The sequence below is a fragment of the Canis aureus genome, chromosome 7 (genome assembly GCF_053574225.1).
Source record: "Canis aureus isolate CA01 chromosome 7, VMU_Caureus_v.1.0, whole genome shotgun sequence".
In the NCBI taxonomy this organism is placed as follows: domain Eukaryota; kingdom Metazoa; phylum Chordata; class Mammalia; order Carnivora; family Canidae; genus Canis; species Canis aureus.
The window spans coordinates 26,586,926-26,731,104 of record NC_135617.1 but is presented as its reverse complement, the minus strand read 5'-3'; the positions used below and the strand labels follow the sequence as shown (position 1 = coordinate 26,731,104).

The window sequence follows — 144,179 nt, the reverse complement described above, 5'->3', positions numbered from 1 at the left end:
AAATATTATTGGTTATCCACTTATATTTATAAATAAAGGATTAAACATATAATTAAAGGTTGCTGGTGTGGATTTTCCCAAGTAATTCTTTTTTTTTTTTTTTTTTTTCTGAGGCCTCTCCCTTGAATTAAAAGACTGATTTGTCAGCTCTGGGTAAGTGGGCAGAATGTGTCAATAAGTGAAGTTTCCTTTTATGGTATATGAGAGTAGAATAGTTCATCTTTCAGGGACTCCCACCATTACCAAACAAACAAACTTTGTTTTACTTTATGCTTTACTCCAATGCTTTACTCCATTGCTAAGTGCTTTTATACATTTCACTCTTTGTTGGAGATACTTTTATTTTTCTTTTTTTGTACTGACATGTAGACTTGCTGCCAGGGAAAAAAGCCCAAACTCTACCCTTTGGTCATCCTCCTGTTTTTTTGGAAAGCAGTTTTCACTGCTTTTGATGCTAGTCTTAGAGGCAAATACCACAGCCAGCCCAGTTATGCAGCAGGCAATGCTTAATAATGATTCCCTATCATCCTCCCCTGTGGCCATTGATGCCATGCTTTGTCAGAATGGCTCTCATCTCTGTGGTGGTGCCCTTAAGCATTTGTTGTTGTTGAAGTTTTATCTGCTGTTTTTTTTTTTATTCTTTTAAATATTTTATTTATTTATTTGAGAGAGAGAGAGAGAGAGAGAGCTCAAGCAGGGGAAGCGGCAGAAGGAGAAAGAGAAGCAGGCTCCCCACAGGGCAGGGAGCCACTGTGAGACCCAATCCCAGGAACTGGGACCACAACCTGGGCCATAGCCAAATGCCTAACTGACTGAGCCACCCAGGTGCCCTCCTGCTCTGATTTTAGTACAGTCTTATCTGCTCTATTTCATGAATTCTTTAACATTTTTGATTAGCTAAGGCAACTTCCTCTGTCTTCCAGGGCTTTTATGTTTTCTACATTTCCAGGGAATTTGGAGAGGCAGGAAGACAAACGTGTGTGTTTGTCTGCCCACCATGTTGAACTTGTCCTTGCTTCTTTGTGCATAGTAATGAAAGATGGAACTGAAATAGTTTTCAGACATCCCTGTGAACTTCTTTGAGTCAGAGCTACTAGTCCTGAACAAATGGATTGATTTAAGTATAATTTCTTCCTTTTACTCTTGTAGTTGTAAATGCAGAGTGAAAAATCAAAAGGAAGAAATTAAAAAAAAAACAAAAGGAAGAAATTTGTCCAGTTATCATAAAGGTAATGGCACTATGACACAGACTGTTAGTTATCTAACTGTATTCATTTACTCCTTCATTGACGTTGCAATACCCACGTTTTAGCTGGGCACACACACAGCCCCAGTTGACAATGTAGATAGACTGCGGGCACAAAGATGTGAACAGGCAGTTTTTGGGGCATGTCCCTTGAAAAGAATTCAGCTGCACTTCACTGGACTCTTTCTCTTTTCCTGATGGCTAACAGAAACCCCAGCTGGAGCAGCCTCTTTGAATGCAGAATTGAAAGCAGCATTTTGAGGATTGCAGGTCTCCTCAAGGATTTAGGAACACCCACTCATGAATTACGTGAGAGAAATAAATTTACATCTTTTTTAAACTACTGTGGTTTTGGAGTTTAACTTGTATAATCATTAATATATAGATTTTAATATGTAGGTTAATTTCATAGACCAGGTGGTATAATGGGGAAAGCAAAAGGTTTGAAATTAGAGGATCTGGACTAAAGTCATGATTCCTACACTCAGTCACTATATATAAACTTGGGCAAATTACCTAACTTTTTGAATCCAGTTGTCTTTCTGGCAAGATGAATATTGTAATTCCACTAGTTATTGTTTTCTGCATGTACTTATTATACATCTATTGTGCTATACACTACAGATATAAAGATAGGAATCAGGCTTTACTCTCAAAGGCTCATAAACTAAGTGATTTATCATGTCTGGCATACATGAAGTGCTCAATAAAAATTTAGTATCTCATAAAAGGTAATTTTACTTAAATAACCATATGGTATAGCTTTGGTATTTTATGATCTTGATGTCTTCCCAACTCTTTGACATGTTTCAGTGTCAAAAGTAGTGATAGAGCAGCTATGCTCTGGAAAAGAAAAATTAGGATTAATTTCTTGGACTTTGGACTTCTGGTAACTCTATTTCTTTGGTATATGGACTTGATCCTAGAAATAAGCCAAACATATCTTTAGGTGGTAAACTATTATTTAGTCAAAAAATTTATTTATTTATTGTGAAACCTTAGTAGGTTTTTGTGTAGTTGCCTCATAATTCTGTACACAGTAATAAAACAATTGGAAACAGAAAGGACAGACATATAGCAGTAGATACTACCATGGCTGATGGTAAGTCCAAAGAAATATAAAAGCCACTCAACCAAAGGAAGATGGTTCTACATTCTCTGGTAGTTTCTAGAGGCACCTCCATATCACAAACTGTACAGAACAATAACTTATATTCACAATATGAGTGTCCAAGTCATCAAGAAAGCATAAAACAAAGAGCAAAATTTTCTGTTTAGTAAGGGGGGGCATTGGTGAAGGAATTTTTGAAAGGCTTTCTAACAAATGATTCCAATAACATCTTGTCTAAAGGAGCAGGCTTCAGTTGGTTAGACACTCTGCTTTGGTGCAGTGCCACTTTCCCCATAGGTTTTGGATCAATGAAGCATCACTGTTAAATATATTGAAATGGAATGAGGTAATGAAATTATCTTGAGAAAAAGTGCCACTTTCTGACTTCTCTTTCCTCAAAAAAATGTTATGATATTTGAGTTTCTGTCCTTTTATTATTTAGAAATGGTAATCAGCATCAAGGCCTTGAGAAAACATTCAGAAGCTGATGAACCTTGGGCCCCTTTGCTATAGTTTTGAGAACTCTTTCCTGGCAATATTTAGGTTTACCAAGAAGAAGCTTTCAGACATTTTTCCCTTTTAATATGGGGATGTTAACCCAACTTCATACTGACATTATGCCATTTCTTTTGTTTTCTTTTGGGGGCTTTCATTAATTTTTGATACCACCAGGAGCCAAAACATGCCCCCCAGGTCCCATATTTTACACTTGGAAAAACTCGATAATTATTTCCAGGGTTGTAGCACTTCACATTCATGAGCAAAAGCAGATAGCCTGGGGGAAATTATATAGGTTGAAAATGAATAGAAGATTTCAAATTTAATTATAGGTTATAAAGATATTCAAGAGGAGATGTACTTTAGAGGCAGACAGACACATTTGTTCAGAGAAGAGACAACACTAAAATTTAGCCTCAAATCAAGCACAAAATAGACAATCACATTCAAAGGACAGGCTTCTTCTTCATGAGAGTTCAAGTGCAAAAAGGGAAATGAGAAAAAAAGATTTAAAACTCCCAGTGGCAATTTCTTCCTAACAGCTTTAAGCCTTAAAAAAGAACAGAGTCCAGCCATTCTGATTTATGATTTTATAATTTTACAAATGGAAAGCCCTTTCATTTGAAATTTAGACTGATAGGACTTAATTATATAATGACGTAATATTTCTTAAGTTGGTTAATAGGAATGTCTAATATTTACCTACATGTACAGTTACTCATACTTCTCTGTGGGTTGTTTATCCATAAATATTGCTTCGTTTCCTGTAACTGTGATTACTCCTATGTTTCTTTCACCAGTATTATTTTATCTACCTGTCTCTTAAATGGAAGAATTCTACAAAGTTTGACTCTAAATTATCTGCTCTTTCTCTCCCTCGTTACGCAGTGAAGTCCTCGTTCACTAAAGTCTGCTTTCATCTATATGGACAAACATACATGTCCGCCCCCCCCCCCCCATGCCCCTCGCTCTGACCTCTTGGTCAAGCTCTCTGAGTTCCCAATCCCCTATTGAACATGGCCTCCTATAGATGGTAGGTGAAGGGCTGAAGTGTTGTTAGGAGTCACCTATTTGAACTTTTGTCCCCAAACCAGGTTTTCTAGCTTCTGCCTGAATTCCTCCAGTGACAGAACTTTTGTGTCTAAGAGATACAAATTTGAATTTTTGTTCCTTACTTACAAACTGTATCACTTAGAATAAGTTACATACCCTGTTTCTCATTTTCTGGCCTTAGTCTCCTCATTCCTCACTGGGAGTGAGGATAGTAACTGTATCTACCATACAGGTTTGTGGCAAGCAGCAACTGGCATGCCAGAAGTCCGCAATACATATTGGGTGTTCCTATCTTGCCTTTCTTTTGGCAGTTCTTATTGTTTACAACTCGTATCTTCATTTAATTTTTTGTGCTTTACTCTTATCTCTCCTCTACATACTAAATTTCTTACAGGCAGAAATGTATTATTCATCTTTTTACTTCACAAACTAGGATTTACCAAGGACAATTCCACAGACAAGTACTGAACTGTGACAAAATTTATTCTAGTCTTCAGCCAAATGAGAAAAATATAAAAATCAGTTTTCCTTAAATCTGGTGATACAGAATCTAAAAAACTGTAATTTATTTTGAGACAAATTTTTCTATTTTTTAATAAAAATATTTTAAATATGAAATGATGTTGAGATTACATAGTTATTGCTTCCAAATTTTTGTCTTCACTTAGGTAAATAAAGAGGTGGTAATCTCTTGTAATTCTCCATCATTTAAAGAAAAGATCACTAGGTTTATAAAATTCAAAATGGTCTAGGATGATGCCTCACATGTAGTTGGCTCTCAATTGATGTCAGTCACTATCTAGGTTTCTTGACGCTTACTTGGTGGTTATTTTGCTTCTCCTGTTGCCTTCACTAGAGGTCAGGGATGAGAAATACGGATATGAAGCAAAAAGACTAAAATGTTCAATACTTTCATTTACAGACTTGGTTACAAAATTGGAAGATGAGGGCAGCCCTTGTGGCTCAGCAGTTTAGCACCACCTTCAGCCCAGGGCGTGATCCTGGAGACCCAGGATCAAGTCCCATTTTGGGCTCCCTGCATGGAGCCTGCTTCTCCCTCTGCTTGTGTCTCTGCCTCTCTCTCTCTCTCTGTTTCTCATAAATAAATAAATAAATAAATAAATAAATAAATAAATAAATAAAATCTTAAAAAAAAAAAAGAAAATTGGAAGATGAGAGAAGAAAAAAACCCTCATACCAGTGGTTAAAAAACACATTTTTGAATTACTTGTGTATTTCAATTTCATAATAATTATTATTCCTTGTTAGCAAAGTTACTTGATTTGTAGCTAGCAACACATTCAAAAAAACAGTGGATAAAAAATCTTTCAGTGACCACCTCTCCATGGTGAGATAATAAAATGTTTTTTAATGAAAATGCCAATATATTAAAAAATTTATTTTAACAACTTGATTAGTCTAAAAACATTCATAATTATTGTGCAAGATTTGAAATAAACAGTTTATAGAAGTTAGATATTAGAGGAGTTTAGTCCCTTTGAGAAATGTGAAGTTTCTGAGGTCTGTGATTATTATTTTCAAATTAAAAAAAAAAACAACTTGATCTAGCCATGAGACACTAAAACTAATTATGGCATTGTCTTTTTTTTGACTCTGTGTTAGGACAAAATATGGCTTATTATGAGGTTTATTTTCACTGATGATAAATACAATAAGAAAAAATTTAAGTGTCTTTTTCACATTCTTTTTTATCTGTCAAATACTTTTCGATAAAGATAAGAAGAATTTTTATTTGTAAATTTATTAAAAGTCGAAAATGTGCATTTTTTTCTTAAGGATTTATTTTACCATAAGTTACCGAATGGCCACAGCTAACTTATAGAAGGTTAATATCACAGGGTAAGGGCCAATCATTTCCCCAGGCACTACTCATTTCCATAGATCAGAAGTCAAAAAGTGATTATATGAAAACTAACTTGGATACAGTGTTGACTTTTCAATGACTGACAGTCTCTTCTAATCAAGACATATTCTTGCATAGAGTGCCTTGTGTAGAGTAAACATTGTTAAACTACTTAGGCTTCAGTGGTGGTCAATATTAGTAAACCAAAACACAAAAACCTCAAGCAGAAATTTTGAGTTGCATATGAATTGTGATTTGTTTAGGCAGACATTTTTTACCTTGGAATGATGACTATACTTGCTGTGGTAGTAACTACAATATTTGAAAAATCTGACCCAAAGTCAAGTTTTCCATCAAAAAAATAAAGCACATATGTGTTCTTTCTCACCCTCCTCTTTTTTCATCCCTTCATTTTTCTCTTCTTCCCTTCTTCCCTTCTTTTTATTTTTGCTATCAGAATGTACAAAGCTTCTTTTTCCAGAATTATACTCTTATTTTTATTTGTTGTTTGCAAAGGGACTGAATATAAACCTTGAAGATCTGTTTCATTTCAATAGAAATACTACAGTTATAGTTTTCCTTAAATCAACCCCAATGATACATACTTTTGATACATGAATGAAAGTAAAAACCTATCCTTAACTAAGTGAAAAAAATCCCAGGCCTACATTTTTGTGGTATACAGGTTGGACTGAAGACAGGAGTAGCTAGTGCTCACTACCATGTATACAAGTTGCAGATTTCAGAGCAGTTACTATTTTCTTCAATACAGCTTGAAAAAAAGTAGAAAGAAAAGGAAAAGATTCAGGAAAGACATGATTTTGAATTATTGTCTCAGGCTAAAACTAATCAGATATTCTTCAAAGTAAATAAAGACATAATGGATTCAGTAAGATATGGATTTTGATAAATAACTTAAATAATTAAAACTATATCTGATATTTCATTCTCACATTTTGTAGAAAACTGAATTTTTCCTGCCTTGTAGGTAATGGGTTATCATTAAGTACTGGTTATTTGTGTCACAAAGCATGTAAGTTCACTCTTTCTTGACATATTTATTTTGTGTAACTTTCTTTTCTCCTTGAGAACCATCACTGATTCATCAGGCTAGGGTTTTATTGTTTGTGGTGTAAAAGCTATGTCAAGCTCTGACTCAAGATCTAATTTTTTTCTTGAGTTAATACTGTCTTTTTTTTTTCTGTCCTGACATGGACACAGATTTTTAAAATTTATAATCAAAAGTAAACTATGACCTTGTGTTCAATCAACATGTTAACTTTGATTTATAACATTTTATGTATGTTAATGATATTTGATATTATTCACTGCTAAAAATATTTTCTCTTTGAGATAATATAAAATAATTAAAATTAGGATCTGCAAAAAATGAGAAAATCTGCCCATTTAGCATCATTTTGGTATGGCTCTTAAACCTGTTGTTCACTGAAAGTCAGAGTGATAGCCACAGCCATAGGCAAAACCAGATACTGTACTAGTAGATATGAAGACTTTCAGATAATTTTCTTAAAACTGATAAAATGTACTTTACATTTTGCATAATAATTTTGGAAATTATAAAAAGTCTAAACAAATATGTTTCTCAGTAAGATTTGCTTTCTGATAAAAGAAAAAATTTTATTCATATGTGAAAAAATAAGAGAAAAATCAATTACATTGCTTGTTCTACCAATTTGGTTTTTCTCTTCTATTCAAATACAATTTCAAAAGTGATAAATCAATTCTTACTCTTATTCTTATGTTTTCTTCTTAAGTGATAAAGCACAGACTTCTTAAAATTCAAAATAGTTAGTATAATCTCATTCCAAGAGAACTGGGGAATAAAGTAGGGGTAGTTTTGAATGTTATTTGCTGGTTGTTACTCAGCTTACGGTCCTCTTTCAGAAAGTGCTGGAAAAGTGAATCAGTGGTAAACCTCCAAAGGCCACTAGCCTTTTATTAGCCCTTAAAACTACCCCTTTTGTCAGTACCTCTGAATGGAAAGTGGAATTCATTGACAGAGTTGTCTGTACACAACAGTCTTCGTGTCTTATTAAAATCCTTTCTTGGGCTTTTGTCATGCATTGATAATTTTAAAAACGACCACAAAATTAGATTTACACTTTTAGAACTAGAAAACTCCTTTGTCTATTTTTAGAGTAAGGAAACAGAGGAAGATTATGATGTGATTAATTTTCAAAAACTTACATTGGCTCCACTGAAATTATCTGTAATCAAAACAACCATCAGATATTCTGGCTGCCTTTCATTCCTCTGAGGTGAAACATTGACAGCTCCTGGTACTGCCAGACTCAGACTTGCTTCTTTGATAAGTCAGTTGTAGAGATGACATGTCAACGTTAGAGGAGAAGCTATAGTTTCTGAGTTCCAGACTTAGTGCATTTAATGAAAGAACAAGGGCCAACCCCACTTGATTTTTCAAAATCATATATTGAGTAATTGTAGTTGAATGATTTTGAAATTTTCTGTTTTCTTTTCTTCTTACTTCACTGCTAATTCTACTTACAATCAAAATAAACAGAACTGTTTTCTCATTCAGTGAAAGTCTTGCCAATAGATAGTGGTTCTGAAAACGTGGGATTTGCATCACTTATTTCAATTCCAAATATCAACAAAATGATTCCCATCAACCCATGCATTTGCCTCAGTGTTGGTAATTTAGAGTAATTGGTCTTGAATTATCCAATAGTGCACTTACCACAAATGTGGAGTCAATAATGCTTATGCCAGTGCCCTTCACACATGACAACATCATAGGTTGTGATCACTTTTTTTGCTGTGAAAAGTAATAGAGAATTTCCACAGAAAATCTGGAAAATATTGAAGGGGATGAGAAGAAATTAAAAGCTACTAAAAATACAGAGTAATGTCTGTTAACCTTTAAAAATATGTTTTCAGTTATTTTTTCCCGTGTCTATGTGTATCTGAAGAGTTTGAAAAAGAGTTATTATTATTACAATTTTTTTAAATTTATTTTTTATTACAAGTTTTTATTCTCTTCTTTTACTTACTATTATATCTTGAGAATTTCTGTCTTAAATATTCAAAAGTATGATTTTAATGACTATTATATTCCATTTAATAGAGGCCTATAATTTGTTTAGCTATTCTCATATTTTCAGATGTTTAGTTTATTTCTGATTTTTTGCCTTTTTATGACTATGTTCCGGATTTAAAAAGTCTTTCTTTGATTATTTATTTATTTATTTATTTATTTATTATTTATTTATTTATAATAATAAATTTATTTTTTATTGGTGTTCAATTTGCCAACATACAGAATAACACCCAGTGCTCATCCCCTCAAGTGCTCCCCTCAGTGCCCGTCACCCATTCACCGCCACCCCTCTCCCTCCTCCCCTTCCACCATCCCTAGTTCATTTCCCAGAGTTAGGAGTCTTTATGTTCTGTCTCCCTTTCTGATATTTCCCACATATTTCTTCTCCCTTCCCTTATATTCCCTTTCACTATTATTTATATTCCCCAAATGAATGAGAACATATAATGTTTGTCCTTTCTTTGATTATTTGCTTAAGGTTTCAAGAAGTAGGAAAATTGGTGCAAAGAGTATGGGATTTTTTTTTAAGACTTTGGTGCAGCCCGGGTGGCGCAGCGGTATAGCGCCGCCTGCAGCCCAGGGTGTGATCCTGGAGACCCGGGGCCGACTCCCACGTCTGGCTCCCTGCGTGGAGCCTGCTTCTCTCTCTGCTTATGTCTCTGCCTCTCTTTCTCTCTCTGTGTCTCTCATGAATAAGATCTTAAAAAAAAAAAGACTTTAATTTATGAGTACAATCTATCCTTTAAAAAGTTGTGCCAATTTATACTCATGCTAACAGACTTAGACATTACTTCTGAGAGAAGTATTGCCACAGTTTTTTACCCAGTTTTATACATGTCATGTTTTTACTTGAAAAATATTATTTATCTATTTTATGTATTAAAATTTTTCTAGTTCATTTTTGCAGGTTTTTTTTTTATTTATTTATGATAGTCATACAGAGAGAGAGAGAGAGAGAGAGAGAGAGAGACAGAGGCAGAGGGAGAAGCAGGCTCCATGCACAGGGAGCCCGATGTGGGATTCGATCCTGGGTCTCCAGGATCGCGCCCTGGGCCAAAGGCAGGCACCAAACCGCTGCGCCACCCAGGGATCCCATTTTTGCAGGTTTTTTATGTATTAATGATGTTAATCTTTTTGTGTTGTTTGTTCCTCACATGCCACTTGATTTTTAATTCAATTTGTGATATTTTCCTTTGCTTCTATGTTGAGAAAATAATATTCCATCTAGACATTAGTTAAATATCCAACTGTATTTCCTTCTTTCTTTGATTTAATTTCTTTTGCATTTTACCCTTAACTTGAACCAGGAATTGTTTTGTTGTAAAGTGTAAAATCCTAATGATTCTTCTCACTCTCACCCAAAATAACCAATATTCTTAACAGCATTTATTATTTAATTTTTTTCTATTGAGTGAGTTTGGGAATAAAAATATATATTTTCTTCCAATAAATATAGTTTTTTCCAGAGCAACTTACTCTGCTTCATTATCTATTGCTTCTTGTATTGGATCAACATGTTATAATGACTTTTAAAGTACATTATAACATACGGCAAAGCAGGCTTTTTCTTGCCCCATTACTTTCCTCCCTAATTCTTAATTACACTTATTTGTCTTTCAGATGGACTTGAGAATTATTTTGCATGTTTAAAAAGTGCCAATGAGACAGTGATTGAGATTGTTTTAAACTTTACAGAATATCAATTTAATAAGGCTTGATATCTTCCTATTCTAGAACATGATCTATATTTCTACTTATTTTTTTATTTATAAATTTATTTTTTATTGTTCAATTTGTTCAATTTGCCAACATATAGAATAACACCCAGTGCTCATCCCATCAAATGCCCCCCTAAGTGCCCCTCACCCAGTCACCCCCACCCCCCACCCGCCTCCCCTTCCACCACCCCTAGTTCGTTTCCCAGAGTTAGGAGTCTTTCATGTTCTGTCTCCCTTTCTGATATTTCCCACTCATTTTTTTCTCCTTTCCCCTTTATTCCCTTTCACTATTTTTTATATTCCCCAAATGAATGAGACCATATAATGTTTGTCCTTCTCCGATTGACTTATTTCACTCAGCATAATACCTCCAGTTCCATCCATGTCGAAGCAAATGGTGGGTACTTGTCATTTCTAATGGCTGAGTAATATTCCATTGTATACATAGACCACATCTTCTTTATCCATTCATTTTTCGATGGACACAGAGGTTCCTTCCACAGTTTGGCTATTGTGGACATTGCTTCTAGAAACATCGGGGTGCAGGTGTCCCAAGCGTTTCACTGCATCTGTATCTTTGGGGTAAATCCCCAACAGTGCAATTGCTGGGTCGTAGGGCAGATCTATTTTTAACTCTTTGGGGAACCTCCACACAGTTTTCCAGAGTGGCTGCACCAGTTCACATTCCCACCAACAGCGCAGGAAATTTCTACTTATTTAAATTGTCTTTCATGGCTCTCAATTTGTATGTCTGCATCTTTTAAAATTGATATTGTGAATTAATTTTTTTCAGTACAACTTGTTTATACCCTATATGGAAAAGCTTTTGCCTCTTCTACATTTGTGGGAGAACAAGACCTCAGTGGGTAAAAGAAACAATGAGAAAGGGGATATGCATAACTGGCAACAGGTTTATGCATGTGGCAAAAGTCAGTTATTCCTGCCATTGGTCTGTGCTGGAAACAGTACGTGCTGAAAACAGCACGTGCTGAAAACAGCAATGATGGTGGATGAGATAGTCAGGCCAGCTGAGGTCAGTTCTCCCATCCCCCGCAGGCCGCTAGTTTATGCTTCTCTGAGATCCGTGCAAATAATCACGTAGGCAGTTCCCTGCTGCCCCTCTCATGATTGGTTTCTTGAGTTGTTTTTCCTTCTTTGTTTCCGCATACTTTACATTCTACTATAATAAAACCTTGAGCCAGCCCAGACTTGGGGCTTCACTTTCGCACCTGCACTTCTTGTTGGTGGCTGATGGTGTAGCTCCTTCGGGCCTCTCTTTGTTCCAAGATACTGGACCCTGAGTAATCATTTTGTCTCTTATCCAAATGTGCCACACTGCGTAAATTGATCTAATCTGTAGGGATTTTACTTCAACTCAATATTTGAAATTGGATTTTAGTCAGTTTTCTCAAACCACTGCATAGAAAAAGATGTGGCTATGCAACATGTGTTTTTAAAATAAGTATTGACACTGCCTTTAAATTTTAGTATAAATGTCATTATACCTCTTATTTCTTTCTCACTTATGTCATTGAACAGAACTTCTAGGAAAATGTTGATGAATTATGACATTCCTGAATCTAATGGTGATACCTACTTGATTTTACCATCAACTACGATGTCAGCATGTTGGTTTAAGTTAGAATTTTTTGTTACTTCAAGAAAATATTTAATTCAAGTTTTTTGGAGACTTTGATTTTATTAGGAATTGACAATGGAAATTTTACATAACATCTTTTTGGAAAAATGAAGTTGGATTATAATTAGTAAACCTAACATAAGAACCATCTGTCAAAGGAGAAATGTCTATAGGTTCCCACTGAAGTATCACAAAGCAGGAGAAAGAAGAGTGGAATTATGGCTAATAGGCAGAAAGTTGTAACTTTAAATCCATCCACTTCTTTCTTTAGCACCATGTGCGTATCTCTACACATATTTGAACTTCAGCACAACACACTCTGCATTTCCATGTTACAAGATGCAGCCTTCCATCATAAAAGAGATGTTTTTCCTATTCTCAGACTGAAGAGTCACATTATCTGAACAGTTACTGTTATAGCTAATCAATGGCTATGCCAATTACTCCATAATTTCAGTCCCAGTCTCACCAAATATTTTGTTACCTAAAGATTAAAATATAACATTTTTCCTCAATAAACTTGTATAAATAATAAGGGGAAGAGGGAAATAGAAGAAAATACTTATTACATATAAATAAGTATATAGGAGATCCCTGGGTGGCTTAGTGGTTTAGGGCCTGCCTTTGGCCCAGGGCATGGTCCTAGGGTCCCAGAATCGAGTCCCACGTCCGGCTCCAGGCATGGAGCCTGCTTCTCCCTCCTCCTGTGTCTCTGCCTCTCTCTCTCTCTCTCTCTGTATGTCTATCATGAATAAATAAATAAATAAATAAATAAATATAACAGAAAATATGGAAAACTATTATATATGTTAAAGTATTTAGGAGTGAAATAAATTGATGTTTGTGACTATTTTTTAAAATGATTCAGCTAAGAATATATAGTTGAAGCAAATTGGAAAAAGTCTTATCAGTTGCTGAATCTGGGTAGTGGCTATATGATTTTTAACGTTTATTTCTCTGTTTTTACATATGTTTGAGACTTTCATCAAAAACTTAAAATTTTATATTTATAGTAAACATTAATTATTATTATTATTTTTTTAGAGAGAGAACATGCATATGGAGATTAGGCTGGAAGGAGCAGAGGGAGAGGGGGAGAGAGAATCCCAAGTGGGTTTAATGCCCATTGTGGAGCCTGACACGGGGCTCAATTTCATGAACCTGAGATCATGACCTGAGCACAAATCAGGAATCAGATGCTTAACTGACTGAGCCACCCAGGTGCCCTTAAATTGTTTTTATTAAATGATATATTTTGTATTTTTTCTGATATCTTGATGCATGCTTTCTATTTCTCATGTTTTTTTTTTTGTTTCCTTATATGCTGTCTTATCTTTCATCTTATCTAGTAGCTCATAGATTTATATCTAATGTCATCTTTTTAATATTTTAAAACACTTTATTTAGTATAAAATCATCAATTAACAAAGTTAAGAATGTAGAGGTGTCCACTTAGCTGAATCACTGCTTAGAATAGACATGTGACTGGGCTGTGCCAGGAGGAGTGGAGGTGAGGGTAAGAGCCTGACTTCTCTAAGTACCAAAGTTCCTACTTACCTCTCCCTTCATTGCATGCTCATTGCATTTAAATATATATTAGTACACTTACCATTGGTTAGAAATAACAATTCAAATAAGACCCACTTATTTCCTTTATGGAATTCATGTCACCCTCCTAACCCTAAGTCCACTTTTTTCTTAAGGCTCCCTGAATATTTCACATCTAGTGCTAGAGACTATTGTAGATTTCCTGTGGCAGTGACCATTATTACTGCTCCCAGTTCATGAAAATATTAACCTATACCACATCTACGAATTTTAAAGTATTCTTAAAGATGAGGAAGTATTTATTTCCGATATACATTATTTATTAAGCTTCTCTAATGTACTTGGGTATTTCAGTTTTTATATTTCTTTTCCTTGAAGAAATTGAGGCGAATTCTCAACTTGTGGACATATGAAATACTAAATGGGGAGCTAATAATATTTGTCCTAACCGTCTATGAACCCAAGAAAAGGCCCAGGTACATTCACTTTCTCCTAACTCATGGAGAAATTACACTCCTCTTTAAGAGGTTGTGAAACACCAATTCTTGTCTCTTTTTTTGTGTTTTAGCTTTAGTTACCTAGGCTTGACTCCTAAAGCCTTCTTCTTCTTCTTTTTTTTTTTTTTAAGAGAGGGAGAGGGAGAGGGGAGGGGGGAGAGAGAGAGAGACAGAGAAAAATTAGAGAAGGAGAGAAAGAGAGAGAAAGAGAAGAGGGGTTGAGAGAAGGAGAGATAATCTTATGCAGGATCCATGCCCAGTGCATAGCTTGATGCAGGGTTTGATCTTATAACCCTGAGATCATGACCTTAGCCAAAATCAAGAGTCAGATGTTTAACCAACTGGGCCACTCAGACACCTCCCAAAGACTTCTTTACTCTTCTCTCATGAGATCTGATGTTTTCTAGTGTAAATAGTAGGCCTAGATGCCATGACGTTTTGGCACTTTCAAATTGTCACTCAGGTTAGATTACCCTCACTCAGATTGCATTAAGTTGGTCACTGCCTAACCTTACTCCCTCTTACATTTGCCAAATGATCTCTTATTTCATGTAGATGACATTACTAAAAGGTAAGACAGCTCACAGAAAATATTCTTACCACTTTTACCAAGGAGTTGGATAGTTAATAAAAATACCCTTTGCATATTTATCTCAAACTTCTATTAGGGTAGAAGATTCACTCTGGTAACTTTTCTCTCCTTTTAAGAATCCTTTTCTGTTGAAGATTTCTCTACAGAGCAAAATAACATATATTAGAATTTTCTGACTACTGAAGAATTAATTATTTATCCAGTGGATACATAAAAAAACCCCACATCATTCCTATTAGTTGATATGTATACAAAGAACCCAAACTAAGAACAATAACTAAATAAGTAGTAATAGAAACTCATCATTCTACTGAAAATTATGTGTTCTATATTCAAATAGAAGTTATTTTTATATTATCCCTTGCACCCATTCATTAGATTATTCAGCTTAGTCAATAGTGGGTATCATAATGAACAAGAAATTTCTGAAAATTCTCTTTGCAAGAATAATTTTGGAGGTTGAGAAAAAGAAAAACCTAAAGCCAACTCATATAGGAATAATTCACAGAATGTTGATATCATCATGTCCCCTAAGGAGAGAAGTAAAGTTTGTGTTTAGGGTTAAATATTAAGCATGGTATAGTCACTTAAACTGGTCTATAAGAATACATTGATTCTTAAGTGTTATATTCTGAATCCCTACATAAGATAAATAAGTCAATTATAATCCTTACTTCCCAGATTAGGTTTTAGGCAGAAATAAGTCAAGGAAAGATTAAAACTTTGTTTCTGATGAAACAGTTTGAATCTGTGGGGCAGATCTACCCTCAATGAATAGGAGAGGAAATGAAGTGTTATTATAAAAGGGTAGAGTGCTAGCTGTAGGATAGGTTTTTGCTGGGAATATTTTGCTTGTTTATTTGATACCTTAAGACTGAATTCTCATAGAAAACTGAGTGAAGGGGTGCCTGGATGGCTCAGTGGTTGAGCATCTGCGTTTGGCTTAGGTTATGATCCCGGAGTTCTGGGATCGAGTCCTGCATCAGGCTCACCACAGGGAGCCTGCCTCTCCCTCTGCCTATGTCTCTGCCTCTCTCTCTCTCTCTCTCTCTCTGTCTCTCATGAATAAATAAATAAAATCTGAAAAAAATAAAAAAGAAAACTGAGTGAAAAAACAAGATTGCAGAGCAGCTTCAGTATAGCCACATTATGGTCCAAAGAAGTTGGGTCATTAATACTACATTTGTCATCTGCTCCAATTATCCTGGCAGAGAATACCTAGAAAAAACAAAAGCATCCTGCCTGTCATGGAACAAGGGGAAGGAAAATAAGGAGATGGATGACCATTGCCATTTATTTTTTTTTATAATCCACAGCATGCAGTTCCTAGTTACACTAAGTTGATGGTCTAGGAAAGATTTACATAAAATATTTCCTGATTCCTCAAGCTTGTCCAAGAGCCATTCTGCAAGCTATGGTTTCCCTGGGCTTTTTATGTCCAGCCCTCCTGTAATACTATAGAACCTGACTGTACAGGTCTTGCTGAACTTCTCTAAATCTTCATATGATATATCTGCTACATAAGCCCAATAAAAGGACAATCAGATTTCCATGGTTTTATTTTCAAGTTAGGTGAAATTCAAGTTTGTAAGAAACTTAAAGTCTATAGAAATAATCTAATAAAATAAATGTAAAGCAAAGCTATTTATACTGATAAGCCTTCATATAACAAATGCAATAAAGAGTGATCAATATGTGGTTTTGAGATCCAGAACAATTAAATCAGTACATAGTTATCACCACTTAAAAAGATAGAGATATAAATAACGTAAAAGAAGTACAAAAGCAAAACAAACCAACAAAAGCACCAAAGTGACAATGACAACAATAACAACAACAAACCAATGACAAATCAACAGGCCACAAAACACCCACTAAACAAATCGATATAATACAGTTTGTGGTTACTACTGATTTTTCTCCTTCTTAACATTGTGATAGTGGTAAATAGTTCTTAAAGTTCTGTTTGTGATAGTCCATCTTTAGGGCTGGGATGAAAAAGTTAAGACAAGATTCAGCTAACATTTGGGAACTTTCCACTGCAAAGGATTTGGCAGAAGCAAAAGCAAAAAGCAGGCTATAGTAATGTTAGGAGTTTAAAGTCTAAGTATGCTCAAATATTAAACTTTGTATTATTCAAAAAGACCCCAAAATATGTTCCTAAAGATGTTTGCATTGTTAGTTGCGCAACCATACTTAGAACTCCTTTTTCTCTGAATTAATTTTAGGACACAAATCAATAAGAATGATTCTCCTTTTATTATCACTCTCTATCATTTTATTTAGGTTCTTTTAGGTTTGAGGTTATGTGAAAATCATCTCAGTTTTGATCAACAAAAGTTAGGAGTTTTACTCTACAAGTTAGACAGACTGAGACTGCTGCCCTGGCTGTTGTATCCAACCTGATGGAATATATGCTGAAATTCAGCCCTGCTATTTTAATTCTCTCCAGGATGAGAAAAATGAGGAATTTTCCAGTTTAATCATGGTTCAGGAGAAAACTTTAATATCATGCTCCAAGTGGAAATATGCCCAGACCTGTGACAATCTTCCACAAAGGTGGGAGGAGTAGGATTGATGTGGAATGCTGTCTTTTTTTTTTTTTTTTTTTTTTTTTTTTTGCTTGGCACCCAATGAATATGTCTTTTTTATTTTTCAAATACATGACATTAAAAAGTTTAATGGGGTCAGTTGAATCATGTGAAAGGCTTGGGAATTGGAATAAGGTTATCAATTATTGACATTAATTTGCAAAATAGAAATCATTTTGCAAGAGTAAGTGTATTACTGTGTATGTACTCTTTGCAAGGAGATCAAGTGATAAAGTAGAAAATTAACCAGATTTAGAGTCATGAAAAACAGAGTTCTGGTTAGTTATCATGGATTAGCTATGTGATAGTGGTCAAAACACCTAGGCTTTTCGATGATTTAACCAACAGTGTGTCAGTCAAACATGATCAGGGTCCTGTATTGTTAAGTCTCTAAATTTCTTTTGGTAGATATGGAGTCTAGTAATTTCAGATATGCCTCCTAGTCCATATGTAATCTTGATGAACTACAATTTTAGGGTAAAACACATCTCAGTCTCTAGGGTTAATCTAACTTCCACAGACAAAACTGAGATCTGGGCCATTCCCTACTGCCCTCCCTCCTGTAGGAGGGGCACACAAGCTTACACTGCTATCGTGATGCTGGCTCATTGAATTTTTGCCTAGGCAGCAGTGATCTTTGTGAGAGAGTGATCTCACCCCTAAATACTGATTCAGATAAAGGAGCAACACACACAGGATCCCACCACTGCCACTTCTTAGTGCTCAGGTGTTTCATTTCAAATATAAGTGGCCTAGGAGCACTGGACTAAAGATAATTCTATCATTTTCCACTTTATAAACTCAATATTAACAAGGCTAAGAGTAGCAGTTTGTACTGTGCCGTGGGAAAAAATACTTTTTTTTTTCAGAAATCTTTCCACAAGGCCTTTGAAATTTACTATTTCTTACCATGATAAGAGTCTCAGACAATGTTTGAAAACTTAGATAAAAAGGACAAATTCCTAAAAAAGAATATAAATTACTAAATGTGACTCAAGGAGAAACAGAACATCTCAGTGGACCTATGACTATAATCAGTAGCTGAAAATCCTCCTAAAAAGAAAACACTAGGCCTGGATCATTTTATGGGTAAAACTATCAAAACCAAAGAAATAGACAATTCTAACCTTACACAATCTCTTTCAGAGAATACTGAAAAAGAGGAATACTTCCTATGTTAGTTAGTATATAAGTTTATCTGTGTGTGATGGGAACCAAAGCAATAGTGGCTTAAAAAATCTAGAATGGCATTCCTTTCTCACATCCTCCTGGAGGTAGATGGCCAGGATAGGTCTGGCAGATCTAATCTTTTTTGTCATACATGGCTCACATAGTGCTTCTAGGCTCCTTTTACCTGTTGCTTGACCATCCCTAGGGCAGTACCTTTAATCACACTGTCCTAGAATATTCACAACCACATTCTTATTCTAGCCAGCAAGAGAGATGGATTGAAAAAGGGAGTGGGGCTCTTTCTTAAAAGCTACATCCCATAAATGACCTTATATCCCATCAATGAGAGCTTAGTCATGTGGTCATACAAAGTTGCAAGAGAGGCTACAAAATATAGTCTCTATTTTGGGCATCTGGGAGTCCACCTAGAGTAGAAGGTTCTATTACCATAGAGGAAGGGGAAGACACAAATTAGCTGTCTCTGCCATATGCTCCAACTCCCCTTATACAGCAGATATTAACTTGATACCAGAATCTATAAGGACACTGGGAATAAATATATATACCAAAAATCCTTTACAAATGTACCAAATTGAGGGACACCTAGGTGGTTCAGTGGCTGAATGTTTGCCTTTGGCTCAGAGAGTGTGATCCCTGAGTCCCGAGATTGAGTCCCTCATTGGGCTCCCTTTGGGGAGCCTGCTTCTCCCTCTGCCTATGTATCTGCCTCTATCTCTGTGTCTCTCATGAATAAATAAAATCTTTTAAAAAAGTACCAAATTGAATCAAGCAATGGATAAATAAGTATCTATTATATATTTTGTCCAATTATTTATTCCAGGAATGTAAGGTTGGCTCACTATGAGAAAATCTATTGATATAAATCATCACCTAATCAAATTCAAGAAAAAAATTGATTATTTCAGTTGATACAAAATAATTTGATGAATTCAACCAAATTCATGTTAATTATTTTTTAGTAAATAAGGAGGAGAAATTTCTTAATCTGATAAAAGATCTATAAAAATGTACATCAAACATCACACTCAACATTTTAATATTAAAACTATATTAGGATATTACAATTGAAGTTTTAACTCAGACACTGTAACACAATGAATGCTGCATACCAACTTATGGTAATAGACAAAAAGCAAGAATTTTCAAAGAAATTGGGTAAAAACCACTTCTAAGCCTGTTGTATTGCCTCAGCAATAGATGAGAAAGGATCAAGAGTGTGGAGAGGATAGGGGGTTTATGGATAGCTTTTACTTAGATAAAGTTAAGCTGTGCATCTCCCTCTATCCCAGGAGTGAGATGTAGGGGTGGCCCTCATCTCAAGCTTAATGAAGTGGATTTCCATGAGGATTACTCAGAGAACTTTGTATGTGGTCTTTGCTGTTTGGGGAATAGTTCTGTTATAGTTGACACCCAAAGAACCTATAGAGGAGAGAGACAGTCCTGCTACTTACACTGGGTGGCAGACCCAGGAGAGCTGCTGTTATGTTGGGATAGATCTGTGCTTACAGGATTAGTGAGTACTTCCAAGGACACAAATGTGAGTCGCAGTGAGAGAGCTGCTGGCTTCAAGACAATCTGGCTCCTGTCTAAGAGAACCACCTACATAAGAGAGAGAATCCACCAGTGAGAATATGTCAGTACAGAAAACAAGGCTGTGGCTGGCCTGAGAAGGGGCATTTCCCCACACCAGGAACAATGCTGGGAGGAGATGTCTAGGGGTTTCCACAGAGTTCATGAAAGAACCCACAGGAAAAAGAGTCAGCTTTATATACCTTCGAGGCACAGATAGCATGGAAGCCAGCATACATGGCACTAGTTACTTGCATGAGATTCAGTTCTATAGTTGATATAAAAGGCAAAAATGGCATGTCAGTAATGCCTTGTATTGCTTTTTATATCCTTATCTCATTTTCCTTTTTCTCATTCTTGCTTCCCTGAAATTAAAGTCTTTCCAAAAAGTATTAACTCTCAATACTTGCTTCTGGTTCTGTTTTCTAGGAAAACTGAAATAAATATCTGCTTATAAAAACTGTCCCCATGATGTCCACAAACATGGTGGCACTTGGTAAATGCTAGTTCCTTTTACTCCTTAAATATTCTTTTCTTTTTTTTAAGATTTTATTTATTTAGTCGAGAGAGAGAGAAAGAGAGAGAGAGAGAGAGGCAGAGAAATAGGCAGAAGGAGAAGCAGGCTTCCTATAGGGCGCTTGATGCAGGACTCAATCCCAGGACCCCAGTCTCACGACCTAAGGCAAAGGCAGACGTTCAACCACTGAGCCACCCAGGTGCCCCTACCTTCTTTTACCTCTCCAACTAAAATAAAACAAACCACTTTTTAATGTTTTCTACATTATACTCATATTAAAAACTACAGCATGATTTATACAATAGCTATAATCCTTTAAACATTTTTTAATATAAGGAAATAAGAGTAAATAAACATCTTTACAAATAGATAATGCACAGAAATTTCTGTACTTTGCTAATTGCATGACCACAGTTAAATCTCTGAAGTACATCAGGAAGTTGATTTGGGTTAGAAATGCTGGCAGAGAAGGTAATACATTCTATTTCATGTGACCACTCTTTGTAAAAGCATTGAGTTTTGTAATACATCTGTCAGCCCAAGGTTGCCTGAAAACAGTTCCCTTCACAATAGACTATGGCACTCATTACCATGAGTATTTTAGTTATTTTTCAGGAGATAATTTCTTTATGTTTTTTTTTTTTTTTTTACAGTTTTAGAATTACAATCTAAAGGAAAATGCTTTTACAGTTTTCCTCCGCTAAAATACAATAAGATTCCCAGCCATTTGGGATTATTACATCTTCTTGCTCTTTGATTTAATAATTTCTCTCCAAACTCCTATGAATTAAATTATTTTTAAAAATAATTCTTATAAGCTCCCTTGAATAAGTCAATTTCATTATAAAAAGTTTTCACATGAAAATTAGAAACCATATCCTTAATAGTTAACCTAATCCCTAGATTTAAAAAAATTTCTCCTCCCCCATTGTTTTTTAAAATGGAAGAATCATTTTATATTTTATGACTAAGTTGCAATTTTGCTCTTCTTTCCTTATTCGGATATTATATATCTCTTAACATTTGTTTTAAAGTCCAGTTTTTATTTTAATCAAGGTAAACAGACTTAATATTTGAAGAGTCAAGTATTCCACGGTGTTTATGAAAAAGAGCAGACCTCTGAATGCTTCACCTTCCTGATGCAAAGCTCTTCTTCCAGAGGCAACTACTTTGGACATTTTTTTTTCTTTATTTTGGTACTTTCCATAGCTCCAAAACACATACCTACATTACACATACTTACATCTTGAGTTTTCCACTTCAGGCATTATTCACTGACTATCTTCATGGAAGATGAGAGTTTAGTTCTTTTCCCTCCCTGATTCTTCAAACACTCAAGAGAGTTCTGTCACTTGTCTTTCTGTATTAGGACTTACACCTTCCTTTTGATGACTTCTTTTGTAGCTTTGAAGTGTGTGGATAGTTAGTTTTTCGGCATCTTGCAGGTCTGAAATGTTCTGTTCTACTCCCACAGTTATTTTACAATTTTTGTGGGTATATAATTTCATGCTGAAGAGAATCATTCCTCAAAATTTTCTTGTCTTTTTTTTGTTAGTCTATTGACTTGTCTTCAAATTCACTGATTCTTTCCATTGTAATATTCAATTCGCTGTTATTATAACTTAAAACATTTTAGGTATTTTTAATTGTAGAAATTCAATTCAATTCTTTTTAAAAACCTCCACATTTCTTTTGAAATTATTCACTCATATGCATTCTTTTCTATCAATTAAAAGATATTTATAAGGTTATTTAAAAATCCTTGGCTGAGAATTCCATTCTCTAGGTCATCTAATTGTCTTATAATATTGACTCTGTTACATTATCCTTCTTGGCATATCTATTAACTTATTTTGCATATTGAATATTGTGAATGATAGTATAGAAATTTGATTATTTCCTTCTGAAGAAAGTTGGCTGATTACCCTCAGGAGGCTTGGTTCTAAACTCCTGCCTTCCTCAAAAATCTACTAGGTTCAAAAGCTATCCAGGGGTTCTGTGGGTGGCTCAGCAGTTTGGCACCTGACTTCGGCCTAGGGCGTGATCCTGGGGACCCGGGATTGAGTCCCATGTCGGGCTCCCTGTGTGGAGCCTGCTTCTCCCTCTGCCTGTGTCCCACCCCCCCCACCTCTGTGTCTCTCATGAATAAATAAATAAAATCTTAAAAAAAAATTCTCCTTGGGGCACCTGGGTGGCTCAGTCAGTTAAGCATCTGCCTTTGGCTCAGCTTATGATCCCAGGGTCCTGGGATCCAGCCCCATATCAGGCTACTTGCTTGGCAGGGAGTCTGCTTCACCCAATTCCACTGCCCCTCCCCCTGTTCATGCTTTTTTTTCCCCCCTCTCTCTCTCATATAAGGAAGTAAAATCCTTTAAAAAAAAACCCTCCTATTTTACAGTTAGCTATTGAACTTGAACCAGAACACAGAACTTGGCCCCTTTACTGGTTTCCAGATGAACTATGAAAAGCTTTTGTGATTTTTTGGTAAATACTCTATTAAATTTTTATGGGGGTTATGGAGAACTGTCATATTCTTCTATGCACAGGATTTCCATTTAAATATCCTCATGTGAAGTTTTCATCTCTAAAGTGCCTCCTCCACACTTCCTCTGAACACTCCCTGTCTTCAGGGCACTGGCCCCTCCTCTCACATTTTTCTTTTTCTCTTCTACTTTTATTTTTCAGAGCAGATCAGCAAATTCTCTTTGGTTGAGGATTCCTCTGGCTTCTTACTCTCAGCTCTCAGTGGTTTACCAAGGAATTTCTTCTGAATACACAGGTGCTTATCCTAAGAGATATGGTGAGCTCATATTTCTCTGTCCTGTCAGTAGTGTTCTGTTCTCTTTCTTTCAATCTTTGCTTTTCCAGATTATGCTGAGCCTTGTTTGTACTATATTGCAGTATTGTGTAGTGTATTTTAATTATTTTTATATGTAAAACTGGCCCATAACTTTTTCTAAACAAAAAGGCCATTTCTATTCTTTACAAGAGATTTGCAAATATATTTTTGGTGCTTTGGTGTTTGTAAATCAGTGAGTTGATTTTAGTGAATTATCCACAGCATCATTGATAACTCTAAGGTCCTTTTAGCTCCGGATTATATTATTCTGTGACTCACTGATGTGAATAAGAAGTAAGTAGGCCTTATTTCTAAGGCTATTTCTGGGCTATGTAGTTGTTAAATTCTAGGTCACAAAATCTTGTGCTCTCTAATGACTTATTGTTCATATCAGGGAATAATTATACTGTCTTTTTTTTTTTTGTCATTCCAGTCTCTTGTTACCTCAGTGGTTGGTTATTATTCCATCTTTATGTGTAACAATAAGGTGGACTACATGCAGAATGGGAGCACAGAGCTCATGCATTGGTGGGAAATCTTTGCCTTGACTACCAATGACTAGGAATAGAGAGAGAACAACAGTCAGGTTGCCATGAGACCAAGGGTTGCTCATCCTGAAACTTAGGTTAATTGTCACTGTAGTTTTCTTAGAGTTGATTAAGGCATTTCTCAATCACCATAGACTTAGAATGTTTTGTCTACTTTGTTAGAAAACAAACACACAATGTTGTTTAGCTTTCTTCTTTTTTTTTTTTTTTTTTTTTTAGCTTTCTTCTTTTGTTTTAGGAAAGAAGCGGTTCATTCAAGGAGCTAAAATGTCCATATAGCAACTAGATGCAATAAAGAGCAGTGTAAGCATGCAGAACCTATTTTGCTATTTCTAAATCTGCTTGGTCATCAGGAACAGGATGAAAGAATCTCTTTAAATTATTGTGAATAATGAAGATGAAGGGCACTTAACATGTCAATCAACTAAGACAAAATTTTTGGTTTGTTGGTCATCCAAGAACTAAGTAACAATTGTGTACGTACCATATGCCCGTGTATAATGTGTTTTAACTTCTCAATTCATTTTCATAATAACCAATGAACTGAGTAGCTTTATTATCTTTAATTTACAGATGAGAGATAGCTGAGGAATTACATAAAGTATTCAATGCCGGTAGGATCGACATTCAAGTCCAGGTGGCCCAATGGTGGGACCAACATAGTAGAGTAGAATGGATACATCAGTTTAGTTAGTCACATATTAAAAAATGGATGTGGTCAGTTGATTTCTAGGTGCCTGCTTCTAATCAAAGGTCGTATCATCTAGGACCCTGGGTGCCTATTTCTCAGGGTTGCTTTTTCCAAGTCCAAAAGTCTTCACTGTTTCAGATTGCTCAAAGTTTATCCAGACTGGTCTCTACTTCTATGCTTTTTGGAGTGGTCATCCCATATTCAGGGGTATTTTTATTAACTGTTATGGTTCCTTTGTCTCCTCTGTATAAAACATTTGAGTTATCAGGAAAAGGAAGAATGAATTAGGCAGTAGAAGGAGGTTTTAATGCAGAAGGGGCTGCACTTTTTTAAACCCCAGGAAGAATCCTGGAGAAAAATGTAAGGTAGGCAGATAGCAGCCACTGCAACTAGGACCCAATATTTAGAATGACCTGTGATTTCCCAGTGGCTAGAAATATTTCATTTGGGAAGCTGATTCAATGCAAATGGTCTGCATCACTTATCTGTGCCTGCAGTTTTGATAGACGCTTGGGTTGTCAGCTTTGCTGTTGTCTTCTTTTGTTCTTAACCGTATTTTGATTTAGCTTGGTTATAAAAGCCAAGGAAATGTGCTATTATGCAGTTTTTTATTCAGATTTAATACGTCCACATTATTTGGTCTATTATGTTTTTGTTTGTAGACTTCAGGTTAGGCTTCTTAGACGATTAACTTTTCTACTAGAAATCTAAAACATTTTTCATTTAGGAAACATACTAATGAATACAAGAAATAATTGGAAATGTCCATCTTTGTTGTCAGAATAGAAATCAACAATAATTGTTGCTTTTACCATGAGGTTAATGCAATATTAATTATAATTCCATAAGAAATACAGGTGTTCAACAAAAGCAAATGACTATTTTCATTCTATCTAGTTTGCTCTTTCTCTTAAATGGGAGCAGAAGGAGTGGTAGTAGCTGTGCAGATCAAGTAGAGTAAGCAGAGAGGTTAGGTAACTCAGTCCTAGCCAGACTGCCTTGGTTTGAAATCCAGCTCTGATATGCATTAACTGTGCAATCTTTACTTTGTGCTCTCAGTTTCTTTATTCATAAAATGAGAGTAATAAAAGTAATACCTCATAGAGTTGTTGCAATACTTAACAATTCGATTATAAACAAGCATAGCTCTTAAGAGTGCTCAGCAAATTGTATGCACATAATAGCTTTTAGGCATATAAAAGGTGAATAGAAGAACTGGATTCTTGTGTTACCAAACCAGTATAACTCTAGGTGGATGGGTACATTAATAAATAGACATGATAAATTCAAAATTTTAAAAAAGATTTTATTTATTTATTCATGAGAGACACACAGAGAGAAGCAGAGGCACAGGCAGAGGGAGAAGCAGGCTCCCTATGGGGAGCCCAATGCGGACTCGATTCCTCATCCCAGGATCATGCCTTGGGCCAAAGGCAGATGCTCAACCACTGAGCCACCCAGGCATCCCGAGATGATACATTTAATATGTGTCCCTTATTGTGATAATATGAGCTTTTTTTTTTTTTTTTTTAATTTTTTTTTTTTTTTTTTTTTTATTTATGATAGTCACAGAGAGAGAGAGAGAGGCAGAGACACAGGCAGAGGGAGAAGCAGGCTCCATGCACCGGGAGCCCGATGTGGGATTCGATCCCGGGTCTCCAGGATCGTGCCCTGGGCCAAAGGCAGGCGCCAAACCGCTGCGCCACCCAGGGATCCCAATATGAGCTTTTATAGATAAATGTCTAGCTAACTTTTTGTTATCTGCAGAAAGTTCAGCTACTTGGATTAGCCTCAGAAAATACTCAATCAGGGCAGCCCTGGTGGTTCAGTGGTTTAGCACCGACTTCGGCCGGGGGTGTGATCCTGGAGACCCGGAGGATGGAGTCCCATGTCGGGTTCCCTGCATGGAGCCTGCTTCTCCCTCTGCCTGTGTCTCTGCCTCTCTCTCTCTTTCTCTGTGTCTCTCATGAATAAATAAATAAATAAGTCTTAAAAAAAAAAAAGACTCAATCAGCAAATAACTTTTAATTCCTCTTAATTTTTTCTTTAAGCCATTGCTAAAGCCAATCACATACATTTAGTAAAAAATCTCCTCCTAAAAGGAACCATAATTTCATTGATTCATAATCCTGGCTACAGATTTGAGATACCTGGGTAGCTTTTAAACTTAGTCTCAGACCAGAACATGAAGACTCCTAACTCTGGGAAACGAACTAGGGGTGGTGGAAGGGGAGGAAGGCGGGGGGTGGGGGTGAATGGGTGACGGGCACTGAGGGGGGCACTTGACGGGATGAGCACTGAGTGTTATTCTGTATGTTGGCAAATTGAACACCAATAAAAAATAAATTTATTATTAAAAAAAAAACAAACCTTAGTCTCAAAGAATCTGATTTAATTGACCTAGGAATGATTTTCAATTATGTCCAGAGTTGGGAATCAGTGATAGGATTCATCACAAAAACAAACTTATATAACTCTTCAGTATCTGTCCATAGGTAAAAACACCTAAGGGCTTTATCTTAAGGGCTTTTCTTAAGCTACGTTTTTGGGCAGTTTTTCCTGAAGTTGGTATAAGTATCATATTAGTACATGGAAAAGATTTTTTAGTTTACATAATTTTATTTTGTTGTGTATGGAACAAATATCAGCTTTTCAGACATGATTTAATGGATATTATTGCTTAGGAGTTTACTTAAAGTGAGTTGATTTAAAAAAATATTAAGTGACTAATAACATAGATGGCTGTACTGTGCTGGATAGTATCACCCCCCCCCCCGCCAAATTCATGTCCTCTGAATCTCAGATTATGACCTCATTTGGTAATAGGGTTGTTGCATACGTAATTAGGATGGGGTCTTACTGGAGTAGGATGAGCATTTAATCCAATAAGGACTTAATCTAATATGTTCTTATAAGTAGAGAAGAAGAGACTGACAGATACAGAGGAAGGATGCTATGCAATAATGGAGGCAGAGATTGGAATGATGCATCTACAAGACAAGGAATGCCAGGGATTGTTGGCAGCCATCAAAAACTAGGAAGAGTCAAGGCAGGATCCTCCACAAGACCTTCAGAGGAACCATGGCTCTGCTAACATCTTTCTGACTTCTAGTATCCACAACTACAAGAGAATAAATTTCTGTTATTTTAAGCCACCGAATTGTGGTACCTCTGTTAAGTCAGCCCTAGGAAACTAATACAAGGACAAGGCAAAATAATGAACTGGGAATGTGAATGACTGGAAATGGGGACACACTGCCTTAGGATAAAGCTCAAAGTTTTCCATGTGGCTTAAAAGTATCACTGGGTGTTATATGCAATGATAAATAGTTGAATACTGCATCTGAGACTAATGATCTGCTCTATATTGGCTAATTGAATTTAAATTAAAAAAAATCTCACTGCCATCTGATTCTGATGATTTCCAATAACCTCTCTTGCCATTTTCCCTTTTACAAATTATGCTTTTGCTATACCGAGCTGTTCTCAGCTTCTGATTTTCTTTTACTTAAGGGAGATGATAGATGGCATTCCCTCTTCCTTTATTACTGGCAGGTCTTTTCATCTGTATAACATCTCCTTACCCTGCAGATCTCAACTATATATAATTTTCTCCCCAGAAAGTCTCCTGAAACCTAGATTAGGTAAATTCTTCTGTTTTGGTCTGTACCTCTCTCTAGTTTTCCTTTCATTATATTCATTGCCCTTTATTGTTGACAATTGTTGAATTGCCTATTTTCTTTGCTAGACATATCTCATATCTTTGTTGGTCAACATCGTTTCTCCAATACCTGATACAGTTTCTGACATACAGGAGGCACTCAATAAATATGTCAAATAAATACTTAATATTCCATGTAAATCCTGGAAAAGGATGTATTTCCAGTTGCCTTCACAGTGTATCATTTATCTATACATATTTTATTTGTGGCCAAATCTGACATTGATGGGTTATTACCACAACTTTTACTACTTGTTATCTCTTGATATAGACCTGGGGAGATGAAAAGAGGACAAGACTGAGTCAAACAATATGTCTCTTCTTGGTTCTGCCACTAATTAGCTGTGTGATATTAAACAAACTATTATGATCCATGGTTCTCAGTTTGTTAACTGAAGGATATGGACTGGTGGTCATTTAAAACTCCTTCCAGACCAAAGAGCATGTTTTAAGATGGAACCTTATACCATCTGCTTAGAATTCTAATAACTGTTTTAGCCAGAATAGCATCATTGTGAATATGGAAAATTGGTGCTTAGGAGCCATTCCATCTTCCTTCTGATGGGCCTCCTGACCGACAGAAACTGGAAGGCCAGAAGTGACATTACAGAGATTCTCTTGCACTTACTGTAAGGAATATGATGTGGGTTCGGCTGGTTAGATGGGATTTGGAAGGTAGAAGTGAAGTGGAAGCTCCATTTCTTTTAGTATTTCTACTGTCAAGCCCAGTTGTGAAAGTTTTTAAAAATTTTTCTAAGATAATCTTAGCAGAGGTCTCAGTGTCCAGCCACCAGCTGTGTGGGTGTGTTCACAACAGAGGAGATGGCATTTTTTGTGCATCTGTGGATGACAGTAGGCACAGTTAATTCAGAAACTGGCAGCAGTTTCAGTGAATCTTTTTATGACATGATTTTGTGATCATGGCAAGTGGGATATGGTTTGGAGGCAGAGGCTTCCTGTCTATAGAAGAGAGAGCAGCTCTTTGGTGGACCTGTTCTATGTTGTGGCTTTGAGGGGTGAATATTTAATCTCAGGTCTGTTTCTTCACCCTTCCCAGAGTTATAGAAGCTGTTTATTCTTCAGTTCTGTATCCCTTTCTACTTAAACTGGCTTAAGTGGATTTTGTTTTATGCAACTGAATCCTGATATAAAGGTGGACATTTATGGAACTCAATCAAGAACAGAATAATTTTAATAAGGCTTTATAATTTAATAAGATTATTTTCCATTTCACTTCAATTCTACCATTAAGTTCAGGATAAAGACTTTGCCGGTAAAAATTCACAGTAGAGTCATTATGAAATAATTCCTAATATCTAGCTCCCTGAGAGTGTTTTGCCTTATTACCATGGCACGTATTACTCTCAAAGTGATTTCATTCTCTTTGTTCTGTTTATATTATAGCTCACTTGACAGATTCAAACACGAATAAATCAAGGTCTGTTACCTGTGCTAAGAGAGACCTTGGGGAATTCTATCCTTACAAATTATAAGTAAGCAAAAAGTCATTTTTTAATCTTCCTGAGCTGAGGAAGTCAAGGCTCTCAACCCCACTCTAAAGCGTCCTGATCTATAGCACCCACTGTCACCATGTATTTACTGGCCTGAAAACATTGACTAGCTCAGCTTGAGGGTTTGACACATAGGTAAAAGGTCCAAATCTTGCATTTGGGTCAACCCTGGGTGATTTCCCAGGTAAATCAGGAAATTATTTGTTAAGAAGTTCAGAGTGTCAGGAAAAAAGCCCTTTGAAAATGCAGAGAACAACTTGACAGTATGCTCCTGGTTAGAAATTAGGTTTTACAGATGTCCTTCCTCCTGACCCAGCTGGTGTCTCCCATGGCTGTGTGTTATTTTGTTTTGTTTTGATTTTTGATTTTTGTTTTTTGTTTTTTCAGGCCATGTGTCTGGCTATGGAGAATAGAAATCCCAGCAAACCAACTATTGGTTCTTTAATATGAGTACGAGATGGAATCACTGGACTTTGAAAATACTGTGTTTATTAGCCCCGGGTGTTTCCTGACAAAGACAGGTGCTAAGGATGGGAAACAACTTTGTTTAAAGTATTTGGCTACTCTCATACAGTAAGTATGGGTATACCCACTATGGAAAACAGTATGGAGGTTCCTTGGAAAACTAAAAGTAGAACTACATATAATTCAGCAATTCTGTTTCTGGGTATTTATTTGAAGAAAATGATAATATGAATTTGAAAAGATGTATGTACCCCCACCCCATGTTCATTGCAGTATTATTTATAATAGCCAAGATATGGAAACAACCTAAGTGTTTATTGATGGATAAATAGATAAATTGTTATATATATCTGTATCTATATATATCACAATTTCTATATATATAGAATTTATAATATATATATCAAAATGGACTATTATAAGAAAGAAATCTTGCCACTTGTGTGCAAGATTTGTATATATATACAAACTAAGCCCATAGATTGGCAGTTACCAGAGGTGGAGTGTGGCGATGGGAGGGGAGAAATGAGTGCACTCTTTTTATTTTTAGTTTAAAAGAATTGGAAAAAAAAAAGAGGAAATATTTGTGGTGTCTAGATGGAGACACAAACTATAACATCTTTCTTCGTTTTGTGCCAGTTGATAAATAATTGGATTATCCAAGTTTCAGATATTATATTATGTACTACTATGATACTGCGTTTTGGCTAATGACCTGGATAATATGATTTTTTTTCCTACTTTACTGATGGGGAAGATGAAGTAAACAAATGTTAACAGAAGTTGCTAAGGTCACATGACTGACAAGAAGATCTGACTCTGACCTCGGGCTCTTTCTGCTACTGCCTGTGATTTTCACACCACATTCCAGAGATGCTTCAGGCTATCTTGAGAGGTTGTAGTTTGTATGCCAATGGGGAAATTAAGAGAGGATTTGAAGTTAAGGGTTGAGCTGATGAATTCCCACAACCTTCAAATCAGAACACAATTGCCTTTATTCATTTTAGGTACTAGGATTTCACAAAGATTTCATTTAAAAAGATTTCAAATATAAAAAAAGTTTGGACTAAAAATGTTTTCTTGATATTTCTGTTCTATCCTATTTCACTTTTTCTCTCTTCTTGCCTTAAACTTTTCTAATTTATCTGCTTTTTATGGAAAAAAAAGGAGGTGACGCCCTGTGCTATGTGAATGGCCACAGGCATATCAGTTCAGTTCAGTTCAATAAACATACTTTGTTTACCTATTCTTCAATATTTTTCATTCAGTAAATAATGGGGAGTCTTTGCTAGGGACACAAACACAAAGAACACAAGGTGCCTGTCCTCACCATTGGATGCATGACTTTGGTGTGGGAGTGAGGAAGGGAACTTCAAGTCCAAGGGACTAGATAGATATGAGAACTTTTGTTGGCTGCACTCACCTCATGGTGATATGAATAAAGGTAGTTTGGCTTTTGCTGACTGTGCATTCCTGTGTCCCCTCTTACATAGGTGAGACTGGAGGGCATCTCCTTAGGGCAGATCTGAAGAGAAAATAAGAAAAGCAAAGAGGATTGTGGTGTCTTCCTGTTCTGACTGTTGCTAAGCTTCAACAGAGTTGAAGCTACAGGTTGGATGCAAGATTCCAATCTTAAGTGTTTTCTAGGCTGATGATGCCTCTTTTACAAGCTGAATCGGATTCACACATTTTTTTTTTTAGGCAGAAAAATTTGTATGTAAGCACTTAGAAACTATCAACAGCCAATTTGGATTCAATTCAAATGATAAATAAACCATTGTATTCTGACAGTCTAGGAGATGCCACATAACCACTGGGGGGGAAAAACCCACATGGAATTCATGATAGGTCGGTACACTGAATGCATATCTTTTTCTCACGATGCTATTGTTTTAGCATTACTAGACAGTTTCCTGCATTTTAGAGACAAACTTGATAACAATATATGGTTATTTTCTAAAGTTGGTTAAATTTATCTTGCATCGTTATTCTTACAGACATTAATTCACATTCCTCATGTTATAGGGGCAGTTTTAGCTGGGCTTCTAATGACATAGAAAAGACCTTCCTTGACATTACTTATTTTGACCATTCTCTAATTACTGCTGGAACTCATGTTAGCAATGAACAGGGAACTTTTCATTAGCATATTAGACCTTACTTAAAATCAAGTCTTTAACTTGAGGATTTGACCTGGCTATAGGATTTAGGCTTTCTAATGTTTAAGCCATAAAGCTCCAGCCACTTGCAGGCTCACCCCATATTGTATGTATTAGCTTGCTAGGGGCTGCCATAACAATATACTGTAGAATGGATGGTTTAAACAACAGAAATTTATTGTCTCATAGTTCCAGAAGCTAGGAGTCCAGGATCAAGTTGTTAGCCAGGTTGGTTTCTTTTGAGAGCTGTGAGGGAAGAATTTGTTCAAGTTTCTCTCCTTGGCTTCTGTATGGCCTTGTTCTCCCTATGTCTTCACATGGCCTTCCCTCCACATGTGCCTATATCCTATTCGCTTTGTGTAAGGACACCAAGTCATATTGGATTAGGCCCATTCCTATGACCACATTTTACCTTAATTACCTCTTAAAGACCCTATTTCCAGTTGTAGTCACATTCTGAGATAACTAGGAGTTAGGACTTAAAAATGAATTTTGAGAGGATACAATTCAGCCCATAATAGCATGTATTCAAGCTAATGCATCTGAGTGAAAACATTTCTATAGATATGAATTGGTATACTTCTTTTTTAAACTTTGGCTTTATTAGTAACATGGGAAAAATATGAACTAAGATTTTACTTTGGTTTATTATTTTAAGGCTTTAAATAAAGGTAACAGATTTATATAATGTAAATATCTTAGCTATAAGATATTATAAATGGAAAAGAGAAGGCAAATTATTTTTCATAGAACTTTGTTGGTGGACACAACACACATATAATACTGGATACTTAAGAGTATTTCATTATGTAGTAAGAATGAAGAAGTAAGGACATAGCCAGCAATGTAAGGCATCTTCTTATAAAGTGTAAATTTATTTATTTTTAAAGATTATTTATTTATTTACTTACTTATTTACTTATTTACTTATTTCCTTACTTATTTGAGAGAAAGAAAGCTAGTGAGAACATGTGTCCAAGATCTGGGGAGGGGCAGAGGAAGAAGGAGATGGCAAGGGAGAGAGTCCCAAGCAGACTCCAGGCTAAGCTTGGAACCGAGGTGGGGCTTGATCTCTTGACCTTGAGATAATGACTTTAGCTGAACCAAGAGTTGGGTGTTTAACCAAGCAACCCAGGTGCCCTTAAATTTATTTATTTTTACAAATATTTTATAGCACTTGCCATGTGCTATTTTAATCACTTGAATCTATTAACTAATTTAACCTTTACAGTAACTCTGTGTGGAAGGCACTATTATAATTATCAACACTATTTCATAAATGAGCAATCAGAGGCCATGAGAGGATAAGTTACTTGTCCATAGTTACAGAGTTAGTAAATGGTAGTACTGAGATTCTGGCTCTAGGGTCTGGGCTTTTGATGAGTATGCTGTGCTACTAAGAAAGTAGGGGAGGGATCCCTGGGTGGCGCAGCGGTTTGGCGCCTGCCTTTGGCCCAGGGCGCGGTCCTGGAGACCCGGGATCGAATCCCACGTCGGGCTCCCGGTGCATGGAGCCTGCTTCTCCCTCTGCCTGTGTCTCTGCCTCTCTCTCTCTCTCTCACTGTGTGCCTATCATAAATAAATAAAAGTTTAAAAAAATTAAAAAAAAAAAAAAAAAAAAAAAAAGAAAGTAGGGGAAATGAGGAGAGTTGTGGCACCACATAGATAAGGAGAGTGCTGTGTTAAGGATGGTCTACCCAATAGACAGAACAAAAGGGACTCTGAGGATAAACTACAATGTTAAGACTGTGCCATTTGGTCCTGGTTCAGAAGCCATTTGTTCTCTCCCTTCCAGACCATGACCTCTTACAGCTACTGGCCCATTTCTCTGTTCCCCTTTACAACAAACCCACAAGAACAGCTTGTCTGTATTCACAGTTTCCGTATTTCTTTTTTTAAAGATTTTATTTATCTATTTACAAGACACACACACACACACACAGAGAGAGAGAGAGAGAGAGGCAGAGACACAGGCAGAGGGAGAAGCAGGCTCCATGCAGGGAGCCCGACATGGGACTCGATCCTGGGACTTTAGGATCATGCCCTGGGCCAAAGGCAGGCTCTAAATGCTGAGCCACCCAGGGATCCCCTAGTTTCCATATTCTTACCTCCTGTTCTCTCTTCTGCCTGCCCTGCCCTGATTTCTTTCCCTCTGCCTATCAAAAGGAATCTTACCAACATCACCTCATCTTGCCACAGTGTCCATTTTTTTTTTTTTTTTTTTTTTTTTATCTTGGAGCACCTTTCAGAAGTATGACACATAGCGCTGCTTTCTTTTCCCAAAACATTTTGTTCTCTTGGTTTCTGTCTCATGATACTCTCCTTTTCCCACCTATTTCATCAGCTGTGGCTTTCTATTTCTGGCTTCCTTTTATGATGTTGGAATACCCAATGAGGGCTCATTCTGGGCCCTTATCTCTTTTCTATTCATATTCTTTTCTTAGGTGATTGCTAACGACTGAATTGTGTCCCCTCCTAAAATTCATATGTCGAAGTGGTTACCAAAGTAGCTGTATCTGTCTTTGGTAGGTAATACTCTGTTTAGTTTCCCCCTTTCTGCACCTACAGGCCAGAAATAGCTCCTAAACAGGGAGTGCGGTTGTGGGGGTCATCTCATTTGTTATCTTCTTTCAGATATCACAGTCCTTTGCTTCCTGCCTCTGCATTTTGAAAACATTTATTTCAGATAAACAACTTTATGTACAATTGGATGGTTTTTATTAAATTTACAAAGTTGTATGACCATCTCCCTAATTCAGTTTTGGAACATTTTCCTCATTCCAGTAAGGACTTTATGTTCATTTATAGTTATTTTCCATTCCCACTACTGACCCCAGGCAACTGTTAATATACTCTGTTTCTACAGATTTGCCTTTGTGGACATTTCATATAAGTAAAATCATGTATGCAGTCTTTGTATCTGGCTTCTTTTACTGAAGATAATACATTTGAGATTCATCCATTTTGCTGCATTATGGGTACTTGATTCATTTTTATTGCTGAGGAGTATTCCTTTGTGTGGATATTCCACATTTAGTTTTTCTATTCACTGGTTGGTGAACATTTGAGTTGTTTCCACTTTTTGACTTGTGAGTAAAGCTGCTATGAACAGCAACAACAATAACAACAACACAAAGATTAAATGAGGTCACAAGGGTAGGGCCCTAATCTGATAGGACTGTGGCCTCAAGAAGAGGAAGACATTTCTCTCTCATTCTTGCTGTTATTCTGCCTTTTGAGGACACAGTGAGAAAGCAGCTGGCTACAAGCCAGGAAGGAAGGCCTCACCAGAATCTGGCTGTTCTAGCACTGATCTAGGAATGCCAGCCATCAAAACTGAGAAAATAAATTTCTGTTGTTTAAGCCACTTAGTCTACATCATTTTTGTTATGGCCACCTAAGCTGACTAATACAATGGTCCGATCAACATTTTGGGTTTTTTTTTTTTTTTGTTGTTGTTGTTTTTTAAAGATTTTATTCATTTATTCATGAGGGACACAGAGAGAGACAGAGACACAGGCAGAGGGAGAAGCAGGCTTCTCATAGGGAGCCTGATGTGAGACTTGATCCCAAGATCCTGGGATCATGACCTGAGCCATAGGCAGAAGCTCAACTAATATGCCACCCAGGCGCCCTCAACACTTTGATTTTAAATGGCATCTATATGCTAATGACATCAAAATTTATGTCATAACCCTCTCCACTAAAATCTAAATTCACATATGAAACTGCTTATCTGATGTTTCCATTTGGCATGCAATAGAGATGCCAAAGTTAATATCAAGATTGATTTTTATCTGTAAATCTGTTTCTATCTTCCTTTTCTTTAGTAAATGATACCATAGTCTATTTATCTAGCTACTCTAATAAAAAATTTAGGAATTAGCCTTGAGTCTTCTTTCCCTCATTTTCTATGTCTCTTCCACCAGCAATCCCTGTCAGTTTTGCTTTTTGAACATATCTCAAATCCATCTATTTATCTCCATCTTTTCTATACAGCCTTAGTCCAAATTACTATAGTCATTACTGCATTTCTTCTTAGGTAGACACCCTTCTTCAAGTCCCTGCAGAAAGGGAAAATCATCTTCTTGGAAAATAATTTGGACCATGTCACTCACTTGCTTAAAATCTTTCACTGACCTTCATTTGTCTTAGAATAAAATCCAAATTCCCTACCAAAGTCTTGAAGACTCTACTTGTTTGTTGGTGTGTCTCCCAGAATTTAGAACAGTGACTAGCACATAGGAAGTACTCAAGAAATTATTTTCAAATAGATAATCTATTCTTCATTTACATCTTTAACCTCATTTCATAATGTTCTCCCTCAACTCATGAACCTCCACCCACACTTGCCTTTTTTTCTTAGAGAAATATTAAAATATTTGGAGAATATGAAATATTTTTTGCCACAGGGCCTTTGCACTTACTGTTATTGCTAAGGAGAACCCTCTTTCCAAGATATTTTCATGGCTGACTCTTGTTATTCAATTTTCATATTAAATGCTGCCTTCTCAATGGGGCCTACCCTGACCACCTCTATTCTTTTCACTTTATCAAATTACTTCCACATTTATTTAGGTATACCAAAATTAGTATACCCCTTTTTCTCTTGGAGTAGACTATAGCTAAGAAAGACATTGCATGGTCTTCAGAGACAGAAACCCATGAAACGGTTTTAATCACCATTTGCTTACAAGAGTAGATTCTTTGATATTCTAGACAAACAGTCTGGACTAGGATATTCCTAGGGTGGTTTACATAGTGACAAATGTGGATACCAGGACACAATTCATATTCAAACCTCTGTGGTGAAACTCAGCAACAGTTCAAGGAAAGAAGATGGATATTCTGAGCTTGTAGGGGATGCTGGGGTATGCCACTCAGATCTACCCTTCAGTATTGAGGCTCATTTCCTCAATTGCTGGAAGATTTGTTTCTAATAGTCACAATTAGTTCCTTCCCTAGGATCTGCTCTCACCAAAAGGAGCCACCTTGCCCAAGTATACTCACCCTCACCAGGATGGACCCCATTCAGAGACTGGTTGTTGAAGATTTTGTCCCATGATTTAAATTTGGAACATCTCTGAAGGGCCATCAGCTCTAATGTTCCTTATGGATAGGCAACTGCATTACACTTCAACTTTTCTGCCCACTCCTACTTCCTTCTCTTCCATTTACATCACTGCTCATTATCCCCAAGGGCATGACCAATAATTCACCTATTCACAGACCCTCATCTCAGCTTCTTCTGTCCCAGGAGCATCCTACCTATGACAAACCCTTTCATTTGTTATCTGAGGACAGAAGTTATGGGTATGTGGGGACATCCAATTTCCATTTTGCTTTATTGAGGTTACAAAGATAAAAATTTCATTGTAATTAGTTATATATATAAAAAGAACAAAAAAGCAAGACTTCTAAACAAAATAACTATAGGCTGGGGCTTCCTTTGGGGGCAGATATGCAGCCTATTTTAGCCTTTTTTGCTTAAGAACAACAGAAAATAGTTTTAGTCTGTTAATGCCATCAATTTCCTAGGATTTATAAACAGATTAGCACATGCATGACGGTGTTAGGGATTTTAGGCACATGTAGATGATTTTCCTTTGGTTCAGTTTTTGGGTTTGTTTATTTACTATCTTTCTCCTCTTACTAAAATGTAAACTCCCTGAAACCAGGAAGCATCTCATTCTTGCCCCAACTCTCGGCATCTTGCCCAGCAGACAGAAGGACTTGGTAAATAACTGTTAAATGAATGTTGCTCTATGCACTTCTTTCTTGTCTTCTGGCATGTAGGTGGATGGTCAAAGGCCTTTAGTCTGGTGTAGACAGCCAGTGAGGACTCGAGTCCAGCAGATGCTGATTGAGGTGGAGACAGAAGCTCGTGCTTATTTTCCTAGAAGGTTTTTACAAATTGCCAGGAAGAGAGCTAGAACAGGCAATATTTGGAGCTCATCTTAGTGGGATATTGCCAGATGAAGAAGTCAGGAAAAGATGTGGATCATAAAGCCAAGGGGTTGAATCCAGAAGTTAGAGAGCAGGTCATTATAGAATGTAGTGTTTGAATTAGGCTTCTGAGCTGGGACTGAATTCCAACTCTGCCCTGGACTGTGTGACCTTGGTCAAATCATTCAAATACTTAAGTAGTCCAAATAAGGCTACCTTATTTACCATATAAGGTTAATAGTAGCACTCATGAAGTCTTATTATGAAGACTTAGGAAATTAAAATCACATGTGGAACATGATAAATGTTAGTTCTTGTTAGTAAGCCAGCCAGTTGGTCAGTAGAGAAACAAGGCAGGACTATTTGGAGAAGAAAGTTTTGTGATTTGTGCACCCGAAGAAGGAATAACCAAAAGCTAGATCTCTGCCCATTGATAGTTCAGGACTTGCCATTTTATCCTTTGCACAGAGCCTGAAACAGAGGTAGGGTGAGGCAGAGAGTCTTGCAGTTGTGGCAGGATCCTCTGAGCTTTACCTATGAGCTCAGGGAGGTCAGGAAGTCCAATACAAGTGGAATATATCTCCCATGCTCACAAAGGAAAATAATTGAGAAGTTTGGAGCACAAAAGCAGAACCTCAAGAAATAGCACTGCGCTGAGATCCCTTTTTTATTTTTTAAGATTTTTTTAATTTATTTGAGAGAGAGTGAGAGAGAGAGTAAAAAAGAGAGAGAGCAGTGTGAGGGGCAGAGGGAATCTCCAGTAGACTCCCCACTGAGCATGGAGCACAGCACAGGGCTCAATCTCACCAATCTGAGATCAAGACCCTGAGACCATGACCTGAGCTGAAGTCAAGACTTGGAGGCTTAACCAACTGAGCCACCCAGATGCCCCTGAGATCCCTTTAATTAGAGGAAAGGAAAGCCCTTCAGGGTACAGAGCACTGTCCAGTGGAGAGTGTGTGATTTTCCTTTCCTTGAGGTGGTCACTTTGCTTTAGGAATCTCAAGGGCTTGGAGAAGCATTTGTCTAGCACTATGCTTCCAATATGGTAGCCACCAGTTCTGGCTACAGACCTACAGATGTAGCTGGTCCAAACTGAGACATGATTTAAGTTTAAAATATACACTAGATTTTAAAAATTTGGTGCAAAAAAGGATTTAATATTGCTCAATAATTTTTATGTTGATCATATACTAAAATGTTAACATTTTGGATATATTAGGTTAAATAAAATACACATCATTAGAATTAATTTCATTGTTTCTTTTTTTTTTTTGATGGAGCTGCTAGGAAATTTAATATTATACATGTGACTTGAGTCTGTGACTTGGCATTCTCTTCCCATTGGATAGCATTGGACTACATCTCTGCCTACAGAAGTCAGTTCAACAGTCAGTATATCTGAAAGATTAAAAAAAATCTCCTTTTCATCACATAGTCTTCAGCACCAACTCTCTGGTTATAAGGCCCCTCTTAACAGATGAGGTTGGCTCTATACTGATAAGTTACAGGTTGGGATTTGTGAACCTACAGCAAGCACAGGTTGTTAAGTCCAATCTCTGATAATTTTATCTAAGAGTCTATTTAAGTAAATGTTAGCTTTTCTTCTCTCTATAGCAAGCAAAAATTGATCCTGTTAAATTTAATGGCAATGCATTAAATTTACTGAGTCATCATTCCAGTAAATGTAAGCTAACTGTAATATGTCACTAGACATTTCTAGTAGCAGGCATTGAGAACAGCAGAACTGATCTCTAATGACTAAAATATCTGTAGAGTCTGTTCCTGTGGATTAAGGTGGTGGAATGTATTCAGCACCTTTTGAAGGGTTCTTGAGATTTAGATGGAATAAAATATTTTTATTGGTGTTCCTTTCATTTAGGTGAAGTTATAAGTTTCTCCAAAATTTTGGAATTATCCCTATAGGTTACATAATTAAATTAGGGATAACAAAATTTGCCTTGAAAGAGCCAGACACACACACACACACACACACACACACACACACAGCCAGACAATCCCATAGAATAAAAGGGTGGTAACTGGTATGGAGTATGGAATCACCTTGAGAGTCCAATTGATGAAAACAAAAGAGGTTTTTAGATTTGGAGCCAGATTATAAAACTTGGCTTTTAGTTGCTATTTTACTGATGAATGACCACCTAACTGTGGATAAATCATTCCTTCCTCCAGAGTCTTATTCTTCTGGAAAATTGGAGAGGGTTATTACTAGAATAGATGATTGCCAGTTTTGGATTTGAGATAGAAATTTGCAAGTTGGCAGTATGACAATATTTAAGCCTATCGTAACTGATGTGCTCACCTGGGGAAAGTTTAGAGAAAAAAAGTTGAAAGTTACAAAGGAGCTCCAGGCATATTTTAAACAATGGGCCCGTTGAGGAAGTATGTGATATCTTAAGTTGACTGTTACTATAGGATGTCAGCCATTTGGATGTTTGTTATTTTTGCTGAAAGAACCCACAACTTCTTTTCTCTATTATTAAACCAGTTTTAATACAAATTGAGTTCTCAATAGTACTCTCATTCAAGTGGAATTAGATGTGTTTGTGTAAAATAAAGGCTGATGTGTTCATTGTTGGATGCCTACAAGGATCATTCTCCCCTCCCTCATTACAGAATCCAATTTTTGTAGTAGTTGTTGTTCAAGTACTTATCCCTCTGCTTCAGGTAAAGAGAGGCAACCTCTAGCTTTTAGCTCTTGGCTTGATTAGTCTGAAGAGTCACAATCTTAAAGATAAGAGTCCTTTATCTGTGATTGTTCAGGGATTGTCATGTGACCAGTTGAATGGAATGAACAGACTGTTTTTTGGAATGTCTCTCTCTTCTGGGAAAGTTTTGGAAAGTAGCCACTTTTTCTTCGAAGTTGTTGTACATAAATATGTGGCCTAGATGTGTGAGGATAAAGCTGATCAGAAAATAGTGGGGGAAAAAGAGAAGATGACCCTGGATAAAGCAAATCCTGAAGCTCACCTTGTGTCTAGACTTTTAGAGCTTGTGGCCAGTAAATTCTTTTTTAGTGTAAGCAACTTTGAATTGGGTTTTGGTGACTTGTGGCTGAAAGTAGCCATCATAATCTTGCTGCATTATATTCTATCCATAGCTAGAAACTTGGAGTGCACAAAATGTTTGGCTCAACATGTCTTATCTGCACACATTTTATTCATTTTAAAAACATAGGTTGGAGGATTCTCTCTCTCCCTCTCCCTCTGTCCCTCCCCTTGCTTGTGTGTGCTCTCTTTCACTTGCTCTCTCTTCCAAAAATAAATAAATAAATAAATAAATAAATAAATAAATAAATAAATAAATAAAAAAAAAAAAAAAAAAAAAACCAACCCAAAGGTTGGAGCTATTGCAGAAATGAAGAGAAGATCCTATCTTTTCAAGGATCTTCTATTAAAAGTTCTCACTTCCACATTTAGCTTGTCACAGGCAGACCTCTTTGATGGCTGAGAGGTTCAGGTTCCAGAATCAGGTCTTCAGTCTCCTTTGATCTTACAGGACATGCTAACTCTGCCTGTCACATCAGAAGCACTGAGCTGGAGGAGTGCTAGGAGGGAGTGGGTGAAGGTGAGAATGAGGAACAAGGATGAAGAGCACAGGTACTCATAAAGGTCAACAACTTGTGAAACGAATCCTGTGAAATTTGTGCTGTGAAAGAAATGAGAACAGGTTCATAGTTTTAATCTTCCTTATCAATAATGGTTGCAAAAAAAAAAAGGGAAAAGGAAATAAACATTTATTAAGTGGCTACCATTTTAAGGCATCTTGCTAGGAACTAGCAGCTTTCATGAATGTGGGGTGGTAAAAGTGTAATGAAGGAATAGCAATAGAGATAGGATACCATCAGTAAGGTATGTGTCTATCTCTTGCATGTTGGGAGGCATATGTATCTTATTTAATTTAATTATCAGATAAATTATTTGCAGCATTATCATTCCTATTTTTATAGAATGAATAGAGGCACAGAGAAGATGAGTAAGTGACTTGAATTCACATAGAACTGAATTAAATTAGACCTCTTTCAGTTCTAAGCCAATCTTCTCTACATTATTCAAACTTTCTTCCACCATTCTCATCCTCATTCATCTTCATTCCCACCCTTAACAAAGTGTCCAAAATCAACTTGTCTCAAAATGAGGATAAGCAGTAGTTCTTGGTTATACCTTGTGGGCCACAGGGATAGGCACTGATTCTGGAAGCAGTAATTTATAAACAATTCTCTTTTCTAGATTCCTTTTCCCAGCCTCAATGGTGCTCTTGCTTGTCAATTCATTTCTTGGCAGATGTCTGTGATGTTTGCTTGTAGTCTTACTTTTAGGTTATGTGTTTCCATTGTTTTCTTTTACAGAAATGGATTTTCAATAGAATCATTCTCAAATCCAGATAGATTTTTATCAGTTCAGGTACAGACATTTAGCCATTCTCCTACAGTTAGTTTTCTGTTGCTGTTGAAATACCGATTTTGGGAAGGAGAGCCTCAGTTAAGTCCATGGTCATGGGCCACAGGATGGCTGTGATTTGAATTGAAAAGTCTTTGGGTCCCTTTGGGGTAAGATAATGAAACCAAGATTTAAATGCAAATATTTAGGTTGGAGACATAGTTGAATTATTGGATCCTTGCTAGGAGACTGGTCCCTGAGTCAAGGGGCACAGGGCCAAAAGTTGGGGATCAAGAAGCAATGATCAGGGACTGTAAAGAAAAGAGATGCGAGTCCAGGTAAACGAGAGTGAAGGTTGCAAAGAGGGGCTCCTGGTTGAGGGTAAGCTCTTTAGTAGATCTCTACTAGGATATTACCTCGCCATCATGAATTATGCAGAGTGGTGAAATTGGATGAAGGTCTTTCCAGTATCATTTCCCTAGACAAGAGGCAGGCTCACAGATAGGAGATCTTATCTGACACTAGCTAGCCTTAGGCAGACAGTAGAGTAGTATGATGGTTGATTTTATGTACCAACTTGACTGGGCCATGAGGTGCATGTACATTTGGTCAAACATTGTTCTGGATTTGTCTGTGAGGATGTTTCTGGATGAGATTAGAATTTTGTTATTATTATTATTAGTAGTAGTACTATTATTATTACTATTATTATTATTATATATAGAGAGAATCTTAAACAGGCTCCATGCCCAACACAGAGCTTGACTTGGGGCTTGATCTCACAACCCTGATGCTTAACCCACTGAGCCATCCATACACCCCTCATTTTTTTTTTTGAGTATAGTTGACAAAGTTACATTAGTTTCAGATGTACAATATAGTGATTCAACAACTCTATAGGTTATGCTGTGCTCACTACAAGTGTAGCTACTATTTGCCACCCTGCAATGCTATTACAGTACCATTGACTATATTCCCTATGCTGTTCGTTGTATTATCATGACTTACTCATTACATAACTGGAAGCCTGTATCTCCCACTCCCCTTTACCTATTTTGCCCAACCATCCACTCCACTTCCCTCTGGCAACCATCAGTTTATTCTGTGTATTTATATGTCTGATTCTGTTTTTTGTTTGTTTATGCACTTAAAAAAATTCCACATCTAAATGAAATCGTATGGTATTTAGTTGTCTTTCTCTGTTTGACTTATTTCACTTAGCATAATACCCTCTAGGTCCATCCATATTGTCATTAATGGTACAATCTCATACATTTTTATTGCTGAGTAATATTCCATTGTATATCTATGTCACATCTTCTTTATCCAATCATCTACAATTGGACACTTGGGCTAGAGATCTAGATTTTATATAAGGAAGAAACTTAAAAAAACTTTAAATAAATAAATAAAATAGGTTTATAAATGTGGATAAAAAAGCTCTGAAGTCAACTTTAGTCTACTTTTTAAGAACTTCTCTCTATGTATATGTGTGTGTGTGCATGTGTATATATGTATGTATGTATGTATGTATGGGGTGTTAAGGGGAAAACCAATGTGAGAAACTCATGTGCACAGTGGTTTGTGTGTGTGTGTGTGTGGTGAACATACCATACATGAAATATATCATTTTAACTATTTTATTTTATTATTATTTTTTAAAGATTTATTTATTCATGAGAGACAGTGAGAGAGAGAGAGAGAGAGAGAGAGAGAGAAAGAGAGAGAGGCAGAGACACAGGCAGAAGGAGAAGCAGGCTCCATGCAAGGAGCTTGATGTGGGACTCGATCCTGGGACTCCAGAATCTCGCCCTGGGCTGAAGGCAGGTGCTTAACTGCTGAGCCACCCAGGGATCCCCATTTTAACTATTTTAAAGTGTACAACTCAGTGGCATTAAGTACATTTACAATGTTGTGCAGCCATCACCACTCTGTAGTTCCAGACCTTTTTCATTACCCCAGATAGAAACCCTGTATCTTTTAACCAACAGGAGGAAAAAGAATGAATCAACAAACTCTCAGCATCTTCAGCCTTGACTATGCAGAGAAAAATATCTTTCCTGTTCCTAATTCCTAACTTTGAACCAGTGTCCATTATGCTGAAGGATGTAGCATTGCTGTGAGGCTACCCAGAGAGGTGATAACATTTTGCTGTTCACAAAAAGCTGCTGGAATAGATTACTTTGTTTTTTAAAAAAATTAGCTCATTTTTAACAGTAATTTTTATTTATTTATTTCTTCTTTTTTAAATTTAAATTTTAGTTAACATACAGTGCAATATTGGGTTTGGGAGTAGAATTCAGTGACTTATCATTTACATGCAACACGCAGTGCTAATTGCAATGAGTGCCCTCTTTATTACCCATCACCCCTGTAGTCCCTTCTCCACCCTCCTCCCTCCATCAATCCTCAGTTTGTTCTCCATGGTTTGGAGTTGGTTACTTTGAAATTAATTTTCCACAGCTGGGACTGGAAAGCTCCAGAAGAGAAATCCTTTAAAACTATTTGAAAGTACAGTGGTAAACTTTTTGAACTTTTCACTATGAAATAATAGAAATAAATTATTTACCTAATATGTTAATTTCAATGTACTTAGGATTTACTTAAAACAAACAGGCAACATTAATATAAAAAGAAATGGCTTACATTAACATTTTCAATAGAAAAAGAGAACATGCAATGACTTGGTATGGGTTCTACACTCATTTCCAATGTTATGTGTTGAGTGGTTTTCCCCACACCACCAGGCAATTCTTGGACACCAGTTGGGTGTCCCGCAAGTCAACTCAGTTCTGACACTCTCTCCCTGGAGATAGCAGCATATTCCACAGGCTGAGGTCTCAGTACCACAAGACTCCCTCTATTTCAGATGCCAATAGCAAGCCTAGGTTGTTATCTCTGCTCCTAACAAATGGCTATAAACCTGAGCTTCCCAGAACCCCTTCCTTGGGTTCAATTCGTTTGCTGGATTGGCTCACAGAACTCAGAAAACCAATTTACTGAGTAGATTACTACATTTGACATTCTCTCTGAGCACACCTCTCTCCCCAAATCTCCATGTGTTCACCAACCTGGAAAATCTTTGAACCCCATCCTTTTGAGTTTATGGAGGCTTCATTACTTTCGCATGCCTGAGTAAATCACTGGGCATCAATGATCAAAGTCCATCTTCAGTCCCTCTCCCCTCTCCAGAGGATAGAACTGAAAGTTCCAACCCTCTAGTCACAGGGTTGGTTCCTCTGGTGACTAACTCCCATCCTAAAATGCTTTCTCCATTTCATTTATATAAAAAAGACACTTTTATTGGTATCCATACTTAGGAAATACCAGGGATTTAGCTACTCTGGTATTTAGTCTTCAATCCAGAAGACTAAAATGGGATTGAAGACTAAAAATAGATTTCTTCTTTTTTTTTTTAAAGATTTTATTTATTTATTCATGAGAGACACACAGAGAGAGGCAGAGACATAAGCAGAGGGAGAAGCAGGCTCCCCACAGGGAGCCTCATGTGGGACTCAATCCCAGCATTCTGGGATCACGACCTAAGCCAAAGGCAGGTAGATGCTCAACTGCTGGGCCACCCAGGCGTTCCTAAAAACATATTTCTTAATGTAAATCACAATGGGCATTTTTCATATGCCTATGCAGTTTTTAAGTAAAGTTTGATTTTTTCTATACATTTAATAATACTCTAGTTTCCATCATTTTCAGGAAATTTCCAGAAACTAAAATACTCTTTTTTTTTTTTAAAAGTACATAAACTTGCTTCCTAACCACTTGGTTGGATTGCTTTTTCCCCTGCCTGTCGAAACACAGACTGTTAATGGATATTAGACATTCTCGGTGACTCAGTCACACTTGATGAAAAGCTGCTCTTTAGTGAAGCCCTTAACAGCTAATGGAATGTAGAGGGCTGTCCACCGTTACATGAAACGGCTCACTGATAGCCTGCTTTTAGAGTTCTGGCAGCTTGTGCATGCCCCTCTCCTCTTCTTTGTCTCCCTTGTTTTTGTACTGAACATTTTCATGTTTTCTGCCTTCAGGAAAACTGTCTTCAGCAAACCCCATTTCCAACTTCTTTTGCTGTTGCTATTAGAAGCATGTGTGTAAAGCCAAGATGCTGAATGCCTGTAGTCTTTGAGGACCAAAGGCTTTTGCCTTTGGAATAAAATATATGAACTTTAGTGTATTTAGATTTCTTTTCCATTTTGTTTTCAGATTCATACTTGCGTGCTATGTGATTAAAACAAAGAGATATAGTAATTTCTGGAGCTTGACTCTCAAGGCTCCAATCCCATCTGGGTCACTGCACTGTGTGACCTTGGACAATTTACTCAATCTCCTGTGCTCAGTTTCCCTATCTGTGAAAGGGGGATCAGTACTAATATTATGTTATTTTATAATGTTATGGTGTGATTTCAATATATTAATACCTATAAAGCTCATAGAAGAGTGCCTGCAAATAGCAAGTTTTAAATGAAAGTTTTAATTTCATTTTTAAAATGAAATCTGTTAATATACCTTATATACAGACATGAGAAGTGAAATGTTTTTATTTTATTTTATTTTTTTAATTAATTATTTATTTATTTATGATAGTCACACACAGAGAGAGAGAGAGAGAGAGAGAGAGAGAGGCAGAGACACAGGCAGAGGGAGAAGCAGGCTCCATGCACCGGGAGCCCGATGTGGGATTCGATCCCGGGTCTCCAGGATCGCGCCCTGGGCCAAAGGCAGGCGCCAAACCGCTGCGCCACCCAGGGATCCCTGTGAAATGTTTTTAAAATACAGTTCTCCCTGTTTTTAAAATTTGATCCACACCTTTTTTTTGAACATCAACTCTATAATATATTGTGCTAGATGCTATAAAGCATACATGCCCAGAACTGTCTGAAGAGTTTCCTAAATAATGGAGGGCTTACCAATCTTAGGTATAAAGGATGTGAAAGCAAGTATGAGCATGTTTAGAAATGGGAAAAAACAGTGAGAAATGTAGTCAACATGGGGGTTTAATTGTTCATGTTTTTAAGATTTTATGTTCCAAAGCAAGATGATACAGCCAAGCCTATGATAAGTATATAACTACTGCTCTGAGTAGGTCTTTGGGAAGAAATAAGTCAATGCAAGCTAAGCTCTTGCTTTAGTTAGCCCATTCTTGGAAGGTTGCAACAGTGGGGGTCCTGCTGTAAGAACAGGATGCAAGGAGAGGGATGTGTGGAGAGAGGGAGAGAGTGGGTGTCTGAGACCCATAACTTACTTGGCCAGATGATACTATAAGACCCATATTGACTCTTCTGACTTCTTTTTGAATAAGCCATTTAAGAAGAGGACGTTAACAGTTCTTGTGTAAAAGGGGTATTGGTAAAATCATACCCATTGCTAGCTACATCCATACCAAGGGAAAACATTGGGCCCATTAAGCAGCCTACCTCAGGACCAGGGATGTTGAAAATAGGTTGGGAGAGAAGTTTGTGCCACTTCCTGCTTTGTTTTCCTTGTGTACTATGCCCAGGAAACACCTTTTGTCAGCTTTTAGCGTGTAGGGTGGAAAATGCTCAACATGATCATTTCACATAGATGAGTGAAAGTGAAATAAACAGTTATTTCCATACTAATTACTCTAGCTAGCAAACAGAAGCCACCTGCAAAAAAAAGGATGCACATCTTATTGATTATGTTGAGTCATATATTGTTTACTCTGTTTCTTGTTTGCATATAGATTATATTTATTCAATGTATTAGTCTGCTCAGGCTGCTGTAACAGAATACCATGGACTGAGTAGCTCAAACAACAGAAATTTATTTTCACATAATTCTGGGGGCTGGAAATTCCAGATCAAGGTTCCCTAGGCATAGCTTCTCCTAAGGCCTCTCTTCTTGTCCTCACTTAGCCTTTTTTGGTGATTGTCTTTTCACTCTGTCCTCACATGGCCTTTTTTTGATGCGTGTATACCCCAGGTGTTTCTTCTTATAAAGACACCAGTCCTATTGGGTTAGGGCCATACTCCAAAAGCCTCATTTAACCTTAATTACCTCCTCAAAGGCCCTATCTCCAAATATAGTTATATTAGGGATAAGGGCTTCAATATATGAATTTTGAAGAGAGGGGTGCATAATTCATTCCATATACTCAGGAAGATAGATTATAAACTGCACTAAAGAAGAGACCTTTCCTTTGCAGCCACACCAGGAAAGCTGATAGGATCTATAATAAAAAGTACTATCACTGAACACAAACAACTTACTGGGGGTAGTGGGTTCTGGGGTTGGAAAATAAGCATTGAGTATTGTTTCCTCAAGAGAAATAATTCTTGCCCCATATGTTAAAATTCTTTGAGAGAATGAGTATCTAGATAAGGGATATGCATAAATAATAGAGCTGTAAAGTGCCTTGGAGACCATCCAGTTCCACCCTTTTGTTTTACCAGTGAGCACATTGAGTGCTGGAAGGTCATGGGCTTTGCATGAAGTCACACAGGTAGTTAGTGGCAGAGCTGAGAGGAGACTGCAACATTTTATTTTTCCATAACATGCTGCCTCCAAATATATCTATGCGGAAGGAGGACCAGTGTATATAGTCTATTCAAAGTTTCAAAAAGTTGGACAAATTTTAATCCTAAAGGTGGTGAAACATAAGAGTTTTAGGGAATTGGTCTTATTTTGGTATGGAACTGATAAACACAGGAAATAAAAGATTTGAAGAGATGAGCATTCATCTTGCGAGATATTCACATTACTCAGCAAACATTTATGAATATCCAGCAGGCAGTGCTGAAGCTTGGGTTTTAAAATAGAAGCATTTTTATAAATGGTCTAGGAAGGACCATGGTTCACTAAGTCAGCATTTTCTAAGAAGGATATTGGTAAGGGTTTAAAAGAAAAGGGTTGGAGGCATAAATATGTTTGAAAATAGTTAAGTAAAATGTGATTTCTTTGGTATAGCACTTCTCTGGGCTACTGCTTCAATAATTAAACATGATGGGTTAGTATTTTCCTAAACTTTTTTGACCAGAGAAACTCCCTTTCATAGAATACCTTGTAAGAAATAATGTGAAATCTACAAGGCAAAATACCAAGTCAGTGAGAATAGGAAGGAACTGAGTGTCCAGGAACACTTATTATTTGCACAGTATATTTTAGCATACTACATAGTCTTATCTTCTTTTGCCCATAAATAATCTCACTTATAGTTTTCATACATATTACTTCCTGAGAAGGATGCCTATTTTTGAATTCTTTTGTATTATTACAGTTCTTTGTTATGGTGCTCTACGTATAAGTGCTTAGTAGATACTTGTTAATTGTCAATGTGATTATAGTCAATGAGTTGCAGTGGTGATGACTGAGAGGTAATGCAATTAGGGAAGAAAAATAAAGCTATATGTTGTAGATACAAACTTTACGAATGATAACTGTCACATTTGTAACTTTTCTTCATCTTAACATTATTTTGACTCCACTCACATTTTTAAAAAAGATTTTTTTAATTTATTCATGAGAGACACAGAGACATAGGCAGAGGGAGAAGCAGGCTCCCTGTGGAGAGCCTGATGTAGGACTCAATCCCAGGACCCTGAGATCACACCCTGAGCTGAAGGCAGACACTCAATCACTGAGCCACCCAGGTGCCCCTCCACTCATGTTTTAGTTATTAATGTGACTTCCTTCTCCTTTGAGTGTTATAAGAATCCCAAGACTTACAAATATATGGAGATTAGTGGAGGGCCTTGAATCTCCAGTTCATCAAGACAACCCTTGATGCATTCATATGCAAGCCTGGCTTATCTATATGTGTCCAGTGTAATCACAAGGGTTCTTATAAAATGGAGGCAGGAACATCACAGAAAATAAGATGTGACAAAGGAAGCAGAAGTCAGAGAGAAGATCAAAGATGCTATGCTGCTGGCTTTGAAGATGGAGGAAGGGGCCATGAGCCAAGGAAAGAAGGTGGTCTTTACAAGGTGAAAAAGGCAAGGTAATGGATTTTCTCTTAGAATCTCCAAAAAGAATACAGCCTTTCTCTGCTGACACTTTGATTTTACCCAAGTGAAATCCATTTGGAACTTTGGACCAACAGAGCTATTAAGATAGTGAATTTGTGTTTCAGCCACTAAGTTTGTGGTGATTTTTTGTAGCAGCAATAGAAAACTAATACAGATTTGCAATATCTTGAAGCATTGGGTTCTTCTATTTTCTTTCTTAAAGGGCCTGGGGTGGGACTGTGGGTGTGGGTTGGGGTTGTACCATGGCACCATTCCCCTCTGCCACATTGCTGAGGTATTGTTTGGAGCAGGGGCTATTCAATGGACCTTTAATGATGCTTTTCTATTTTTTCCCTCACCAACTCTATCTCCTCCTTTTTATTCCCATTCCGGGAGAACATCTATTCACTGAGCTCAAAGTTAGGAAAAGAGAATCCTTCTTGAATGGAAGAGGGAAAAATCTATGCAAACAAATCACACATATATAGCTCAATAATTCACCTTACCAAATGTACTTGTAGAATAACATTCTAAGCGGTAGGTTCTGATACAAGAAAGTCTTAGATACCCCAGCCATTAAGTCCATCTCTTTTCCTTGGTTTACTTGCCTTTCTTTTGGTCTCAGTGAAACTAACACTTTTCCTTCTCTACTACCCTTTGTATGTGTGCATATTTGTGTGTGTGTATACATAGATATAAAATTACCATATATATCACAGTATAAAAAATTTATATATAACATTGCTATGCATAATCTTAGTTCATAGAAGGAATAAAGAGTTAAAATTTTCTAATTCAGAAGTATCTAGAAAAGACTGGTTAGAAATTTTCTTGGTTGCTTTGTGAGAAGAGAGATGAAGCAAATGTTTAATAACATAGGTGCCTGAGTATTATTCTGTGAGTTTTTTGGGAAAAGGTAGGTTTATGTACTCTAAGCGATGTGACAGACAATGGAAATTTTATGCTTAATTTGCATGCTAATGAGACTCTTGGTTCCTTTCAAAGCCATTAATGGTATCCTCCTATGTTTCCTCTGACAGTAGTTAATACATATATTTTGTTCTTTTGGGCCATAACTGATAAAATGAACAGTTGAAAATAGTATCTTGAATCGAATATTAAACTGAAATGAACCATACTAATTTACTAAATCTTGAACTAAATCCAAATACTGGTTTTGTATTAAATGATAAATGGATCAGTTTTGTTTTGTTGTTTTTTTTCCCCCAGAATTGAACTGGTTGAGCCAGACCTGAGCCTGCATATTTCCCCCCCAAATCACTGAATTGGAAGAAAGCAGAAATGTCAGAATGTCTGCTGTACAAAATTTGAGCCAAACTATTTCATTTGGTTTGAAATCCCTGATGATAAGGGAATTGTGTCTTAATATGTTTGTTTTCATCTCTTTTATTTTTAGGTGCAACAAGCATGAAGATCTCTTATTTTCTAGACGCTTTGGCAACCATAACTAGTCATACCAAAAATGTTGTTCAGAGTTCCAAGTAATATTATCAAAAGGATTCACTTTTAAATGTGCACACACAGAGGCTGACAAGTGGGTAACTGGAAGCCTGCCTGTGTCTGGGAAACTAGGTAGAGTATTCATAATACAAAATGGTCCTTCACAATTCTTTTTTTTTCTTTAAAGAAAAACCCATTCATCTTGACTTTCTGCTGATGTGCTGTTGCATTGAGGCCCTTTTTCACAGGTCTTGAAGATAATTTATCTGAAATTAATTAAACTATTTGTCTGAAATTAAAATAGGCAGCCTGCCTCCTGGAGGCACAGTTTGGGAAAGGTGTCCACCATAGAGTACTACCTTTAGCAGGGCCAATGTTTCTGTGAAGGCTTAGGTCTATATCCAGACCAATATCAGGGACTTGCATTCTTCTAGGTTGGAACCTAGAAATTCAGAAAATTCTATGAGTTTTTGAATTAGTCATAAGAATTGTGATTTAGATGGGGGTCGCCTTAACTGGCTAATGACTAGGAAACTTGTCAATATTAGTTTTCTTCTGAATCAATTCTTCTGATCTGGCTGTAGATGGAACCCATCTTTCTACATTATAAATTATGCCTTATTGTAAAATCTACAACAGAAGGTACAGACATTTAAAGCCATGTAATCTGTTCCTCTGACAGTAAAGGCCAGTTCTGTAATGCTGTCTTTGGTATTGCAACCTTTGAAAATAAGAAACCCAATTCACTAACATGTAGAGTAATTCTCAAGAGGGTTTATTTTCTGAACCCGTAGATTTACTAATCAAATAAATTGCTACTCTTAGTTAAGTTTCCTGATCCTACCCATTGCTGTATTTGACCATTTTGGTAGGTTATCATCTTTCTTTGCATTTGTAGTCAAATATATTTTTCCTCAGTCTTGTTATTTGCTTAACCAAGACCTCATTCTTAAATGACATTTCTCAATATCAATTTATTAGTTTTTAATTAGCCTTATAGCCTTTAAAAAATAATAGGTGACTAAATTTTGCATTTTGTAAATACCTTTTTAAAAGTTTGCTTTGTATTTCTAATCTCTGATAATCATGTTGCTCTTGTAATTACCTAAGTAGAGAAAGCATTGGAAATTTAGTTTAGGCACATTTTTTAGTAAATAATAATTATGGAAACAGTAACAATCTAGCAAATTATCTATGTTCATATGTGCTCTCTAAGGAGCATAGAGGCCACAATAAGGTTTAATGGGTATTTAAAGACTAAAATAGAAGATTTATTACTGATCATTTGAATATGATAACTCTCTCTTGCATATTGATTTTCAACTTGTAAATCACTTGTATACATAATTTCATTTTGCCCTGACCACAATCCCAGAGATGAGGAAGGGAGGGAACTATTATTTATAGATTTGGACAAGATATTCCAAGGACAAGAGCTCAGAGCACACCTGGTTCTTAATTCCTTCAACAATTAGTCTCTGCTACTCATCACCCCTTGATGACCCTGAAGTTTTTGCAAACATTTCTTTACTTCATTTTTGTTAGTTTTACAAAAGCTATAGTTTTTCTTTGCTTTCACCTGAATGATCCTCTAGGCTTCAACAGTTTCAAAAAATCTGAGAAACGGTATTCAGACCATATTGAGATTATCTCTTTGGAGTAAAAAATATCTCCTTTATGACCACACACACCAACCTAATTCTTACTGAAATTCTGACCAAAGAATTTTATTTGTCTTTTAATTGAATGTCATTTTATTTCTTGTATTTACTAAAAGCTATATGTAAAAAAAGGTTTAAAAATACAATTTTTATTCATTAGCTTACATCAAGTTTATAACTTTAGGAAGAAATAAGGCAGAGAGGCATGTTAAAGACAGCATTAAAAAAAATAAAGACAGCATTGATCTGAAGAAATGAGGTAGGGAGGCATATTAAAGACAGTGCTGACCTGAGTAGAAGGAGATCAATGCTCTAGGTCTATACTGACTCCTTATGTACATCTGAGCCTCAGCTTCTAAATCTGTAACATGAGATAGTTGGACTGTTGGTCTCTGCAGTTCAACTGCTAACTCTAAGATTTCAAGGTCCTGAACTTAAAATTGTTGATTTCTGTTTATGCCATATCTTCCAGGCTGTCTTCTAGGAAAATGAGATCTATATTCTAATTATATGATGGGAGCAATATTAGAGTTGTCTGAGGCAGGGACTATTATATGTGTGCCAGAACTCATGTCCTCTAGCTTTTGGTACATAGTAAATGATTGAATTCTGGCATCTGGAATTTGGGTAGAATGGGAGCACTTTCAAATCTGATTGCAAAGCATCCCAGCACAACCAACTCTTTCTCTGTTCCTCATCTCTGGCCAGAAGCTTGAGACTTTCTAGTCACAGGTGATAGTGGAGATACAAGCTAGAAGGAGTCTGATTCCTTGAATCTCTGCATGGAAGGTTGCCTGTTCAACACATGATTAATACTACATGAGACATAAATAAACTTATGTGAGTCCACTGAGATTATCTTTCACTGCAGATAATACTAAAGTAGGATGCTGATTAACACAAAAAAATGAAATGTGCATCATTGGTTTGAAGGTCAGGTGGTAAAAAGGCAAAGAAGTATGGTTACCTAGAAGATTGAAGAGCTCTGTTGTATCATGGCAAAATGTTTGGTAAAAATATCATCCGTGATGTTTTGGAAGGCATATATTTGGCTAGGACCTTGTAGTTCTATCACAAATGAGGGAGTCTGTGATTATGTTGACTGTTACTGTTTTGAAAAAAATTATAATAAGAAATAAAGCAAGTTTTGGCTAGTTCTCAAGCAGAGAATCAAGGAAATGGAGAAATTCTAGATATTAGGGCCTTATAGGCGGGAAACACCAACTACTTTTCATAAGATTTAAGATTAAAAGGCCATTAGTGAAAAAGACCAGCAGATTTTTCAGTTAAAAATAATAATTCATTTTGTGGTCTTACCTTCCCATCAAACTATTTTTTTTTTTCGGATAGCTTCAATGTAATCATCTTAAATTGTGTGTGTGTGTGTGTGTGTATGTGTGTGTGTGTGTGAGAGAGAGAGAGAGAGAGAGATTGAGAACAGAAAGAGAGAGAAGACAGAGGGAGGGAAAGAGAAAGAAGGACATGGGGTGAAGAAGGTAAGAAATAAGACAGGCTGGAGAATTATGTCTGAGAAAGAATTTTGGATGTGATTATTTGGCATTTAAAATTGATTTGGGGATGCTTGCATGGTTCAGTTGATTAAGTGTCTGTCAGGGTCCTGGAATTGAGTCCCCACATTGGGGTTCCTTGCTCAGCAGGGAGCTTGCTTCTCCCTCTGTCTGCCAGTCTCCCTGCTTGTGCTCTCTCTCTGACAAATAAATAAATAAAATCTTTTTTAAAAAATTGACTTGGAAGTGGCTTTTGGCCTACAAGATTTTTTGAGGGAATCTGCTGCCAAAGAAAGCATGAATCTGTTCTAAGTTTAGGATTGGTTAGAGACCTTAAAACAACCTTAGGCAGGGAGTGGGCTGCAAAAGATGCACAGTCTACAGATATTTCAGTTATGGCCTTGGAGATTAATGGACAAAGAAGAATTCCCGATGTAGTGTCTGTAACCATGGAACTGAATGAACAAAGAAGTACCTTCCAGAGAGCAGAATTAGTCTGTAAATAAGGAACTTTCCCAAATCCCAGATTGAGAGCTTTCACTATGGCTGCCCAGCAGGATTTTTTTCCATTCACCAGGAACTGCTATGTGCCTTACATTATTTTTTTTTAAGACTTAAAAAAAATTATTTACTCATGAAAGACACACGGAGAGAGAGAGAGAGAGACAGACAGAGACATAGAGGGAGGAGCAGGCCTCTTGCAGGGAGCCCGATGAGGTACTCAATCCCAGGATCCTGGGATCACACCCTGAGCTGAAGGCAGACGCTCAACCACTGAGCCACCCAGGCATCCCTGTGCCTTACATTCTTATTTTGAATGGGGGATTTTATTATAATTATCATGGCCCTACTTCACCATTGTATTTTTTTAATTTTAATTTTTTTAGCCAACATATGGTATATCATTAGTCTCAGATGTAGTGTTCAACAATTTATCAGTTGTGTATAACACCCACTGCTCATCACATCACACTATTGTATACTGAATGTTGTATAAGAGTGGACAGAAAACTTGATATTTAGTTCTTAAGTCACTATTTTTTTATTGTCCTACCTGCCAAGCCACAAGGAGCCACCTGATTGAGTTGACAGAAAGACTGTGCTTCTAAAGGAGAATCTGCTTTTTGAACTGGTTGTAGTGACTGCATGTGGCTTTGGAGGTACTTTTTACAGGGAGAAGGGTGGTTTGGGAGTATGATATATGTGTACTATAGATGGGAGGAACTGTAAAGTTGACATTTGGCCATAAGAACACATTGGCAGAATTACCATGTGTTAACAAGTCATTTCTTCTATCTCTTGGTAAATAGTGAGACTACTTTTCCCAGTCTTGCTTTATGTGGTCCTATGAGGTTTGGCCAATGCAATGGAAACTGAGGTTATGTCTGCTTCTTTCAGGCCTGGTCCACCAAAGCCTCTAGCACAATCATCTATGTTCTCTCTTTCCTTGTCATGTGGCTAAAAGCAAAATAATCTAAAGTTCTAGGGCAGAGGTCGGCAAACTACAGCCTGAGGGTCAAATCCAATCCATCACCTATTTTTGTAAATGAAGTTTTACTGAAACACAGTCATATGCATTTGTTTAGATATTGTCTATGGCTTTTTTTACACTATAACACAGACTTGAGTGCAATAAAGACTGTTTAGGCCCACAAAGGCTAAAATATTTACTAGTTCTTCTTTACAGAAAGAATTTGCTGGCTCTTGTCTTAGAGAATGGTGGATAGAAAGTTTCTGGATTGCTATATTACTTTATGGGAGACCACTCACTGCATACACTTTTAGATTTTACTAGAATAAATTCTTTTGTATTAGGAATTGAGATTTTTGGGATTACCTATGCAGCATCTAGAATTACTTTAGCTAATATTCTGTGACTGAGATTTAAATGTGGAAGTATCTCTTCTGCCTTATGTCCAATGTCTCAGTATGAGATTTATGTCTATAAACAGTAAAAATTGACTTAAATTTTTCAAAAAGAGGCTTTGAAATGAAGTTTGGCTCTAATAAGGAAGAGAGATTAGTGCATTCTTCTGATAAAATTGTGCTTACATCTATATTTTTAAGGATGAACTTTTTAAGGGTGCAGAATGGCTTATATTAAGTTTCTTTGTTGTTACAAGAAATTAATGCATTAAAGGCATACTCTAGTTATGTTTTAAATGTTTGTTCTTACAGAATGCTTAGTTCTACTCTCAGGCTAAGGGTATTTTGCCATTAATTGGTCCCAAAAGAGCATCTGTATGTGTAATAGCTTTTAATTGAGCTACCCTTGCTTTCTCCTGAAAATAGACATTTATTTATAGAAAATGTTAAAAAATATAACCATGGAAATTCCTGGGTGACTCAGTCGGTTGAATGTTGGACTCTTGGTTTCAGCTCAGGTCTTGATCCCAGAATCATGAAATTGAGCCCTCTGTTGAGCTCTGTGCTCAGCACGGAGTCTCCTTGAGATCCTCTCTCTCTCTCTGCCCCTCCCCTTACTCTCACTCATGCATGCTCTCTCTCTAAAATAGATAAATCTTAAAAACATATATAACCATGATCCCTAAGAAATCAACTCTACATTAATTGTAAGCTTTGGAAAAAATCCCAATAAAGTTGAGTACCTAAAACATATCTTTAAAAAGTTTTATATCAGGCCCCCCACTCACATGGCACTTGATGGCTCCAGTGGCCCCAGGATCCCAATTAGCCTTTGCAAACCTATGCTTCAGGCAGGCACTCATGAACCTAGGTTCCCAGATACAAAATTTCTCAACAAAATGCTAGCAAGCCAAATTCAAGAGCACATTAAAAGAATAATAAACTATGATCAAGTGGGTTTCATCCCTGGTATGCATGGATGTTTCAACATACAAATGAATAAATGTGATATACCACATTAATAGAATTAAAGATAAACATCTTATAATCATCTCAATAGATGCAGAAAAAGCATTTGACAAAATTCAACATCTTTTCATAATTAAAACAAGATTCAACATTCTTTCATAATTAAAACTCTCAACAAATGAGGTATAGAAGGAACATACCTCAACAATAAAGGCCATATATGACAAACCCACAGTTAACATCAGTCTCAATTATGAACGGTTGAAAAGTTTTCACTAAGATCAACAACAAGACAGAGTGCTTCCTCTTACCACTCTTATTCAGCATAGTATTGAAAGTCCTAGCCAGAACGATTAGGTAATAAAAAGAAACAAAAGTTATCTGATTCAGAAAGAAGGAATTAAAATAGTCTCTATTCAAGGATAATATGATCTTACATAGAAAATCCTAAAGATTCTATCCCCCAAAATGTTAGAACTAATAAATAAATTCAGTAAAGTTGCAGTATACAACAAAGTCAATATACAAAAATCAATTGTGGGGGCACCTTGGTGGCTCAGTGGTTAAGCATATGCCTTTGATTCAGGTCATGATCCCGGGGTCCTAGGATTGAGTCCTGCATCAGGTTCTCACCTCAGGCTCCCCACAGAAAGCCTCCTTCTCCCTCTGCCTATGTCTCTGCCTCTCTCTGTGTCTCTCATGAATAAATGAATAAAATCTTAAAAAAAAAAAACCCAAATCAGTTGTGTTTCTATACACTAATAATGAACCATCTGAAAAAGAAATAAAGAAAACAATCATATTTGTGTTAGAATCAAAAGTAATAAAATACAAATAAATTTAACCAAGGAGATGAACAACTTCATCTCCTTCAGTTCATTTTGACTTGGTGTCAAAATTATGACATTGATGAAAAGCCTTGATGATGAAACAAATAAATGGAATATCTTGTGTTCATGGATTGGAAGCACTAATATCATTAAAATGTCTACACTACCCATTGTGTCTATAGACACAATGCAATCCCTATCAAAATTCCAATGGCATTTTTCACAGAGATAGAAAAAAAAATCCTAAAATTTGTATGGAACCACAAAAGACCCCAAATAGTCCAAGCAATCCTGAGAAAGAAGAATGAAGCTGGAGGCATCACACTTCTTCATTTCAAACTTAGTTACAAAACCACTGTACTTGAAACAGTATGGTACTGGCATAAAAACAGGCATAGACCAATGGAACAAAATAGAGAACCCACAAGTAAATCCACCCATGGTCAACTAATATTTGACAAGGGAGCCAAGACTACTCAATGAAGAAAGGATAGTTTCTTCAAATAATGGGTTGGGGAAAGCAGATGTTTACATGTAAAAAAAATGAAATTAGACTCTTACAGTACTCACAAAAATCTACTTGAAATGGATTAAAGATTTAAATGCAAGAACTGCAACATACTTCACTAGAATAAAACAATAGGGAAAAAGCTTCCTGATACTGATCAAGGCAATGGTTTTTGGATATGACACCAAAAACATAAGCAACAAAAGCAAAAATAAACAAATGGGACTACATCAAACTAAAGAGCTTCTGTACAGCAAAAGAAACAATCAGCAAAATGAAAAAGCAACCTATAGAATGGGAGAAAATATCTGTAAATCTTTTATTTGATTAAGAGGTAATATCCAAAATATATAAGGATCTCCTATAATGCAGTAGCAACAAAAACAACAAAAGTATTATTAAAAAATGGGCAGATGCCTGAGTGGCTTAGTCAGTTAAACATCCAACTCTCGATTTTGGCTCAGGTCGTGATATCAGGGTTGTGAGATCAAGCCGCACGTTGGGCTCCATGCTGGGCGTGGAGCCTACTTAGGATTCTTTCTCCCTCTCCCTCTGTTTACCCCCCCTCTCCCTCTCTTCAAAAAAAGGGGCAGATGACACGAATAGACATTTTTCCAGATGATACCTACAAATGATCAACAGGTACATGAAAAGGTATTCAACATTGCTAATTATCAGGAAATGCAAATCAAAACCATAATGAAATATTACCTCAAACCTGTTAAAATGACTATTATAAAAAAGATAAGAGACAAATGTTGGTGAGACTGTGAAGGAAAGGGAACAATTGTGCACTGTTGGTGGAAATGTAAATTGTGTAGCCACCATGGAAAACAGTATGGAGATTCCTCAAGAAATTAAAGATAGGGTTATCATATGATCCAGCAGTCTCACTTCTGGAGATAGATCTGAAGAAAATGAAATCACCATCTCAAAGAGATATCTGCATCCCAATGTTTATTGCAACATTATTTAAAATAGCCAAAATATGGGAAGAACCTGTGTTCTTTGACAGATGAATAAAGAATATGTTGTATACACACACACACACACACACACACACACACACTGAAACATTACTTAACCATGTAAAAGAGGGAAATCCTGCCATTTGCAACAACATGGATAGAATTTGAGGGTGTTATACTATGTGAAATATCAGACAAAGTCAAATATTGTATGTTCTCACTTATATGTAGAATTTTAAAAAGCCAAACTTAGAAATAGAGACCAGAAAATAGTGGTTTCCAGGGCTGAAGAGTGGGGGAAATGGAGAGATGTTGGTCAAAGCATAGAAACTTCTAATTATAAGATGAATAAGTTTAGGGATCAAGTATACAGGACGGTGACTATAATTGACAATGCTATATTTTATACTTGAAGGTTTTTAAGAGAGTACATCTTAAATATTATTACCATACATACAAAATGGTATTTATGTAAGTTTAACCTTACTGTGGTATCATTTTGCAATATTCATGTGTATCAAATCAGTACATTGTACACCTTAACTTGTATGTCAATAGTGTCTCAAGGTGGAAAGAAAAGAGAAAGGTTTACAACTTAAAAAAATAAGAAATTTATGCATGCTAACTCTCCTAAAAAATCCTGAGACTATTAGATTATATAATCAACAGAGGTTTGGTAGGGTTTGTGAAGTCCAGGGCAAGAAGTCAAGGAGTGAAGTTCGAGTCTATCCCCTATTAGCAACATGAACTTCTACAGGCATCAACTTTTCTGAGCCCAATTTCTCACTGATACGTAGACTCCAAGGTTCCTCTCAGACCTGTGTTGAGTGAAATCACTTGGATCTAGTGTGTTTCTTAGTGTTCCCAGCCTAAATTAAAAGTAAAATTCACTAAGAACCTCAGTAAAACTATAATTTTTCAGTTGTTCCTTAAACATGCTCTTTCTGCCATACCTGGAGATGAAAGGCAGTGGACTTCTACCTGTTTTCTCATGTCCCTTAAGCAGCTAACTAGCAGCTTGAGAATCTAATCAATTTTACTTGCCTTTTCTTCACCTTGTTTTCTGGGCCAGTTGGGAAAGTATTTAGAACTCTTTCCTTTCTGGCTGAAAAACACTATTTCTTAAGTCATATTCGGGCTCATCAGAATTACTCTCTGTCAGGGGTGTCTGGGTGGCTCAGTGGGTTAAACCACTGACTTGAGCTCAGGTCATGATCCCAGGGTCCTGGGATGGAGCCCTGTAGGCTCCTCACTCAGCAGGGAGTCTACTTCTCCCTCTGCCTCCTCTCCCTCTCTCCATGCTCTCTCTTACTCTCTCTCAAATAAATGAATAAAAATCTTAAAAAAAAAAAAAAAGGAGCTAATATCTTCCAGTTACTTTTTTGCCCGTCCTCCTTTGAAAACAATAGGTTAATGCTATGTAAATGACCCGAAGATAGCCTCTGTGTATTGGTCCTTAGGTTATTTCCCCCTGCAGGCTGAGACTCATTAACTCAAAAGTCTTCACTCAGCATAATACCCTCTGGTTCTATCCATGTCGAAGCAAATGGTTGGCAAATCGAACTCCAATAAAAAAAATAAAAATAAAAAAGGAATCTATCCTTCAAGGAAATCGGGCAATTCTCAATATTTATTCCTCATTTAAAAAATCTTTTTTTTTTTTTTTTTTAAAGTCTACCAGCCACCAAGCCCAAATTTTTACACTTCCCAGTTATTTAAAAAATAGATCAAAGAAGCACATTTTTGTCTGGAGACTGGTTGCTTTGCATATGCTGTGACACTTTATTCCATAGCTGTTATCTATTTATAAAACAGGTGCTTGCAGTTATCAGGCCTCAGGCTGCTATGGTCCTTCAGAGCTGTCTGACCCTGCCATGCTGAGTAACATCACTGAGACACTGAACCATCTTCCTCTTCTGACTAGCATTTTCTCTGCTTGAACTGTGGCCTCTGTGCAGTTGCTTGCTGTTAGGGATGAACCCTGTCATGCAAACCTGTCCAAACACTGCCCAGTAAAGCTTGTGATGCTTACTGCCTCTTGTGATGTTATCCTTTTCCTTGCTTAACCCCCAATACCCTGGCAATTGGGTTTATCAATTATTGCTCTATTGGGAAATGGCAACCCTTTGGATAAACTGATACCCCACTGGATTTTTATGCTCCTATATCAGTCTGAACCTCCACTGACAAACTGCAGGGCTGCAGGGACCCTGGGTGGCTCAGTCAGTTAATCATTGGACTGTTGATTTCAGCTTGGGTCATGATATCAGGTCATGATCTCAGGTTGGTAGATTAGACCCTGTGTCAGGCTCCATGCTGGGTATGCAGCCTGCTTAGAATTCTCTCTCTTCCTCTCCCTTTGCTCCCTACTCTTGCCCATGCATGTGCTTTCTCTCTCTCTCAAAAAAGAAATATAAATAAATAAAACATAAAGATAACACTGCAGTTGCTCTTGCCATAATCATTCTAGGTTTTTTCCCTTAATATTATTAATCATTATGTAAATCTGTGAATTTTCTCTTGGCCCCACAGAATGTCAGCTCTGTGAAGACGGGGATTTATCTATCTTGTCTCCAGTGCCTAGCCCAGCTTTGAGGTAGGACATATCAGTTAAATATTTGTTAAATGAATGAATGCATAAATGATTAGCTCTACTAAAACTTGTATGAGGTTTTTTTTTAAAGATTTATTTATTTATTTATTTATTTATTTATTTATTTATTTATTCATGATAGACACAGAGAGACAGAGAGTGAGAGAGAGAGAGAGAGAGAGGCAGAGACACAGGAGGAGGGAGAAGCAGGCTCCATGCTGGGAGCCCGACGCAGGACTCGATCCTGGGACTCCAGGATCGTGCCCTGGGCCAAAGGCAGGTGCTAAACCACTGAGCCATCCAGGGACCTCCTTGTATGAGTTTTTCACCCACATTTCATGGTATACACTTAAGTTCAGCTAATACTTTTATGGGTGTCAATTTATTTATTTATTTATTTATTTATTTATTTATTTATTTATTTATTTTTTTATTGGTGTTCAATTTACTAACATACAGAATAACCCCCAGTGCCCGTCACCCATTCACTCCCACCCCCCTGGGTGTCAATTTATTATCCAGAATTTATAACCCAAATCAATAAATGATTACCTCAAAAAGCTTGTTAACCATGGGTTTATTAGTGTTCTTTTTTTTGGAAGTCTGTACATACATATAAATGAAGAGAAGCATATTGTATTAGTAATATGCTCTCAGCTACAACTATTGGAATACCCTACTAAAAGTGCCTTAGAATTTTTTTTCTATAACAAGGAGCAAAGAGGTAACCCATTCTAGGGCTAGATCAATACTCAATATAGTTAGAATATTTTGATAAATTTTTGCCTTATGGTCACAAAATTGTGGCAGCAACATCAAACCTCATGTCCTCAAATGGCATCCTCCTAATCAAGAAGGAAGTGATAGAGCAGAAAACTTTACAGTTTTCATCAAGAGTGGACAAATACTTTCCAGAAGCCCCCAGAGAACTTTATGTTAGATCCCGTTGGCCAGCATTAGAACATTCACTAACACAGGGGAATGAGGTTTCTGTGTCTTGCTTAATAGGATTTTTCTTTTGCAGTAAGGCAGGTTTCCTAAAGAACAAAGGATCTATATCAAATCCTGATTAACTTGGGACTTTTCAGGTAAGAAGAAAGAAAGATGCATTTGAGTGGGTAATTGATAATATTGGCTGTATATAATGCGTTCTTTCCAGTGTGCCAATTTTTATTTTTTTCTCATTTTTGGTTATCTTTCTTTATTACTTAAAACTGTTTTGGGATATAATAAAAAAAATCTTCAATTTAAAAGTACCTAGGTATCTGTCATTCAGTTAATCAATTTTCAAATATTTCCTGAGCACTTACAATGGACTCTGCATTTTTCTATATGCTGTTTCCTAGTCTGATGAAGGAAATGGTATGAAAACACAACATGGGGAATAAAGAATGCGATTTTGAAGATTCTATCCCTTTTTCTCAGTTGAGAATGGCTTTCTGTTTTTCCTGAGATTGTGATTATTGCTTACTTAATTGCTCAAATAATGATTAACTTTGTATGCAAGGTGTCTCTGCTGCAGAACCATACTTGGCAGGGGACTGCTCCTATCATGCCATGTTTATGATTTGGGTTTTTTAAAAGGAAGAGAGGGATCCAGATGTGACAGAAAGCTTGTCCTTGTCTTCCTTTAATGGCTTCTCCAGAATAGTTGCATGTTCATTTAGAGGAGAATAAACAGCTGTAGGGCTCTTGGATCTGGGATAAATCATGTGGTTGTGACTTAAAGAGATGACCAGTCTTTATTACCTTATGAATAAGCATAAAGTCCTGGGATGTGAGTTCTTTGGGGCATATTTACTCAATGGACTGTTTTAGTTTTAGTTTTAGTGGCATATAGGCCATCAATAACACATTTTGGCCTGCCCAGTGCTTGCATAAATCACTGCCCAGTGATCCTTGGTTGCCTGCATAGGTTTAAGTACTGTTTTCAGAAGCTGTACTCTGCTTATTTACCTTTTGGGATGCTGAATATTTAAGGAGTTTGGGATAAACTCTATTCTTCCTAGTTAGCCAGTTAAAGAAATCTAGTGCCTTGCTACTTGAAATGTCATCCACTGACTGGCAACACAGGCATCCCTTGGGAACTTCCTAGAAATGCAAAATTTCAGGCCCCATTCCAGACCCACTGAATCAGAATTTTTATTTTAATAGGATCCCTAAGTAATTTTTATGCACATTCAAGTTTGAGAAGCACTGGCCTAGTAGACTTTGCCCATGGTTATTATTATCCTTGTTATCATGGTTGGCATCATCATCATCAAATGTGTAAGGTGACCAGTCACAAGGAGTATGGTTAGCTAAAAACAGACAAGCAGGCTACAACTCAAACATGGATACTCCTTTTGGTCATCTCATATCTTCCCCAGCTTGCCCTATATGAGAAAATTCTACTGAGAACTTGAAGGGTCAGTGTGAAAAGAGTCCTCGGAGATTCTGAACATGACTGCATCAGACAGAAGTGTTCTTTGTTCCACAGCACACGGATTTATGTGAACCATCCTAAACCTCTTGTATCAGAATCTCCACTGTGGGGCTTTATGATCAAGACTTTTCAGTAGTTGCAGAAATTCTTGTATGGCCATACTGGCATCAGTTAACATAACAGCATTGGGAATAGCAGTTCTCGCCTCACTTCTTCCATTTGATGCTGGAGTTTTCACTTCCATACTTAGTGACTCTCTGTTGACTTCCGATTAAATATTTCTCTATTAGGAAAATTACTATACATATAAATATAAATATAAATAGTATAATCAGATGCTCATTTGACTTACTGAACTATTATGGCCCTGGCCCAGTCTAACATTCTTCTTTTCTCCCTTTTGTATCCTGTGTGGAATGGTGGGAACAACCTCAGACCAAGTTCTACTTCCAGCTGTACCATTGTTTGAATTCATTTGGGGCCAGAAGTGTCATTTCACAGTTAAGATCTAAGGGAAAAAGGGTGCTGGTAATTGTGGGTAAGCTGCTACATCTTTCTGGTTTCCTCCACTGTAGAATAACATTGCTGAACTTTAGTTCCATTTCCTAAAATTCAGTGGGATTCTAGGAAGACATAAGTCCATTTTCTTATCTTTCAACAATTTAATTGGCCTCTAAGTCCAGCCCTGTCATTGATTAATATATGAATACCCACATCAGCAAGCTGAAATAGACCTTTAGTGCCTCTGCGGAGACTCATGTACATTAATATTTACTTGGTAAGAATGACATTTAGAATGCATTTTGATTAGTGTTCCTGAAAATAAACAAATTCCTCCTACCAGCTGGACTCTTGGAGCCTGCATTTGTTTGGGGATGTAGGAAGTCAAGACATATAATTTTTCAGTCTTGTTACTGAGAAATAGTTTTCTTTCCAGGGTTTTCAGAATTTCTATTTATTTAGAAATTTCAATGAATTCCTTTAACATTTAGGAAACATCACCAATCATCATATAGGGCATATCTTAGGAGTCAAAATAGTATTACCTTAGCTGTACATATTTTTAAAACTAAGAGAGCCCCTGAAGATGAGAACATATCAAGGAGGAATGTAAATCATCAAGAAAGTTCAAAGTCCAAGTCATATGGGCTTCACACCTTGAAGAGAAATGCTAAGGGGGTGCCTGGCTGGTTCAGTCAGTAGAGTAGGCAATTACTGATCTTGGGGTTGTGAGTTTAAGCTCCACGAGCTCTCTATGGGTATAGAGATTACTTAAACATAAAACATTAAAAAAGAGAGAGAGAAATGCCAAGGGCAACATGGAAGAGAGTCTTGGGCTAATTTAAGGTCTAAACTACAAACTAAACAGGAAGCCACAGCGGTGGAAGGAAGGCCAGCTACAGCCAGTTGCTAATGGATCTCAACCAAACAAGACTAGGGTGGGAAAATTGCCAGGGAATACCTGTCCCCATAGATGTCACTCTTATTATGTATGATGTCTTCTTTTCTGTTCCTTGAATCTCATACAGCTCTGGTTGGACCAGAAGTTCTATCATTTCATGGGTAAGGTCTGAAGAACCAAAAGAGTGCTGGTGCCCCACTTTGAGGTCAGGGCATAGATAGATACACATATGCCTAACTCTCATAAGAGAATGTTCACAGAGCAAATGTTTATGGCTTATCACGGTGCTGTTTTAAAAGACCTAGGATGAATTTTCCAATACTAGGTTTTTCAGATCTTTTAAAAAGTAATCAAAATATTTTTTATGTTTTTCTAGTAGAAGCTTCTTTTAATGGTGGAACCACCACAATATGTACAACTGAGCTGTTCTGGGTGAATTAGGAAGGGACTCTACCCTTCTGATCATCCCTTTACTTCTTCCTCAAATACTTATCAATCAATGTAGTTCCAGTGACACAAATACAGCTTATAAACCCTGCTTTATTATAACATCTTTGGAAAATTTCTTGTTCTTATTTGAAGTCTGAAACTTCATTAATATCATTCAGCAGTCTTAGAAATTTTAAAATTATTATTATTATTATTTTGCTTTCATATTATCCCAGTGAAAGCATATTCCTGTTTTTTAAAACTCAGTTCATAATTCTCTTCTTGGGGGCATACTTTGCTGGTTCTACACGACTGATATTACATACCTACTCCTCTGTCCTCCGATAGTGCTATATGGGAGCCTGCCTGTAACCCGGTGTAGCTACTCTGATATGGGGAGTTATAAGGCTAGTCATTTCAGTCCCAAGTTCTTGTTTCCAAGGAGATGGTTAAGGGTGTGCAATGAGAGTTTGTTTTCAGATTAGATTCCAGGCAGAAAGTGCCCTTTCCCAACCGAAAAGGGGTTTACGCACTTCCTATTATTTCCACAGAAGAATAAAGCTTATTTTGGCACCAACTCATTCACTGCTAAATGGGAAGTCATGCTGAAAAGGCAGAGAGCTGCAGTGTCATACAGGCCAGTCCTGGGTTGCCAAGTAGAGAAGGAAGCTATGGGGAAAGAGAACTGAAATTTTCCAAAGGAGTCATTTGATAATAATTTAGTATTTAAAGATTATACTTTGGGAAAATTGATTAGCAAAGACAGAGCTTTGTGGCTTTTTTCTCTCACTATTATGAAAGGAAGTTCTGTTCTTAGCCCAGGCCTCCTAAACTGATATAATTTATAAATGTATCTGAATCACTGTAGTAGTAGCAATATTTTCTACCTTCTTTTTTCTGTCCCCTCATTGTCTTTGAGTGAATGGTCAGATGTAAGCCTATTGGTCTAGGACATCTTTTTCATTTCTAGGTCTCTCTTTGGGGTGGTCATTTTCTGTCTTCAAGGCAGAACAGGAAGAAAGGACATTTATGTGGAGAGTATTAATGAAAATTATTTACTATTGAATATGTCAGGCAATCCAACAAGGAAGGTATTAGAAGACTTATTTTGAAGATGAAGAAATGGAAAATTTAAGTTAACCAGATTTGCATGTTCAGTAAGAGGCTGAGCTGAAATTTGAACCTTGCTTTGAACAATGTAAACCTTCTGTTCTTTCCACTCTGCCCAATGGAATGATAATAATTCCTCAGGACCTTCAACTGTTCTGGAAAATGCCACATCAAAGATTTCATTAAGTGCTCAAAAAACACTTCTAATAACCCAAAAGTTGCATGAGGAAAGGCAACTGGAAAATGTTTTATACCCATGTGAATGACTAGGTCAGTGGCATCTTTTTGACTCATCTCAGAGCTGTGGCTCCATGATTTTGAGAGACAATTTTTTGGAGAATTTCTTTGAGCATCATAACTACTGCTATGATATGTCTCCAGTACTAAGAAAAGGAAAATCTTGTCATGGATTTACCTCTGATGTAACTACAAAATCTTTATTACTCGTGTTTGCAGCAATCTGAACTATATGCATGATGTGAGGTGAGCACATTTTTTGGGAACAGGCATCTATACAGGATACAAGCTTGTGTTTGTGTTTGCTTTTAAATAGGCTTCCTCATTAAATAGCGTTGTATCTTGTAAACCATGAATTCACAAGATAGGCCAATTTTATTAAAATTTTGGGGGTTATTAACCTTTTTGAGAATCGAATTAAGCTTTTACTTTTCCCCTAGGAAATATGTACATGTAAACATACCAAATCTTCCTACATTTAGAAAGTGTTCTTTGACCTCAGTCAGGAGCTTTGCTCTACGAGGAGCAAGGGCTAGGGCAATTGAACATGAAAGAAGTATTTCATTGTCTTTTCTCTCATTATCCCCACCTTCGTCCCAAAATATCCCACAATAAAGGTGTTTTGTGAAATATAGAGTGGCAGGAGTCTCTTTGTAAAGTCTTGTTCACAATCTTTATTCCTTAATTTAATGCTAATGATTTTGAATATTTCCTAGAGAAGTTAGTTGAATTAAAAAAGCTATTGGTATTCTCAAATACTATCACCTAGCTGAGTGCTACATCATTCCAGTGGTCATCTACCACAAGTAGCTGATACCATGTAGTCCATCCTGGTGCTCCAGAAGCTGCCAATGATGATGTCTAACTGATCCAGAAAGGTTGGCTTCATTCCTCAAGGGAGTAAGTGTTTTCCTCTTGAAGATTCCATCACATGTATGGCACAAGGTGAATTAAACTTCCATAGTGTTAGATTTTTAAAAGATGAGACTTAGTCTTTCTGGAATGGTGATACTTTCATGTGATTGCCAGTATTTCCTTAAAATTCTAGAGAGTATGTTTTTATTTTTACAAAATAAATTGGTTTAAAATTAATTTTATTTTGAAAACTTGCGAGATTTTAAAAACACCTCTTTTGGTAATTAGAGAGAACTGAGATGTAATAAAATGTGTTTTTGGCTTTTGGGGCCAGTAAGAGTTCTGTGATATGTGGAAACATATTGAGGTATCACTATGCAGAACCCTAGTGAGTTATTGTATCTATCCCAGCAGGCAAATGTTCCAGTGAATTAGATATTAGCATTAAATTTGTAAACAGAACTTTTGGTGCACCAGGGGCCATTAGAAACTACTGATTGTTTAATATTGTAATTAAATAGATTGTTGATTTTTCTTTTGTGAAAGAGTGTCAAGGTCATCTACTAGATCACCTAGAATGTGATTTTTTTCTTAAAGAATAATTTTCTTTAGTCATGGTCGTAATGTTCTTCCTGGGGTTTTGGACAGTGTGATTGATATTCTGCTAAATTTATTTGAACTTGTATATTTAGTCAGAAGTTAAAATTTTGGAAAGCATTATTACTTCAAGTGTTCTGCCTTCTGTTTTTTCCCAGTGTGTTCATCACAGTCTTGATCTGTGAAGTCTGGATAGCTGCTTATCAAATCTTTCTGTAACAATTCTTTAGCATTTTGAACACAATAGAAAAGATTTGTGAAGGATGACCACATCTTCAAAAGGACCAAAAAAAATTTTTTTTAAAAAGATTTTATGTATTTATTCATGAGAGATACAGAAAGAAAGAGGCAGAGACACAGGCAGAGGGAGAAGCAGACTCCACGAGGGGAGCCTGACATGGGACTCGATCGCAGAACTCCAGGATCACGCCCGGAGCCTAAAGGAGACGCTTAGCCGCTGAGCCACCCAGGCGTGACAAATTTGACACGTTACATTTTATAAATTAAAATGTGCAGCATAGGGCAGCCCCGGTGGCTTGGTGGTTTAGCACCGCCTTCAGTCTGGGGCATGATCCTGGGGACCCGGGATCGAGTCCCACGTAGGGCTCCCTCTGCTTCTCCCTCTGCCTGTATCTCTGACTCTCTCTCTGTCTCTCATGAATAAATAAATTCTTAAAAAAATGTGCAGCATGTTAATATGCTTTGATACATTTATATATTGTATACATTTGTATACATGTATACATTTATGTATATAAATTATGTATATAAATTTATATATAAATGTATACATTTATGTATATAAATTATACATATGTATAATTACACATATGTAAATTATACAAATGTATATATACATTCATGTATATAAATTATGTATATAAATTTATATATGTATGTATATATAAATGTATATATACGTATTTATATATGTATACATTTATACATTAATATATATTTACATATTAATTTACTTTGATACATTTATATATTGTAAAATGGTTGCCATTGAAATAATATTTATCACATTTATCTTTACATTATTATTGTCTATGTTCATTATACTGTTCATTAAATCTCTATGGCTTATTTACTACTTGCAATAAGTTTATGCCCTGAAACACCATCAACCTTATCCTTATTGCCTAGTAACTACCATTTTACTTTCTGTTTTTCTTTTATAGATTTGACTTTTTTAGATTCCACACATAAGTGATATCATACTTGTCTTTCTCTGACTTATCTTGCTTAACATAAGGTGCTCAAAGTCTATTCATTTTGTTGCAAATGGCAGGATATCTTCCTTTCTCATGACTGAATAATATTCCACTGTGTATATATACCACATCTTTCTTATGCATTTACCCATCTATAGGCATTTGGTTTCTTTTTATATTTTCGCTATTGTGAGCAATGCTATGATAAATAAGGGTGAGTATATATCTTGTCAAAGTCCTGTTTTCATTTCCTTTGGGTGTATATATATAAGTAAAATTGCTGGATAGAATGGTAGATATATTTTCAATTTTTTGAGGAAACTTCATAATGTTTTCCATAGTGGTTAGACTAATTTACTTTTCCACCAAGAGTGTATAAGGGTTCCTTGGCAGCATCTGTTGTCTCTTTTCTTCTTGCATCTCTCTGATGATTAGTCATATTGAGCATCTTTGCATATGCCTGGTAGCCATTGTGATGTCATCTTGGGAAAAATATGTACTTAGTTCTTCTGGCCATTTTTAATAGAATTTTTTGTTGCTATTAAGTTGTTTTAGTTCTTTATTTTGGATATTGACCCCTTATCTGATAAATGGTCTACAAAAATTTTCTCCCATTCTGTAAGCTGAAGTTTCATTTTGCTAATTGTTTCTTTTGCTGTGCAGAATCTGTTGAGTTTGATATAGTCCTGTTTATTGATATTTGCTTTTGTTGTTTGTGCTTTAGGCATCATCTCCAAACACTCATTGCCAAGACAATGATCAATGAATTTCTTTTCCCTCTGTTTTCTTCTAGGAGTTTTATAGAATCAGGTCTTATGTTTAAGTCTTTAATTGATGTTGAGTACATTTTTGTGAGTGGTGTTAAGGTATGGGTCCAATTTCATTGCTTTGCATGTGTTTCTCCATTTTCCCCAGAACCATTTGTTAAAAAGACTATCTTTCCCCCATTGAGTGTTTTTGGCTTCCTTGTCAAATGATTAGTTAACTATATGTGTTGGGATTTAATTTTGGGTTCTTTATTCTGTTCCATTGATCTATATGTCTATTTTTGTTCCAGTATCATACTGTTTTTATTACTATGACTTTAGTTTGGAATCAGGAAGTATGCTATCTTTGACTTTGTTCTTTCTTTTTCCTCAGGACTTCTTTGGCTATTTGAGTTCTTTTGTGGTTCCACACAAATTTTAGTGTTGTTTGTTCTTTTTCTATGAAAAATGGCTTTGGCATTTTGATGGAGATTGTGTTGAATCTGTAGATGGCTTTGGATAGTATTGCCATTTTAACAATATTTATTCCTCTGATCCATGAACATGACATGTTTTTCCATTTGATTGAAGGACCAAAAGTTTTATGTTTTAATGAAACATTTGCTTCAGGGCAGCCGCAGTGGCACAGTGGTTGGGCTCCACCTGCAGCCCGGGGTGTGATCCTGGAGACCCAGGATCGAGTCCCACGTCAGGCTCCCTGCGTGGAACCTGCTTTTCCCTCTGCCTCTCTCTCTCTCTCTCTCTGTGAATAAATAAATAAAATCTTTAAAAAAAAAGTTCTTTAAAAAACAGACATAAAAACATTTGCTTCAGAAGACTTTAAATTCGTCAGCCATCAATTAGGTTCAGATATTACTTTTTAGTTTATCCCCCCTGTAAAATTAGTGGAAATACTCAGCTAGGTTACCTCTGTCTATCCCAGGATAGATGGCTCCTGTTTTACAGTGCAGACTGTTGATTTTCTTCTTTTACTCCCCATTATTTTTATCACAGGCAATTTGAGCAGGAATATTGCTTTTATGTTTCATGTTCTATTTTTGACCAAAAATTTACTCTCTAATCTGCATTTTCAAAGTTCAGTTAATGAATAATTGCCATTGAAAATTATTTTCTTCCATATTCTGTGTAAAATGTCTTCCGCTATTTTTTTTTAATCTGGAACTCTCAACAATCCTTGTCCTTTTTTTTAGATTTATTTATTTATTTATTTGGATTGAGAGAGAAAGAGAGAGAGTGAGAGAGCAATTAAAGATGGGGGAGGAGCAGAGGGAGAGATTCTCAAGCAGACTTCTCACTGAGCTTGGACCCTGATGCAGGGCTCAGTATCATGACCCATGAGGTCATTACCTGGGCCAAAACCAAGAGTTGGACACTCAACCAACTGAGCCACCCAGGGACCCCTCACTAGTCCTTGTTCTAATCTTTGAATCATACACGCCGTCTGACTCTCATGTAGCCCTGAAACCTACTGATGCAAATAATGAGTGTGAAACATGAAAATGTGTGCCATGAAACATGAAAAAATAATGACAGTGAAATGTTTTTCTTTGCAATTATTGTAAAGTAAGTATGCTTATTGTTTAATATTTGGAAAATATAGACATCTAAATGAAAACTAAAATGAATCTATTGTTTTACCACCACAAAATAATTATTTTGTTTGGTAGATTTTCACTTTTATGTCTATTTTCCAAAAGTTTGATTATATTATACATAGTTTTATTTTATTTATTTTTTAAAATATTTTATTTATTTATTCATGAGAGACACACAGAGAGAGAGGCAGAAACATAGGCAGAGGGAGAAGCAGGCTCCATTCAGGAAGCCCGATGCAAGACCTGAGCCTTGGGCTCCTGGGATCATGCCCTGAGCCAAAGGCAGATACTCAAATGCTGAGCCACCCAGGCGTCCTACATACAGTTTTAAAACATATTTTCTAAATTTGAAATTACTTTACAAATTCAGTCTCTTCATTGAAAAAATCAGATGGCACACTTATTCCACACCTTACTGATTAGTTAGTGATTACTACCCACATTGGGATGTTAAAATTTCATCACCATGCCCCCATATCATATTCATTCTGTAAAGTACATAGTGAGGAATCTGAAGAATGATTTGCTATAGAGCTCTGCTGAATGTTAGTCTGTCTTAGAATAAAATGCTGTGCTATGTTCCTCCTGAGAAAGGCATAGGAGTCTTGACATTCATTCTTCATACTTATATGGAGAAGCAAACAGTGAGGAGTGATTATTCCCAAGCAAAGCAAAGAAAATCTCCATTTATTTATTTATTTTTCTCTTAGAATAACATATCTCTGAAAAATCCTCAGACCTCTCTGTGGCCAGTGCATGACTATGCAGGCAGTTTCTGGATTAATAATAGTTGGGGTTGTGTGCAGGTAGACATGACCCAAACTTTAAGTAAATGCCTAGTACCTTGATGAGTATCTTCCTTAGCAGTATTGGTGAGGTCAGGGATCATTCTCTCCTCTCTATACTCATTTACAAAGGTTTTCATCAACACAAGACACTCAGACTTTGAGCTCAAGCCCAAATGAATTTTTCTGGGAATCCTATGCAAGTTTTAGGCCTGCTTGTGTGTAGCCATATGAAGATATGAAGATTTGAGGATACTAATGTCAGGGAATGAAGTTAGTCGAACTTTAGATCAATTTTCAGTACAAATGAAAGCCCCTTGAACATTAAGGAGTTGGCTAACTTTGGTTCCCTAGATGACACTTAAGAGAAAACACAGTAGATTTGCAATTACCCAGAGCAACTGTAATTGGCATTGCTCAGATTATGCTTAGAGAACAGTGTTCAGTTTTTATTTCAACCCTTAAAAATGATGTGGTCCAGAAAAGAAAAACCTGATATTTTCTGGCATTTTGAATTGTTACTTGTACTATTTCAGTTTTTTTTTAATTCCCCCAAAGCAACTAACCAATAAAGAATGTGAATTTTTGCTTTAACAGATTGCAGCTTGAATATAGATAATATTTCTTTTAGTTACTTGATTAAAAATGCTAATGCTAAATATATTAAAATATTTATAGTCAACATATACAATGGCATATATAATAAAATGACATTTTTAATATATTTAGAACATTTTAATTTTGCCATGTGAGGGTTGGGCTTCAGATTATCTATCTTCTCTACTATCAGAAATGGAAGTTGGCTTATAAAAGGAATTTTCTGAGTTTCTGTTTTCTTACCTATAAAGTAGAAATAATGATCCCTGATTCACAGGATTGTTATGAAGTTTAGGTGAGATAGACCATGTGAAAACACCCACTTAGGAGTGATCCTACCCACTGCCAGAATTCTCACAGCCTATTCACTCTTCAAACTAGCACACTCTGGCCTCTGCCCAAGCAACTCCAGAACTAAAGCTCATCAAAAGCAGTGATAGAACATCATGGTTACCAAAACTGATTTCAGGACAATCTTTGTATCCTTTCTCCACTCCCACCTTCTGGAAGACATATTTGCTATTATTTGTGCAAAGCTATCTAAATTTTCTTCCTGTTTTGACCTGTCCTGCTCATTCTCCTTCTCAAGCTTTTCCTTCTTTGATCATCCCTTACATGCAGTGTCTTTCCAGGCATCAGTCCTTAGCCCATTTTTTCTTTTCTCTACAGTCTTTCTGGATGACCTATTCACTTATTGTTTACACTACTACTTTAGGGTGGTAATGCAAATCTCTGCTGCCAGCTGGATATCCCTTCTGAGCTCCAAATTCATTAATCTACTTCTTTTTTAAAAAAGATTTTATTTATTTATTCATGAGAGAGAGAGAGAGAGAGAAAGAGAGAGAGAGAGGCAGAGACACAGGCAGAGGGAGAAGCAGGCTCCATGCAGGGAGCCCAATGTGGGACTCGATTCCGGGACTCCAGGATCACGCCCCAGGCAGAAGGCAGTGCCAAACCACTGAGCCGCCCGGGCTGCCCCATTAATCTACTTCTTACTGGTCTTTTCAACTTAAATAATCCACAATATCTCTAAAACAAAAATCATCATGCCTTCATTCCACACATGTTGCTTAGGTCTCTGCTACGTGCCATGCCTTGCCTATTTCTCTAATTCCGTGTCCAGTCTACTCGTCAGCTGGCACCCTGTCTCATAGTGTATGGTAATGTGGAGTTCCTCAAATCTATCATGCTGCCTTATGTCTCCATGTATAAGAGACCAAATAGTCTTGGAAAACAGAAAATTACTGATTTTCCAGATCCTGATTCCAGTCCTTCTGGGGCCCAGCTGTTCTGCTTACTCTTGAGTTCTATGAAATAAATAACCTCTGTTATTCTCCAATAAATTTCCCCTTAAGATTGGGCCAATTTGGATAGATTTATTCTTTAAAACCAAGGAGATTTAAACAAAATAGGCCTTTGCATGGAAGGAGCTGTTGGAAATGTTATGGTTCCAATGAGCTAATCTGCTTCCTGAGTAAATGAAACCAACAGCCTAGGCAGACTGGCATAGCTTCAGATTATTTTCCTTTAGTCTAACTTATTTTCTAAGTACGACTTATTTCTATTTCATCTTACTAAGCCAACTAACACAAAACACAATATTTTCATTCATTATAAAGAATCTAGTAATGAAGCCATGTTGGGGGGTAAAAGGTGAAGGCACACACTAAATTTCATTTGAACATCCTTGTGAGACAGTCTCTTCTCCTCCAAAGTTTCTCTTTTCAGAGGCCAGTTGCCTAGACTCACCTCTCCAAATATTTCCTGTATCCTTTACATCCTCCATGTCCTCTCTCATCTTTCTGGTCTCTTAACCTTTTCTTAGACAGACTACTTGCACTCTTTCCAAGGTGCAGAGAGACTTGTTGATATAACTGATGAGAATTTTCATGATTTCCTTTCCCTTCACCGACCATTTGTGTTTGTGAGGGATAGGCTTGGGCTTTGCACACTTCCCTAGAGTAGGGTTGGTATATCAGGCATACAAGAGGAAAAGGAAGGCAGCTTTTTGAGTTTCTAAGTAGACTTTTGAACAGCCCATCCCATAAGTTAGAAAGAAAATGTTCTTAAGCCACAAAAGTCAAAGTTTATGTTACAAACAATGTATCTGGGGAGAATGTATGATGATTTCAGAGTATTCTGCTCTAAATTTATTCAAGTTAGGGGTTGATGTAAGGGGAAAGAAATCAAGAAGTATGAACTGCTGGTGGGAACTCTGTGCCTTCCCTCTCCCCATTTAGTCCTCAGCCAACCCTATGTAAGTTTGGTGATCTGAGGTCAGAGAGGACCAGTGTTTGATTTCTGGATGTAGCCCTGAAAAACAAATGAGACCCTAGAAATATCTGCATGATATCAGCAGAATTAGGTGCTGCCTGGAGTGTCTAGACACAGAGGGCCTGAGACAACCCCATTCTGCCATAGCTTCCAAGTGTTGGAAAATAAGCTAAAGGGACACAGAAGTGCATGAGCAAGGTCTGGCAGAACTAAGGGACTTTGCAGTCGAGGTGAAAGGACATTGATGGTGAGGAATAGAGACCCAAACTGTGAGCATCAGCCAGTGTGGAGGGGTAGATGACTGAGAACCAAGTGCTTCTCCTATGCCATAAGTTTGTATATGGTACTGGGAGAGAAGGAAGGGAGAGAATGAAAGAACTGAGTAGGAGGATGCCGGACTCCTGAGGGTGATCCTTTTAAGTAGCAGTTATGGGATACTTCTTTGTGGTTGTTCTCCTATAAGCCCAACTCATCACCAACGTTGTGTTGAAAATTTTGGGTGGAAACACATGAAAAAATGCTCAACATCACTCAGCCTCAGGGAAATACAGATCAAAACCACAATGAGATACCACCTCACACCAGTTAGAATTAACTAGTTAGGAATTAACAAGTTAGGAAATAACAAATGATGGGGAGGATGTGGAGAAAGAACCCTCTTATGCTGTTGGTGGAAATGCAAGCTAGCGCAGCCAGTCTGGAAAACAGTATGGAGTTTCTTCAAAAAGTTAAAATTGGGGATCCCTGGGTGGTGCAGCGGTTTGGCGCCTGCCTTTGGCCCAGGGTGCGATCCTGGAGACCCGGGATCAAATCCCACATCGGGCTCCCGGTGCATGGAGCCTGCTTCTCCCTCTGCCTGTGTCTCTGCCTCTCTCTCTCTCTCTCTCTCTCTCTGTGACTATCATAAATAAATAAAAATTAAAAAAAAAAAAGTTAAAATTGGAACTTCCTACAACCCAGCAATTGCACTACTAGGTATTTGCCCAGAGGTTATAAACATGATATGAAGAGGCACCTGCACACAAAAGTTTATAGCAGCAATGTCCACAATAGCCAAACTGTGGAAAGAGCCCAGATGTCCATCAAGAGATGAATCTTAAAAAAGATGTGGTGTATATATACAATGGAATTTTACTCAGCCATCAAAAAGGATGAAATCTTACCATTTGCAACAACATGGATAGAACTGGAAGGTATAATGCTAAGCAAAGTAAGTTAATCAGAGAAAGATAATTATCATATGGTTTCACTCATGTGGAATATAAGGAACAAGACAGAGGATCATAGGAGAAGGGAGGGAAAAATAAAATAGACAAAATCAGAGAGAGATACAAGCCATGAGACTCTTAACCATAGGAAATAAACTGGGGGTTGGTGAAGGGAAGTGGGTGGAGGGATGGGGTAACTGTGTGATGGGCATTAAGGAGGGCACATGATGTAATGAACATTGGATGTTTTATGTAATTGATGAATAAGTGAACTCTACACCTGGGACTAATGATACACAATATGTTAATTAATTGAATTTAAATAAAATAAGGTTTAAAAAGGAATATGGTTTCCAAAAAAACAAAAAAAAATTTGGGTGGAGAAAATAAAAACTGAGATTGTGTTGGGAAAGAGAGATCTTTTGGAAACAATAGGAGTTATTTGGAGGAGACCAAGCTGTGATTGACCTGTAGGAAGAGCAGGACTAGAAGCCTAGGACCAAATGCCTGGCTGAGGTGATGGACTAAGGGAATGTATGAATGGGGGGTTTAGGGAGGGGTGCACATTATCTGAGGATTTCCAGAAATATCATCTTTGGTAAATTAAACTTCAAACTGCATAGGTGGTCCAAAAATTACTAGAATTTTCATATTAAAGGAAAGGTGATCCCTTGCTAACACTTCTTGAAAATGAAATTAGGTTTTCTCTAAACCCTCTCTCTTTTTATTTTTTAAAATATTTTATTTATGTATTTTAGAGAGAGAGGGAGAGAGAAAGCCCCTTGTGAGAATGTGAGCAGGGGGGAGGGGCAGCGGAAGAGAGTTTTAGGCAGACTTTGCTCTGAGTGTGAGCTCCATAGGAGGCTCCATCTCAGGACTCTGAGGTCAAGACCTGAGCAGAAATCAAGAGTTGGATTCTTAACTGACTGAGCCACCCAGGCACCTGTCGAAATCCCCTTTCTATCCCTAAAACTTTGTCGTTTTACAATTATACTTGTTAGTATTTTTCCCTATCACTTATTTTTAAAATTTGGATTTAGACAACTGGACCAATCAGGGTCTTTTGATTTTGTTACTTTATGCCAAAGGAATGCAAGTCTAGCTACACAAACTACTGCTGGGGGAGCTTAAAAAAAATACTAGTCTCTGGCCTCACTCCCAGAGATTTTGATTCCGTTGGCTTGGGACATTGTTTTCAAAAGCTCTCCAGGTGATTCCAATGCATGACCAAGACTCTGAACTTCTTAAGTGATGACTTTAAGTCATTATACTTATAGTTTCCAGGAGACTATCTTTTATAGTGTCTGTGTTTTTAAATGGAGCAAAGTCTATTGAACAAGATTCTAAAATCATTAATAATCAAAGGAAGAAAAAAGAAGATGTAAGAGAATGAAAAGGGAATGTAAGAAAATGCTAAGGTTGGTCTTACCTCTCCATGTTTCTAGGTTTGATCATTTAACTTGTGAATGACCCAACCTCTTTCTTCTCTCTTTTCCTTTGGTAATCTGCCTTAATTTTCTTCAGCTCCTTTCAGAGAAGATGAATGAAAAGTTTATTCTGATGCTTGTTTGGTTAAAAAATTTGGGTGGACAAAATTGAAAACTATTGACTTACTTGAGATTGGGGATAAGGTTTGAATTGTATTAATCTATACTATGAACAAACATAGGGAATATGAAAACTTGGTTATGATTTCTTATATTTCACATTCTCCAACATAATTTAGAAATGGAGACAGAAAATGTCACTTCTTAGCCTTTTAGAGTTAAAAATGCCCAACAAATGTTTATGTAAAATCATTACTGGTACCACCAACCCTAGCCTCAAAGATGCTGCATGGCATAGATTTAATTTAAATTACATGATGTAAGGGGAACTCTCCTTGAGAGGTCACTGAAAATTGTTGACCCCAGTGGCTGAGATTTTTAGCTGTTGTTCATGTCTGGTACCATCTTCTCCATTATTTGGATAGGAATCTTGGGTTTGTTCTTTTACATTTTTCCTTTAATACACCCCTCTTTTCTACCTGTCTACTTTGGGTGGGAAAAGTTCTCATGTTCACGTATTCTCATTGTTTGATGGGGGAGAGGTGGAGATTTGGCAATTAAAATATTCTAAAATGAAAGGTACTTTTAATACTTATTTATGGTAATTAGCTGCCAGCTGGGCTCAAGTCTTTGTTATGGAAAAAATTAGAAATTATCTATATTCCATTAGAAATAAAGAATAATGTAGCAATGTTCCTTAACACTTTTCAGTTATTTCAGGTACCTCATATGTTACTGTGTAAACTAGCAGAACTTAATGGATTTGCAGATGTAACCTTGAAAGCATTACCTTTCGGTCAAAGTTAGATGTTATTGCACATAATCTTATGAGTAAACCAATTTGTAAACCAACTGTGTAAACCAATTTTTCATTAGGTTTCAGTGCAGAAAAAATAGTAGGAGATTATAAAGCGCTGGTTTGCATTGAGGGTATTATGGTCATTTTTCTTGAACCACTTACACTACTTTAAGCCACAGATATATCTTTAATAGCTTTCCACCTGGAGAAGTTAGAATTATATTCCTATCAATCTAATCACATTCAGACTTATTTGTATAATTTAATTTAAGTTTATAGAAATTTAGTAATACTGCAAATGAAAACAAAATCTGAAGCTTGTGTTTTTTATATTCTTTGGGTTTTCCATTCTACTCACAGGAAAATAGTATGGGCTACTAAAACTGTTGAGGGCAAGCAGCAGGTATAGGCATACTGTAAGGGTAATAGTGTAACTTTGTAGAAGTCTTTTAGAAGCAAAATATATCAATGTCTTTAAATTACTCATACTATTTGATGCAAAGATTCTATGTTTATGAGTTTATATAAAAGCAATAATTTTTTAATTGCTTCATGTGCAATTATATTCATCATAATGCTATTTACAACATAAGAAAGTTAAAAACAACCTTAATGATCTATATGGAAAAGGATAAACATAAAACAATACTGAATGAAATATTATACTGACATTTAAAAGAGAATATAGAAATATGGAAAAATGTTTATGAAGCTATATAAAAACACTCAAGTAAAAAAGTTGTATAAGATGTACAAGCATAACCCAGTTAAAAAACCAAACCAAAATCTATGTATAAATCCCTATAAAAACACATTGCATTGGTTATGTCTGGATGGTGAGATCAAGAATTATCTTCAAATATTTTTCTATTTTTACATATTTTTAAATATTCCAAGAAAAATATAAATTTAACATATTAAATATAAATAAATAAAGTGATGGAATAGCTGCTTTATGGGTTCTGGGCTTACAAACTACATAGGAACTGGGGAAGAAGGTAGTCATCCTTTCCTTGGTAGGTAAAAGGCTGTCAGAAGACATCACCAGGATGAATGAATAGGCTATTTCACAAATAATAAAGCCCCCAGACATTTCTTGATTTCTTAGACTTTGCAAGTCATTGTGTTGTTCAATTGTGATTTTCAAATTTGCTTAACCAAAGAGACTTTTTGTTTAGAAGAAATGTAATATAGAAGCAGAACAGACAGAAGCAGAGCTGCATTGATTTAAGTGGGAACAGGAGGTCTAGGCTGTTTATCCTGCATCCTCCTCTGATCTCTTGCTGATTGGAGAGAGGGTACTGGGGAGCTCCTAAATGAACTCACAGTATTTTGAAGGAATAGTAATAAGTACTTTTGAGGGATCTTTAAGTATAAACCTCTTATTTATGTTCTACTACTTATAAAAATGCTGTAAGTTAGGCATTAATTAAATTAATTTATTAGGTCCATTATGCAGATGGGAGAACTAAGGCTTGTGGATGTGATGTGAGTTGCTGGAAGTCATATATCTCTATACCTGAAATTGGAGTCAGTTCCTATATGACTCCAAACTTATGCTTTTTACCACAATGTCATGTTGCTCAACACAAACTACTGTGTTTTTACAGTATAACCATCCTTGGAAATAGCAGAAAACAGAAGGGAATTTGACAACTGACTAGCTGTACCTGATTTTCTCTCTTCCTTGACTTCATATTGCAATTCTCATGAAATGGGGAAAGAGATGCAAAAATCTAACTGTGATGGAGACTAGGTACATGATTGATAATCTGTTGGATCTTAAGGAGGATTTCCACCACTTGAAGCAGATGTAGGGTGCAGTGGCAGAAGTCAGCAAGGTGTAAGGGTATTTTTAGTATCCCTGCCTCAAAGATACAGTGTCTTTGTAGGCTAATGGAAGGAAGTTACCTCTTCCTACAGATTAGTTGCTTTTTAAGTTGGCCAGGGCAATTCCACCTTTTTTCTCCCTGACTTCCTTCGTGCTTTCTGTATTTCTTTGGAGATCTCAGTCAACGCAATACTGTTAATGGGAAAGCAGGAAATGTTGCAGTTGGGATGAAGGGCAGCACCAGGCAAAAATGAGGCGGGGGTTCTTGTTTACCCTGCACTATTTGTGCAAGAAGAAAATGAAAGGCTGCTTCTGGGATTCTACCAACAAGCAGATGTCAGTGGGCACCAAGAAGCTCCCCACCTGTTTGCTGGCATCAAATCTTTGCAGTTTTCTCCTTGTTTAAGGGTAAGAAAAATATTTCTCTTCTTGTCACTCTTCATCTCCCTCCCCCAAAAACTTAGAAGTTAAAACAATATCATCTATATTTTAAATCACTTCAAAAACAAACAAAATGAACATAGAAATTGTGGTCCATATGCCAAAAGACAATAAAAATAAATCAGAAAACTAATAAGCCCAAAGACATGAAATAAGCCTATGTAATTCATATCAACTTATTAATTTTGGTTATTAAGATGAATGAGTTAAAACCCCTATCGAAATACAAAAATTTTCAAATTGGGTCAAATACAAATTCAAATTATATTCTGGAAATTTGAAAAGAAAGTAAAAGTAAGGGCTGCCAAGATGAGCCTATTCACTGGGTTCTTAAAGGCTTCAAATATGTGGGCTAAGAAACTCTTAAATGTGCTCTTTCCTATATCCCAGCTGTAACTACAAGAATCTGCCTCTTGTGATCAAAACTGTTCATACCAATTAGTTGATTTACAATATGAAATATCAACCAAGTAGTCTGTCTGGACTCTGATATAGGTCTAACATACACCTCTCCCTTCCATAGCTAACATTTACTGAAGGGCTACTGTTTCCAGATGTTAAATATATTTACTCCATTTAATCCTCAAACAACCCCCTGAAGTCGGTCTGATAAACACCTCCATTTTATAGATGGGGAACTGAGGAAGCATAATGTTTATAAGAGTTACCCAAAGGAAAAAAAAAAAAAAAAAAAGAGTTACCCAAAGTCATACAGTGAGCAGGCGGTGAGGCAGGTGGCTTGGGAATGACAGAATCAGAGCAAATGGAATTAGTTAATTGGTTCCAATGTCTAAAACCATTGGTCTTTTGGCGTTGTACTCTCAAAGCCTGGTTTTGTCCATCTTCAAGGAAGACGTTCTGTGATTAGTCTAACTGGATGTGATCTTCAACACTATCTTCCTTTTCCCTGATTCCCTTCTGACAGATGTTCTGACAGTTCTTTAGAACTAAAGATAAGTTAGTACCTTTGCTCAGGTTTCAGGCACATCAGACAGCTCTGAGTACATCCCTTCTTTTTAAGGTGATTTGGTTGTCCCTGCTCTGCTTGTTGGTGTTGATTTATGATTTAATTCTCAAGGAGAAATTTCATTTCTCTCATTTCATTCTGCTAGTTAATAGGCCTACATTGACCTGGAGGAGAGTCTCTAAAAATGCATGTGAGGGCTCTGTTTTTGACGAATTAGTGGTGGAGTGTTTTATTAATGACTTGAATGAGAATGTAGAGAGAATATTGATCAGATTTGCAGATGACATAATTGAGATGCTAAAGATAATACATTAGCTACTAAAACCAGAATCTAAAAAGATCTTAGTAACCTGAAACATGAGGACAGGTTTATTTATCTAAGCATTTAATTTAAAAAAATGTATTGGGTGCATATTATATGCCAGAAAATAGGGGGGATTCAAGAGCAAATCAGGTGGACAAGGACTCTGACTTTATAAAGGTATGGCATTACAGAGAAGACAAAACTTAATAAATAAATATAAAGGCTTTTACTTAGGTTTAAGAAAAAACAAAGCAAAACAAACCCATGACTCATCTGCCTCTAGTAGTACAAAAATATAATGGTGGAACTGTGACTTAAAAGCAGGGCCTAGAAAAAGATTTTTAGTTGACTTTTAGTTTAAGCTTTATATAAGTCAATAGTGGAAGATGGTATAAAAAGTTGACATACTCTAGTCACATTAATAGAAATATGGTGTTGCAAACAAAGAAGTTTTTTAAAAAAAATTTTTATTGGAGTTCAATTTGCCAACATATGGCATAACACACAGTGCTCATCCTGCCAAGTGCCCCCCTCAGTGCCCATCACCCAGTCACCCTAACCCTCTGCCCACGTCCCTTTCCACCACCCCTTGTTTGTTTCCCAGAGTTAGGTGTTTCTCATGTTTTGTAACCCTCACTGATATTCCCACTCATTTTCTCTCCTTTCCCTTTTTACCCTTTCACTAATTTTTATATTCCCCAAATGAATGAGACTATAATGTTTGTCCTTCTCCAATTGACTTACTTCACTCAGCATAACACCCTCCAGTTCCATCCATGTCAAAGCAAATGGTGGGTATTTGTCGTTTCTAATGGCTGAGTAATATTCCATTGTATACATAAACCACATCTTCTTTCTCCATTCATATTTCGATGGACACCGAGGCTCCTTCCACAGTTTGGCTATTGTGGACATTGCTGCTATAAACATTGGAGGAGGGGGGGTGCATGTGTTCCGGCGTTTCACTGCATCTGTATCTTTGGGGCAAATCCCCAGCAGTGCAATTGCTGGGTCGTAGGGCAGATCTATTTTTAACTTTTTGAGGAACCTCCACACAGTTTTCCAGAGTGGCTGCACCAGTTCACATTCCCACCAACAGTGCAAGAGGGTTCTCCTTTCTCCACATCCTCTCCAACATTTATTGTTTCCTGTCTTGTTAATTTTCCCATTCTCACTGGTGTGAGGTGGTATCTTATTGTGGTTTTTATTTGTATTTCCCTGATGGCAAGTGATGCGGAGCATTTTCTCATGTGCTTGTTGACCATGTCTATGTCTTCTTTGGTGAAATTTCTGTTCATGTCTTTTGCCCATTTCATGATTGCATTGTCTGTTTCTTTGCTGTTGAGTTTAATAAATTCTTTATAGATCTTGGAAACTAGCCCTTTATCTGATATGTCATTTGCAAATATCTTCTCCCATTCTGTAGGTTGTCTTTTAGCTTTGTTGACTGTTTCTTTTGCTGTGCAGAAGCTTTTGATCTTGATGAAGTCCCAATAGTTCATTTTTGCTTTTGTTTCTCTTGCTTTCATGGATGCATCTTGCAAGAAGTTACTGTGGCCAAGTTCAAAAAGTTGTTGCCTGTGTTGTCCTCTAGGATTTTGATGGATTCTTGTCTCACATTTAGATCTTTCATCCATTTTGAGTTTATCTTTGTGTATGGTGTAAGAGAATGGTCTAGTTTCATTCTTCTGCACATGGCTGTCCAATTTTCCCAGCACCATTTATTGAAGAGACTGTCCTTTTTCCAGGGGATAGTCTTTTCTGCTTTGTTGAATATTAGTTGACCATAAAGTTGAGGGTCCACTTCTGGATTCTCTCTTCTGTTCCATTGATCTATGTGTCTGTTTTTGTGCCAGTACCACACTGTCTTGATGACCACAGCTTTGTAGGACAGCCTGAAATCTGGCATTGTGATGCCCCCAGATCTGGTTTGCTTTTTTAATATTCCCCTGGCTATTCGGGGTCTTTTCTGATTCCACACAAATCTTAAGATGATTTGTTCCAACTCTCTGAAGAAAGTCCATGGTATTTTGATAGGGATTGCATTAAACGTGTACATTGCCCTGGGTAACATTGAAATTTTCACAATATTAATTCTTCCAATCCATGAGCATGGACTATTTTTCCATCTCTTTGTGTCTTCCTCAATTTCTTTCAGAAGTGTTCTATAGTTTTTAGGGTATAGATCCTTTACCTCTTTGGTTAGGTTTATTCCTAGGTATCTTATGCTTTTGGGTGCAATTGTAAATGGGATTGACTCCTTAATTTCTCTTTCTTCAGTCTCATTGTTAGTGTATAGAAATACCACTGACTTCTGGACATTGATTTTGTATCCTGCCACACTGCCGAATTGCTATATGAGTTCTAGCAATCTTGGGGTGGAGTCTTTTGGGTTTTCTATGTACGGAATCATGTCATTCACAAAGAGGGAAAGTTTGATTTCTTCTTTGCCAATTTGAATGCCTTTTATTTCTTTTTATTGCCTGATTGCTGAGGCTAGGACTTCTAGTACTACGTTGAATAGCAGTGGTGAGAGTGGACATCCCTGTCGTGTTCCTGATCTTAGGGGAAAGGCTCCCAGTGTTTCCCCATTGAGAATATTTGCTGTGGGCTTTTTGTAGATGGCTTTTAAGATACTGAGGAATGTTCCCTCTATCCCTACACTCTGAAGAGTTTTGATCAGGAACGGATCCTTATTTTGTCAAATGCTTTCTCTGCATCTATTGAGAGGATCATATGGTTCTTGTTTTTTCTCTTGTTGATAAGATCAATCACATTGATTACTTTATGAGTGTTGAACCAGCCTTGCATCTGGAGATACATCTCACTTGGTCATGGTGAATAATCTTAATGTGCTATTGGCTAGTATCTTGTTGAGAAATTTTGCATCTGTGTTGATCAGGGATATTGGCCTATAATTCTCCTTTTTAGTGGGTCTTTGTCTGGTTTTGTAATTAAGGTGATACTGGCCTCATAGAACGAGTTTGGAAGTACTCCATCTCTTTCTATCTTTCTGAACAGCTTTAGTAGAATAGGTATTGTTTCTTCTTTAAACGTTTGATAAAATTCCCCTGGGAAGCCATCTGGCCCTGGACTTTTGTGTTCTGGGAGGTTTCTGACAACTGCTTCAATTTCCTCCCTGGTTATCGTGCTGTTCAGGTTTTCTATTTCTTTGTGTTCCAGTTTTGGTAGTTTTGGTTTTCCAGAAATATGTTCATTTCTTCTAGATTGCCTAATTTATTGGCATATAGCTGCTCATAATATGATTTTAAAATCGTTTGTATTTCCTTGGTATTGGTGGTGGTCTCTCCCTTCTCATTCATGATTTTATTGAGTCTTTCCTCCTTTTTTTTTCTCTCTTCTTTTTAAGAAGGATGGCTAGTGGTTTATCTATCTTATTAATTCTTTCAACTCCTGGTTTTGTTGATCTGTTCCACAGTTCTGGTCTCTATTTCATTGAGTTTTGCTCGAATCTTTATTAATTCTCTTCTTCTGCTGGGTGTAGGATCGATTTTCTGTTTTTTCTCCAGCTCCTTTAGGTGCAAGATTAGCTTTTGTATTTGAGTTCTTTCCAGTTTTTGGATGGATGCTTGTATTGCGATGTATTTCCCCCTCAGGACTGCTTTTGCTGTATCCCAAAGATTTTGAACGTTTGTATCATCATTCTCATTAGTTTCTATGAATCTTTCAATTTTTCTCTAATTTCCTGGTTGACCCTTCCATCTTTTAGCAGGATGGTCTTTAACCTCCACGTGTTTGAAATCCTTTCAAACTTCTTCTCATGGTTTAGTTCTAGTTTCAAGCATTTTGGTCTGAAAATATGCAGGGTACAATCCCATTCTTTTGGTATCATTTAAGACATGATTTGTGACCCAGTATGGGGTCTATTCTGGAGAAAGTTCCATGTGCACTTGAGAAGAATGTGTATTCAGTTGTGTTTGGATGTAAAGTTCTGTAAATATCTGTGAAATCCATCTGGTCCAGTGTATCATTTAAGCTTTTGTTTCTTTGGAGATGTTGTGCTTATAAAATCTATCGATTGCAGCAAGTGCTGTGTTCAAGTCTCCCAGTATAAGTGTATTATTATCTAAGTATGTCTAACTTTGGTTATTAATTGATTGATAAACTTGGCAGCTCTCGCATTCAGGGCATAACTATTCATGATTGTTAGGTCCTCTGTTGGATAGATCCTTTAAGTATGATATAGTGTCCCTCTTCATCTCTTACTACAGTCTTTGGGATAAATTTTGATTTATCTGAAATGAGGATGGCTACCCCTGCTTTCTTTTGAGGACCATTTGAATGGTAAATGGTTCTCCAACCTTTTATTTTCAGGCTGCAGGTGTCCTTATGTCTAAAATGAGTCTCTTGTAGACAGCAAATAGATGGGTCTTGCTTTTTTATCCAGTCTGAAACCCTGCGCCTTTTGATGGGGTCATTAAGCCCATTCACATTCAGAGTTACTATTGAAATATATGAATTTAGTGTCATCATGATACCTATTCAGTCCCTGTTTTTGTGGATTGTTTCCTTCGACTTCCTCTTTCTTTTACAGAATCCCCCTTAATATTTCTTGCAGAGCTGGTTTGGTGGTCACATATAATTTCAGTTTCTACCTATCTTGGAAGCTCTTTATCTCTCCTTTTATTATGAATGAGAGCCTTGCTGGATCAAGTATTCTTGGCTGTGTGTTCTTCTCATTTGGGGCCCTGAATATATCCTGCTAGCCCCTTCTGGCCTGCCAGGTCTCTGTGGAGAGGTCTGCTATTAACCTAATACTTCTCCCCATAAAGTTTAGGGATCTCTTGTCTCTTGCTGCTTTAACGATGTTTTCTTTATCTTTGGAATTTGTAATTTTCCCTATTAAATGTCAGGGTGTTGAGCAGTTTTTATTGATTTTAGGGGGGATCTCTCCATCTCCCGGATCTGAATGCCTGTTTACCTTCCCAAGTTAGGGAAGTTCTCAGTTATGATTTTTTCAAATGCACTTTCTGGACCTCTGTCCCTTTCGACGCCATCTGGAACCCCAATTAAACTTAGATTTTTCCTTCTGAGGCTTTCATTTATTTCCCTTAACCTTTCCTCATGATCTTTTAATTGTTTTTCTCCTATTTCCTCAGCTTCCTTCATTGTCATCAACTTGTCTTCTATGTCACTCGTTCTACCTCGTTAACCCTCATCATTAGGACCTCCAGTTTGGATTGCATCTCCTTTAATTGATTTTTAATTTTGGCCTGGTTAGATCTAAATTCTGCAGTCATGAAGTCTCTTGAATCCTTTATGCTTTTTTCCAGAGCCACCAGTAGCTTTATAATTGTGCTTCTGAATTCACTTTCTGACATTGAATTGTAATCCAAATTTTGTAACTGTTTGGGAGAGAGTACTGTTTCTGATTCTTTCGTTGTCGTGAGTTCTTCCTTCTAGTCATTTTGCTTAGTGCAGAGTGGCTAAAAACAAGTTGTAGTGGAAAAAATAGAAAAAGAGAAAAAAAAAAAAGAAAAGAAAAGGCAGGGGAACAAACAAAAAACAAAACCCAAGGGGGGGTTATCCTCTGATTCTATATACTGTAAGTCCCTAGACTTCCCCTGGAACTTTCCAGCGCTGCTTGGTCAAGGACTTGCTCTTCCCCTGTCCTTCTAGCAGGTCTTCTGGGGGAGGGGCTGCTGTGCTGATTCTCAGATGGGTGCACCTACGGGAGCTGCCCTGCCCCCTGCCAGATGCCGGGCTCAGTGGGAGCTGTTTATCCTGTGAGGCCTCTGCTCCCTGGCGGCCCGCCTCGGTCCCAGGTACAACGTGACACCAGGAGGAACAATAACAGTGGTGGCGGCCAGCTCCCCAGCCCTGGAGTCAGCTCCCGCAGTAATTACCGCAGCTTCCAGTCTGCTGGGGCCCGGATGCTCTGGGAGTGGTGGCACCGATCTGCACAGCTTGGGGCCTCATTGTGGCAGGAGTGTTATTGCTGCCCCGTGTCCTAACCCGGCTTCTGCCTGTCCCGGGGGGAGTGCTGGATCTTGGACTGTGTCACCCAGCGGCCTTGGCTCTGGGGCCTGTGCTGCTAGAATCGTGCTCCCGGGCCGCACAGCCCCCTCCACCGGGAGCCGCTGCCTGAGCTCCAGCCTGAGCTGCTCCCGGGGCCCCGCAGGGAGCCGCTCCAGCTCTTTAGGGACCTCCGCTGTGGTGTGTGGTGGGCTCGCCCCCCGGGCACAGGTCCTCTGTTAGTGACCCCGGGAACCTGGGGGCTCCACTGCCCCTCCTGGGGTCCTGCTGGAGTTCTCTGTGAGAGCCTTTCCATCGGGGAGGATTCATAAAGTTCCTGCTTCTCCGGGACTGGGCCTTCCTGTCTTGGGGACTCTCGCTGCCCCCCTTAGCCCGGCTTCTTGTGGGGCCCCTCCCCCTTGGATGCTTTTTCATTTGTTTATTTTTTTCCGTCTTCCTACCTTGATAGAAGCGCAAATTCTTCTCACTTTAGCATTCCAGCTGTTCTCTTTTTAAATCTCAGGCCGAATTCATAGGTTTTCAGGATGATTTGAAAGTTATCTAGGTAATTTGGTGGGGCCAGGTGACTTGGGGACCCTACGCCTCAGCCAGCTTGCCCAGACTCCGCAAACAAAGGAGTTTTTATTGTCATTGTAGCACATGATGACCACACCATGCCTGAAGCATTGCCTAATTTCCTTTGTAAAACGCTTTGATGTGTACAAATTTAATGAGGTCCTGAGGTCAGCTATAAAGATGGTGAAGGAAGCTTTAGAGCAGACTGTAAGAGAAAAGGTGAAAAGAAACTTGGATGTTCATCCAGGAGAAGAGAAATTTGCAGATTGCATCATAGTGACTTTCAAATATGTGAAAGCCTATAAAGAGAAAGTAGATTTCTCTGAATGACTGTCTTGTTCTTTGTGGAGCAGGATTAGGTCCCTGGGTAGCCAAGGACCAATATCCACACCACTAAACAGTTTGGTAAATACCAGAAGTGACTGAATCCCTTCTCTTTTCATATTTATATTTGGGAAAATAAATATATACTTATATGGGGAAAGAAACCATGTTTTACCTGCAGTTTTTAGAGGGGCATATCCAAGGAAATAGATTGAGTGTTCCATCTTACATCTAGACTGACAAATTGCAAACCGTACAATTTAGCTTTACTGTGGAGCACAATAAACCAGTATATAATATACAGATTTTCCTTCTGGTTGGCTCACTTGAACAATTTATATTTCCTTCTGGTCTAATGACAAGTCAGGCTTCTCAGCAATTCTCTTCACTCAGTATGGGATAAAAATTGGGTATTAGGCTCCTTGATTTTGGCCTTCATAAATGAGATTCATATTGTGGAAGAATGGCTTGAGAGAATATTTTGTGCTTTCAGCTTAGAATTAAATGCCAGTTAGGTTGATCTCAGAAGAACTGTAGTGCTAACTGTGGAAGTAAAATGATCCTAAAGGAATAGAGTAATTAATTGTTCAACATTTGGCTCCATATGCTTGGCATTCTCTATCAAATCAGACTCTAATCTAGTAAAAATAAATATGAGTGATAGATGGAAACTTTCTCCCCTTTTACCTTTCCTGTAAAATATTCTTTTAAGGGCAGAATGTAACTAGCAAAGACTACTCCTTACATAAAATAAATTTTAATATATAAAAAAACAAATTATGCCATGCCCATCTTCTCTATAGAAAGCCAGTTGTACAAAGCCTTAGATATATTGGACTTTACAAAAACAGTTTCTTTAAATGTCACACAGTTCTTCAATTGGGTAAGGTTTAAGAACTAAGAACTTTAATTATTTAGGGTATGTTGGCCAATATGAAACTTTTATAGGCTTACTGTTATTTTCATTTCTAATAATAAATAATATGTCCAAATGCAGCAGTTACATTTCAGAAATGTGATCTGACCAGGAGTATTCTTAGATCTGGCAATACTGAATAAATATTACTAAAAATTCAATTGTAATAATAGCAATAACAATTATTAATGCTATTCGGGGCTAGGTAATGATGACTTAAAGTGCTTATAAGCACTTATATTTATATGGTGCTTTTCACTTTCCAAAATTTATGATCTCATATCATCCTATAAAGATTATCCCTTGAGATTTTTTTATTATCATTATCTACACTTTATTCATGAGGAAACTAAAATTCAGCAAGCCTATACAGTATGTTCAAGGGGCACTTAGAAACTTGCACAGGTAGAATTTAATTCAGTACTCCAAATTCCAAATTCTATGTTTATTCTAATTTTGCCAAGCCACCAGAGAACACATCTTGAAGGAGGAATTCAGATTGCTGAGGCACCTGAGAGGAATGTTGCTAGCATCAGCTCTCACTGGGACAAATTCCACTCAAAGGAAGAAAGGACATAGACTCTATGCCTTAGAGCATAGAACCTGCTAACAATGGTGGTGTTTGTAAGAATCTGTTTTCATGACTAATGACAGGAAGGAAGGTTGAATTCTTGTTGAGAATATCATAAACTGTACTTTTAGAGAGGGTCTGAGATTATAGATCTTGAAATTATGAAAAGGATTTGGATGGAACTCAGTTATATTGTTAAGTCCAGCATGACTCCAAACAATATAGGATGGGGTGTGTCTTTGCCGAGTTTGGAAGGAAAAACTGGTGAGTATAATTCAGACCCTTCCTCTATTCTTCATCTTGGGAGCTGGCCTTTCCACAGAACCTGTGTCTGGATCTTCTCCTCCAGAATGCAAGTTTTTACAGATGTGTACACCATGCATGGAGATTTACAGATGCCTGCATCACACATAGGTTTTACAGATGTAGGCCCCATGTAGGAGTCATGGAGACTCCTGGGAACAGGTATTTAATCCTGTCCAGTTCTGAGACTTGCCTTCGGGATGGAAGCCACATTCTTTAATATTACTTAAGTCAGTAATAAAAAGTAATATCTTAACCTTCCTTTCTTCTGCCCTAAAATTTCATTTTACATCTCAACTGGTGAAAAACTTAGAGAATGGAGGTGCTCTTTTTTGGGCTCCCTCAAATTGCAACACTTAGGTTAAATATTTGTGGGAGGGGTCACTGAGCTTTGCTCTCTTTTATGATTATAGGTGTTCTCAAACATAGTGAGTTGTTCCATGAAGTACTATATTTAGTGTTTAGAGCATGGACTCTTAAGCCACAGTGTATATTTCTAATTATCTTTAAAATAGAGGTAATAAGAGTGCCTGTTTCATGGGGTTGGAATGTGAAACTTAGTACATGTAAAGCACTTAGGACAACACCTAGAACATAATAAGCACCCAAAAAGTGTTAATACTTATTTGATAAATCCATACAGTGACAAACAATGGGCTGGGTGGAAGTTATGGGATTGGATCTTTCATTCTTGAAGAAACACCCTAAATGGAAGAACAATACTAGCACTTTTGGATACAGTAGGCAGTTTATTATTTAATGTAGTGGTTAAGGGAAATCATGTTTCAAATCAATCTTGTAATTCACATGTTTCACATTCTCTTCAAATTTTTTCTCTGCTTCTAAACCAAGTATTTCTTATTTTCAAATACTAACTTTATACATGCAAAAATGCTTATGGCTTATTTCTCAAAAAATTCTAAGCACACCTCACATGTATTAGAAGAGAAATCTACATTCATCTGCAGATAAAGCTTTTGGTGGAATTACAAGAGTAAAATGACAAATTAAGGAGCTGTTCATATGCTGTTCAAGAGGATTTAGGACTCTTTATTGACTGAAATTCAAGATTTTGAAGAAAAAAGTGTTCATTATTATTATCCAGTTATAAAAGAATAGTGAAATGAAAAACTGCATAACAACATAATTCAGGAGGACATTTTTTTCTTTTATAAACTACATGATGTCTGACAGGAGATTAATCCCTTCTAAATTATTGAAAATGAAAGAAAGTATCTAAAATGAGAGAAACTAAGCAGTTAAATATGTTTTTTAAGGGCACACAAGGCCTCAGTGGTAGAACATAAGATGAAATATTTTAGTGGGAGCCTAAACCATGCACTGTGACTCCAGAGAAAGGAAGAATCTGTGTTCTTTAAGAAGTCAGACCTCAGGTCATTCTCCAGAGTGGCTAATGAGTACAGCTGGTATAGAAACTAAAAAGTTGCTATAGGAACCTTGAATTCTTCAATGTTTCCTGGCACACAAAAACAAATTGAAGGATGGGCAAACATTTTAATGATCCAAACGTGGAACAAATTTTTTGGCCTTACCTTTGATCTTGCCTAACTGCCTGAAATTTCTCCCATAAAGTAGAAACCATAATATGGTCTAGAAAAATGTATAAGCAGCTCAAGTTAACTAATATACCCATCACTCATTCTTAATCTTGAACTTGAAACAGTAGCAGAAAGTAGTACCCAGGAATCTATGCTTATTTCTTTTACCTTCCCCTTTTGATCCATATTCTAAATTTTTTTGCTGCATACTCCGTTAATAATATTTTTTAAAAAAGATTTTGCTTTTTTATTTGTCAGAGAGAGAGAGAGAGAGAAAGAGAGCACAAGCAGGAGGAGCAGCAGGCAGAGGCAGAGGGAGAAGCAGGCTCCCTACAGAGCAGGGAACCTAATGTGGGACTCTCCTAGGACCCCAAGATCATGACCTGAGCCAAAGGCAGATGCTTAACTGACTGAGCCACCCAGGCAACCTTTAATAGAATCTTTTACAAAGATTTTATTTATTCCTTTGAGAGAAAGTGAGAGCGGGAGAGATCACAGAGGGAGAGGAAGAGGGAGAAGCAGACTCATCGATGAGCAGGGAGCCCGATGTGAGGCTTGATCCCAGGACCCTGAGATCATGACCTGAGCTGAAGACAGATGCTTAACCGACTGAGCCACCCAGGCACTCCCATTCATAACATAATCTATGTGAGTAGAATAAATTAAGGCTATTGAAAACTCACCAAATCATTCAGCCTAATGAAGAATTAAGAAGTCTAAATAGTTTGGAATGAAGTATGAGAAGCTCCACAGACCTGCTCTTCAGTGAAAATGGTGAAAATGATTTTTTAAAACCTACTTATCAAAAGGACCTGCAAATGTCCTTAAGGGCATATAACAAATATTTATTCAAGAAAACATATTAAAACCTGGTAAGAATAGTGAGGCTCTTTGGTATTTAAAGGAAACCTACACCCACATCCCCTTTCCTGCTCAGCAAGACAAAAACTCTTCCGCAGAGTGGTAATGCCCAGAATATAAGACACTCTCCCCTTAACTCCTGGTCAGAGGGCTATCTTCTTTAGAGGAAAAACTTCAGCATTTCTAATCCTGCTCCTAGCTAACTATGGCTGAGGCTAAGTTCTGGGTGAATATTGTCAATATTGCTGGCTCTTTTCTTCTTCCCATTCCTTCATGTAATGGAGGCTCTATCTTGAGCAAGACACTGTACAGAATAGTGGGGCCCTGAAAGCCATTACCTGAGTTAATTGGACAGTTGTGGGGCAGTTGGTGCCCCAGGGCCTTATTAAAACAATAGAGCAATCATCGAGCAATTAGTGGAAAGAGATAGTCAAAGAGAGCCACACTGAAGCCACTATCATCCTTGGGTGACTCTGGGTATACCCAAGGCTGTGCTCTCTGAGAATCAACATCAGAGTCTTCATGCTGTGGGAGGCAATAACTAAATAAATAAATTAAAATAATCCAGCTAGTTACTAAACATAGTAAACAAACAAACAATAACAAGTGCTGGAAGGCAGGGGCAGTACGTAGAGTTGCTACAATATATTATCTCAAATGACCAGTTTCAAACAAAAAAATCATGAGACATGCAAGGAAACTAAGTCTGACCCATACTCTGAAAAAAACTCCAAGCAATAAAAACTGCCTATGAGAGTGACCACATATTGAATAGTCTTTAATAAAGACTTCAAAGCCACTGTAAATATGTTCAAGAATTAAAGGGAACCATGATTAAAGATGTAGAGGAAGGTAAGAATATAGGGTCACATCAAATAGAGAATGTCAATAACAGATACAATTATAAGAAAGAGCCAAATGGAAAGGCTGGATTAGGTAAGTACAACTAAAATGAGACATTCATTAGAGAAATTTAAAAGTAGATTTGAACTGGCAGAAGAAAGAATTAGCAAACTTGAAAACAGATCAATAGAGATTGTGCAATTTGAAGAAGAGAGAGAAAGAATGAAGACAAATGAACAGAGCTTCAGAAATGTGGGATATCCTTAAGTGCATCAACATACATATAATGCCAGTACCAGGAGGAGAGGACTGAAAGGAGCAGAAAAAATATTTGAAGAAATAATGGCCAAAAACCTCCCAAATTTTTTGGAAATCATTAATCTACAGCATTTAGGAAGTTCAATGAACTCCAAGTAAAATAAACACTAAGAGACCTACAAGCAGATGGATCATAGTAAAAACGCTGAAAGTCAAAGACAGAGTTTTGAAAGTAGGAAGAGAAAAATGACTCATCACTTACAAGGGAACTCCAATATGACTGGCAAATGACATTTCATAAGAAATAATGGAGACTGAGAGGCAGTGGGATAACATATTCAAACTATTCAAAACCCAAAACTACCAACCAAGAATCCTATATCCAGTGAAGCTTGCTTTCAAAAATGAAGGTGAAATAGAGGCATTTCCAGGTAAGCAGAAACTGAGAGAATTTGTTGCTAGCAGTTCCACCTGACAAAAATGCTAAAGGAAGTTATTCTTCAGGCTAAAAGTAAGTAACCCCAGATGGTCATTTGAATACACATAAAAAGACAGAGCACTCATGAATGCAATTATGTAATTGTGTAGTTAGAAGGGAATATGAATATATATTTATTTTACTTTCTTAACTGATTAAAAAGCATTGTATAATATGTATATAATATATTGTTGGACCTATAGCATGTAAAAATGTAATATATTTTCCAGTAATGTAAGAAAAGAGCTAGGTGGGAGCAAAGCTGTACCTGGCCAAGGAAATAACCCCAGATGGTAATTTGATTCTATAAAAACAAATTACGAGATCCAGAAATGATAAATACGGATAATAGAACAATATATAAACTTGGTCTCCTCCTTTCTCTGTTTATTCAAAATGTATAAAATCATGATTAAGAATTTAGTATTGAGCTTATAACATTTACAATGTGATATATACAACAATAAAATTACAAAAAGGAGGAAAAAATATATAAAACACTGGAGCTAAGTCTGTATAAATCAGAGAAGTTAGCATATATATGGTCAGGTCTAGAGCAGCCACTGATATGAATAGTAAAATAGTACAAAATAGTAAAAAATAGTAAAAAAAATCATTACAATGTTAAAATGCTACATTAGAGGATATTTCCTCCTGCAAAAACAAGCATTAAGGAAGAATGGACAGTAAAATGGACTAATAAATGTAACCAAGGAGGTGCAAGACTTGTACATTGCTGTTGATAGGAATGAAAGAAAACCTGAATAACTGAAAAGACATACACAGCTCATGTTCATGGATTGGAAGATTTAATATTGTTAAGATGTCAATAGTACCCAAATTTATTTTAAGATTCAGTGCAATCTTTTTTGTTTGCTTGAGTTTTTATTTAAATTCCAGTTAGTTAACATATAGTGTAAAATTAGTTTTGGGAGTCAAATTTAGTGATTTGTCACTTACAAATAACACCCAGTGCTCATCACAACCAGTTCCCTCCTTAATACCCATCACCGATTTAGCCCATCCCCCTACTCACTTCCCTTCCAGGAAGCCTGAGTTTATCTTTATATTTAAGAGTCCCTAGTTAAGTATACTTAAGTTCCCTATTCTTAATTGTTTGCCTCTCTCTCTTTTATGTTTTTCCCCTATGTTCATGTTTTTTTTTTTTGTTAAATTCCACATATGAGTGAAATCATATGATATTTGCCTTTGTTTCACTTATTTTGCTTAGCATAATACACTCTAGCTCCATCCACATCATTGCAAATGGCAAGATTTCATTCTTTTTTATGAGTAATATTCCATTGTAAGTGTATATACATATGTACTTATATACTATATCTACATATATACTTTATATCTATATCCATAACTACTTATCTTCTTTAGCCATCAGTTGATGGACACTTGGGCTGTTTCCATATTTTGGCTATTGTTGATAATGCTGCTTGTGCATGTGGCCCTTCAAATTAGTATTTTTATATCCTTTGGATACTACCTAGTAGCACTATTGCTGGGTTTTAGGGTAGTTCTATTTTTAAATTTTTGAGGAACTTCCATACTGTATTCCAGAGTGGCTGCACCAGTTGGCATTTCCACCAACAGTGTAAGAGAGTTCTCCTTTCTCCACATCCTCACCAAGCATCTGTTGTTTCCTGTATTGGTAATTTTAGCTGTTCTGACAGGTGTGAGGTGCTGGCTCATTGTAGTTTTGGTTTGTATTTCCCTAATGATGAGTGATGTTGAGCATATTATCACGTGTCTGTGTTAGGCATCTGGATGTCTCCTTTGGAAAAAAGTCTTCTGTCTTCTGCCCATTTTTTAACTGGGTTATTTTTTGAGGGGTTACTTAGTTTTATAAGTTTTTTATAGATTTTGGATACTAACCATTTATCAGTTATGTCATGTGCAAACATCTTTTCCCATTCCAGAAGTTGCCTTTTAATTTTGTTGATAGTTTTCTTCACTGTTAAGATGCTTTTTTTGGGGGATGCCTGCATGTTCAGTGGTTTAGCACCTGCCTTTGGCTCAGGGTGTGATCTGGGGATCTGGGATTAAGTCCCACATTAGGTTCCCTGTGAGGAGACTGCTTCTCCCTCTGCCTGTGTCTCTGCCTCTCTCTGTGTGTCTCTAGTGAATGAATAAATAAATAAATAAAATTTTATTTTAAAAAAAGAAGCTTTTATCTTGTTGAAGTCCCAATAGTTAATTTTTGCTTTTGTTTCCCTTGCCTCTGGAGATATGTCTAGTAAGAAGTTACTCCAGCTGAGGTCAAAGAGGAGCAACTTCTTTGACCTCAGCTGGAGCTAGGATTTTGGTCCTAAGATTTTGATGGTTTTCTGTCTCACATTTAGGTCTTTCATCCATTTTGAATTTATTTTTGTGTCTGGTGTAAGAAAGTGGTCCAGTTTCATTCCTCAACATGTTACTGTCCAGTTTTCCCAATACCATTTGCTGAAGAGACTCTTTTTTTCCATTGGATATTCTTTCCTGCTTTGTTGAATGAATTAACCATATAGTTGTGGGTCCATTTCTTGGTTTTCTATTCTGTTCTATTAATCTATCTGTTTTTGTGCCAGTACCATAATGTCTTGATGATTACAGCTTTGTAATATAGCTTGAAGACTTTAATTTGATGCTTCCAGCTTTCCTTTTCTTTTTCAAGGTTGCCTTTGCTATTTGGGGTCTTTTGTGGTTTCATACAAATTTTAGGATTGTTTGTTCTAGCTCTGTGAAAAATTGCATTAAATGTGTAGATTGTTTGGGTTGTATAGACATTTTAACAATATTTATTTATCCAATCCATGAGCATGGAATGTTTTTCCATTTCTTTGCATCATCTCCAATTTATTTCTTAGGTGTTCCATAGTTTTCAGAGTACAGATCTTTCACCTCTTTGGTTAAGCTTATTCCTACGAATCTTATGGTTTCTGGTATAATTGTGAATGGGATCAATTTCTTGATTTCTTTTTCTGCTGCTTTATTATTGGTGAATAAAAATGCAACAGATTTCTGTATGCTGATTGTGTATCCTATGGCTTTATTGAATTCCTGTATCAGTTCTACCAATCTTTCAGGTTTTCTACATAGAGTATCATGTCATCTGTGAATTGTGAAAGTTTGACCTCTTCCTTGCTGATTTGGATGCCTTTTATTTCTTCTTGTTTTCTGACTCATGAGGCTAAGACTTCCAGTACTATGTTAAATAACAGTGATTAGAGTGAACATCCTTGTCTTGTTCCTGACCATAGGGGAAAGACTTTCAGTTTTTCTCCATTGAGGGATATTGGCTGTAGGTCATTCATATATGGCCTTCATGATGTTGAAGTATGTTGCCTCTGTCCCTGCTTTGTTGAGGATTTTTATCAAGAATGGATGCTGTATTATGTCAAATGATTTTTCCTCTCCTCTATTGAGAGGAGTATGGTTCTTATTCTTTCTTTTATTAATGTGGTGTGTCACATTGATTGATCTCTGAATATCGAACCACCCTTACAACCAAGGAATAAATCCCACTTGATCATGGTGAATGGTTCTTTCAATGTACTGTTGGATTTGATTTGCTAGCATTTTGTTGACAATTTTTATATCTGTCTCCATCAGGGATATTGGCTTTTAATTCTTTTATAGTGGGGTCTTTGCCTGATTTTGGAATCAGGGTAATGCTGAGCTTGTAGAACGAGTTTGGAAGATTTCCTTCCATTTTTATTTTCTGAAACAGTTTGAGAAGAATAAGTATTAATTCTTCTTTAAATGTTTGGTAGAATTCCCCTGGGAAGTCATCTGGCCCTGGACTTTTGTTTGTTGGAAGTTTTTTGATTACTGATTCAATTTCTTTGCTGGTTATGAGTCTGTTCAAGTTTTCTATTTCTTCTTCTTTCAGTTTTGGCAGTTTACATGTTTCTAGGAATGTATTCCTTTCTTCCAGATCGCCCAAATTTTTAGCATATAGTGTTTCATAATATTAACTTATAATTGTTTATATTTCTGAGGTGTTGGTTATGATCGCTCCTTTTTCATTTGTGATTTTATTTATTTGGGTCCTTTCTTTTTTCTTTTTGGTAAGTCTGGCTAGAAGTGTATCAATTTTATTAATTTTTTCAAAGAACCGGCTCCTAGTTTCATTGATCTGTCCTACTGGGTGTTTTGTTTGTTTCTACATAATTTATTTCTTCTCTAATATTTATCATTTCCTCTTCTGCTGGCTTTAAGCTTCATTTGTTGTTCTTTTTCTATTTCCTTTAGGTGAAAGTTTGTGTACTTGAGGTTTTTCTTGTTTCTTGAGGTAGGCCTGTATTGCTATATACTTCCCTCTTAGGACTGCTTTTGCTGCATCCCAAAAGTTTTGTACCATGTTTTTGTTGTTGTTGTTTTAAATTTCTTCTTTAATTTTCCAGTTAACCCATTCATTCTTTGGTAGGATGTTCTTTAGCCTCTATATATTTGTGGTCTTTCCAATTTTTTTCTTGTGGTTGACTTCAAGTTTCATAATGTTGTGGTCAAAAAATATGCATGGTATGATCTCAATCTTTTTGTACTTGTTCTGGCCTGATTTGTGACCCAGTATATGATGTATTCTGGAGAATGTCCCATGCACACTTAAACAGAATGTGTATTCTTCTGCTTTAGGATGAAATGTTCTGAATATTATCTGTTAAGTCCATCTAGTCCAGTGTCATTCAAAGCCATTATTTCTTTGTTGATTTTTGGTTTAGATTATCTGTCCATTGCTGTAAGTGGGGTGTTAAAGTCCCCTCATATTATTGTATTTTTATGAATGAGTTCCTTTTTATTTGTTAGTTGTTTTATATATTTGGGGTTTCCAAGCTGGGGGTATAAATATTTACAATCGTTAGATCTTCTTGTTGGATAGATCCCTTTATTATGTTATAGTACCCTTCTTTATTTCATGTTACAGTCTTTGGTTTAAAACCATTTGTCTATTATAAGTATGGATACTCTGGCTTTATTTTTATGTCTATTAGTGTGATAAATTGTTCTCCAACCTCTCACTTTCAATCTGCAGTTGTCTTTAGCTCTAAAGTGAGTCTCTTATAGGCAGCATTTAGATGGGTCTTCTTTTTTGATTCATTCTGATACCCTATGTCTTTAAATGGAGCCTGTAGTCCATTTAGAGTCAGAGGGATTATTGATAGATTTTAGTTTAGTGCCATTTTATTACTTCTTAAGTCATTGTTTCTGTATATTTTCTCTGTTCCTTTCTAGTTTTTGTCAGTTTTGATCTTTCTTTCCCACTCAAAGAGTCCCCTTTAATATTTCTTGCAGGGCTGGTTTAGTGGTCACAAACTCTTTAGTTTTTGTTTGTCTTAGAAACTCTTTAACTCTCTTTCTATTCTGAATGACAGCCTTCTTGGATATAATATTCTTGGCTGCGTATTTTTACCTTTCAGCACATTGAATATATCATGTCACTGTCTCCTGGCCTTGGAAGTTTCTGTGGACAGGTCTACTGTTACCTTTTTGTCTTCTCTTATAGGGATTTCTTTTCCCTTGCTGCTTTTAGGATTTTTTCCCTTATATCTATATTTTGCAAATTTTACTATGGTATGTGTTGCTGTTGGTCTGGTTTTATTGATTTTGATGGGAGTACTCTGTGCCTCCTGTATTTGGATGTCTGCTTCCTTCCCCAGATTAGAGAAGTTTTCAGCTATAACTTGGTCAAATAGACCTTTTGCTCCTTTTCTTCTCTCTTCTTATTCAGGCACTTTTATGATACAAATGTTATTATGCTTTATGAAGTCACTGAGTTCCCCAAGTCTACATTCATGAGCCAATATTTTTCTTTTCCTCTTGTTTTCAGCTTCGTTATTTTCCCTAATTTTATCTTCTATATAATTTATTCATTCCTCTACCTTTCCATTCTTGTGGCCATTACATCCAATTAATTTCACATCTTGGTTATAACATTTTTTATTTTGGCCTGTCTAGTTTCTTTTATCTCTGCAGTAAAGGACTTCCTAGTGTCTTCTATGCATCTATGCTTTTTTCAAGCCCAGCTATAAATTTTGGATCATGCATATTACTTAAATCTGTTTCAGTTAGATCTCTGGCTGTGACCTTTTCTTGTGGGATTAATTCTTCCATTTTGGCATTTTGTTGAGGTCTGTGTTTTCTTTTTTGTGTTAGAAAAGCGTGTTGTTTCTCTGCTGAGAGTAGTGGCTTTATTATGAAGAGGTCATATACTTTTCAGAGCCTGGTGCTTCAGGAATGGTTTCTAGTGTGCTATGTGCACTCTGCTGCTGTGTTTTGACTGCTCTTTCCGTAGGTCAGTACTCTACAATTTCTCTTTGCTGCAGTGGGGAGTGCTTGGACCTTTTCTAGTGTGTGGTGAGTTTTAACAAGGTCTGCTGTAGTCTGTTTGTTTAAAGGGGCCTGATACTATTTCCCTGAGAACTGAAGCTTTGCAGCACACTGTGGTCAGTAGACTTGGTGTGTGTGCAGAGATTGTGCTGATCTTCTATCGAAGGAATGCACAGCACTGCTTTTCTGGCATACTTGCCTGAGAAAAGAAGCACCTGCAGAGGTTGGTGTAAGTGATTTAAGCCTCCACTGTTGGCACTGTGCTTACCAAAGCTAGTTTATGCTTGAGGTACAGGGGAGGAAAATGGTGCCAGCCCTCTCCCTCCTCCCTGGACAAAGGTGTTTGGGCCCATCACTGTCTGGGAAGCTCTTACAGAAGAGTGAACAATCTCCCTTTTTGTGTCCCAGGGATCCCTCAGATCCCTGCCTTCATTCTATCTGTGTCTGGGCCGTCTGCCCACCTGGCAGCACAGTACACCTGTGTTTAGTCCAGGCAGGCTGGCTGAATTTTAAACTCCAAACCTTAGGACTGGACATGGTATAGAGTGCACTGGTCCTCTTGGGGAGGGTCTTGATGTATTGGGGCTGGTGCAGAAGAAGTATTTCACCAACATATAGAAGCTTGGACTTTTGAGTAAAGCATAGCAAAAATTAGGTGTCCAGGGTACCTAACTTCAGCAGGTATCTCTGTCCATATACTGAGGGGCAGGGGAGTATAGTGGTGCAGCTCTTTGTCCCCTGATAGGCAATGTTGCCTCTCCCAGATGCACTCCAAGAAGGGAAAACTATCTCTCCCAGTGCATTCCAGGGTTTCTGCCATCTTTCTCCACAGGAGGGCTGCAGTGCCCCTAGGCACAGACCTCAAAAACTTCGGTGGTAGAGCTCCACTGTTGTAAAAACTCAAGATAATCAGTCCCTCTCATTTTTCCAATCAAATGCTTAGGGGAAATGTTTTCCTTTTGCGATCCCCTGGGCACTTCTCTCACTCTCTCTTCTCTCCGCCCACCCCCTTCCTTTCTCCGTCACCAGGGCTCCCTCCTCTCCATAGCACTAGCCATCCTTTTCTCCCACAAATTGTGTCTCTGCATATCCTACCTTCCATGATGTGGCCTCTTCTCCATGTTTAATTGTGCAATTTGTTCTGTCAGTCCTCAGATTGACTTCTTGGGTGTCTGGAATGATTTCATATTTATCTAGCTGTGTTCAAGGGATGAGACAATCATAGGGTCCCCCTACTCTCTGCCATCTTAGCTTCTATCCAGTGAAATCCTTGCCAAAATTCCAGCTTCCATTTTTGCAATAATGGACAAACTGATTCTAAAGTTCATATGGAATTATAAGGGACCCAGAGTAGCCTAAACAATATTGGAAAAAAGAGCAAAATTGGAGGACTCACACTTCCTGATTTACTACAAAGTGACAGTAATCAAGACAGTGCAGTATTGGCACAATGATTGATATATACAGGCATACCTCATTTTATTGTGCTTCACTTTATTGCACTTTGCAGATATTGCACATTTTACAAATTGAAAGTTTGTGACAACCCTGCATCAAACAAATCTATTTGTGCCATTTTTCCAGCAGCAGTTGTTCACTTCATGTCTCTGTGTCACATTTTGGTAATTCTCACAATACTTCAGACTTTTTCATTATTTCATCATATTTGTTATGGTGATCTGTGATCAGTGATTATGACTTGTTGAAAGCTCAGATGATAGCATTTTTTAAGTTATAAAGTATTTTTAAATTAAGATATGTAGTTTAAAAATAATTCATTTATTTATTTGAGAGAGAGTTCCTGAGCAGAGGGGAGGGGCAGAGGGAGATAGAGAAGCAGACTCCCCATTGAGCAGGGAGCTCCATTCTGGGTCCAATTCCAGCACCTGAGAACACAACCTGAACTAAAGGCAGGCACACTAGTGACTGAGCCACCCAGGCACTCCAAGGTATGTAGTTTTTTAAAGAAATAATGTTATTGCACACTTAAAAGACTACAATATAGTGTAAACATAACTTTTTTTTTTAAAACCTACCTTTTACATGAAATGGGAAACAGAAAAATCATCTGACTCATTTTATTGCTTTATTTGCTCTTTTGGTCTGGAACCAAACCCATAATATCTTCAAGGTCTGGCTTTAGATTGGTGGAACAAAATTGAGAGCCCAGAAATAAATCCACATGTCTATGGTCAACTGATTTTTTCCAAAACCACTCAAGGGAGGAAAGAATAATATTTCTAATAAATGGTACTGGGGCAAAGTGGATAATTATTGGATCACTTCACGTTATAAAGAAAATTAACTCGGGACGCCTGGATGGTTCAGTGGTTGAGCATCTGCTTTCAACTCAGGGCATAATCCCAGGGTCCTGTGATCAAGCCCCACATTGAGCTCCTTGTGGGGAGCCTGCTTCTCCCTCTGCCTATGTCTCTGTGTCACTCCTGAGTAAATAAATAAAATCTTTTAAAAAATAAAGAAAAATGAACTGCAAATGTATTAAGGTGTAAATGTAGGAACCAAACTATAAAATTCAAAGAAGAAAACAGAGAGTTAAATTTTCATGACTTTATTTATTTATTTATTTATTTATTTATTTACTTTTCATGACTTTAGATATGACAATGGATTCTTAGATGACACTGAAAGAACAAGCAACAAAACAAAAAATGGGTAAACTGGATTTAGTTAAAATTTTTTTAAAAATTTGCTTCAAAGGACATTATCAAGAAAGTGAAAAAAAAAATCCACACAGAAGTGGGGGGAAATATTTGTAAATCATATATCTGATAATGGACTTATATCTAAAATATAAAAAAAACCTCTTACAACTCAGTAATAATAGACTAAATAATTCAGCTATAAAATGGGCAAAGGATCTGAATAGACATTTCTCCAAACAAAACATACAAATGGACAATAAGCATATGTAAACGTGGTAGACATTATTAGTCACATGGAAATATGAATCAATATCATGATGAGACACCATTGTTCATTCACTAACATAGATTCAAAACCATGAAATAACTAATTTTGACAAGGATGTAGAGAAATGAGATATTCTATATCTCCTGATAAACTAGTAACCTAGAAGGTCAAATTGTGAAATTCATTGTATATGAAGCAAGAAAGAATAAAGAGATTAAAAATGATAAATATTAATAACAAAAGATATATATAGGAAAGCAATATAAATGACAACATCTGGAAAATAAGAGTGCCATACAAAAAAATATGGAAGAGGGAAGATATTTGAGAAAATAACAGCAAGGAGCTTCCCCGAATTAAAGAAAAATACTTCAGATTTTAAGTGCCTAAAGAATGATACATAAGGGATAGGTAAGGGATAGGTAAGGGAACAGGATAGGTAAGGGAAAACCTATACCTAGATACATTAACATGAAGCCAAACAAACCACAGATTAAAGGAGAACTTTAAATATTTCTAGATAGAGCAGAGTAGCTATTCAGGAATAAATACAATAACTGACCTCACAGAGAGAGAGAGAGGAAAAAACAGTAGTAACTGGTAGAGATAAAAGTGAATATTGCAAGTTCCATGCTGTGTGAGGCTGGAGGCCCCATGCTGCTGGGAATATTCTCCAGAATATGACAAAAATTGATATTTGAGGGCAATTTTATGTCTTATTAGGCTTAGAATAGTATCCACCACTTACATAGCCCTTTAGGGTTTACAATGTACTTCCACATCCTTAATCATATGACAAGACTGGGCTGCTTTAAGTACAAAAAGGCATGTGCAGCTAAGGAACACCTCAGTCATGTTTGGATATTATTAATTTGTTCTAGGTTCATTTGATTACTTCTGTATTGAAAGAAATATGCTACTATCTTTAATAAGAACTAAATTCTGGCATGTAAATTTCGTAGTTTATTTTTGTAGTTTAGGAAGTAGGTCATGGCAGATTATTGGAACACACAGAACAATGTTATTTCTAAAAGTGAATGTTGAAAATATATTAACTGCTATTATGGGCTGGTTTCCAGCATTTATAAGCATTTCCCTAATCCCTCTGCCTGATTATAAGAGACTAGATTATAGACAAGTTTTCTTCTTTTTAAAGATTTTATTTATTTATTTGAGAGAAAGAGAGCACAAACTGGCAGCAGAGGGGAGAGGCAGAGGGAGAGGGAGAACCAATCTCCCTGCTGAGCAGCGACCCAGCCCAGCATGATCTCAGAATGCTGGGATCATGACCTGAGCCAAAGGCAGAGGCTTAACTGACTGAGCCACCCAAGCTCCCTGACAGGTTTTCTTCTAATTAAAAAAAATGTCCCCAGATGTAAACTTTCCTCAAGAAATTGCTACACTCTTTTCTTTTTTCTTTTTTTTCTGTTTCTGGTTTATGCTATGTAACATAAAGTCCTTCAGGTTTGTCCATGTGCTACACTCTTTTCTAAAATGATTGTACTATTTTACATTTTACATAGTGTATTAGTCTGTGCTCTCCGGAGAAACAGAACAAATAGGATGTATACACATATAGGAAGAGACTTATAAGTCATTAGCTCATGATTAAGGAGGTTGAGAAGCCCCAAGATCTGCATATAAATATTCCTTTCAGATCTCCAACTACAGAAAGCGTTACTGACCAACAGCCCTAGATGCTGCACTGTGAAATTCACTCCTACATTGCTTCCAATGGACTGATCCTAGACAATGACTGAAAATGGCAGGGGTAATAAGTCAGACCTATGCCTTGGAAATGTAGAACTCTACTGACCAGTGAACTTGTCTTACGAACCCCCCTGACCACCTTGCTGAGCTTCTCTTATAACTGCACTGCATTCTAAGATGCTTCCACTCAAACTTTCTCCCTTTCATATCCCCTTCACCTGCATTGCAGTGTGATGGCTCTTCCACACTTTCCAAGCTCCCTCCCCATTTTCTTTCATAGGCATGTGTCTGAACCTACTTTTTAGAGCACCTAGACTAATATAAAATTATTTATTTATTTTGTGCATTGCAGACTTAATTGTTAAGGAACGAGTTGACATCTGCTATAATTTTACAAGCAGAATATGAAGAAAAAAATAACAGAAGAAATGTTGAAAAAGTCTCTGAAGATGAAAAGTGGACAGCAGGATGGCCATTGACTTGGTAGAGCAGAGGAAGTTTCCACCTGAATCTGTACACAGGATTCATGAAGCAAGTTGCCAGTTGACACAGAATCCTAGAAAGATGTGAGACTCAGAGGTAAGCAGAAGACAAGGTTGAAGTTCAAATCTGAGATAGGAAAATCCAAAAGTCTCTGGTCACAGGAAATACCAGGTATAGTAGAAAGGGGGAGGGAAGGTTAAGTGATGAACTCAAGGGAGTTAGGGAGAATTTTTACACTGGTGAGACTTCTAGTTCCTATTTGCTTTGCTCCCAGATCAGTGACTGCCAAGCATCAACCTGAAGACTGGTTAGGGCTAGAGAACTTTGTTGGCCCTAGAGGGATACTGATATTTGATGTTTATTCGATTGAAATCTGGTTTTGTGATGTGCCCTTAAATATATAGATATGCAAAAGCCCTGCCTATGTACTTTGAATTTCCAATCAGTTTGTCCATACCTAAGTTGAAAATAAGACCTGATAGACAAGTATCATTCAACATTTTGGGAAAGGTTTCACATGAAAGGCAGATGAAAGCAACTAACTATATAATTAAACAAAGGAAACCACGGAAAACAGAAATTAGAGAGCGGAAGAAACTTTGCATAAGAAAAGATACTGCTCCTGTGAAATAAGAACAGGATGGTAGAGAAAAGGAATGATCAGAACACAGGAGAAGGCTCTGGGATGTAATAATATATGTTTCTTCCAGAACCCAACCAAATAAATAAAGAATTCAGAAGGAGGATGGGACGATAATGCTGAGGAAATGACCCAGAAAATAGAACTAAAAAAAATGAACAGGTGTTTGACTATTTAATTGGAATTTTGGAAAGGGAGAACAGGTAAAATTATGGGTAAGGAATTATCTAAGAAGTAACATAAGAAGTTTTTAAGAACAGAAATCTAACATAGAAAATAAAGACACTATGATGAAATTTCAGAACACCAAGAATAAAGAAAAGATCCTTTAGGATTTAAAAAGAGAAACTAGGTCACCTTTAGGTCAAAAAGAGAAATTAAGCTTTTAAAGGGTTGGGTATCAGTATGGTACTGAATTTTGCAAAAGCAACTCTGATTGCTAGAAGATAATGGAACAATGCTCTACCAAGGCATCATGCCAAAATAATCTTCCTAATACTTAAAAATGGCCACCACACCCTTGTTAAAAAATTTTCAGTCTTTTCCCATTATGTGGGGTTAGGGTCTATGATCCTTGGAATGTGTATCAGATTATTTCACAGTCTGAATCAGGAGTTTTTCTCCTGTTTCTCTTTACTTTTGGGCACATAAAAAACTGAAGTTATTGTAGTAGGCAGGATATATGTCCAATGTTTTCCTGAATATCTTGTGCATATCTTCAGCTTAATTTAAGCCTGAGAGAGAGTCACAGAGTGTTATAGACCTCTTCTCATTATTCAATGCACATTTCAAATGTCACTCTTGAAGTTTTCAAGTTTAATAATGTCCCTTATTTAATAAGAAAACAAGGATATAAGGAAAAAATCTGTTAAATTGAAAATAGGGTAGGCTTGTAGAATTTGTGCTCCTCTCCCTATCCAAATTAGGCACAATTAACCACTCTGCCATGATCCTATAATGTTATTATAATATTAAAATAAAATAAAACAATCTCTCCTATCTGATACTATCACATTACAATATAGTAATTTGAACATGATTTTTATACCCCCCCCCAATTTTGAGCTCCTTGAGAACATGGTTTGTGTTTAATTAGTCTTTGTATCCCAATACCTACATTTGTGTCTATGTAAACTGATACTAAGTAAGTATCCCTTAAATTGAAAGGAATTAGTAAACATTCTACAGTAAAAAAGCCAAACAAAATAGCTTCAATAGGGCTTATAAGGAGTGTCTGATATCTTTCCCAACATGATGAGTAGTGGTTGCTTAATAGTTTCATATGAAAATTCAGGTTTTCTGGAGCACCTGGGTGGCTCAGTAGTTGAGTGTCCGCCTGGCTCAGGGCGTGATCCTGGGGTCCTGGGATTGAGTCCTACATCAGGCTCCCCACAGGAGGTCTGCTTCTGCCTCTGCCTATGTCTCTGCCTCCCCCTCTGTGTCTCTCATGAAAAAATAAATAATTTTTTTTAAAGAAAAAGAAAATTCAGTTTTCTTTGGTCTGTGAACACTATTCTATTTCTCTTATCCATTAGCCAGATGTGCTACATCAACTAACTAAGTGAAGGGTTATATATCCCTTCTGATAGATGAACACATATTCCTTTCAATATAGGGTGCCAGAGACACGATCATATTCTCCCTCTTGTGTTTCTTTTTTCCAGGAAGTTTGCTACAAGAAGGACAAGAACAAGGATATATGGATGAAGTTAATTAAGTGAAAATCGGGTCACTGTGGACTTTTATAAAAATGATGTATCTTTATAAAAACAATGTAATTTTCTTCTGCTTGGTATAGTTATAATTCTAATATCACAGGCATCATAGACTTTAAAAAAGGACAGGTACATTTATTTTGGGGCAGTGCTCTGACATTTAAAATGATAGAAAACATGTCAATTTCTAAAATGAAAAAACTTTTATAAAAATGCAAATGAAAAATTATTTCAGCTTCCTAAATCCAGAATAAAAAAAAAAGAAAAACAAGGGCTATTTTCTTCAAATGTTGAGCAGCATCATGTTTGAGAGAAGACAGTTAATTTAAAACATTAAGGAAAAATTGATGGAGTTGTTAATGGAAAATGGAAGATTACAGCTTTTAGTGACATGTTAGACAAGCACATTTAAACAATTTAAAAGTACTTTCCCCCTACAAGATCACTTATGTCTCATTTCTAAGTTGTTAGTGTCTTTAATTCATTCCAGCTGCTTCTGATTAGTTCATCTTTTTGAAGCAATGTAGTTTTATTGTGATGAGTGAAATGTATCTTTTCTCATGCACATAAGAAGCAGCTCTCAGCAAAACCCATAAAGTGTCCTTATGATAATGTCTATCCCATTTTATTAATCTAAGTTACATTTCAGATGATGAGAGTATCACCAAAAATGAGGACAACAAGAATGAGATTTTCAAATGACCAAGCACGTGTGTGTATGTGTGTGTGTGTGTTAAATCAAGGAATATGTGTGCCATATCCTGTTTTATATTAGTACCATGTCACCCCAAACAGTAGAGGACTGATGCCAAGCTGCTGGAGGAGACCCAAATAAGGAGTGATGGTGATAGCAATGCCTTCTCAGCTGGCACAAAACATGCTGGAGGCAATGAGAATTTCAGCCTCAAGTGCCCAAGAATTGTCATGTGTGAGCTCTAGGACTAGGTTTTACTGTTTTTGTTTTGTTTTGTTTTGTTTTGTTTTAATCAGTATTGTCTTTATGAGACCTTTCCTGAAGGAAATATTAGGTGGCTTCCAAAAAGTGATTATATTCCTGTACAATCTGATGTGGAGTTTTGGACCAAAGTTGGATTACCTTTGGAGAAGAAAGGTGGTACATAAGTGATTCTCAGAGCTAGTGGAAGTATCAAAAGAACATCATATCCTCCAAAATATATCCAAATCATTGTCCTGCTCTGTCAGTGTTTAGTGCTTCTACCCTACCTGAATGCTATAATTGCACACTTGAATAGCCTCTCAGCCATGTTTCCACACTTGTTTTCTTGCTTCTTTACAATCCACTCTCCCCATAGCAACTAGAGGGATATTCTTTTTTTTTTTTTTTAAGATTTTATTTATTTATTCATGAGAGAGACAGAGCGCGTGCGCACGCGCGTGAGAGAGGCAGAGACACAGGCAGAGGGGGAAGCAAGCTCCCCCTCTGGAGGGAGCCTGATGTGGGACTCGATCCTGGGTCTCCAGAATCACACCCTGGGCTAAAGGCGGTGCTAAACCGCTGAGCCACCGGGCTGCCCGAGGGATATTCTTAAAAACAAAATTACATTACTTTCCTTTTAAAATCCTCCAGTGCCTTCCCATTTCACTTAGAATAAAGTCCAAATTCCTTGTGATGGCCTTTAAGGCCCCACATGGCCTGACCCATACCTCTCCAACATCATCTTCTGCCATGGTCTCCTCTGGCCACAATGACTTTCTTGTGGTTCTTGCCTATGGTTTTAAAGTATGCTGTTTTTCCTCTGCCTGAAACATTCTTTTTGCAATCTTTCCTGTATTTGAGTCCTTCCTTCTTCCTGTTATTTAGGTCTTAGCTCAAATATCTGAAACCAACCTAAATGACCCCCCTTCCCCATCTCCTCCATCCATTATCCTCTTATTTTTTTCATAATATATGTTTGCTGTTATAGTATCTACCTATCTGCCATCGGTCTCCCTCCCCACCCCACTAGAATGTAGGTTTTATCAAAGTTGTGGAATTACCTGTCAAATTGTCCTTAGCTCCCAAACACTGACAACTTCATAGAGACACTCAACAAAAGTCATTAAATTCATTGTGTAGGTAATTTTCACAGGATAATATACATATCCTGTGGAGGTCTATCCTCCCTCAATGTACTTAGCAAAAACAAAATAAAACAGCAAAAAAACAAACAAAAAATACTCAACAGCACTGTCTCTGCCTCTGTTTCTGTCTCAGTCTCTGTCTCTAACTCTAGCTGTCTATCTCTCTTGTCTAAACTGTGGTTATCATACTATCTATGCTCTGTAGGTGGAAATCCTGCTCTTCTCTTGATCAGATGGTGCTGAAACAACCCTTTTGGTGACCCACGAGCTGCTAGACTAAGTCCACTTGTCCATCAGCATCAGAATAATGAATGATGATCCCTTCCCTCAAAGAACTTACTATCTTTAGGAAAGGTGGACAAATGGATAGAAGGTTCAAGGAGAGGCAATTATAATAGGAGACTCAGGGTACTAAGATGGACACCTCCTTGGGTTCCCTGAAGCCTCAGCTACCTCCTAAACATGAGCAAAGATTCTAGGTAAAGGAAGTAGGGATATTTTAGGTAGAAGAAGATTTAGGTGGCTTACATCATTTTTACAGGGTTCATAACTCATTCTAAATTGGAGCTTCCACTTTGAAAGCATTAATTTAACCAAAATCAATCAAATAACAATCTAGCCATGTCATGTCCTGAGACTGTAATTTAATAAGAAAAGACCGAGGTCTGGTTCAACTGTTTTCACTCGGCATCCTCCCCTCTTTGGAACTTGAGATGATCTTTGTAGCACTCTATCTTCTTTCTTCCTCAATCTTCTGCCCACAGGTGGATATTCTGTCCCTTTCGTCTCACCCCCATTTTTTCCTCTAGTATAATCCCAAACCCTTCAGCAATATTATTAACTCACCTCCAGTGACTTTAGTCTTGCTCCTAAGACAGTTATCAGCATTTCCTTTAAGTTGTGATATGAGATGACTCTATTTTCAAGGGGTTATTTTTCCAGAATCAGGTTCTTTTTTTTTTTAAAGGCTTTATTTATTTTTTTTAACACACAGAAAGAGAACACAAGCAGGGAGAGTGGCAGGCAGAGGGAGAGGGAGAAGTAGGCTCCCCACTGAGCAGGAAGCCAGGTGTGGGGCTCTATCCCAGGACCCTGGAGTCATGACCCAAGCTGAAGGTAGGTGCCCAACTGACTGAGCCACTCAGGTGCCCCTCCAGAAGCAAATTCTGAGAAGAATCCAGTTATATAAAAAATTATAGAGAGGTGATCCCAGGAGGCCCTGAGTGGAGTGAGCAAATGACCCCAGGGAGAAAAGGATGCCAATAAAGAAAGCTATCCTGAGCAGGCTACAACTGTGGGCAACTGGGGCTTTAAGCCCTTTGGGACTCTGGGAGACATAGAACAGGTCTCAGGATTGTCTCCTGAGGGGTGAAGAAATAAGTATTTCTATACCAACTCTCATCTGTCATTGCTCAGGGGCCACCCAAAGGGTCTTAATTCCCTGGAACCTGTGGTCGCCAGGACCCCTCATACAACAATGGGCAGGTGCCAGCAGAAAGAAGCTCTCATGCCAGTTTAGGAGAGAGATGAGCCCTAAAGGTATCATCAACAGTATGTGAGACACCAAACTCCTGTTGCCTGGACTTTCTTCATGACTTTATTCTTCTCACTCCCTCACACTCAAACTATGTTTGTTGAAGCCACTCCAATAATCCATTTAACCACAAATGTCAGTGCAACTTAAGAGCTGAAGGCTTAGTACCCAGATGCTACCTGTACAATGTCTAATGCATCCATCCCTTTGTTTTTTCCCTTCTCAATTCAAACCTCATTGTGCTAAGTGAAATAAGTTAGTCAGAGAAAGATGAATACTATAAGATCTCACTCGTGGAATTTAAGAACAAAAACAGATGAACATATGGGAAGGGGGAAAAGAAAAAAAAAGGAGAGAGGGAATCAAGCTGTAAAAGACTGTTAGCAATAGAGAACAAACCAAGTGTTGATGGAGGGGAGGAGGGTGGGGAATGGGCTAGATAGGTGATGGGCATAAGGAAGGCACTTGTGATGAGCTGGGTGTTGTATGTAAGTGATGAATCACTAAATTCTACTCCAGAAACCAATATTATATTGTATGTTAACCTAAAATTTAAATTAAAAAAAGAAAGAATGGCAGGAAAAACTAAAATAAAATAAAATTTCAAATTGCTACATTCAGAAATACAGCTACAGAAAACAAACAAACGGGATCCCTGGGTGGCGCAGCGGTTTAGCGCCTGCCTTTGGCCCGGGGTGTGATCCTGGAGACCCGGGATCGAATCCCACGTCGGGCTCCCGGTGCATGGAGCCTGCTTCTCCCTCTGCCTATGTCTCTGCTTCTCTCTCTCTCTGTGTGACTATCATAAATAAATAAAAAAAAAAAAAAGAAAGAAAACAAACAAACAAGCCCTCGTGGACTCTCCCAGGACTATGGCAGCAGCCTCCTAATTAGTTTCCCTGCTTCCAGTCTCTCCAGGCTCTGCTTCTTACTGTTGCCAAAGTAATGTTCCTAACACAGAGCTCTCACTTGTGTTCACCCTGCCCTCATTCACAAAACCTTTTGGAAGTATGGAATTGATGCTCAGTTTAGCATTTTAGATTTTTGAAAATAATGGCCATATCTATAGTTGCAGCTTTCTGGTGTTTCCTTAGAGTTTATGCACATTCCCTATCACTCTCATTCCCCAAGCTTGCTCTGTATTTCCTCATTTGCCAGTCTTTGTCCCATCTGAAATGCCAGCCCCACCCTACCCCTCCCATCATCTGTTTGTTGAAACTGTAATTTTTTCACAATTTCCCTCAAATGACAGCTCCTCCACAAAGCTCTCTCTTCTTTGCCTCTTGTGGTATTTTGTCTTTTCCCGATGGCCCTTGTCAGATTTTGCCATCTATTATTGTCATTCCCTTGTTATGTTATAAGGCCCTAGTGGAAGAAAGGAACTAACACATAGTGCTTTGCACAAAGAAAATATTTCTGGTATTCAATTATATACATAATATAAATTATTGCCAGAGGTGTATTTTCAAGTATACATTCAGCTTATCAATAGATTTTAAATATATACAAAGGAAATATGTTTTGCTCAGTCAGATGTAAATGGGATTGTCTGACTTGTCTCACTCAGGTGATGGGCATTTTCACAATGAGTATTATTATAAAGCATTAAGTAGAAGTCCCAACATCATTAAATGTGCTACGGATTCCAGGTGCTGTATCAAATATCACAGAAATGATTAGCTCATGGATAGGTGAAGGCTAAATGACTTTTTCTGAATTTAGTTGCAGGAATTAAAATACAGAAACAAACCCTCTCCCCTACTCACAGTGGCCACATCCTTCAGCTGCCTACTGTAATCATGTCCCCAAGAAAAAGCAATCTCTGCCTTAAAGGCTGGGTCAAGGAAAACTCTGGCCACGAGTAGCATCTGCCTTGGGTATCTACATTCTCTATGACAACTCTTTGGTTATCCTCTTTTGGAGTCACCCTCTTCCTCTGTGCCTGTTTTCTAGTGTCCCATCATTGATTAGTGCTCTGTGTTTCACCTGCAACTGAACCACCCAGGTACTCATCACTGGCAAGCTGTCCTATCTTTACAGGGATGTTAAATCAAGAAGGTGTGCTGTTGCCACTTTAGAAAAAGAAGTACCTTCTGTCTTAACCTCCCCTGTAGTGTGTGGACGACCTGTACCAGAATAATTTTTTTGTAGGAATACTCCCTAAAAATTCAGATTCCCAACTTCTACTAACATGACTACAAAATCACAATCTTTGACGGTAGAATCCAGAGTCATTCCAGATGATTGTTGTAACCTCAGTTCCCATTTCTAGTGTGTGGCTAAGTCTGGTTGATTCTACCTCCTAAATTTCTCATATGTGCATCTCTTTCTTCCTATTCATTGCCTTGATTCGGATCCTCATTACTCATTACCAAGACCATTGTTTTGGTAATAGTCTGAGAGTTGCTCTCTTGGAATTAAGTCAGACCCCACCTCCCTACAGTTTTCTATCAGTGGAATAGTCTTTATTAAGTCTAGATATGATTGTGCTATACCTCTTGTTAAGATTTACTCGGAACTTCATCACTTTTGTGATAGGAGCATCAGTGCTTTCTACCTGCTTTCTGCCAACTTTTATAGCACCACTTTCCTGTGCTCTTCTTCAGGTATAGCAGGCTCTGGCCACACTGAACCAGTTGAGCTGTTGCTTGATTGAGAATTTCCTCTCTTCCATACTTGAAGAGCTCAAATTCTTCCCTTGTGACCCAATCTAAACCCAGTCTTACTGCCCTTGAGAAGCCTTTGTTTGATAAACTTTCTCTTCCTCAGCTAATTAGCCCTTCCACCTCCGTACTCCATCACCTTATGTAATGACTTTACATGTGTATTGAATAAATAACCAAATATCACACAATACACATCATTATAATGTGAGCTCCTTGCAGTGAGAGACACTATAAAACCTATCTCAATGTGTCAGCAACTAGGCCATCTTAGTTCATAATTCTACTTGGTAAATGTTGTTGGAATACGTGAACAAACAGGAACATTTTCAAGAGGTTTCAGATCATACTAGGAAGGGCCACGCTAGGCAGGTTGGGCATTGCACAAGAACTCCTGGCTGAGAGGATGGTGGTAGCTTGATTGTGGGACTACATCAGCATGGCTGTGGGAGAATGGAATAGTCCAGAAAGCCTGGTATAGAACAGCAGTAGCTCCGAGTTTAGGAGAAAGGTAAAGAAATTATTCAGCCATAGACTGGAAACTTGACCCATTTTAAAAATGGAATTAAGAAGACAGAGAAAATTCCTTAATAAATCAGTGGCAGAAAAAAAAGTGAACCTTTTGTTGATAGTCATGAACAGTGTATTGAACCATGAAGGGAAAACATTGCTAAATAATATCGCATACTTATAATGGGTCAGACACTGTATTGAAGTATTTTATATATCTTATCTATCTTATTTCATTTTTATAGTAATCTCAGGAAAAAAGATAATATTCCCACTGTACAAGTGATAAACTCTCTTGAGATCATCATTAGTAATTGGCCATGCTGAGGTTTGAGTCAGCTTTCCAATTTGTAACGAGAGGTCTTTCTACCAGAGAAAAGAAGGAAACTTGAGTGTTAGTTATGATTCTTTTAACTAGATGTATGAACTTAACCTTTGTTTTCCTCAGTATTTCTTACCTGTAAGATTCTTTGATTTAATTGTGGGTTATCTGTTGTTTTCAGCATTTCATGGTACAAAAATAGTCATTTTATCTGCTACTCAATCCACCCAACATATGATAGGCATTTAAATATTTGCCAAACACATAAAGGAAGGGAGGAAGGAAGAATGGAAGGAAAGAGGAGGGGAGGAAGGAAGGAATGTTGTCAATGACACAAAAGGCTTTTTACCTTTGGGTACATAATTTAATTAGGGACAGACAGGTTATCTGAAGGGTGAGGTATAGTCATTAAATAATTAGGATTATGCCCTCAGATCTATAATATCCCTCACAGTTTCCTCCCTAGCAGGAACAGTGGAACTTTCTATGACAGAAAACAAAGTACAGCTGATTTTATTACTATTTTAAAAATTTCTCTTCAGTTTATATGTAGAAATTGGTATTATACATAAATGCTAATATAAACAGTATTTCTTATAAGGTAGGTCTAGTGGTGATTAACTCCCTCAGTTTTTCTTGACCTCAGGTCTCTTGTCTAAAAAAGTGAAGAAATGGATGAGTGAATAAGCTGTTCTAAGATCTGATCTACAGCCAGGAATATAAGATTTCTGTTGAGAAGCAAAACCCATAAGATAGTAGTCACCGTTGCCTCCCATTTCAGAGCTTGCCATCTCTATCAGAGTGAAGCTGGTATAGCTCCTGCTGCTGTGGCTTCTGAATGCCAGCTACCAGTAGAGCAAATTTCTGTCCTTTGGAGCCCTTAGTAGTCTCCATATGTCTCCTTCTAGTAACCCTTTCTTACTACTCCAGTAAATCTCCAGTAGGTACATGAGATCCTCTATAAGTCAAGAATACCTAATATTTTCTTTTCAGGAAGGAATATTCAAGCCTAGGATGTAACATTTTATGAACTAGGTTTAAACCAGGTTGGTAAACAAATTATACAAGAGACTTCTGAGAAGCTATTCTCCAGGAATAACTGGAGTAAACACTTAAAAAACTCCAATTAGTTGGAAAGATTGAATATTATTTCTGTCTTTTGAGTATTTTATGTTTCATAGGAGCAATGTCATTTGTAGGAATCATTTTGTTATATTATGTTCCATAATAATTTATTAAGAAATGCTCTAGATAGAGCCTTTAAGACCAAAAGGAATCCTATGGCTCAAAGGAACAGTTTGCTTTCATCAATATCTAGTATCCACTTAGTACAAATGGAGTAAATAAACAATTCATTAGATTCTTACTTTATGGCTTCAATGTATGATTCATGAAAGAGCTTGAATATTATCACAGGTTTCATAGCTCAGGCTTGTCCTGGGGGGGTGCACAGACTAAACAGTAGGCAAGTAGACTGTATAATCTCCAAGAGCATTCCAGCTCTGACCTTGAAAACTTCTCTGTCCTATGACAGTTTAAACTCTTTTTTGGTGTCAGTATAGGAGAAACCTTCCCATCCTTAGACATACTCATGCACAAATCCTCAGGACCAGCTTGAGCAGTTGCTAAAACACTTTTGGTTAAGCAAGTGAAAAATGAAAAACATAAAATTCATAAGAGACTTTCAGAACACCAGATCTGAAGTTTTTTCTTTTTTGCTGGTAGGGAAAGTTTTAGGAGCTGGAAGGCACTGAATCTATGATGGAGGATGGGGCAGGGAGGGCAGAGTGATGCCCCTGGAAAAGAGGAGAGAGTGGAGATCTCACAGTTCTGCCTGTAGCTGCTTATCCTCCTTTGTGCCAAATGAGCTGTATGGCTAAAGAGGGGATAGATTGTTTTCATCATTCAGGACACATAAGACTGGGCCTGACTATAGTTGGCCCTAAGTGAGAACCCTTCAGGTCCACTTTTATAGCTCTATCCTTCACTAAGTCTTGTTTCTGAGGGATTTGGAGCTTAAAGTTTCTACCAGTTAGGCAGATATTAAGCACTTACTCCTTTTCTGAAATATTATTACACAAATGTTCAAACATATATCAATGTTGAAAGGACTTTACAATGAGTTGAATATCACTATATCCATCTCCTGGATTTCACCATGGACACTTTATACCATCTCCTCAGTGTCTTTTTTTTTTTTAAGATTTTATTTATTTATTCATGAGAGACAGAGAGAGGCAGAGACACAGGCAGAGGGAGAGTCTGGATCTTTGCAGGGAGCCTGATGCAGGACTTGATCCCCAGACCCAGGATCAGGCCCTGGGATGAAATAGATGCTCAACCGCTGAGCCCATCCAGGTGTCTCTCATATCCTCATTCTAACCTGTGGGAGTTCTTCCTGGCCACCAGAGCCACTAGCCAGCCAACCTGTTCTCTCCTTTCTGCAAAGGTTTCTCTTTTCACATGGGTGCCTGAGAGTGTACAGTACATGTGGGGCATCTGAATGTAGCCAGGATGAGAGTGATGACAGCTCACCAAGTTCACACTAATAGAGCTCAAAAAAGAATATGTAGAGATGATTGAATGAACATGAAGGAACCAGTCTGACTTTTATGAAGGCGAAAGAGCTGTCTGTCCCCAACAGGAGGAAAAAGACGAGATGCAAATATGAGGTCTTCCTGAGTTTGAAAACTCTTTTTGGTTTTTCTACGAATCAGTTTATCTCAACTAAAACCTTAAAAAGAATTATAAGAGGGGTTAGATGTAATATTTGCCATGTGAAATACTGCTGTGTGGGTGTTCTTTGTCCTGTGAGAGCCTGCCTGTTGAGGCTTCAGAAAGCTCAGCACAGGACCCAGTGGCAGTCCTTCCACAGTATGCCCCAGAATGTCCCTGTGTGCCAGAGTTAGGAGGAGAATGGCAAAGGAAGACAATGACCACTTCAGGGATAACAAAGCCTGTGCTGAGTTTATTTACTTGCCTGATGAGGAAACAGAGTCCCCTGAAAAAAATTCTCTGTGTTGTTCACTGAATGGGGAAAAAGTCAGGATGGTTTGTGTGTTAGAAAATGAAAAGTTTCATTCTGGGGAGGGCGGGATGAGTCCTAGAGTCCATACGTGGCTGATTCATCAAGTCCCATTGCACACTGACTAGGTAAGACTCTCCAGTTGGGTCCAAGAGGATTCTGGCATTTTGGGGTGTTCAAAGTTTTTATCACTTATCCACTTTGGTGGGTGGCTTCAAGTTCATAGTGTTTAAGAGCTTCAGTTGTGGTGAAACAAAGCATTCCATTTTGTTTTTTTTTTTTTTTTAAATTTATTTATTTATGATAGTCACACACACACAGAGAGAGAGAGAGGCAGAGACACAGGCAGAGGGAGAAGCAGGCTCCATGCACCGGGAGCCTGACGTGGGATTCGATCCTGGGTCTCCAGGATCGCGCCCTGGGCCAAAGGCAGGCGCCAAACCGCTGCGCCACCCAGGGATCCTGCATTCCATTTTGTTATTGCCTAGATAAATTTTTCCTTTCAGAAGTATAGCTATCCCCAAATTCAGAAATTTTCAAGCATTATATCTACTTTTCTTTCTCCCTCCCTCCCTTCTTTCTTTCATTTTTCTTTCTTCCTTCCCTCCCTCTCTTTCTTTCTTTCTTTCTTTCTTTCTTTCTTTCTTTCTTTCTTTCTTTCTTTCTTTCTTTTCTTTCTTATTTCTTTCTTTCTCTTTCTTTCTTTCTTTCTTTCTTTTCTTTCTTATTTCTTTCTTTCTCTTTCTTTCTTTCTTTCTTTCTTTCTTTCTTTCTTTCTTTCTTTCTTCCTTCCTTCCTTCCTTCCTTCCTTCCTTCCTTCCTTCCTTCTTTCCTTCCTTCTTTTTCCTTTCCTTTCCTTTCCTTTCCTTTCCTTTCCTTTCCTTTCCTTTCCTTTCCTTTCCTTTCCTTTCCTTTCCTTTCTTCTTTCCAATGGAAACTTTTTTCCAAATATATTCTTATGCAGAAGTCCAACATGTAAAACAGAAAAACAAAGCTATCACGGTTATAGGGGACACAGGGGGTTTGAAGTCCCCTTTACTCAGCACCCAGCCTGGCTCCCCACCCATGTACCTGGAAGAGGAATGCTAGGTGGTGTATGGTCTTGGCAGAACATGAAGAAACCAAAAAGTCAAGGGAATTGCCGCCAGAAAACCTCATCATTGTTATTATCATCACCATCATCCCAACCTCAGAATCAAAGGGTCAAAGAAGTTCAGGCTTCTAGGGAGCCTTGAAGGTTCTTTATTCTCTCACCCTTCAACCTTCTAACTGAGCAAAGGTATAGCCTCTGCTTGCATTAACAGTGACAGGCTCCCTTTCTCTGAGAGTCCCTTCTCCTCCATCAACTCTGAGCACTGTGCCTGTGAACAAGCACTGTGTGTCTATGGCAGCAGACGTCACCTGTACCCCTTCACATTCATTTCTGAAGGATCACACAGAATGAATTTAATTCTGCTTCCATAAGGAATCTTGCTTTTATCATCATCATCATCATCATCATCATCATCATCATCATCATCACCAGATTATGTGCTGTGTCAGAATTCAATGGAAATAGATGCATTTTGCAGTAAGAGAAGTTCTAATTTTGAGTTCTGGTTCTCCACTTAGAAGCCTGGTGACCTGGAATTAGGTAATTAAGTTTTTTCTACTGTCCCATCCATTTTCTGTAAAATGGGAGCAAGAGGGCCTGCATCAGAGGATTGTCTGAGAATTGTATGTGATGATGTGTCAAAGGCATCAGGCACAGTGCACACACAGAATGGGCTCTTGGTCAGATGCAGCTATTATTAGTTGAAGAGTGTATACTGTGGTAGTGACAGATGCTGTGTCTAATTTGGTGACTATGTAGTGTCCCTGGGATTGAAGTGCTTATGGTTTTCCTTTATTTTCACAGTGACATAAGGTATGAACATTAGAAATGATAATTCAGTGGATTTAGAAAACAAAATTACATGCCTCTATGAATTTTTTTTTCTTATCAGAGGGGACAGGGATAACACAAAGTGTTAAAAATCTGTTTTTTCTCCTTTGACTAAGCCGTATACATCGATAACTCCTGCACTGAAGAGATGTGCTGTCACTCATCTGGGATGCAGTGGGAGCTAAGGCTACACAATGTAATGATGCCAAAGGAGAGCTGCTTTTCAGTTTTGTCTGCATGCAAAGCAGTGGGATGGAGGCTGCTTCCTCCTTGACTTTTCTGCAAAGCAGTATCTCTGCCAGGAATTCACAAATATTGGGTACTACTCACATTCTTAGCTGAATAAATCACAGTAAAGCCACTTGAAAGTGTGGTCAGAACCTACTAGGATACTTTAGCCAACAGTGGGGCAGACACACATAGTCTTTCATATTATGCTGAGTGTTGGTTTTCCTTTTGAACTACATGCTCCTTCTACTACACTCCTGGAATTTTGGTTAATTAATTATGACTAATATAAATGTGTGTATATATATGTATGTATGTACATATGTATATACATATTTATATAATTATTTACTTCTGATTATACTTCATTTTGATTGGTGAGATATTACTATAAAAATATTATCCTTAGTTTTAAGGATTCCATTCTCTCTTCTAGTATTTAGGGATATACAGGCTTTTCCATAGTTGCAATTAGAATGTTCATGAAGTTCTGATTTACTTATATAAATATTTGCTATGTTGCTGTGTTGTTTTCATGATGGTGTGCAACAACTTTTACTTAAATGTTCTCCCACTGACTCTACTTAAGTTATTTTTAATGCATTTCCTTTATAAAAATTCGAACTTTACTAATTGGGGATCTGTGAGTTGTGATTGACAGGACTTTTTCTTGAAATAGATTGTCTTCATGAGTTGGATCCTGAGGCAATTCATGAAATTCAGAAAGATTTCAGTAACCAAGCCTTGAAAAAAGGGCAAAGATGAGGCTGATTCTTAGAACAATTGCAGAGGTTTGAAGGTTTCTTTTCTCATATCCCCATGTGCCTGTCTATGTGCATCTGTTTAACTTTCCTCTCCTGCTTCAGACAGATTTCCTGGTTGTTTTCAGCTTGAATCACAGAGAACATGACTGCCTACAAACTCCAGAATTTTATACATTGCAGTTTGAGCCACTGAAGAGAAACCACCCCTTTCTAGTTTTTAGTTGGAAACACCCAGCAGGGAAGGATGAAGATGGCCACTGTGAAATTAGATGTTTGTCGCTGGACCAACCCATGTGATCAGGAGTTGCTGTTTGGATCAGGACCAGGTCCACATCTGTAAAAACATTTCTCTAATGGAAAATTTATAAATGTGAGGAGCAGCTCCCAGAAAAAAGAGGTCCTGGAAAAATAAGCTTATATGCTTAATAAAGCAACAAAAGCCTTACTATGTTTATACTTTTATTCTTTTGATGAGTTCATTTACCAAAATAAGAAGGAGTTAGAAATTAATGGACCGAAGAATATGACCCATCTAATGACTCTTGAGATGATTTAGCAATTTAGTTTCCCCAGACTCCCAATCAATCCAAAGACACTTTCAGGGCCACTCCTCTCCTGTCCTTCCTACTGACACAAAACATGCAGGTGCAGCCAATGTTCTTGAACTTAGGAAGAGCAATTAAGGTCAGAGTTTGAGTTGCTCTGTCCATTCTTTGAGCCCAAATAGAGTTTGCATGTGGTTGTTTAGGAAATAGACAAGGGCTGCTTCCTCTTCCTCCACTTCCTCAGCTGCTGCCTGACCTGTCTGTCTTCTTTTCTGTTACCATTACTTCATTTTACTTTCTGAAGTTCCTTCTTTATACAGCCTTGATATAAAAGTGAACTTTTTTCACTTCTCCCTGCTGTTTCTGAAATAAGCAAAGAAATCTCACTTTGGTGATAAGCGTTCTTACTGCTGGTCACATCAGGGAAGCCAGCAGAGTTGGCCAAAATGACAAACACTGTCTGGGAATAGTTTACAAATTCTGAAATTGTTTCAGGACTTCACTGAAATGTTAAAGAACTGTAAAAGGAACAATTTTGCCCTCTTCCCAAGAACATCTGATTCCCTTTCTTAGATCATCTAACCATCTCTATGCTTTTAATTATATTTTATTAATTATATTTTAGAAGACATTTAAAATTATTCACATATAGGTTAATTGTAGAGAATTTAGAAAATATAAAAAAATGTAAAAGTATCACTGATAACACCATTCAGAATTCTTGCCCTGAAAATCAGCCCACCTTACCCTACCTGGTTTATGTTGGTCTAAGGGACTCAGTCCTTAGACCAGCCTAGATTTGGTGCCATGACCAAACCTTCTTCTGTGTGTGAGTGTGGGCATGTGTGTGCTGTAGATCCCTTTCAGAACTGACTTCCTGATAGCTTAAAAACACCTGGGCTATGAGAAGTCCTCAGCTGTTTTCCTAGAGTTCATTCCAAGACATCAAGTCCTGGTGTCCACCTCACAGTCCTCTGTGTTGCACATTGTGGCTGTCTCTCTCCCTTTGTCCCTCTTTCTTTGTCCTTCTCATGAAGGGGACAGTACCTTTTGAGTTTCAAGCTGGTCTATAATGACCTAGCATTGTTTTTTCTTTCTCATTCTTGTTGGTTTTCAGCATGAGAAGTCCCCTGGCCCTTGTTCCTAGTTTATTGTTGACTCCTCTTTTTTTTTTTAAGTTTTTATTTAAATTCCAATTAGTTAACATACAGTAATATTAGTTTCAGGTGTAAAATATACTGATTCAACACTTCCATGCAACACACTGTGCTCATCAAAGCAAGTGCACTCTTTGATCCCAATCACCTATGTAGCCCACCCCCTACGCACCTTCCCTCTGGAAACCATAAGTTTGTTCTCTGAAGTTAAGAGTCTGTCTCTTGGTTTACCTCCTCTTTTCTTTCTCTTTGCTTATTTGTTTTGTTTCTTAAGTTCCACAGATAAGTGAAATCATATGGTATTTGTCTTTCTCTGACTGACTTATTTTGCTTAGCATAATACACTCTAGTTCCATCCACATTGTTGCAAAAGGCAAGATTTCATTCTTTTTTATGGCTAAGCAACATTCCATAGTATATATATGTACACCACATCTTCTTTATCCATTCATCATTTGATGGACATTTGGGCTCTTTCCATAATATGACTATTGTTAATAATGCTGCTATAAACATCAGTGTATACATATCCCTTTGAATCATTATTTTTGTAACCTTTGGGTAGATATCTTGTAGGGTCATTACTGGATTGTAAGGTAGATTTTTAACTTTTTGACGAACCTCCATATTGTTTTCCAGCATGGCTGCACCAGTTTGCATTCCCACCAACAGTGTAAGAGTGTTCTCCTTTCTCCGCATCCTTGACAACACCTGTTGTTTCCTGTGTTGTTAGTTTTAGCCGTTCTGACAGGTGTTGTCTGGTTGCTGTGGTTAAGACTTCCAATAGTATGTTAAATATCAGTGGTGACAATGGACATCCCTCTCTTGTTCCTGACCTTAGAAAAAAAGGATCAGAGAAAATCTTTAGAAACAACAAGTATTAAAATGGCAATAAATATATATCTATCAATAACTTCTTTAAATGTAAATGAACTAAATGCTCCAATCAAGACATAAAGTGTCAGAATGGATAAAAATACAAGATCTATCTATATGCGGCCTACAAGAAACTCATTTCATACTTAAAGTCATCTGCAGATTGACAGAGAATGGAGAGACACTGTCATGCAAATGGGTGTCAAAAGAAAGCTTGAGTAGCAATACTTATGGTGGACAAAATAGACTTTAAAAACAAGACTATAAAAAAAAGCCAAAGAGAAGCATTATATAATCATAAAGGAGACAATTCAACAAAAAGACAAAATAATAGTAAATGCTTATGCCCCCAACATGGGAGCAGCCAAATATATACAACTATTAATAACAAACATAAAGGAACCTGGGACACCTGGGTGGTTCAGTTGGTAAAGGGTCCAACACTTTCAGCTCAGGTCATGATCTCAGGGTTGTGAGATCGAGCCCTGCATCAGACTCCATGCTCAGTTATGAGTCTGCATCTCACTTTCTCCCTCTCCCATGCACATACTCTGTCAAATAAATAAATAAATAAATAAATAAATAAATAAATAAAACATTTTATTTATTATTTGAAAGAAAGTGAGGGTGAGAGAGCACAAAGAGGGGGAGCAGTAGAAGGAGTGGCAAAGGCAGAAGCAGACTCCCTGATGAGCAGGGAGCCTGATGTGGGGCTCAATCCCAGGACCCTGACATTGTGACCTGAGTTTAAGGCAGATACTTAACTGATTGAGCCACACAGGCTCAGGCTTATTTATTTGCCCTAAATAAATCTGTAAAAAAACCAAAAACAAAATAAAGGAACTCATTGATAAAAATACAATAATAGTAGCAGCTTTAACACCACACTTACATCAATGGACAGATCATTTAAACTGAAAATCAATAAGGAAACAAGGGCTTTGAATAACACACTGGGCCAGATGGACTTATATATATATTCAGAACATTCTGTCCTAAAATAACAGAATACACATTATTTTCAAGTGCACCTGGGACATTCCCTAGAATAGATCACATATTAGGTAACAAAACAGGATTTAACAAATAAAAATGGTTGAAATCATACCATGCACCTTTTCTGACCACATATGCTATGAAACTTGAAGTCAACTACAAGAAAAAATTTGGAAAATCCACAAATACAAGGAAGTTAAACAAAATGCTCCTAAACTATGAATGGGTTAGCCAAATTCAAGGAAGAATTTAAAAAATACATAAGGAAACAAGTGAAAATGAAAACATGATAGTGCAAAACTTTCAGGATGCAGCAAAAGCAGTCCTAAGAGGGAAGTAAATAGAAATTAGGCCTATTTCAAGAAACAAGAAAAATCTCAAATATGCAACCTAAACTTACACCTAATGGAGCTAGAAAGTGAACAAAAAATGAAGCAGCCTAAAGTCAGCAGAAGGAAGGAAATAATAAAGACTACAGCAAGGACACCTGTCAATCAGTTGAGTGTCTGACTCTTGATTTTGGCTCAGGTCATGCATGATCTCAGGGTCTGAGATCAAGCCCAGTATTGGGCTGAACACTCAGCATGGAATCTGCTTGAAATTCTCTCTCTTTCTCCTTTAAGCCTTCCCCCAACCCCTGCTCTCTCCCTCTCTCTCTCCGTCTTTCTCAATAAATAAATAAATAAATAAATAAGTAAATAAAATCTTTAAAAGAAAAGATTAGAGAGAAATAAATGATATAGAAAATAAAAACAATAACAACCACCAATAGAACAGATCAATGAAACCAGGAGCTAGTTCTTTGAAAAAATTAATAAAATTGATAAACTTTTAGCCAGACTTCTCAAAAAGAAAAGAAAAAGGACCCAAATAAATAAGACCACAAATGGAAGAGGAGGTATCACAGCCAACACCAGAGAAATACAAACAATTATAAGAGAATATTATGAAAAACTACATGCCAACAAATTGGACAGTCTGGGAAAAATGGACAAATTCCTAGAAACATATAAACTACCAAAACTGAAGTAAGAAGAAATAGAAAACTTGAACAGACCAAAAACCAGCAAAGAAATTGAGTTGGTGAACAAGAAACTCCCAACAAATGAAAGTCCAAGGCCAGATGGCTTCACAGGCAAATTCTACCTAACAGTTAAAGAAGAGTTAATACCCGTTCTTAGACTATCCCCAAAAAATACAAAAAGAAGGAAAACTTCCAAATTCATCCTATGAGGCTAGCATTACCCTGGTACTAAAAACCAAAGACTCTACTGAAAAAAGAACTATATAGGCCAATATCCCGTATAAACATGGATGCAAAAATTCTCAATCAATCAATCAATCAATCAATCAATCTCAGCAACCTGAATCCAACAATACGTTAAAAAATCATTTACCACAATCAAGTGGGATTTATTTCAGGACTGCAAGGGTGGTTCAGTGTTCACAAATCAATCAACGTGATACACCACATTAATAAAAGAAAGGATAAGAACCATACGATTCTCTCAGTAGATGCAGAAAAATTATTTGGCATCCATTCATGATAAAAACCCTCAACAAAGTAGGAATAGAGGGAACATATCTCAAAATCATAAAGGCCATATATGAACAACCCACAGTTAATATCACACTTAGTGGTAAAAAACAGAGGGCTTTTCCCCTAAGGTCATAATAAGACAGGGATGCCCATTCTTTCAATTGTTATTTAACATAGTACTGGAAGTCCTAGCCTCAGCAATCAGACAACAAAAAGAAATAAGAGGTATCTAAGTTGGCAAGGAAGAAGTAAAACTCACTATTTACAGTTGACATGATACTCTATATGGAAAATCCACAGACTTCACCAAAAAACCACTAGGACTGATAAGCAAATTCAGTAAAGTTGCAGGATGGAAAATCAGCATACAGAAATATGTTGCATTTCTATACACCAATAATGAAACAGTAGGAATCAACACCAATAATGAAACAGTAGGAATCAACTCCATTTATAATTGCACCAAACCCATAAAATACCTAGGAACAAACCTATCCAAAGAGATGAAAGACCTGTACTCCAAAAACTGTAAAACATGGATGAAAGAAATTGAAGATGATGCAAAGAAATGGAAAGACATTCCATGCTCATGGATTGGAAGAACAAATATTTTTGACTCCTCTTATTATGGACAGCCAGGAGCAAGTTTTAAATCTAATTTTTTATTCTCTTTGATTTGTCGATACATTATTCTAGGGTTGTTTTTTTTTTTTTTTTTTTTTTTTAGGCTTTCCCTGATATGTTTTCTACATAACATCATTTTGGTGTTTGCCTTTCTGGAAGTGATTCTGTGGTGTATACATCTAGCCCCTTTCTCTATTTCTTCTTTCTTTCACTCCTATGAGATGCCCATATGCTTTCATACTCTCACTTGCTATCCACTGCAGAGGACCCAGCAGTGAACCTTGACACCATACAGAGTCTCAAAGTCTCAGGATGGAAGGAACCCTGCACCTCTGATTGTAGAATAAGCCTTGCGACCTTTAACCTACTACTTACCCACAGTGGACTGAGATGCGAGAAATAAATGTTTATTTTGAAAACTGCTGCGTTTTGTTATTGTTTTATAACTGTTTTAACAGTTATACTGTCTGGCTAACACTGCCTCTAATAACTCTAGCCAACTCCCACTTTTTCTTTTGCTTCACAGTAAGTGCCCATTGCTGGGTCTCCAGTGAGTCTCTATTTCTGTTGAGTGACTACTTTAACTCTCAGTTCATTCTAGAGCCAAAGCAGTGGCCCACTGAGCTCAGTGATGCCAACATGTGCCAGGCCTGCTCATTTCCCCAGTTGTTTTCTCTGTGTACCACCTCAGGCTCTGCCTCCTATTTCTGCCTCCCCAGCTCTCCATTCCATTGTGGCCATCCTTCACAAAGCTAAACTACTTTGACATCATAAGAAATACTAACACTATTACTTCTAAAATGGAGACACAGGCCTTGTTTCTTATTCTTTTGTCTACATTTAATAACATTTACCCCTTTTCTGAATCCTTTACTGTCACTCCTTAAAAACCATATTCTTTGTCCTCCTTAACATCAGTCCATTAAGCAACTTCCATGTGACAGGTGCTATTCTTGATACACATTATTCCTATTAGTTCTCCTAAACATCCTGAAATGTCAATATCATTGTCCTACTTTTACAGAGAGGTTGAGTAGCTTGCCTAAAGTCATAAGCTTGCAAGAGAGAGTCATAAGCTTCCAAGATTATAACCTGGCTGGATCCAGGTCTTTTACTCCACTGTTCAACACTATATTGTTCGTTATACCACTAATTTCTGCAGACACTGGATACTTTTTATTTGTGTAGGCTCTAACAATGGCTAGAGGGGAGAAAAAAGCTTTAACAGAAATGTAAAAAAAATATTAGCCTGAACTTTCTTTACAATTATTTTCAATATGTTTAAAGAGTAAAAAATATGCTGTATATTTATGCTAATCATTTCCAAGATAAATAATAGCTTAGCCAATGAATAGCTATATAACTTGCTACCATATTCCTCTTCAATTCTTTCTTAGTAGTTGTGATAGATATCTCTGAAATTTCATTTTTAAGAAAAATAATCCTAGATTTATAAGCTGTTTGGTGGAATTTCAGTAGAACTGTTTGGTGACCTCATGAGTTGAAAAAGGGCACATGTATCACTTTATGCATTACTCAAACTTCTTTAAAGTTTGAGGAGCAGTAGTGACTAGAAGATGACACTTCAGCTTGAAAACTTCATTACTTCTAAAAATAACTAAACTCATGCTCTACTTTCTGGTAGTTTATGGCTTTCAATAACTCAAAGGCACTAAAACTAGTCCAGAAACAGACCACTAATACAAATAATAATTATTCCTACTTAGCTAACATAATCTGTAGTCATCAGGAACTGTATCTATATTCCCTTTCTTATTTATCACTTTGTTAGGACTTTTATGAATGCATAGTTGAAAATTCATTTGTCTCTAGAACAAGAATGACAGATTTATGGCACAAGTGGAGCCACTCACCACTCCAGAGCCTATGGTGGACATAAATGAAAGCTCATGTAACTCCCTCCTACTCAATACAGCTCTCTCCAGGCAGTCATCATGACCAGTTTATTAGAGTTGGTTCAATAGTTTATTTATCTGACAAATATTTATTAAGCATGTACTATGTGCCATATAGTACTCTATGAGAAGAAATCAATTTGTTCTTTTGGCCATCATCCAAATTTATTTTGGGGTTGCCAGGCACCCTCAATCTATTATAGTTGTAAAGAAATCAATTCCACTTGCAGCCTGGAGCTTAAACAATTTCAGGTTTTCATGACCTATACTATAGTAGAAGAGCCCACCTTGTCTTGGGGCCAATGATATGAAGTAAAAGTCAAAGGAATTGAGGAGATTAAACTTAGCAGCACCCAGAACACATTATTTTTTGACATGTGTTATTTGTATGCCTTAAGCCAAGTCTGTATAGGAATGGTTGACATGAATCAAAGGCATGAATTTCATGAGAAATTTAGCAGTAATGGCTTCTATTCTCGAAGATTGGGTGACATCTTTAATCATTAGAAATCTAATAACACATTTGCCCACTATCCTCAATCTTCCTCTTTTTAGATATCCTTGGTTTTCAGCCTCATGCCAGACTGGATATTGGCTTTAAACTTAACTACTGACAGCTCAAATCAAGTGTCAGTATATGCATTTTTTAAAAATGGAGTTGAGGCAAAGACTGGCCTTTTGTCAGAGGGTGTTGGGCAATCAATCCAATTGTTCCACTTGATTGTGTAGGGCAGTGATTGTGGTGCTAGATGTTTAATATCTGGCTGAAAGCTCTTTGAGGAATGTTGAGAAGAGTCCTGCAAAATTGTTATGGATCCCTGACTGAACTGTCCCCCATTCTACCTCTAATGAAATGGCAAATGCCGGGAAGGGCTCACTTCGGCAGCACATATATTAAAATTGGAAAGTGCCAGGAAAGCTCGCACAGAGAAATTAGATCATTAAGCATAAATTGTGGCTAGTGCTTTTGGGTGGAAAGCTTCCATAGGTGTTTTGTAGTAAGATGGCAGCCCAGTTTCCACAGAAAAGAGGAACTAAGTAAATTTGATGCTTTATAAGAAGCTAGAATTCCTTGAGTAGTTTCTTTACTGTGTATCTTCTCTGAATCAAATGTAAGATATTAGCCAATCTTGATTTTTACTCATCTGTTGCGCAATTTGATCAGGCTGAAAAACACAACACAGAGGGTTTTTTTTTTTTTTTTTTTTTTTAATCTTTTTAGGGTTGCCTGGGTGATTCAGTAGCTAAGTGTTTGCCTTTGGCTCAGGTCGTGATCCCTGAGTTGAGCCCCGCATCAGGATCCTCGCAGGGAGCCTGCTTTTCCCTCTGCCTATGTCTCTGCTTTTCTCCCTCTGTGTCTCTTATGAATAAATTAATAAAATCTTAAAAAATACCCCCAACTTTTTAAAGTAAGGCACCTGGGTGGCTCAGTCAGTTTAGCATTGACTCTTGGTTTCTGGGCTCTTGGTTTCTGCTCAGGTCATGATCTCAGTGGTGAGATGGAGACCCATCTCAGTGCAGAGTCTACTTAAGAGTCTCTCCCCCTTTCTCCCTGCACTTTCTTTCTAAAATAAAGAAATAAATCTTAAACAAACAAACAAAAAAACTTTTTAAAGTGAAGCTTCCCAGCAGGTACAGTTCAAATAAATTTAGATTTCCACCAGGAAGCTGTTCAGGACATCAACTTTGATATTACACTTCAAAGTGTGAGGATGAATGTTTAGAGATGGTAGATGGGCAAGGATGACATTAGTGATGGTGTAAGTTTTCTTTATAAAATGGTTCTTACCTTATAAATAGATTGGATGCTGTCTATTACCTGCAATGGATGGTACACAAAAGTATTATTAATTTTTCTGTCTTTTGGTATCATTCTATTCAATGTGTAAAATACTCATTTTCCATTAGAAAAACAAATAGACGTAGTTTTTCTTTACTTCATTCTTGTCAACTTATTTCTACATTTCTCTGTTCCCTTTAACAGCTAAATTTCTCAAGTGAATTGATTATCTGTACTTCCTCTACATCCTCACTTGCCATTCAATTAAAAGTTTTATAATTTGAAAAAATTATCCATGTGAATAATTTTACAGTAAGATAGAATAGGACTAATACTAATTAAAAGCATGTATATTTTGTCTTCCTATTCCTTTCCCACCCTACACTTTTACATTTTCTTACTTTGAATTATTTTGATGTTTATATTTGTATCTCTAAATACTGACTTCCTAGAATTAGAGTTGATGATTTAGATCATTTATATTATTACCCATTTTCTCTTCTCCCAATATAGTTATTTCTATTTTTACTTTATTACTTCCTTTTGTAACTTTACATAATAAACATACATATTATTTCTTGTTCCATCAATTTTAAATAATTATACACTATGTTTTTTTACTTAACTTCCTAATAAGGGATGTGTGGTAGTTAACTTGCTGTATCTTTGCATGTCTAGATATCTTATTATTGGGTCTTCATATTTGATTATGCCTTCATTTTATCTCCACATTTGATTGATTTATAATTCTGCTGGAAATCAACTTTCAGGTTGCAAATCCTTTCTCTCAGACCTTTAAAGATATTCATCAGTTGTCTTCTAACATTAAGTGTGGATGAGAAGATGCCATTTTTATTTCATAGATTGTTTTCACTTATTTTGCTGTGTACAGAGGCTTGTTAATTAGTTTGCACTGATGCTGGCCCCCTAAACACTGTCATGTGGGAGATTTGCCCAGTGGTGCTGACACCCACAAAAGCTGTCCTAATTTTCCTTTAAAACTGTGTTCAATTTCTTTACAGATTATCCTCACTTTTTGTTGCCATTTGGGTGTATATACTTGCCTTTGGCCATTTTGTCTGATAAGTAAATATATTGGGTGAGTTTATGGCATTATATATAGACTTCTAAATGATTTAATTCAATCTATATCTTTTACTCTCCATTGTATTTGTCTAAGTTTGGGGTTTCCTTTCTTTTCTTTCCTCCTCCTCTTCTTTTTTGCTTTAATAGCCACTACTTCATGTTTTCATACAGATTTTCTTTCCCTCTCTGTTTACTCTACTAAAAATTATTAAAATACCTTGTTTTCAGGATGCCTGGGTAGCTCAGTGGTTGAGCATCTGCCTTTGGCTCAGGGCATGATCCTGGTCTGGGGATTGAGTTCCACTTTGGGCTCCCTATGAGGAGCCTACTTCTCCCTCTGTCTATGTCTCTGCCTCTCTGTGTGTCTCTCGAATGAATAAATAAAATATTTTTAAAAATCTCTCATTTTCCTGTTCTTTTCATTCCCTAAAATCCTATTATGCTTTAGGAATTAACATGAGCACCCAAGAAAAGTCCATTGCTGCCTGGAAGGAAAGATTGATCATTAGGACTTAGTAGAAATGATTAAAGATTAATTGAAAGGAATTCCGTGGAATTTTTCCCTTGTAATCCAAAAGAGAAGAAAAAATAAGTTTGAAGAAAAAAATATACTAAATTACTACCAGAAATTTCTGTGCTCACGGATTATCTCACTTATTTTCCTGTTCATTTTCCAAAGATGTATTGGGTTGCTCAGCTGCTTATTGAACATCTAAAACAAAATATGGTCTTGTAGAACATGAGGAAATGCATAATACCAAGAAAATTTAAAAATTGAGTAGACATTACTCTTATTACCATTTTGGCAAATTTCCTTAAATTTAAGTACATCCAAATGCATTTTTCTTTAAGATCATGTTACAACTTTACCCTCTATTTAAAAATTTTATAAATTTTTAATAAAAAATTAATTTACAGTCAATTAATTAACGTATAGTGTATTGATTTCAGATGTAGAATTCAGTGACTCATCAGTTGCATATCACACATATTACATCAAGTAATGGGCCCTCCTTAATGCCCATCACCCAGTTACCCCATTACCCATCCCCCTCCTCTCCAGCAACCCTCAGTTTCTTTCCTATAGTTAAGAGTCTCTTATGGTTTATTTCCCTCTCTGATTTCATCTTATTTTAATTTTTTTATTTTTAAATTTATTTAATAATTAGTATTATTTTTAGAAATGAGGAGGGGAGTAGTGAGGAACAGAGGGATTGGGAGAGAGAGAATCTCAAGCAGGCCCCATGTCCAGTGCAGGCTCCATGTCCAGTGCAGAGTCCAATGTGGGGCTTGATCCCATGATTCTGAGATCATAACCTGAGCCAAAATCAAGACTCAGATTACTGATTTACTGATGGAGCCACCCAGGTGCTCCTACCCTTCATTTTTAATTAGAATTATATATTTAAAACTTCTACATTATTAAATAATTTTATAAATTATAGTTTTAATAGTTGCAGAATATTCCATTACATGGATATGTGATAATTTGACTCACCCCCTATTATGGGACATTAGGAAATGTCTGGGTTTTTACTATTAAGATAGCATTGCAACAAAGTTAATTATATATTGCTTTTTGTCTACATCCTGTTTACATTTTTTAGGATAATTTTCAAGAACCCACATCAGGCCTCTAATGTGTACGTTTTTCCAGAAACTTTTCACAAAATTATGAGAATTCCTGACTTATTACACTCTTCCCAACTCTAATATTAATTTTCAAAACATTAAGCAGTTTTATTTTATTTTATTTATTTATTTAAAAAAAATTTTTTTTATTTATTCATGATAGGCACACAGTGAGAGAGAGAGGCAGAGACACAGGCAGAGGGAGAAGCAGGCTCCATGCACCGGGAGCCTGACGTGGGATTCGATCCCGGATCTCCAGGATCGCGCCCTGGGCCAAAGGCAGGCGCCAAACCACTGCGCCACCCAGGGATCCCCATTAAGCAGTTTTAAAACATAACCAGTGTTACAAGTGCAAAGTAGTATTCCACTTATAAATATCCTTGATATAATATCTCATAAATAATCTACAATTGGATGTTATATTTTTATTGGGAGCTAAATCTATTTTTCAAAAATTATAATATATTTAATATTTCCTCATTGTTTCCTTCTGTGTTTTTTTTTATTATTCTAACTTGTTTTCTTTCTTGGAGATTTGAAAGATATTTACCTACTTATAATTCTATGACCAATTATCGTGAAAGTGTTTAAAAATATATTTATCTACATCTTTAATACTGTAAAAATGAAGGATAAATATTTGAATTCCTCTTTCTCACCCTTGGAAGATGAGGAAATTCATGTGTTTTTTCTCATCTCAACTTCTCCTTATGAGTAGGGAATAGTTGGGGCTAGGTAGGGTTAGATAGAGAGTGGGCTATATGATCAGTCTCACAGAAATCCCAAAATGCTGAGGTATAAGGAAGGAAATCAGAGATAAGGGATCAAACCAGACCATCCTGGGTGGGGAGGGATTTTTTTTTTTATGACAGTCATCTGTGACCAACAAAGAATAACCAGACCCCAAAGAAGAAGTAAGCCATTAAAGATGTTATCACCAGTTCTTACTCAAACCAAGACATCACAAGAATGTTAAGTATACAACCTCCCTGATCAGTTCTAAATAAAAGACTGTCAGTAGATGCCCTCATTGGCAACCCTGTCCAGACCCCTCTCCTCCTGAGAGCTTTCTCTGTATTCTTGGTTAATAAACATTTATTTTGAATTTTCAAATTCTTTTTTAAAATATTTTTTAATTGAAATTCGATTTTCCAACATATAGTATAACACCCAGTGCTCATCCCTTCAAGTGCCCTCCTCAGTGCCCCTCACCCAGTCACCCTATCCCCCGCCCACCTCCCCTTTCACTATTCCTTGTTCGTTTCCTAGAGTTAGATGTCTCTCATGTTTTGTCACCCTCTCTAATTTTTCCCACTCATTTCCCCTCCATTCCCCTATAATCCCTTTCACATTTCTTATATTCCCTGTATGAGTGAAACAATGCAATCATTGTCCTTCTCTGATTGACTTACTTCACTCAGCATAATACCCTCCAGTTCCATCTACATCGAAGCAAATGGTGGGTATTTGTCCTGTCTAATGGCTGAGTAATATTCTATTGTGTATATAGACCACATCTTCTTTATCCATTCATCTGTCGATGGACATCAAGGCTCTTCTACAGTTTGGCTTAATCAAGATAAAAAGCTTCTGCACAGCAAAAGAAACAGTCAGCAAAACTAAAAGACAACCTACAGAATGGGAGAAGATATTTGCAAATGACATATCAGATAAAGGGCTAGTATCCAAGATCTATAAAGAACTTATTAAACTCAATAGCAAAGAAACAATCCAATCATGAAATGGACAAAAGTCATGAACAGAAATTTCACCAAAGAAGACATAGACATGGCCAACAAACACATGAGAAAATGCTCCGCATCACTTGCCATCAGGGAAATACAAATCAAAACCACAATGAGATACCACCTCACACCAGTGAGAATGGGGAAAATTAACAAGGCAGGAAACAACAAATGTTGGAGAGGATGTGGAGAAAGGGGAACCCTCTTGCACTGTTGGTGGAGAAAGGGGAACCCTCTTGCACTAGGTACAGCCACTCTGGAAAACTGTGTGGAGATTCCTCAAAGAGTTAAAAATAGATCTGCCCTACGACCCAGCAATTGCACTACTGGGTATTTACCCCAAAGATACAGATTCAGTGAAATGCCAGGACAGCTACACCCCAATGTTTATAGCAGCAATGTCCACAACAGCCAAACCATGGAAGGAACTTAATAAACTTCTATTGCTTTAACTCACTCTCCTTTGTATGAGAGATTCATTCTTCAACTCAGTGAGAGTTCTTCATTTATCCTCATCACTCCAGCTGCTTAACATCTTGGAGATTTTTCTTTAAAATGACTTAAAAATTATTGTTTTTACATTATTTATCTGCTCTTTCAGGAATTATTTTAAGATTTGAATTTATTTTTTGTTACAACTAACATACTGGTTAGTTTTGTTAAAATAACAAAAGTTACAATAAAACTATTACATCAGCCACTTAGATTTTAACTTTATGGTTTCAGTGTTCATTGGAAGGTTTATTAAGAAGCATAATTTCTGTATTGAATTTTTATTAAATTAAATTAAATGATATCAAATTACATTATATTGTAATTTTCATTCCAGTCTTAGTTAGCTGGAAAATAAGTTCAATTTAAAAAAAATTAAAACCTGTGAGTGGTTTATATTCTGTGATCATGCACATAAAAGAATGATTTAAAAATATATTTTGTGCATATGAATAACAAATTAGTTGGGATTCAAATTCTTTAGTCAAAAGACTTTTTCTCCTAAAGCCTCTGTTGATGTTGCTTCACAGGTTTCTGACATTTAGCAAAAAAGAGGACCTCTGCTTGTTTTTGTACCTAATTTGTAGGATTTTTTCCTATGTCTTTATAATTCAACAGTATTATAGGATATCTTGGTGTGGATGTTTTATTATTTTGTCTGATACTTTAAATACAAGTCTTCGCATATTATTTGTAATGATTTATTCTTTAGGTATATCTATAATTCACATGAACAATTTATCTTCTCTTTTACTTCTTTATTCTCATTACTTGAATACCTTTGTCCTTTTCCTTTATTCTTGGAAAGTTTCTCAGGTTTGTTCTTTATAAGCAAGGTTGTGTTTTTCATCGCAGTGCTAAACTTCTCTTTTTACTTTCTTTTTTTTTAATTTATTTTTTATTGGTGTTCAATTTACTAACATACAGAATAACCCCCAGTGCCGTCACCCATTCACTCCCACCCCCCACCCTCCTCCCCTTCTACCACCCCTAGTTCGTTTCCCAGAGTTAGCAGTCTTTACGTTCTGTCTCCCTTTCTGATATTTCCCACACATTTCTTCTCCCTTCCCTTATATTCCCTTTCACTATTATTTATATTCCCCAAATGAATGAGAACATATAATGTTTGTCCTTCTCCGACTGACTTACTTCACTCAGCATAATACCCTCCAGTTCCATCCACATTGAAGCAAATGGTGGGTATTTGTCATTTCTAATAGCTGAGTAATATTCCATTGTATACATAAACCACATCTTCTTTATCCATTCATCTTTCGTTGGACACCGAGGCTCCTTCCACAGTTTGGCTATCGTGGCCATTGCTGCTAGAAACATCGGGGTGCAGGTGTCCCAGCGTTTCATTGCATTTGTATCTTTGGGGTAAATCCCCAACAGTGCAATTGCTGGGTCGTAGGGCAGGTCTATTTTTAACTGTTTGAGGAACCTCCACACAGTTTTCCACAGTGGCTGCACCAGTTCACATTCCCACCAACAGTGTAAGAGGGTTCCCTTTTCCCCGCATCCTCTCCAACATTTGTTGTCTCCTGCCTTGTTAATTTTCCCCATTCTCACTGGTGTGAGGTGGTATCTCATTGTGGTTTTGATTTGTATTTCCCTGATGGCAAGTGATGCAGAGCATTTTCTCATGTGCGTGTTGGCCATGTCTATGTCCTCCTCTGTGAGATTTCTCTTCATGTCTTTTGCCCATTTCATGATTGGATTGTTTGTTTCTTTGGTGTTGAGTTTAAGAAGTTCTTTATAGATCTTGGAAACTAGCCCTTTATCTGATATGTCATTTGCAAATATCTTCTCCCATTCTGTAGGTTGTCTTTGAGTTTTGTTGACTGTATCCTTTGCTGTGCAAAAGCTTCTTATCTTGATGAAGTCCCAATAGTTCATTTTTGCTTTTGTTTCTTTTGCCTTCGTGGATGTATCTTGCAAGAAGTTACTGTGGCCGAGTTCAAAAAGGGTGTTGCCTGTGTTCTTCTCTAGGATTTTGATGGAATCTTGTCTCACATTTAGATCTTTCATCCATTTTGAGTTTATCTTTGTGTATTGTGAAAGAGAGTGGTCTAGTTTCATTCTTCTGCATGTGGATGTCCAATTTTCCCAGCACCATTTATTGAAGAGACTGTCTTTCTTCCAATGGATAGTCTTTCCTCCTTTATCGAATATGTTGACCATAAAGATCAGGGTCCACTTCTGGGTTCTCTATTCTGTTCCACTGATCTATGTGTCTGTTTTTGTGCCAGTACCACACTGTCTTGATGACCACAGCTTTGTAGGACAACCTGAAATCTGGCATTGTGATGCCCCCAGATATGGTTTTGTTTTTTAAAATACCCCTGGCTATTCGGGGTCTTTTCTGATTCCACACAAATCTTAAAATAATTTGTTCTAACTCTCTGAAGAAAGTCCATGGTATTTTGATAGGGATTGCATTAAACGTGTATATTGCCCTGGGTAACATTGACATTTTCACAATATTAATTCTGCCAATCCATGAGCATGGAATATTTTTCCATTTCTTTGTGTCTTCCTCAATTTCTTTCAGAAGTGTTCTATAGTTTTGAGGGTATAGATCCTTTACATCTTTGGTGAGGTTTATTCCTAGGTATCTTATGCTTTTGGGTGCAATTGTAAATGGGATTGACTCCTTAATTTCTCTTTCTTCAGTCTCATTGTTAGTGTATAGAAATGCCACTGATTTCTGGGCATTGATTTTGTATCCTGCCACGCTACCGAATTGCTGTATGAGTTCTAGCAATCTTGGGGTGGAGACTTTTGGGTTTTCTATGTAGAGTATCATGTCATCGGCGAAGAGGGAGAGTTTGACTTCTTCTTTGCCAATTTGAATGCCTTTAATGTCTTTTTGTTGTCTGATTGCTGAGGCTAGGACTTCCAGTACTATGTTGAATAGCAGTGGTGAGAGTGGACATCCCTGTCTTGTTCCTGATTTTAGGGGAAAGGCTCCCAGTGCTTCCCCATTGAGAATGATATTTGCTATGGGCTTTTCATAGATGGCTTTTAAGATGTCGAGGAATGTTCCCTCTATCCCTACACTCTGAAGAGTTTTGATCAGGAATGGATGCTGTATTTTGTCAAATGCTTTCTCTGCATCTAATGAGAGGATCATATGGTTCTTGGTTTTTCTCTTGCTGATATGATGAATCACATTGATTGTTTTACGGGTGTTGAACCAGCCTTGTGTCCCAGGGATAAATCCTACTTGGTCATGGTGAATAATTTTCTTAATTTACTGTAGCATCCTATTGGCTAGTATCTTGTTGAGAATTTTTGCATCCATGTTCATCAGGGATATTGGTCTGTAATTCTCCTTTTTGGTGGGGTCTTTGTCTGGTTTTGGAATTAAGGTGATGCTGGCCTCATAGAACGAATTTGGAAGTACTCCATCTCTTTCTATCTTTCCAAACAGCTTTAGGAGAATAGGTATGGTTTCTTCTTTAAATGTTTGATAAAATTCCCCCGGGAAGCCATCTGGCCCTGGACTCTTGTGTCTTGGGAGGTTTTTGATGACTGCTTCAATTTCCTCCCTGGTTATTGGCCTGTTCAGGTTTTCTATTTCTTCCTGTTCCAGTTTTGGTAGTTTGTGGCTTTCCAGGAATGCGTCCATTTCTTCTAGATTGCCTAATTTATTGGCGTATAGCTGTTCATAATATGTTTTTAAAATCGTTTGTATTTCCTTGGTGTTGGTAGTGATCTCTCCTTTCTCATTCATGATTTTATTAATTTGAGTCTTCTCTCTCTTCTTTTTAATAAGGCTGGCTAATGGTTTATCTATCTTATTAATTCTTTCAAAGAACCAACTCCTGGTTCTGTTGATCTGTTCCACAGTTCTTCTGGGTCGATTTCGTTGAGTTCTGCTCGAATCTTTATTAACTCCCTTCTTCTCTTGGGTGTAGGATCTATTTGCTGTTTTTTCTCTAGCTCCTTTATGTGTAAGGTTAGCTTTTGTATTTGAGTTCTTTCCAGTTTTTGAATGGATGCTTGTATTGCGATGTATTTCCCCCTTAGGACTGCTTTTGCTGCATCCCAAAGATTTTGGATGGTTGCATCTTCATTCTCATTAGTTTCCATGAATGTTTTTAATTCTTCCTTAATTTCCTGGTTGACCCTTTCATCTTTTAGCAGGATGGTCCTTAACCTCCACGTGTTTGAGGTCCTTCCAAACTTCTTGTTGTGATTTAGTTCTAATTTCAAGGCATTATGGTTTGAGAATATGCAGGGGACGATCCCAATCTTTTGGTATCGGTTCAGACCCGATTTGGGACCCAATATGTGGTCTATTCTGGAGAAAGTTCCATGTGCACTTGAGAAGAATGTGTATTCAGTTGAGTTTGGATGTAAAGTTCTGTAGATATCTGTGAAATCCATCTGGTCCAGTGTATCATTTAAAGCTCTCGTTTCTTTGGAGATGTTGTGCTTAGAAGACCTATCGAGTATAGAAAGAGCTAGATTGAAGTCACCAAGTATAAGTGTATTATTATCTAAGTATTTCTTCACTTTGGTTAATAATTGATTTATATATTTGGCAGCTTCCACATTCGGGGCATATATATTGAGGATTGTTAAGTCCTCTTGTTGAATAGATCCTTTAAGTATGATATAGTGTCCCTCTTCATCTCTCACTACAGTCTTTGGGGTAGATTTTAGTTTATCTGATATAAGGATGGCTACCCCTGCTTTCTTTTGAGGACCCTTCGAATGGTAAATGGTTCTCCAACCTTTTATTTTCAGGCTGTAGGTGTCCTTCTGTCTAAAATGAGTCTCTTGTAGACAGCAAATAGATGGGTCCTGCTTTTTTATCCAGTCTGAAACCCTGCACCTTTTGATGGGGTCATTAAGCCCGTTCACATTCAGAGTTACTATTGAGAGATATGAGTTTAGTGTCATCATGATATCTATTCCGTCCTTGTTTTTGTGGACTGTTCCACTGAACTTCTTCTTAAAGGGGAATTTTAAGAGTCCCCCTTAAGATTTCTTGCAGAGCTGGTTTGGAGGTCACATATTCTTTTAGTTGCTGCCTGTCTTGGAAGCTCTTTATCTCTCCTTCCATTTTGAATGAGAGCCTTGCTGGATAAAGTATTCTTGGTTGCATGTTCTTCTCATTTAGGACCCTGAATATATCCTGCCAGCCCTTTCTGGCCTGCCAGGTCTCTGTGGAGAGGTCTGCTGTTACCCTAATACTCCTCCCCATAAAAGTCAGGGATTTCTTGTCTCTTGCTGCTTTAAGGATCTTCTCTTTATCTTTGGAATTTGCAAGCTTCACAATTAAATGTCGAGGTGTTGAACGGTTTTTATTGATTTTAGGGGGGGATCTCTCTATTTCCTGGATCTGAATGCCTGTTTCCCTTCCCAGATTAGGAAAGTTTTCAGCTAGAATTTGTTCAAATACATATTCTGGCCCTCTGTCCCTTTCGGCACCCTCGGGAACACCAATTAAACATAGGTTTTTCTTCCTCAGGCTGTCGTTTATTTCCCTTAATCTATCTTCATGGTCTTTTAATTGTTTGTCTCTTTTTTCCT

The 144,179-nt window shown here is 37.1% G+C and overlaps 1 long non-coding RNA gene across 3 annotated transcripts; it reads left to right on the top strand.

The window, feature by feature from the left end:
• Positions 1 to 52,938: 52,938 nt before the first annotated feature.
• Positions 52,939 to 111,264, top strand: LOC144316798 (uncharacterized). Of its 3 annotated transcripts, none has more exons than XR_013382653.1 (6): positions 52,939 to 53,078; positions 63,279 to 63,342; positions 64,364 to 64,427; positions 66,200 to 66,302; positions 108,706 to 108,932; positions 111,141 to 111,264. It is a non-coding gene; the product is annotated as an uncharacterized LOC144316798 (long non-coding RNA). The 3 variants fall into 3 exon arrangements; XR_013382652.1 differs by having other exon boundaries at positions 52,939 to 53,304; XR_013382654.1 differs by lacking the exons at positions 52,939 to 53,078; positions 63,279 to 63,342; positions 64,364 to 64,427; positions 66,200 to 66,302 and adding an exon at positions 92,993 to 93,353.
• The last annotated feature ends 32,915 nt before the right edge of the window (positions 111,265 to 144,179 follow it).